Consider the following 121,896-nt stretch of genomic DNA (forward strand, 5'->3'; position numbering starts at 1 on the left):
CTTTCCAGCCTTTAGCAAGAAGGCATTGTCAGTGACTGCAGCTGGCGTGTTTGTGTGAGCACTCACACAAGCGTGCTTTGCTGCCCTGGTGCATACCAGACAGAAATCCAGCCAAAGCCCACACTTCACACACAAACCACTGCCTTCTACTCCTCTAGAGGAGCACAGGACACATGGGACCCTGTGGGGGCTTTGATGCTGGAGTGATGACAATACAGGCCTAGTGCAAGCCATGTCCAGAGCATCAGCCACTCCAAGAGAAGGCTTTGTCTGCCTTCTAAAGAGCTCTTCTCTCTCCTTGTGCTGGAGAGAAAGCAAGCATAAAAGACATTTTGCCGTCTTCCCCAGGGACTGACAGAGCTCAGGGCTACTGTCAGACGTCTCCAAAACTCCCAGAAAAGTCTGAATTGTGGCGGTCCATTTGAGCACTTGGGATTATTGATGTAATAAAACATCATGGAGGTCAGCAATGGATGTAAAGCTGTAAAAGTGTCTGTGCAATGCAGTGCAAAGCATCCTGAGAACGGGAAAGAACCTTCTGCTTAACTCTGTACACTTTATACTCACCTCACACCAGGGTGTCCCTATGAGCAATAAAAGCCAAACATTGTGCAGGCCAGAGACAGATACCTATGACTTTGGTAAGTAACTTTTGTTTAAACAAAGCATTCTCTATCAAATTATCTTTCCTTTTTTTCCTGAAAAGCGATCTCAGCATAGCATTGAGCCTACAGTTCCATCTTCCGTAGCAAAGCATACGAGCGTCCTCCTAACTGTGTTGCTAATGTCTTTCTGTTAAGACTTGTACAGCATTTACGGTGTAATTCAAATGAAAATGTTCTGTGATTAATGAGTGACACTGTTAGTTTAACGGCATTTTTATTGCTGCACTTTTAGTGTTTCTGCAGAAAGATCAACCAAGGAAAAAGAAAGAAGCCTGTTTTGAAAATATCAATAGTACAAAAAAGTCTGATTCCCCTTCCCTAGAGGGACTGCTGTAGTTCTGTTAGAGCTGGTGATGATTTCCTAGAACATCTTTCTCCCCTACACTGTGAGCTCACAGCCCATGGCAGTTCCACAAGGTCTAACGAGTGGTTATAATTCCAAGGACTGCATCCAGTGTTGATGCTGTAGTTATGCAAGGCTGTAGTTTCAAAAATGGCTTTAAACTGATCTGTAGATGAGTTACTGCCAAAGGAGGCAATCCCATCCTTCTCCCATCCGTGCCCTTACCACACAACTGAACACCTCCTCTCATGCCTGCAGTAACTCTTGACAAGCACACTGAGCTTGTCAGGGAGCAAATCTGATTCAAAAAAGGACCTTTTGTTTGTTTGCCTTCCAGTTAATTTGAGCTGGATCAGCTGATCAGTTCCTGATCCTGTTCACCACAGTGTCACAAAGGAAGTGGTGAAAACATGCAACAATGTCAAAAGGGAAAAAAGGGTAGCTCACACTTCAGTTAAGTTCAACAATAAAAACACAGTCCAAGCTACACCAATGACTAAATGTTTCCAGGTTACATGAATTCAGCCTTATAGATACAAAATGTGTCCACTACAATAACCATGGAGAGAGTTTTATACTGGATACAAGATGCACAGGGAGCCTATAAATGGCAAAATTATGTATGATGACCAAGCTCTCTGTTTTGTGCTGTTGTGATATGAAACTGGCTCCACCCATCCTTAGCAAAGATCTTTAGTTCATCAAATGCAGACGTCCATCACTCTTAGTATTTAGTGGAGAAGAATTCACATATCATCTCAGAAATGCATGTGAGTTTACTCACATACTCCAGTATTTAAAAAACCTGACCAAAATTGCAGGTGCAGACAGTAAATCCCAGACACCTCTGCACACTGCATTTGGAACACCAAGTGTCAAAGATGCAGGAGATGCAGCAGCACGTTCTGTGATGTTTGCTCCTCTTCCTCACGCAGCACACGGAGTGGGCCCCAGCCCAGTCAGTCCCTCAGGCATGGTCTGATCTTAAGCTGAGAACAATTCACCAATACCCCTTCAGCTGGCAACAGGATGCCGAGCCAGTGCCAATCCCTTGCTCCAAAATCATGCTCTATACCGTCAACACCACTGAGGTGCATCAGGCAAAGCAAAGACTAGAACTGGAGAAGAGTGGATAGATGCCATGTATTCCAGGTCTATATATGTGCCATAAAACATTTTCCTATGATCTTCAGCTTTCTGTTCCATGCAGAAGATTCTTTCCAGCTTTAGTTGTGAAAACACCACGAGTTTTGAACTGGCCACAGAATTCCAGCCTCCACCTCCTCATTACAATTTCTATACCTCGGTTGTGCTGACACAGAGGTAGGTGGCTTTTCCTGTTCAATGCACTGGCAGAGGAAATAATGCAAATGCAGTCAGGAAGAAGCAATTTATAACAAAAACAAAAACAAGCACTGTTGTTCATGTTATTTTTACTTCATGTACTTACAGAGAACAAAATACAGAGAGTGAACCTTTGCTTGATTGTATCAACGCAGGGCAAATACTTATTTGCATACAATCTGCAAATCTTCCAGCAGCCTTTTTTAGTACTCTCCCAAAAGAAAAAAAATTGTAAGAATTTGTTAATTTGTTAGAAAAAAGTGAAAGAAGTTGCAAACTTGTAAATGGTCTCATATGGGGAAAAATCACTTGGAACAACCCTAGTTTAATTGACTATTTAATAAAAATCTGACAAACTTCCATTTTACAATAGAAAAAAAAAGAATTTGAAAAATTTTTAAAAATCATCCTATGTCAAGCATATTGAAGTTTGATATATCTTCTTTTCTTTAGATAAATATACCTGAGCCCGTTGTCAAGGCTGTGCTTCTCCATTGTTGGCTTTAGAGGGTAAAGATCAGATCATATAGCATTATGTCAGGAGTAATAGAAACACTTTCTGCACCTGACTTAAAAACAAAACTACTTAAAGCTACTCTGAATTGAGAAGGACCATTTGATTAATTAAACCAAAAATCTTCTCTCAGTTCAAGAGCTCAGTGAGAACCCTTAATTACATAATCAAAAATTATGTCAGGAAAGAACATAATGAAAACCTAATTATGCACTTTTTAGTATGTGATTAGTTTTAAGTAGGTGGGTATGATTGAGGAAGAGCAAAAGAGAAGAAATATGATTAAAGAAGTGAATCAGACAGTGGAAAGAAAAGAAGTATCAGAGGAGTGAGTAATAGCAAATACAGCCTTCACCCAGAGTGTCTTCCAAAATTGAATGTTTTGACTTGCATACAGAATGTATGAAATAACACACTCTTCTTCTCCAATTATATGTGTTTAGGATTTGACACAAATCTGAAACCTATGAAAAGGAAATAAGCTGAATTTCCAATTAATTAGTGAGTTCAGTACCAGGAATATTTTCAAAAAGTTTTGTCCATCTCCCTGGAGCTCATGGGAAGGCTGCAACTCTCCCTTCTCATGGTGTTGTCCCTCTGCCAAGTGAGACGCTGATGTAATATTTTACAAAAGCTTGTGTGCAGGTGCCATGATACAGTTTATAGTATCTCCCTCTTCTCAAATCCAGAATCCTTTATGGCATGAAGTGGTGTTAACCTTCAGTTTTCTCTAGGATATTAGGGTTATCAAGTAAGTGGGGACACCAAGGAGAAGCACAACCTCAGTCACTGCTGTCTCATCCCGCTCACAGGTGGCCTAACAACCCCACAGGTAAAATCTGAGTCTGCCTGAAAACTCGTGTGACATTGTGGGGGCCCCTTCCAGTGGGCTCTGTTTTGCACATGCCCACAGTACTCTTGGGCAGCCACTTCAGGCCATGCATCTCAGTTTCCCTGTTTTCAAATGGACGTTATGCTTATGTCCTTCTACCACACACTATATGTCTAATTAAGTGCTTTCAGAGTTTAACTGAATGTGTGTATTATATTTTCTTCTAATCACAGAGAATTCCATCCACCCTTCCTAGCAATTCTTTTTCTTTGTTCATCATGTTCCCTCTAAGCCTCTATTTGTTCCAAGTCACTCTGCTGTCAAGTTACCTGAGCATCTTTATCTTAAACCTATTTTTAGGCTGATGTTAAAAAGAGAAATGCAAATGCTCCACTGGCAGTCTAGGTTCCTGAAGAATCGGAAGCTAAGAAATTATTTTTGCAAAGCTCACTGCAAACTACCTCCATATATCTTGCTTGAAGATTAATAATTTGTAGAAATCAAAGGGATTAGTTCTTCGCTAGAATAAATCAGCAGTGGCTTTAGCAAAATCAGTTATCTGCAATGAATTATATAGGTACAAGTGAAAGTTGGTTAATGTCTGCTGCACACAGGCCAGAACCTGATTTTAACCAGACACATGGAAATCTCTATTAACTACATTATTTTGACTGAAGTTTCTAGAATTACTCTGTATATTTACAGATGCAAAGTTGGAATTTAAATTAGCTGCTGACATTCAATAAAAAGGAGTTGGGGTTTATTCTCTGTTCAGCAGCAGCATTTCCATGCAAACACCTTGTGTGTCAAAGGAGGATTCAATAGGAAATGTGCTCATTTAATATGCTAATTACATATTCTCTGTCTTTAAAATAAAAGTCTGCATTAGCAACTAATAGAATCTTCATTCAAAAGTAAGGATTACGTGCATGTCTGCAATAATTTGGACTTTGCCAAAATGAATTTTCCTACAGCCAAAAGAAAGCACTTTATAAAAAAGAGTGAAAAATCTTCCTTTAATTTTAATTTCCAGTCACAAGTAACATCCTTGTTAAAATCCTTATGCAGTAATGCTTTCAATACTGCCACTAAAGCTAGAGGAGTGTTTTGAAGCAATGTAGCTTGTACACCATGGTGACAAAAAGGCAATTGTCCTCCAGCGGTGGAGGCATCGCATCGGTAAACATTCTACTTAGGCTGTGATAGGCTCCTGTCTCAGCACTTGCTATGGAAATGAAATTCTTATTGGATTTTTGAGGAAAACGCTGGAGACAGAGATAGCAAATTAACAGCTTTAAAACTAACAACTTTCTCACTCAGCCACAGGGTGGGGGCGTAGCTTTGGTGATGGTGTTTTTCCTAACAGGGTGTATTGTTATTTAATTAGGATATTTTTAAAGAAAGTCTTGCCACCTGCCTCTTGCCCCAAACAGAAAAAAACCCAAAACCATTCGATGATTTTAAACAAGGGACAAACTGGATACAAAATAAGTAAATAAATGGAAGTGACTTTCAGAAGAAAATGAAAGGTTAAATGTAAAGAACTTGAAAGAAACCCAGTGAATTTAGAGTCTAATCTGACCTTCTAGAGATTCTGGTTCGCTGTCCATGTCCCAGACGCGCTCTGCAGGGCTCTCCGCAGCCCAGGGCGCTCCTCGGCGCAGCTGAGACCCGCACAGAGCCCAGAGTCACCCCGGCCGCTCCGTCCCCTCGGTGCTTTTCCCTGGGACCCGACACCCAGGCCGACAAGGCCGTTCTCACATCTTCTTTCCCCTTTTGAACCATGGTGTTTCAGCCTGACTCGGAGTGAGGGGAACGCTTGTCGCTGATGAGGATGCAGAAAGTGCTACCGCAGGGCATCACGAGAGCCATGGTAACCGCACACCTTGACCCAAGACTACCTCATTAGGAGACATGGGGAAATAAAATATTGACATTTAATAAAGACAATTTCCACACCTAGGGCTGAAAGCATTTGAGATATTTTCTTTACACTGCAGACCTGCAGCCTGCTGTAACTGTGTCTTGACCCAAGAGCTGTTTTTTCATTCCATATAATGTGATATCCGTGAAGCCTTGAGATGGTAATTGGGCGTGTTAGACTTATTTCTGAATAGAAACTTAAAAACCAGAAAAAATGATCAGTGAGAAAATAAAAAAGCCCATGTTGAGATAAAAAAAGTTCAAGATATATTTTGGTTTAGCCGGGGGAAGATTACAATTATTACATTTGTTACATTTTGTTTTCCTAAGTTTACTTTTTAAGGTAGTATATCCAATAAGTGTCTCTATTATTATGCCTCTTAGGAGTTCACACAATTAACATTTTTAAATCTTCCTCTTGAAACCATTTTCCCTAATTAAAAAAAAAAAAAAAGAAAAAGAAAAGAAAAGAAAAAAAAGTATTTGTAGTCTGCCAAAAGCCTGGCAGTGTACTTCATTCCAGTGATGGAATGAAGATATTAGGGAGAATCTCCACCATTATGAACCTAGCCTTCTGGGAATGGGAGGAGTAGTGCTGAATTGCAGCCCTCAGCCTGGTTTTGTGTGCAGTTTACCCTGTTCATCTCTGCCCTTATGCTGGACACTCACTTTGCACAAGCAGTTGTAAATAACTTAAAACCTCTGCATTTTGGATTTACAGCGATGAAACTTGCTTTTGTATTTATTCTTTGTTGGCATGGAAGTCTGTGATTCCTTATTTCTGCCCGGTTGTGTCCATTGTGCTGTGTGCGTTCCTGTGTGACAACGTCGGTGTCTGTGTGACCCCAGCTTAGCGGCGGGCCGGGTCGGGCCTGTAGGGCTGGGGGCAAGCCCCTGCTCGTGCGGGAAGCTGCGGTGTGTTCACCGCGCTGTGCTGTGTTCGTGTGCCGTGGGGTGAGCCCCGTGTCCGGCCGCGCGGTGTGACCGCACTGTGAGGGCTGTGTGACCGCGCTGTGTGACCGCACTGTGAGGGCTGTGTGACCGCGCTGTGCGGGCTGTGCAGCAAGTCCACACACTGTGAAATGCGGGGGAGCAGAGGGCGAGGTGTGCGGGGTCTGCAGCGCACGGGGGTGAGGGAGTGCGTGTGGGAGGAGATGGGGGAGTGCGGATGAGAGGCGATGCGTGAGAGGGGCTGCGTGCGAGGAGGACACGCGGCTGTGCGTATGCTGGACGTGAAGCCGAGGACAGGCGACTACGAGGGTGAGCGGGACGAGGAGATGACAAAGCCGTATTGCCCTCGCTCTCGCCCCGCCCCGCTGCTCTCCGCCGGCCCCCGGGGCCGGGCTCCGCCGCCTGCGCCCGCCCCGTCCCTCCTTCCCCCCCCCGCCACCGGGACTTCCCTTCGCGCTCTATTCAGCGGTGTCGCGCCGCTAGCCCGGCATGTCCCGCAGCCGGGCTTCGCCCAGCGCCCGGCTCCTGTAACGCCTCGGCCCGCGGGCGAGGCAGGGCCGAGGGGGCCATGGGGGGCTCCTGAGGGAGCGGGGAGCGGAGCGCCCGGCCCGCGCCGCCACCATGGAGCCACCGCCGCCCCCGCCCGGCGCCCCCAGCGCCGCCGAGCCCGCCGGCTGCCCCAAGGACACCGACCGCCAGCTGCGCCTCCGCCTCTGCGTCCTCAACGAGATCCTCAGCACCGAGCGCGACTACGTGGGGACCCTCCGCTTCCTGCAGTCGGTGAGTGGCACCGCGGGGCTGGGGAGCGCCCTCGGGGGCACGGCGGGGCCGGGCGGGCGGCCGGAGCGGCTCCTCCCGGCGGCTCCTCCCTGCGAGGGGGCTTCGAGGGCGGCGGGGCGCAGGTTGTGGAAGTGCCCGCGGCCGGGTCCGCTCCGCCGAGAGGGAGTGTGTGCGGAGAGGCCCGGGGCCGGGCCGGGGCCGGCAGAGCCGCGGTTCTCTCGCCCCCGGCGCGGAGCGCGGGCAGCGCCGGCCCCTCAGCGCTCCCGGCCCCGCGGGGCGGCAGGAACCGATCCAGGAGTGGCTCTGCTCTCAGAATGCCTCGTCCCTTTGCTTGTTGTTGCTGTTCAGAAGTTGCTTTTACACTCACCTGGAAAATCTACTCTTACTGTCAGTTGTTTATAAATAAATATTGTACATGTATCTTTGTTAAATGGTAAACATAAATTTGTGATTGTGCCGGGTGTGTCTGTGCATGTGGAAGCAATTATACCTGCCTCTGAAATTATTCACGGGCTAGTTCAGAAGAAAAAAATCCATCTGGATATTTCCATTTTCTTATGTAGGTTCTAAATGTGGAATTCATCTGTGTACCACCACACTCCTGCAAATAACTAGAAAAGCATGTAGTAAAAGTTACTAGATAACAGATAGATATAGATATAAAAGAAAAACTAGTGATCACACAGTGATCAAGAATCAAAGCAAAGGAAGTCTCTGCAGAGATTTCTAAAAGATTGTTTCTTAAAGGGCAGACATTATTTCTGGTGTTTTTCTAGATAAAGACTAAACTCTGGTTTCATCTAAAAGCACTTAGACCCTGGTCCCCTTTTGACCTGTCCTTCTGGCAAGATTTTTGTTTGTTTGTTTTTTAAAATTAGTTTGTCTTCAGTGTTTTTCAGATTCACCAAAGTGGAAAACTGTCTAACATAAAAGATAAATTACAAGGATGTGGTTGCTTTATGAACTAGTCTCTACTTGAACCCTCCTCTTCTCTCTCCAGTAATTGAACTCCGAGCCTTTAATTTGAGTTTTCCAACTGAAGTGCCAGTAGGCTTCATTTAGAACTGTGGTTCTGTCTCAGTGTAAGGAGGTTTTCTTCTAGGATGTAGAAGAGCCTCACCCTACAGACGAAACAAAACAAAACCAAAATCCCTCAGAAAACTCCTCTGTCCTAAGTACTGAATTTGAGATTTTGTTAGCTGCAGGCTAGAATGTAGATTCAAGCTACATATATTTTTAATTCCAGTTCTTACAGCTAAATGTATTCATAGTGTTAGCTAAATGGGTTTTTCATGTATTAAAAAAACAAAGCAGGTCTTTTATTTATTTGTATTTGTTAACTTGGCAGTTTTCATTAGAGCAGTAGTGAGTAATACGCCCTAGGTAATGGCAGGAGAAGATCCTGATGGAGCGCACTCGCTGGCTCTTGGCTGGCGCTGCTGGCAGTTAGAGCCCTTCTGAGGCACTTTGCCACCAGGTGTAGAGTGGCTATAGTATTATCTTGTGTTGCTTCTGGAAGTGCAGCTTTACCCCCCTACGGAATTTGTGTTTCAGTAATTATGTTTGAATAAAGCTCCAAGGGTTAGGATCTTCTTCATCTCTGGGCCTTAGTTTAGAGCAGCATTCATACACAGGCTTAACTTCATGCACATGTCAAATATTCATGTGCTGTCCTAAATAATGTCAGTTTCCTCAGTCATTGACCTACATCTTATGGACTGAATCTCTGTACAACTGCTTTCTTATAGCTGAATGTTGTTAGCCCCAAGGAAAGGAGAATGAGGATCTACTGCAGCATGTGAGGGTAAAAGGAGCAGTAGCGGGATGAAATTTTTAAAAATAAAATTTGGAGTGTGAAATATTTTCTGCATAAATTTTGTGGATGGCCATAACTTAATCCTTCTAACAAGACAGCCCACAAGAAAGAATTCTTCCCCACCTCCCACATTGGACAGCCAACACAACGTGCAAGGATAACATCATCTATATAATCACTGGGATTAGATGCAAAAGTTTTGCTTTAGGATACTGATGAAAGTACTCCTGTAGCCCTGGGACTGTATTCTCAGCTGTGCTTGGCCTCACAAGAGGCCACCCAGCTCGTGTTTGTTGGCTCTCCTGAGTGTGCTGGCACTCCTGCTCAGAAGCCACCCCTCCTGCCCCTGGATCGCTGTTTCCCCAGCTCGTGTTCTGTGGGCAGCACCTACCCAGTGCAAAATAAACGTACACTCTTATCCTGCCTGGGGTGATGTACCAGGTTAACACTCCAGTGTCACTGGCAAGGTCAGTTGTTTTGTCCTTAGTGTGAATTGTGCTGAAATGGTTTGTACTCCATATGATCCAAGTGTAATTTTGGCTGCCCTGAAAGACTGCTGTTTTGTGCAGAACTGCAGTACCCTAATCTTCTGGAAACTTGTTCCTGTCAAAAAGGAGATGAGACAGATGTGGGGTATGGGTTCCTTTGCCTAAGAAACGTCAATAGCTTGGGTTAAATAAAGGAAGGCTGAAGCTCATATCTTTTATTATCATAATGAATTTCCCCAAGTAGGCTGGGACAGCTGTGCTTGTATGAGGGAATCTGTGCTCTTGGTTAAATATTTGCTATTGAAGCCCTAGTCCTCATTAAGTGTTCTCAATAAACAATGTTTTAAAAAGCAAATAGCTAAATTCTATGGGTTTATTCACAGCACTGAAGATGCTTGCTAGCAGCAGCTTCCTGTGTTCCCTGGTAATGTACAAGAATCTCTTAAGTATTTAGAATCTTGTAAGTATTTAATGCTATGGGTTTGCAAATGAATCAAAATAACCTCAGTTCACTTATAGTATTTTAATCTGTTTTAGGAGATGAATATATGATCATGTTTAAGGAAAGATTTCCTTTTTCTTTTCTTTTTCTATGTTCAGAAATGTTTTCCCACTAAGGTGCAGGGGAAAATAGGTTCATTATTAACATAAGGACTCAACCCTTATTTGCTTTACCTAAAAGATTGTGGTCCATATTTTGCTTTCATAAATTAATAAAGTGAGTATGTAAAATTTAATATAAAGCATAATTAAAGTTATAATTAAATAATTAGAGTGATAGAACATGGACTTCTAACTCTCTTCTACCAGCTCAGAGCTGATGACCTGAAGTTACTGATTTAGTTACGAATATACGCACACGATATGGTGTCCTGTTTTATTTGCCAATTTGTTAAGCAGGGATGGTATTATTGCTAATTATGGAATTATTCTTGAAGAAGTGCTGTGTAACTCAGGAGTACTAATAGACAATACTGCAGTTATGCAGCTGTGTTACTGGCTGTACTAGTACATTACACAGACAAACTTTTTAAGCAGCAGGGAGAACTGCATGGCGCAGATGGAAATATATTGCTGCTAACATCATTAAAGAACTACTGATACTCCACAGAAGAAGCAAAGTGGAAAATTGTTAGAACCTAATGGAACTTCAGTAAAAGTTTAAGGAGTAAGATAAACTTCAAAGGCATAAAGACAGATAATTCTGTTCTAAGTCTCTGGTGTGATCATAAACCATAAGGATTTTCAGTCTCCAAGCTTTAAGATTCAATTAATCCTTTGGCCTCTTTTAACTCTGTAACATCTACAGAAAGTTTATCTTGTCCTATGTAATTTTGTAAATACCTTTTTTTTTTTTTGAATGGCAGCAGGTGATAATTTAGTTTGAGTGACCTGCTGGATAAATGCCAGCATCTGTCTGGTGGCATGCAGTCTTGTGCAGGAATGTGGGGCTGCCAGCGCACTGCTGGAGGTGCAGTGTCTGCAGGCTGCAGCCCTCAGGCTTTGCCAGGCTCTAGGTGCCTGTTCCTGGAGTGTCACTTGGTACAGAGAAGTCATGCACAGTTTGTTGGGGAAAGAAAGGTTGTGGTGTGTTTGACTGTTGCATGGTCATTCCACAGAAACCCAGTCAAATCTGACACTAATATTTCAGTAATTAAAGACCAGCTCTCAAGTAAGGAGACACAGGAGCCTGAGCGATTTCAGACATACTTGTCAACCATCATTCTAAAAACAGATGAAATGGTGAATACACAGCAGTTGGTGGTCAGGTTTTTAAAAGGTTTTTTTTACCATTTTGTAGATATAATAATGAATTACATGTGGAAGTGTTGGAGCAGTAGTTATCCAGTACGCTGGGTTGCAGTGGTAGGTATTTTGTTGCATCACTTTTTTCCCTCACATTCATTTATCTCATCGAACATTCAGCTCAAACCTGCACATGCAGCTCCCACAGCTTAGCTAATTGCAAATATATGAAGTCAAATTGTTCTCTACATTGTATATATATGTCTCTTTCACCTTTCCAGAGACAAACCACCAACTTGCTAATTTTAATGTCAGAATGACAGGATGTACTTTTAGCTTGAGCAATTGCTGCTTGTTCTGTGCAGGCATGAAAACAGTAGGAAAGGTGAATTGTTACCAGATAGGTATCAAATTGGATAAGTAATTGTACCAATACTATTTTTAGATTTTAGTGTCATGCATTCCTTTATTTTTGTATGAAAACTAGAGGTCCTCTTCAATCCTTTTAATTCCGTAAATGTTACATTAGGACATGTGCCATCAGATAAATTAGCCCACATCCTACAGACTCAAAATATTTGTGTTTTGCTCCTCTTTCTTGCTTGCCTTGTAGGTGTAATTGATCTGTCTCTGGGTTTTGCACTCCACCCATCTTGAAACACGATAAGCATCACAGGCTTTGTTTGGTCTTCCCCCCCCCCCCCCCCTTTCTATTTCACAATCTTGTTTGCATCCAAGATAAGGCTCTGGTGCTCTAATAGAGTACCAAACAGACCATTTGTCTCAGCTGTGAGCTGTGGTTTCCTGTCCTACCCTGTTCTCTGCCTGTTCACCCTCGGTAGATAGAGATAAACACTGATTCTGGAAGGCGAACCATATGGTTTGGGTAATGGTGCTTCTTTATTAGGAGACAGCTAAAAGAGCATTCTTGGGAGAGGAAGGAGATGGGAAAGGAAATTGCTTGGAAGTGATCTAAATTACCTTTGCTGATCTGTTATTTTGGGTCAGTTGGTCACCTACAGCCAATTGTTAGAACTGCAAAAGATGTTCTGTTTAGTTTGAAAGTTACCAAGCTTTTTTTTTTTTTTTTTTTTTTTTTAAGTCTGGTTCCTGATGTATGCAAATTGAGGAAGATCACGGACGGATTTAATTTTAAATGACATATTTGTAGTCCTTCTGGTTGTAAAGCACGAATTGAAGATAAAACATTAGCAAAACAAAAATGCTTCTGAGTGTTTGGGGGCTTTTGTTTTGACACTTGAATTTGAGGCTGGCAATTCTGCTAGTAGAGTTCTCTATTTAGACCAAGTGTAGTGCAAAATCAGCAGCTAAAGGCTGAAATGCAAATAGATTAAAAGGTTCTTTTGCTCCAGATACAAAGAAAGAAAGTGAAGAAAACAATCTGGATGTAGAAAGATGGAGCAAAAGTGAGACACTGAAAAGCAAAACTAAGCAAAGAGAGAGCTCTGAAAATATTTATTCATCTGAGCTTGTGGTGTAGAGAGCCGTTTACAGCCATGGGTCTAAGATCAGGGCTGGAGGATCCAGAATACCCAGGTTCTCTCCTGCTCTGAGCTGTATGAGCTTAGTGTGTTGCTTTGAATGTAGTGTGCTGAGCCCATGCCTTTTGCAGTGAGGCTTTACAAATCAGTTACATAGAAGTTCAGCAGGTTTTTATGTGAAAGAAGGTGTTTATTCTTTTTGCACTCTCACAGAATTTCCATGGTGAGAAAATTTCAATAAATCCCCTGTGTAGTTTTACCAGTTTTCTGCCATACAGGTGAGAAACTAATTTCTGTCTGCTTCCCTTAACTCATTCCAGCTTGGTGTGCATCTGACCCTTTTTACCCTTTATCTCAGAATTACTTCGGTCTTGTTACATCCTTTGGAATGAGGTGTCTGACCTCTTTCTGGCTCTGCATGTCTCCCTCCTCTTGGTTGCTGTGCTGTGATCAATCAGCCTTTTTGCAGTTTGTCCCTCCCTCTCATTTCAGGCATGCCAGTTGCTGTTTGAACATGTGCCATGATCTCTGAAGGAGGAGGGAGTGCTTGGCTGCCCTGGGCTTTCCCAGAGCCACGCTGGTGCCTCTGCAGCAAACCTCTCCTGCCATAGCACTGTGGGAGCTGAGGGAAGGGAGGGACAAAGGCTCTGGGCTCTGGTAGAAAGGGCATGGAGGTCAAAAAGTGAGCCAAGCATCGCAGAGAGCAGAGTATTGCAGTTCCTCCATGCATAGCTGGATGCATGTTTGATTTTACAGCATTTTCAGCTGCTATTTGCAGGAAGCGGACTGATACCCATTATGGGAAACTTGTTTGTCCCTAAATATAGGAAGCAAAAAAGTTTAAAAGCTTTGATAATTTTCTACTCCCTAGGTCACACAGTATTTCTGCCATAGGCAGAAGTACTGGTTTGCAAGGAGGAGAAATGTAATTCTTCAATTTTACATTGTTATCATGGAATTATGAAAAGTAGCCTTGGAGAGAATCTACACAAACCATCCCATCATGTTCTGATATGGAAAGATATTAATTTCTGATGGTTTATCCTGGTGTTTAGATGTTGTTAGTATTAAAGATGTTTTCTTAATCACTAACATAATGTCTAATCTTTTTAGTGCTCTTTTTTTTTTTGTGTCAATCCCTTAAATATTTCAAGAATGTTTTCACATTTTGCTTCAGATTATGGTAAATTGTCAAATTGTTTCATTTTCTTTCTCAAAAACTATTTAATTTTACTTCTGATAATTCCTGTGCTGTTATCTGGATTCTCTGATCTGTTTGTGTCCTGAACTCTAGTGCCCAAAACACCAGGTGCAAGGCACTCCCAAGGCTTTAGCAGTACCAAGTGAGGCAGTGGATTACTTACAGGTTTTTTACAATATACAGAGTATTATTGTCACAGGAGAGAAAGGTTTGCCTGAGTTTGTACCTGCATTTGGGAACAACTCATTGCTCATACCAATTACTGGGTGTCAGCATAAAGCATTTATGGGAGCAGTCAGGTATTCAGACTCCTGGGGGGTGCCCTGGAAGTGCAACGCTGAACCCTCCCAAGCGGTAGAGGGTGATGTGTTTGCAGGCTCCCTTTCCCCCTTTCCACATCCTGGCACTTGCAGAGGCACCCGACACAGAGCGTTTCTGAGGCTTGAAGAAGCAGGATCTCCCAAGTGCATTGTCTGCCTTTGGGCACCCAGATGAGTCTGGGACAGATTAAGCTTTCAAGAAATTACTTATTTCTGTTGTCTGCTTATTGTTTGCTTCAGGCTCTTACAAGAAAATATAAAGGGACTGTATGAATTTCTGTCTTCTTTCCAGCTGTAGAATCCTTTTCTAATTTTGTTTCCCCAATGGATTTCCAGCCTGCAATGGTAAAGGCCTTGCACATTTGTAGTGTGGTTTAGAATGTAAATTATGGTGTATCTTTTGGTTTTGATGATGCTTGAAATTCCTGTGCAAATGGCAGCCTGTGCTGGTTACAAAGACTTCTTGTGGAGCAATGCAATTCTTGCAAAGCCATCTCATCTAGACTGAACACTACCTTTGACTGCTTTTCCCTTCTGTGCCACAAATTGACTCTTGGACTGAGGATTGCACCAACAACATGCCTGAGATCTCACCAAAGTGTTGGATTTTAAACATTGCTGCAGATGAAGAGTCCTTTTTAATTACCCAGTCAGGCATGATTAAAGCTTTCACACTACCTCTGCAGGTGTGATTGAGTCAAGCTGTAGCAGACGTAGAGAACTGCAGTGGATCTGTGCTGGGACAGAACCTCAGGGTGGCTGTCTGGTTAGAACACCTGACTTCTGCATATCACCTTCACCCTTCTGTAGATGCCATTCATGTGAAGAGACATTGGCTCCCTTTGAGCTGCAGCTTTCAAGAGCAGAATAAGAGAAAACAGCTCTGTGAGGAGAAAACCTTCACCCTTCCTACTGAGTCTTCCTCCTTGCTTACACAGCTGAATGCCATATGTCAGGCCAAGAGACACTGAGTGCCCAACTGAATGTTGCTCTGATAGGCCACTTCAAGCCTAGGGACAGAAAGACAGAATTTACTGTTCTGGCACTGTGGGGCTCTTCTTAGGCCTGTCTGCCCTTTCAGTGCTATCAGCACAAGAGCTTGTTACAAACCAGCTGGCAATGACACTTCCTACAGTTCAGGAAACAGTGACAATTTTATGTTGTGTATCTTTGAGTTGCAGAGGGGGCCACAGATTTCTGAATCCTGATTATTTAAAAGTTGGTATGACATGATGGGACTGTGGAACTGAGTTACAGGAACGTTTAGGTTCACGTGAGGATACTGGGTCATTATCAGGATTCTCACCTATTCCCATTGCTGAAATTATTTTATGGAAGCATATCAGCCATACAAATAGTAACTTGTTGCAGTTAATCTGATGTCTCATGACTCATGGAGTAGATTTTGTGACCATTCTTAACCTTTCATTTTGTACTTCTGGTTTTGCTGTGGTCATTTCTTGTGCCAACAGGTTAATTTGTTGGTTCCCAAACCACTTTGCTTATCTAAAATAAGGACACCTTTTTTTTTAACAAGTGCAGTTGTTCAGTCCTTAAAAAAATCTTTGTAGACTAGTCTTAATTTATTTAGCTCAGTTATACACTTTCAATTAAAAGAAAAGAAGGAGCAAACAATCTGATAGGCAGAGTGCTGTTTATATATTCCCTGTGGATTTGTCAGTTGTTAAGGTACCACTAGCTAAGGGATAGGACCAACATTTCCAGGGCTCCTGCCTCAAGCATGTGTTAGGAACTGTTTCACTGTATGTTTCGGGTGTGGAGCTTGATGTGATCAGGCCAGAAGCCTGGCTTGCACTTATCAGGCTGCTGGTTTAGTTGTGAACCAGAGCCTGCTGCCAGTGAGACCAAACCCACATCCTTTCTGCTGACATGTCTTGGCCCAGGGTGTCAGAATGAGCAAACGCTGACGCCTGAGAGGCACACTGTTTGCCCCCTCCCTAAGAACACCTCTTCCGCAGAGAGGTTGCTCCAGTCCTTTGCACCAGTGTCCCTGACTGCTGAGCTTGCCACCAAGGAGTGATGCTTATCTTTGGGATCTGAGCCATTTACCAAGAAACAGCTTTTAACCCATGACTCTCAATTTACCGAATGTCTTCCAGATGTTTACTACCTTTGTACATGACAAAACGGGCTTAGATTAAAAAAAAAAAAAAGCCTAACAACATCATCCATACCCTCTTACACTTTCTTTTATCTACAGTAAATCACATTAGTGATAACACTTCTGTCTTGAAAGTTTTGCTTGCTCATGCTTCTGGCATCCTAGCATGGTTTGCCATGAGATACATAAGGGAAACACTTGTCAGGAAAGAGGGGAAGACATAAAAGGTAGCATTCAGGGATTATTTTGGATGCTGAGGAAGCTGACAATGAGAGGAGTTCCCTGATATTCAAAGTGTGTGTGTCACTGGTGGAGGGCATTGCTTAGGTGGCAGACTCTTGATAAGAACTCACTAAAATGCAAATTCTTATCTCAGGTAGGTAGATGGGTTTCAGCTACATAGCAAGGTCTCTGATCCCATGGGACTTTCTGTTTTATCTGGCAACTGTTTTGAGTGTCACCTCACAGGGAGCCTTGCCTGTTAACCTCATCACTAGGTGGCTACTGCCCTTCCCATTTTGTATGAAGGGGCAATAACAGAAGGCTGTGAAAGTTTTTGGGACTCTCAAACCTGATTCTTAAATAGCATCCATGTTGTTGTGGGAAAATTGGACAAGCTTAATGTAGGTATAGATGAGTAGGCTGTGTGCTATTTAATATGTAGGTGACAGAGGAGAAGGCATGGACACAAAAGTTTATCTGTGTTGTTAGACCTGGTCAGTGGTTAATGCCCTGTATTGTTCAGCTAGAGGCTTAGGCTTCAAGCGTAGTAAACAAAACAGTGCCAGGCTTTACTCTTTGGCCCTGTGGCCAACTGGCATGGTCTGGTCCTGCCTTGTAGTGCTGAACTCCAGTCTCCAAGCAGGATGGCTGCATTTGGACTCCCTCCTGGGAATGGTGCTTGGGCTGCCCAAACTGGCACCCATGCCTGACAGTTGTTTGGGAGAATGCTGGTAGCCCAGGCCAGAGAATGCCAGAAACATTCTGCCAGTTTTCTCCCAGAACTGCACGGCTCAGGTGCATGTCCTGGCCCTGTGGGCTCGCCACTGGAGGCATGGCCTAGGGCCCACCCCAGGCTCTGGCACTTAGTGCTAAAGCAGGATTCTGGTAGATTGGAGCTCACACCCAGACGCTGTGCTAGCTTTTCCTTGAGGGTGCTGATGTGGATGGTGTTACTTCTGATGCTTTGTTATTATGTGAAAGTTCTAGGTGCCAGATCAGAAATGCTTTGAAATAGAAATATGTTTTATCAGCCTTCCTTACTCTCTTGCCATCATTACTTGGGATCTTTTATTTTGTTTAATCTGTGGAGGAGGAGACAGAAAGGAAATACAGTTTGAATGGCTGTCAACTACTTCAGGACAGTGTGAAAAGGAACTGGATGTTAATTACCTAATTCAGTGTCAACGTTGACAGTTGTCAGCTGAGATACTTGTTGACTGAAGGTACTTTGGTCCTTCATATGAAGGATGCTTGATCATTTCTCTTTTATTTACTTCCTTTTTTATTGAAGAAAATGCAAGACTTCAAATGATAATCACTGGACACTTGCATATAATTTTTTTACCTCATACCCCTCTGGGTGCTGGAGGTTCTGTTTGTTGTATTACTGAAACTGTGCTCAGAAATCAGTTCCGATGAGAAGCAGCTGTTTGTGAGGAGAGGGTGTTGACAAGACAATAAGGGCAGAACAGTGGGGGAAGCTTTCCAAAGAAGTGCATTTGCTTTGAGCACTGGTTTGTCAGAGGCATGATCTCTCAACAGGAAAATGAGAGATGCATATTGGGGAGGAGACACTTTTCACAGAGTTTGTCTCCTTTGTTGGCTTTTTAAAATATATATGGGAAACTACCACTGTTACAAATGCATCCTCTGTGCTGGCACCAAATCGTCTGTTCACACAAGGAGAATGTGTTCTGAAAACTTGTCACTAAAAAAGTAATGGTTTTTAGGCTATATGGACCAAAGACAGTGGTTTTGGGAGGTATAGTTGAAAAGTGAGATTTAGCAATTAAGTTATTAATAGCAGAGAAAAGTACCATGGGAGTTTTTAATCTAGTCATTAAATGGTAGAGAGGATATGAAATACAGTGCATTGAGTGTTGCAGTACCTGTTTTGCTGGGCTTTTTACTGAGTAGGCCTTCAACTTTGCCAGCACTGAACTCACAGGGTTGTACTGTATTCAGTCCTCTGGCTGTGACATTATCTCCATGTTCTTGCTTGCTACTGCTTTCCTTTCCAATGATTGCAAAGCCCTTGTGCCAGGACAGAGAATCTTACCGGTAGATGGCTTTTTTCACTTCTGTGCATTCATCCTTCAACATTTGCCAGAAGAAGAAGCATTTGCCAGAATAACTGCACTTAGAAGTTAGGAAACAAGAGCAAAAAGCATTTAGAACAAAACTGGACCACTGAATTGAAAGTATAGTCCTGGCTTTTGAACTGAACACATTTAGAAAGAGTATTGGTTTTAGATAAATGGAAGGAGTCAAAAAGAAGCACAGATCAATACTTCTGCATTGAAGTACATACTTTTGTGGTTAGAACGGGTCACTAAGACATATGACATCCTTACATAATCTTTCACTATTCATAGCTATGGTGGTTCTCTGACAAAATCAGCTGCGGACAGTTCCTGTTGTTATACATTAACACTTATGCACAGTTTTTATTACTTTGCTTTGATTTTTGTTGTTGGTTTGGGTTGGGTTTTTTGTATGTTTGCCAAATGTGGCAATTACTCAGTGAGCAAAACAGTCCCTGAAGAAATGTGTGTTTTCCTCTTTTTGACTGTTCAGCAGGCCTTTCTTTCTCTAAGTGTGCTTGGCTTCATCTTGATTTTGGCATGGTGGACAGATCAAGCTGATGAAACTTGCTAACTTGCTTTGTGGAGTGACCTGTTGGTGAAGGGTGCTGGAATTTTTCTGCAGTTATACCAAGCAGCAGAGGAAAATCAAAAAAGGAGGAATATGTGGGGTGATACTCTGTTTTGCGTGATGTCTGGCAGAGTGCCTTTTGGGGATCCTGCTACCTCTGCAGACTTCATCTTGAGGGGTGCAGGAGCCAGGAGGGGCTGGGAAAGCTCAGCCTGTTCTAGCAGGTGCCTGTCACTTTGCAGTATCAGCACCTTCTGCTTGTAGAATTTGAACCATGAACAGCAAGGTACATCTAGTATTTCCACTGTGACCTCTGTTGAAAAACAGCTAATATGCATCTTGACATGAAATAATGCTAGAAAGAACAGCCAGGCTCTTAAGGGGCTTTGACTGTTATACTGTGCATGCACTGTGTCATAAGAGATCCTTTTGCACAATACAGGCCTTTCTGAAGCAGTTGCACAAGAAAAGCCACGATATTTGGAAAGCAAAGTATGAATCAAAATTTTTACAGCACACAGCCAGAGGAACTGAAATTTGCAAACAGCAAGCAAGAATTAAATTGCAGTGGCAGCAGTTACCATGTCCAGGTGGTGTGTGGAGGCAAGGCTGCATGACATCAGTTCTCTTTTAATGTGGCTCTGGGTGAGCTGCTGGGGCAGCATGGTGTCAAAAACCAGCTCAATCCGGTGGAAAGAAACTTTTCAGACTATTTCACTTAGAGAAGAAGAAAATTTTGTTGTGAAGTGCATTAAGAATAAAGATACTGGTTCATGCAGCACTTTTTTTGGCTGGATCTTCTCAAAATAGAGCACAGGTATTTAGTAGATGGAGAAACTGAGGTGCAGAAAGGCAAAATGAGTTGTACAAAAGGCGCTGATGAAGTAAGTAACAGAGCCTTGTCTCCATTTCTTACCTCCTTTAGGAGAAAAAGCTGAGCAAAAGATGTCGCATAAACGATGTGAATTTTTTTTGTGAAATAGTGCAACAAGAATGTTAATTCTTCAGTCTTCTGACATCCAGCTGACACATCCTTGGCAGTTAGCACTCGATGAATTGGTGGTCTTAGCTCAATCCAGGACTGTTAGGCATAACCAGAGGCAGTCTTTGTGCACAAACAAAGAATCCATGGGGATGGGAGGCACTAACAATTTTCCCTTCTGGGAGAACCTCTGCTGGATGTAGGAGATTGTGCTGGGAGGGTCTTCCTGCCAAAGCGTTCCTGTGTGAACATAAGGTGTAGAATGTAAGTCTTGATCCTTCAGGAACTGCCAGTCAGTGCTTTCCCAGTACTCTCAGAGAGTAGTAAAAATGTAAACAGAGAAGCTATGTTAGGTCTCAGAATTACTCAGTGGCAGTTGTCTGAACAGTTGTGCTCATGCTAAAATCTCAGCAAGTCCAAGTGCAAACACTTGGACATCTGGTTTCATGCTTGCCTAGTCTGTTTCTGTGGTAGCTGCTGAAACAAACCGTTCTCAACATTATGCAGAAGTACTTTTTAAAGCAGTTAAGTGCAAGCCTTAGTTCTGCAATCACGCACACATTGAGCAAAAAGGCTTTAAAAGAGAGAAATGAAGTGAAAATGTCTGTGGTTTTAATGTATGGCTGTACAGGGATTTGAATGTCCCAGCATTCACTAGAAGAAAACAGTTTGGTCAAGCAAGGTAAAACTGTCTAATGCCAAGCTGAATCCAAGGTGAAATTTTGAAAAAGTTGTTACAAAAGTCAGTATCTAGAACATTTCACTTATGTGCCTTCTCTGCACTTCTTTTTCTTGGTGAGGAGCTGGAACTTCTGAGATGCCACAGAAAGGAAGTTTCTTCCTCTGTAATTTTCTGTCTCCAAGGTTCAGACTTGAAGTTTGAAGGTGAATTAAAGAAGTATTTTAATCCTGAAATTCACCATAGAAACTTGTCCTCTGGGACAAGAGCATTTATTTTTGGTAGATTTCATACCCCTCTGCACAATTCCGATCTTCTAAGGCTTCACCTCCTTCCTTTTTGTTCATTTTAAAGATACCTCTTCAGTCCATACTTGTTGGGTGTTGTCCTTAAAAATTCTCCTTATTTTCATATAAAAAGATTTTTGTTCACCAGCTCTGACTTTGAGAGGCCATGACTACTTTAATCAAAGTAACCAGTACCAGAATAAAAAAGTAGCCTGACACATCTCTGCAAATCATGAGACTGTTGAACCATTTGTGTAAGAGATTGGTGAGATTTTGAGTGAGGGTGATGCATGGAGAGGTGGAGTAATGCCTTCATATGAGCACTTCTTGCCTTTTCTCATATGCCAGCCGATGTGACCTGTCTAGAAAACCAAGACCTGCTGAGACACCTGCTCTGGTGGGTACTGTAGCACGAGGTGGGCTTGGACTGGTTTCCTCAGTTCTGCATCTCTGCACCACTACAGCATCCTGTTGCGTCTTGTGTCCTGCATCACAAACTCTCCACTGTCCCCACAGTCTATTTCTGTTCTGCTTCACTCCAGCAGTTCATGAGGTGAGGTGCAAGTACCTTTGTACAAGGGCAAAGAAAAAAGAGAACGTAGTGTTTTCATCTTCCTGCTGGAGCAGGGCACTGCCACTGCTGCATGGCTCAAAGGAGATGGACAGGTGAAGGTCCTCCAGGACTGGTTGATGTAGAACATAATACAACATTGATATTGTGCATGATTTGAGATCATAATTTCAGTATTGGCCATTGTAAGCAATTGGAAATACTGGTGTATGTGATATACCATTATCCTGCAATCCGTATTTCATTTAGTTATCTTAGAGTGCAGTAGATCAAACCTGAAGATATTCTCACCAATTTCACTCTTACTCACTGCTTAGAGCTTTGATTTATGTTTGCAAGCATGTTAAAGTGAGATGACAGTGCCAGTTATTGCATGTCTGCTTGCCTGGCCCCAGTGCTTAGAGGTGAAGTCCCACAGTGTCAATGGGTGTCTCGGTTTGTCTCCTCAGCTGCTGCAGCTTTCTGTATAAATGCAGCTTAAATGCTACAGTAGTTTGTTTAAATACTTAAATGTTGAGTTGTAGAGGGCAGTGTTTAAGCAACAGATGCAGTCATGTCAGAAACAGAGGTCTAACCTTAAGGAGAGGAAGGAACAGAACAGAGGACAAAAATTGCTTCAGTCTTTTTAAAATCAGTTTGCAAATGAGTCACAGTCCTTAGCGCAAATGCACATTTATTAACAGTTTGTAGTTGACTCAGAGATGGCAGCTGGAGTGGCAGAGGATTAGGCACTTACCTTGATTTTTAGAAACACGAAATGTTAAATACAGATGATATTTGAGTGGCAGTTTCAAAGGAGGAAGAGAAACGTGCTGTCTTAGTCTGCTTCTGTTTTCTAGGCTTATGCTATTTTGTTGTATTTACTGTGTAAGCAAGTTTCAGTTGAGCTGGTGGAATTGGTCAGAAGGGTTGAGACTTTGGAATGAAGTGAAAGCAAATTTCATATGCATTTGGGTTTTTTTTTTTTGTTTGTTTTTGGAGTCCGTTTTTTTGGGTGTTTTTTTTGGGGGGGGGGTGGGTGTATGGGGAGTAGTTTGGGCTTGAGTGTCCTTTTTTTTTAATGATACCCCAGCTGTGGCACCAATGACAGAAATCTCACAATTTTTTCATTGCAAAACTTCTCATTTAGAGGTATATGACCTGTCCACTGTCATGTGGATTTAAGTGGAATTTGTCTAAGTTAATAACTTCTGTCTTCACTCATCATTATACAGATCTTTTCTTAAAGAGAAAGTCTCACTTTCCCAGCAGTCTAAACATCAGGTAGTTGACAAGAGCTAGATAGAAATCTCCCTCTCTGTTGTGTCTCTAGATACTATGATATTCAGTTGTCAAACTTGTCTGTTTTTCTGGGGCAACTCTCCTGTCTTTATAAGCTTTTGGGTAGGACACACAATCCCAGACACTCAGCATAATATCCTGCACATACTTCATGTGAGGCTCTGTGATGCTGTCAGAATTCTGGGATGCCTCTCCAAAAGGGTGATCTGCTTTGGAGTACCTGGAAGAAAGAAGTTTGGCGCTTCACTATGTGTACATCTCCTTAGGAGCGCTTCTGAAAAGGGCACTCGGTTCTTGGTGAGGCAATTCTTCTATCACACCTTGTCCTTGTTGGTGCAGTTACTATGTTTGCAGAAGTGAGGGAGAAGGAAGAGAAAAGATGTATATCAATTTCAGATTGGTTTCAAGTGTGAAGTTCAGACATGGTGAAATGCTGTCGGAAGTTCTCTCCACATCTTTCTTTAAATGATCGTTGAGATGTGTGTGAGGTGTGCATGTTGCACATATTAATATTTCATACCCATTGAAGAAGTCCTTGTTATCAGAAAAAACACATTTCAGGAGAGAGATGGAAAGGAACCATGAAATTCCATTTCTCCGCACTCTCTCTCTTCTTGAAGAGGATATGGGTAAGGGCAGAGGAATGTTACTGTGAGAAAAAAGATACTAATGTTTCTGCTGTAAAATCAACTGGGAAAGTTTCCAAGGGTCCAGAACTTGACAAAAGTAATTGTACAATGGTCTCCTAATTAAGAATTAAGGCAGAAAGCGGAAAAGTTGTTAATTTAATCTTCAGGTCTATGCAGTGAGTTTTTTTGTTATTTTTTGTATTATTTGCCCAAAACTGCTTTTTTGAGGATTCATCTGCCCTTACTCTTCATTTGCCAGGTTTAATTGGAGCTGCTTTTATAGAAATTTTAGTATAAAAGAACTGTTTCCAAGGGGAGTCTAGTACTTATTTTGACTTTCAATGTGATAAACAGAAGATTATGAATTGCTGAGAAATAAAGTATGTTTTCCCTTCATGTAAAGTTGATCAGTCATTTGGTTTATGACAGAATTATATACCCAAAGACATAAAGAAGATGGCAAGAGAACAGATTAGAAAAATAATGTCTTAGGTATTTCAGATATAGTTGATTTTATTGCCTGTGTGTATATGTAAAAACTTAACTTTGCAGGCATTATTACAAATACAGAAGTGCTAATGCTTCTACAACATCTCTGAATTTTGATTTCTGTGCATTAATGGAGGAATACGCAATAGCAGAGGACCAAAATTCTGTTGGGTTTGTACCTGTGCAACAAGAGGAGTTGTGTGCAAGTCCCCACCTGCACAGGGGGCTGCATGCTCTGGGGAGGAGGGTCTGCACTCTGCTTACGCCCAAGGAAGAGAAGCAGTGAGGCCTGGCTAGGATACTTGCACAGTCCTACCTAAAAATCTTGTTTGGCAATAAATTACTGCTAGTTTGGAGCAGGTTCCTGCTTCCTATGTGTTTCAGTTTTTAGTTTCTAAAACTTATGCCAGAATAGTACCTCCCAAATCACACACACATACACACACACACACACAGTCTGTATATATGTACATGTATATATACTTTGCCTGTTTATTAATGGTAGGTGCCTTCTAAGCTATAGCAGAATGACAGGGTTCTTGACTTTTTTTTGTAGTGAATTTTTGTCTATTACCGATTTGAGTAGAGTCTCAATGAGTTTACATAGCAGTGATGACTCCAAACCATAAGCTATTGATGTGTGGTACAACTACTAAAGCATGGATGAGCTGGAAATCTTGACAGAATCTGAAGTGTTATGTAGGGTATTCTTGCATAAAGAGTGTGATACTAAATGTTAGATGAAGCTGCTCCTCCTTAGCAGCCCGTATCTGCTTTCCAGGTTTCAAATTCTGCAGTTGCAGTGGCTGTTTCTTCAGCTAAACATCAAAATCAACCAAGAAAAACCTGCATTTTTTTCGTACTGTGCAAATTTTTTATTAAATAAAATGCCAGGGAGGTATAGATTTACTTCAGTGGTGGGAGCACAGGTCTACTATTCCCTTCAAAAGCAACTGAAACACCGTTTGTCTGACATGCTACTTCAAATCCTGTCCTGCTTGTACGCTGAGTGTTTGTATCCAAAAGCAAGGAGCCAGTCCATATTTCCCAGTCTGGATTTGCCACCAAGGATGTCCTGCGTGGACGCTGGGCCAGCGTAGCTGTGTGCTGCTGTGTGCTATGGCAGCCAGCACAGGCAGCCCTGCCTGTGCTCCTGCAGAAATGCGCGTGCGGATCGCAGTGTACTGAAAGCTTTTGGGCAGCTTCCCTGACTGATTATTTCCTGTTACCTGCTTTTATGTATTCATAACCCTTATCCTTTTGGTCTCGCTGAAATTTGTGAGGGCTCTTTAATATATCTGAGTGAAAAGTTAGGAAGTTTAGCTTGAGGTGTTCCTTTGGTACCTTGAACTGAGCAGGCTGACATGATGAGGCTGTGGCAGAGGAATAGCTCACATACACTGGCTGAGAGCAGGGACAGCAGCTTCCAGCAGCAGAGGGATAACCAAGAAAAGAGGTGTTTAAGTCCTAAATCATTCCACTTCTTAGCAAAGTAAATGTGACTTTTGTAAGTCAATCCAAACAATTTACCCTGACGTCTCCAAAAACCAAGCATATTTAAAAACAGAACAAATCCCTAAAGACATAGAAAAAGTGTGGACTTTTTTTTTTTTTTTTTTAAGAAAGTGAAACAAAAGTAATCTTGGGACTATGCATTTCACTGAACTAAAAATATGAAATCCAGTGTCATGAGGCTGTTACCACTGGTAGGAAAGATACCATGGGGGACATCCTGTGGTACTGGGGAATGTTTCACATTTGGATGAGGTTAATAATGTAAAATTACTGCCTAAGTCATCCTTTTTTTTTTACCAGGTAATTTTTTTTTTTTATTTCTGGCTCCAAATATGTCTTAAAAATATGGTGACTTGAAGATTCTGTGGCAATCCAGAAAATGACAATATAAATTTCTGATGTGACTGTGAGAATACTGATATCCTCTGTCATTTGAAGCAAAATGACCTAACTTGTTTAAGAATTTTCTCCTTCTAATTGGGACAGCATGTAATTCCCCCACATTTCTGGCTAGTCACTTAGGTCAAAAGAATAAGTGTGCTTTGTCTGGCTGGATTCTCAAAGATATAAATCACTGGACCGTTTTCAGTTGTACATTAAAATTCTCTTTCTGAGTTCTCCTGGGGAAAGCAGACACTGTCAGCTTTCCCTCCATGCGTAGCTCTGCTGTCCCTGTACACAGGAGCACCATAGTAGAAAGGAGGTTTGCTGTGCACTCAAATGAATTTTACTCTTGTTCATAAGTTACAATTAGCTCCACAACCTTGCTGGCTTCACCTTTTTCTAAATTCTTGGCATTTGGCTGCCTCATTTCCACTCTTCTTTGTCCTGAATAGTTTTCTTTTGCTAAGAAGTGGCTTCCTCACTCCACTTCCGTAGTAGTTCAACTATATCTTTCACTCCTGTAGACAGAATTTCCCCCTAGCACTCTTGCCTCACAGCCTGGTATTCCCACACTTTATAAATATGCTTGCAGTGGTGCCACAAGCTGTCCCTTCTAATTTATGGATAGAATTGCAAATTTGATCCAGATGGTGCTGTTTTTAAAGTCTACTTCTGAAATCTGTTTGCAAGATATGATCTGCCTGAGCATATGTCTGATCATCTGTTTTTGGGAGATCTTCTTTCAGGATTCCTGGGTTATTTTTGCTGTATCAAAGTTGTGCTTCATTAAATGCCATGAGTCAGTGGAACGGGATGCTTTTGTTTGCCACAGCAGCACAAGTAGTATCTAAAATCTGCTTAAGACTTACGTGCTATTTTGTTAGAATTGTTTCTGAAAGACTTAGTGTTCTTTGAGCTTAATGAGAAAAAAAAATACTGTTTTATGATCTGTAGTTAATGATCCGAATAGTAGTAATTACTAGCTTTATATCAAGAGACATTTGACAGTAGTTCTAGCTATACTAGGAGTTTGGGTTTCTCAGTGTCAGTGCATTTGATGGTGCTTGTGCTGCCTGGCTGGGTCCAAGCTACCCGCCTGCAGCTTGAACCCAGTCCTTCTTGGTTTCTCTTGGGGACTTAGTCTCATGCAATTTGTATTGCCTCTTTTTCTTTTCTCTCATTCTGTTTTCTCCTACATTCCTTTGTTCTTAAAACTGACAAACAAAAATTCTTTGGCATTTAGGGTGCCTTATCATTTTTCCTAAGCATGTAAATTGTCACTAAATGCCATAAGAAAGGCTCTGACAGCTTCAGTTTTATGAAATTGTATCTCTGAATAACAAGCTCCACAGTTGTACAGCAGAGGGGTGTGATGGAGTATGGTGAAGTCTGAGCTTCAGTCAAATTGAGACCAGCTTATGGAATCAGTGTATGAGCAGTGAAACTCTCAGAATTCAAAAGCCAAAGAATTGAAATACCTCTGTCCCCACCCCCACTCCCACAGACACCCTTCTGATTTTAAAGGCAGCTAAACTCTCATGGTTGATCGGCCTCTACTCAGTATCCTTTGCCATGCAGTTTGTTGGTCCATAATCAACAATTTTAATGCACTCAGCTTTTTATTCTTCTAGGTAGAAATCATGCTGGCAGATTAGCAAGGAGGAGCATGGGTGGCATTGTCATCTTCTAGGGAGTGTGGAAAGAGACAAGAATGAAGAAAGGGGTGAAATTTTGCATATCGTACGGCCCAATTAAATAATTAACTCTTTGGTTTGTGTCTCAGATTTCACAGGACAATGGTGGTCTTACTATGGCTCTCAGTTTTAGCAACGGATTTCCCCCTTTTTGCATGGTAATTGTCAAAAAACTGGCCAGCATGGACTGTAGGTCCTTTCAAGATGACACCTGTTGCCATCTTTATTTCCTTTCTTTTTTTTTTTTCTTTTTTGCCCACTACAGTGTTAATAAACTACTTTTGCCCAGTGAATGAGAGCAGGTGACATCAGTACAGTCAGAATCCATGTTGTAACAGGGAACTTAAGTGCATTGTTTATCTGTGTTGCTGCTTCCTCCCAGTTAACTGATGCAGAAGTTACAGGTTCAGTGTACAGATTTCCCCTTGAAACTTGCTGTACAAGACAGAGGAACTGCTACCTTTGCAGAGGTTTTGTTGTTATCAGAGAGCTGTGTTATCACACGAGCTGTCCGCCCTGCGTTCAGCACGGGGGGCAGCGGGGGCTGTTCTGTTCTGCAGACTAGGAATGGCTACAGGAGCCTGGGAGCTGTTGTAGGGACAGGTACCAGTGTTTGAGAACTTTGCCTTCCCTTCCCTGGGCACACCAACGTCACTTAGAAGTATCAGTTTGATTTAGAGGGAGACATAGAAAAAAATATGGGATGGGAAAGGGAACAGGAAAGAGAAAAACTGCCGGGTTGGAGGGGGAAGGGGAGAAGTGGCCAAGGAAAGGGAAATGAAGACAGACAGAAAGACAGAGAATGAACTGTTTCCCCATTTATGAGGAAAGGGAGCCTTCAAATCAGGATGACTGAATTCAGCTGTTCAGGCCACTTTATACCCATGAACTTGCAATTAAATGCGGAAATGGTGAACAAAAGACGAGCTAAAAGAAGATATTGTTGAATAGTCGGCATTGGAGGATGTAGAGGGAAACTCAGAAAATGGACAGAGCCCAAGTCATGAATAAGCACTCAGTTTCCTGGGATTCTGCTGTGGGTGGGAGGAGTGCTGGAGGTGCTGGAGGCCTCTGTCATTCAGACACACTGCTGTGGCAGAGACCCTTTGTGCTTCTCCCCTGGTTGCTGCCACAAAGAGAGGTTTTATTCAATTTCATGGCGCTGAGTCGACAGGCCTCCTTCTACTAAGCAAGGGGTTTATTCCCCAGGCCAAGCTCTCAGAGAGGCTCTGTGAACCTTGATTGTTGTTTGGCTTGGAAGTATATTGTCTGCTGCTTGGATTTTTTTGATCTTTTGCCTAGATAACCTCAACTGGTTCCTGTTTTGCTTTGGAAAATTACACATGCCTGAATAGTTTTTCCTGGATTATTTCATAGTATGGAGACATCCAGAAGAAGTTGGGACTGTTACCTCATGGGCTGGCCAGATGATTCTGAAGTCTTTTTGTGGGTTTTTTTTTTTTTTTGTGGGAGGGGGATGTATGACAGAGTAAAAGATTGCCTACTCTCCTAATGGCAGTTCACACACATTTCTGTGTGGTGAGAGGTAATCCCCACTTATTCCTGTGAGTCCACGTGCTTCTTCTTTCTGGTCAGAAGGTAAACTAGTATAATTGAAACATTATCTAGAGCTTTGAAAGCATTTTGGGATTCTTTGGTCTGGAAGATGGTGGATGGGGGTCTGAGGTTTTTGGGAACCAGTAGCCAACAGTGATTTGACACTTTAGGATAAAGCTGTCACATTTATTCCCTTGCCATAAATCTTTTGAGTAATGGAGTGGAAATAGATTTTCTTAATGTTTATGAAGACCTTAGTGGAACACAAAGGATGCTATATTGAATTTAATAATACCAGATCTACAAAAATTAATACCTTTGAGAACTGAATGGCTGTTCCTGTGTCATAATCTGCCAAACTCACTAGAGGAGATTTAACTTGAATAAGGAGTCAACAGAAAAGGAGCACATTCTTTAGGATCAAGCCTCATCTCATGAGTCTGTGGCAAGCGTCTGAAATGCTCATGTATTAAAGATGGTTCTGTAAACTAGTTTTTTTGGGGTTTTATTACTCTGAGGACTGAAGTGATGTTCAGATTGTAGCACATGATTTAAACTGAAGCATGTGTATTATTAGTAGGGACTACAGTGTGTCTTAGTCCATAGAGAGTGAAAGTAGGTCATTCTGAGTCCTTTGTAGCATTTCAATACCAGTTTGCCTCAGCATATGAAATCAGGCTGGTGGAAGCCCTTGAATGGAGTGGTTATTTTGATAGCCTCTTTGACAGATACTGTCATAACATTCTGCTAGTTCCTTTTTTCTTCTTTGCAAGGTTGCATCTTTTTTGATGGTTTTGAAGGTTATTTTATTTCTTTCACATGTACACGATTGGATTTGAGATGCTGACCCATGTTGGTGCTGCTGTGGAAGGGACAACAAGCAGATTTTTCTGCTAGCATTTGGCAGAACAGAGGTACAGAACGCTGAGGCAAAGCCTGTAGTTCCTTTTGTTGCCACAGTGCTGTGTGGATTAGGCATTGTTGTAAAGGAGACATTTGGCTGCCTCATGCCAGTTGTCTGCAAATTGTCTCTACAATGCAAATGTAGTTGTTGCATTATGACTTCTTACAGTCAAGTATGCTGGCACCAGATACCGTGCGGCACTACCCACTGTCGGACAGATTTGTACAGGCGTATGGTGGGACCAGCTTTGGGTGGATTTGGGGTTCTGTGCCTAACACACCTTGCTATCCACGTAATGCACTCCTTCACACTGCAAGGTATGGCCTGACATGACTGGGAAACCCACTGAAAATGTCACCCTTTGCTGATATCAATATAAGCAACTGCTTTGATCACAAACTATGACATGATTGGCAGTCTGGGAGTGACATGCAGCCTTAAGTATGTTACCACATTTTCGTGGATTAGAGGAACTCCCTAAACGTTTTTGGAACTTTCCAAGTTTGCAGAAGAACTGGATTAGCAATCACGGAACGGGATCTGTCTTAAATACATGCTATCAATACATGCCTGCTGCTTGTAATCAACATTGTCACGCTTGGATGGAGTGTGTAGTAAAGCATCTCCCCAAACTGAGATTGCTTATGTCTCCCAAAGTCTTGTTTGTGGTTAGGAAAGGCTTTGCTGTGAGTTTTACTTGCAGTAGTTCATCTCTCCCATCATTTCCAGTTTTCAGTACTTCTGGCTAATTTGGTAATTTGACCTTTGTGCAAAGACTCCTATCTAAGGGAAGCAGTGCCTGTTTATAATTTTTATATATCTACACCTGACCAGCCTCACTGATGTGAGGTGGTGGGGTGTGGGAGTAAACTATTCAAATTGAAACACCTTAAACTGGAAGGAGACTCCCTTCAGTGATTTCTCTGACTAGCAGTTCTTTCAATATGGGTACAAGTTCAGGCTATTGGGAGATAGATACATACACCTTTCCCTCTGCCTGAAGAATGCGGGGCTGCTGTGGGTTGACTGGGCAGTCTTGACAGGTCAAGTGTAAATGTAGTGAATCTTATGTTCCCCTTTCGATGGATTTAATTTTCTGAAGTGTAAATACCTCTTTTCTATTAACACTTGAATCCTATTAAAAAAAAAAAAAGGCAAATATTTCATCAAGTTTGTCACCAGAGTTTTCTCTCAGGATGAAGTAACCAAGGGTAGTAAAGTGGGTTAAAAAAGTCAGGAAAAACTATTTATTTACTTTGTAATGTCTGGTATAGGTTTTGGGGTTGCGTGGGTTTTAGTTGGGAAACCTGTGAGCAGAAGGTGGTTTGGGAATTTTGTTTCAGTCCTAAGTGAACTGTCAGGTATTCTTTGTTCTTGTGGCACATGCATTTTTTAACAGTCTGAATCTTTCCTGACTGAGTGTGTGTTCTGATTCCCTCAGAATGCTTGTGGAAGCTGGGGCACAGCAATGGGCTCACTGAGCTGCCATTGGCTGGAGCTCCCTTGGCAATCACTGTTCTCATCTGTTGTTGTACATTATTCAGAAGCAGTCGAGTGGAGACAATTTTATAGAAATTCACAGGAAGAAAACGAGGGCAGCTCTCCAGGAGATGGTTCTGCCCGGTAGTGCATTCTCCCTGATGAGAGCACTGCAGAGCAGCGCTACGCAGAGATTGCGCTCCCTTCTCACGAGTTACTTGTTGTGAACACCAATCAAAGAGAGCTCAGGAATAATGCAGAGGTGTTTTTAAATCCTCCCAGATTCCTTGCATCTTAAAGACCTTTTGTAGTTGTTCAGTGCAGCATTTACAAGGTTTAAACCTCTGTCTGCAAAGATAATGACAAATAATAAAAATACTTAGCAAGACCCCAGAGTTTGGAAGTGAAACACTGCTGCTCACAGGATTTATCTATCTAAAGTCTAAAGTAGTAGCCATGATTACAGCCTGCGATCACCAGGATGTTTTGGCACTGATTGTCAGGGCAGCTGTAGGCAATCTGAAGGTGGATATGTACGCTATATCCTTGTCTTAAGACATCCCAGATGGGTTGTGTCTCTTTATGTGGTTTTATTTCAGTATTTTTTAATGTATTGTCTTTACTAATATGTATGTAATACATGAAGTACCACAGTCTCGACAGCAACTGTTTTAGGGGGGAAAAACGATCATTTTGTCTTAGTAGCCTTCCTGAAGAAACTTTGTCAGCTATTGAATGAAATATTATTTCATCCTTAGTTCTTTCTGTAAATGGAATATGGCATCTGAATTCAGTCAGGGATTGAAAGTTCTTATCTAACAGCCATGAATTACTGAGAGGACTGTTTTGTTAAATAGACTGGCTCTGACCTTTCACTGACATTCCAGGTGTGCTGCTTTCTCTTGTAGTCACTTGGGCTTCCTATCCACAGCCGCCTTCTGCATGCAGTGTGGCTGCTAAATATTTACTGTAGTGAAAACACTGGCCTGTGCAAATAGACCTAACCTGGACCATTGTCATTTTATTACATATCCCCTATATTTTAAAGTTTTACTGTTTGCAGTTGAATTAATTCCACTGAATGTTATTTCACTGGGTCTAATGAAGTCTAACAAACTGGAGGCTGCCCACACTAATTCTGGAGCTTTCTTACACCTCCCTTATTCCTTTTTCATGTGTTCATGTATCTTATTCTAATAATTTCTGCGCCAGTTGTGTTTCTGGGGGTGAATCAGAAAAGGTGTTTCGAATTCTAAATCATGTTGTGGCCCACAGGCTGCTTTTGTGGATAGCTTTGATTTCCTGGGTGTTGCTGTTCAGCACTTGTTTTGATTGCTGTATGTTGTTGTTAGAGATTACTAAAACATGTTCTTTGCAGCCTGGTAGCCAGAAGAGGGGCAGACAAAGGCAGGCCCTTCTCATCTGTGATCTTTAGCAGAGGGCTGTGAGTTACTGGAAAAGGGATCTGGTCTTGTGGTTACTGCAACAAAAGAAGAGCCTGGACTTGATGTGTTCTGCAGTTCCTGAAGAGAATTGCTCTGTAGTGTGGATCGCTTTTCTGTGCAGAAAAAATATTTTTTCACCTATTGGGGCTTCATCAATTCTGGATAAAAGTTAATTTTTGTGCTGTTTTTCTGTACTCCTTTAATTGGATCAGATGGGGTTCCCCAGAAGACTGCAAATAACTCCTTTAGAAGGAGCTAGATGTGGCAGTTTTGAGGCAAAATTTGGCCCGATGTGTGTAACCAAATGGGCTGTGTTACACCCTGTGCAGAGTAGATGCGTGCTTGGCAATGGCTGGAACAGTGAAACTGCCCTGACGTATTAGGAGAAGCAGCAATAGGGAAGGTGAACCACTAAGGATTGGGTTGGTAACACACTTGCTTTTTCATACACAGTATTAGGAATAGTGGAAGTGACAGAAAAGAAATAGGCCGAAGGAGATACACACAGAGCTGTAGCTTTTGCTCATGGCCTACTTTTTTTTGCCTTTTTTTCTGAACTAGCCTTTCTTAGTGTGCAAGCCAAGAAATGTGGCCATCCAGAAACACCAGGCTTTTGGTTCTCATGCAGTGTATCCAGTATTTCCTAGGAAGTGATGCATTCTTGCATGCTACTCCTTGGCTTTGGAAAGGAAATCCTATGCTTCCAGGCACAGAAAAAAAGACATATTCAACCTGAGGGATAAATAAGCTATCTAACTTAGAGCATCAAAAAGCTTTTGCAGGCAATGCCCTCAGGTGCTGCCCCAGCTACTGGCCAGCTGGTAGCTTTGTTATTGCTACAACAGATTTGGAATTGTTTTCTTTGCCCTCCTGGTTTGTGACTAATTACTGCAGTAAATCTCAGTCCTCTCATCCTAAGTAGTTCTCGAGAACTACTTTCTGTCTCTCTGGTTGGATGAGTCTGTCTTTGTGATTTCCTAGAGTAGTACCTCAATTCAAATGAAAAACAGACCTGAAATCCAGGGCCCCACACCTATCAGGTACGTGTTATGATCCCCCACAGAGCTCTGTGTTTGAAATTATTCAGAGATTAGGCAAACTCTGCATGCAGGGAAGCAGCTGTCTCTGAATTAGTGTCTAGCAGTCCAGATCTCTGTGTCACCTCAGCTGATAGATCCGAATGTCCTTGTAGATACTCATCACTTCTTGCAGATTGGCAGTGCAGATTTCCTGCTGAGCTTCTCCATCACTTCACAGGAGGTGGAGTAGGTGGTGCTGTGCTGGAGGCAGTGCTGCCCGTGGGAGCTCCCAGCCTGGCCTCCTTTGGGGCTGCCCCACAGATGTCAGGGTGTGCTGGCTCTGCTGGCATATCTTTCATGCCACACCATAGGCTGGTACAAATGAGAGAGCTGTGATGCTGGAGTATCCTGAGAAGCTAACCCTAAATTAGAGCTGTGGTTCTGAAGCTGTTCTCATGGGTGGGCAGAAGAGGGGAAGCAGTGATTTCAGTGCCACGCACTCCCCTGCTCAACCATCACAGCGCTGGGTAATTGTTGCACTGGAGGACGTGGAGGGCAGAGTAAAGTAGCGGCAGTTTGAGGGGGCAAGAAGAGAGGAAGATTGAGATGACATTGATCAGTGGGCTGTAGGTCACAGCCTATAATCTTCTTCTGTCAGAATGAAAGGAAGAGCATAGTGCTGACTTCTGGGACCTGTAACTGCTTGTCTGGCTGAGACATCTGTGCAAGGAGTCAGACTCAAGCAGGTCTGTATCCTTTTGCAAAAGAGTCTGAACTTTATAGAGCCTAGATCAGTTCCTCCAATGTGCTGTTCTATTACATATTTTGGCAAAAGAGAAGCTGACATCGTGGCTATTTGCTTTTGTCTGTAGGTGCTGTAGTAGATGCACACACAGTTGCACAGTAGGCTGTACTTTTTTCCTGTGATTCCTGAAGATCCCATGGGCAGAATGGAATGACATACAGAAGACCAAGTCTAGTGATTTTCTGCATATTGTGTGAAAATTGTAATACTCCCTGCCTTGTTTGATTCAGAGGAATGATTGTGGCTGCAGTAAAAAACGTTGGGGTGTCTTGCACTAAGTGCATGGATGTTACTCATTTTTGGAGGCCTTGAGGCTCACTGTTCACTGCTAATGCATTTAGGATTGTGATGCGTTACAGGCTGAACATCTGGCTTGGTTTTTACAGGCATCACTACAGTGTCATCTTCTCCTGAAGTGTTAAATTTCATAGAATACTGTCATTCTATTAAAGCCCAGAAGTTAACCTCTATGGCATCATGAAATTTCCAATGACTGCTTTCTTAACACTGGAAAGCAAACATTAATTGTGATACTATTAGGAATTGTACAGGACATAATAGGTACATAGTAATTCTCCCTCACTGCCTTCCATAGTAATGTTTTATATGTATCTTGAAATATGTTCCTTATCAGACATTGTTGGTATCTCACTTGTTTCACTTCCATGCAGTCTTGGTGAGGCTGATGACACTTTCTGAGACTGAGGCTTTGTGTTGCAGCAGAGAACTCTTTAATGTTTAATGGACTATACTAACTTGTGTTTACAAGGAAAGTTACCTTTCTCTCCTCTTAAGACCACCACTGAATGTTTTCTATTTTGGAAACTGCTGGCATAAACCCTTTTTCCTCTGTTAATATTTGTTTTTCTATTAGTACAATTTTGAGTATTAAAGAATAACATTTACAGGTCATCATTAAAACTGACTTTCAGTATTTTTGTTATCATGGAAACAAGGTTTACATCTTGAAAATAGTCTTCATTTCTGAAGTGCATAGTGAATACTTACATATATTGAGCAATCTTATTGTCAAGTAAGGCAAAGAAGGCCCTTTCAGAGTAAAAAACTGTAATGGAAAAGTTTGTACTAGTTTCACATTTATTAAAAATGTATCATCTTGTGAAACATGTGGCCTGAAAATGTTTTAAATTATGAAAGCATTCTATAGCATTTACTGAGAGATGAGACTATATGTGCTTTCATGCAGATCCTCTACAAAACATTGTGTCCTCCTCTCCTTGTTAACTTCATTATGCAGTCCTCATCTCCTCCCCAGAGACTTCTCCATTGTCAAGGGCAGCTGCATTTGCTTATTACAAGAACCTTGGTCATTAGTCACATCAAAACAAAGCAAAACCCCTAATCCCATATTATAACTATAAATCAATCCAAATTTCTTTTTAAGTGCAGTTACAATATATAGCTTTGGATGCATTTACCCTAAGGGCTGCTGTGTATATATATATTTTTAATTGGTTTTCCCCCAAAATTGTCTTCTCTATTAGGCAGAAGAATAAGTAGAATTTTGTGCCTAAGTCAGATCTTATTTATTTTCAAGATGAATGGATAAAACTGAGAATTCTACATCCGTGGAAATCGGTTTCTCTCTGAGCTGCTCTTAGAACTATTCCAGTGCATTGCTGAGAGGCTGAGTATCTTGCATGCTGGTTGAAATTCAGATCGATCCTCTTATATGATAACTTCAGATATTTCAGAAAATCCTCTCATCCCAAATCAGGGCTAATTGTGTAGCTCCATTTATGAGAGGAGTGGATTCTAACATGAAGGGTTAACCAGCATTCCTTTTGCCCATTGTGGAAATGGATTATGGGTCAAGGCTGTCCAGGAATTACAGCTCTTAAGGCTTTTGCTATGTGATTCAGTATTTGTTCAGTCCATAATGTTTTTTAAAAATCATAGTATTTATATTTTGCAGAGTCAGTTACTGCTACAGATAACTGATGCACAGAACTAATGTGCTGTGTAGTAACTAGGGCAGAAGAGTGTGGGAAGCAAGCCCTGGGCAGGGTCCAGGACAGTGCCCTGCTGTGCTGAGGGGAAAGCTTGAAGCCTCTCACTGCTGCACAGTCCCTCTGGGTCGAAGGGGCTTTGCTTCTTGGCCATTGGAAGGAAGGAGCTGGCAATGTCACCCGTCCTCCCTTGTTGGTACAATATCCTGACAGTGCAATGAAATTTTTTGTGTACAGGAAAATCTAAAATCTTCAGGGAAGAACACCCCTCTCATCAAAACTGGATTCAACTTTTCAGGCTTGTTTCCAAGATTCAATTGCTGAGTGCTTTGGGAAGGCCTTGGAGCTGACATTTTTCTGGGAGATATTAATGGAAAGGAGGGAGTGAGAGGTAGAAGGTTTCCTTAGGAACACAAAAACCTTAATCGTTCCTGTTCTGCATTCTTGTATTGTTTGCCTGTGACATTTTATCTTGATTTCAATATTCTTTTGCATTCATTGTGCTGCAATAAGTAAGAGATTTGTGAGCATTTGACTAATGCTCTGTCATCTGACCTGTGTTACCATTAAAAATCCCTGGACAGTTTTGCATGTCTTGATTTGATTATCAGAATGGTTCTTAACACTTGATTTTTTTCTAGAGACGGTTATGCTGATCAGTTGCTCACCTTATTTATAACAAAATTTAAATATCATGCACACTTCTTCTTTCAAGTGCTCCAGCACTAGTAATTTTGCTTGCATTTGATAGTCAGATTTCCTGGCTTCTTTTTGTGGGTACTGAAGTTATAAGAGTGTTTTTGTTGGTAAGACTTCAGAATTAGAGTGAAATGCAAGCAGTCAAGGAAGGTCTGCTGTGTGCAGAAATACAGCTAGGAATATTGTTTGTGATGGGAGACTTAGCCTCAGTGACTGCTCCATTGTACTTAGTGCAATGTAAAATTGATGCTTCTGGGTCAGTGACAGCTTATATTGCCGTGTGACGTTTTGGTAACTGAGCCTGTTTCTCTTTATGAGGGAGGCTTTCAGCTTCTCATATTTCATCTTAGTGGGTGATACTGAAGAGAGCATCTTTAGTTAATAGGACAACTTGGGAGGCTCTTGAGTATCCTGGAGTTACCCTGATCATGCCATCGTTGCTCTAGCTTGCAGAAAGGAGGGTCGCTGAACTGTCAGGCACACTGATGAGACCTTGCCTTTGGTACATTCTGGTTCTAGATAAATGTCCAGAGCTGATCAGGCATGTCTGAAATGTTAGTTTTGTTTTGTTAGCTAAATGCCCCAAGTCCTGAGAATGCTGGAGATTCAGGAATGAAATTTTAATGAACTTCATGAATCCTCAGACTTTAGAAATGGAACATCCTTTTTTCACCATCTGAGTATGTGATCCTTAATGAATAACAGAAAAGCCTTGGAGAGTCAGTTGTAAGGGTTGCTGCCCGAGAGCAAGGGCTGGAATCTGTGTGTTGCTCTATAACATCATTGTCACACTTGATACCTGAGCAGTAAAATCACATATCGTATTGAAAATGGCCTTCCAGATTTCAGCCCACAAATACAACTCTAGTGGGGCCTTTTAGAATTGGAGCTTCTACACAGCCAGCATCATTGCAATCAGCATAGGCAAATAGCCATGAAACTGGACCTTGAGCAGAAGTTTGGCTCAAAGAACTTTTGGCAATGTTCTGCAAATGTCAGCCTGACAAAGCCTTATAGTTCTTCTGTTCTCATTGTGACTTGAAGCAGATATTGAAAAGATGGATAGAGCTGGGCTATGACTTCTTTTATTATTGTTGTATCAGCCTGCATGAAAAGGTACTAGTTTCTTCCTTGAATTAGAACTAGTTTCCTCCCGACCTAAGGGAAGGAATTTTAAACCAAAGGGCTACTCATGTGCAAACCTTTTAGCAGTGGTTGTTTGCAGTTCAGCTTAGATCTATGGGGAGTTTCAAACGAACCTGATCTAAGATACTTCCATAGAAATCAGTGTCTGCATTGAGGTTTGTACCTGCTTAATTAAATCCTTTTAAATTAACAAGATCAAAATACTCTCTTTTGCCCACATCTCTTCATTCCACCTCTTCATTCTCATGTAAAGTCTTGATACAAGTGGTCAGCTTGGAGGAGTCCCAGACCCTGGAGGTAGGAGTGGAAGGCGCGAGAAGGGAAGGCTTAACCTTGGTTATAGACGGTTGTGTTAGATCTCAGCCAGGCAGACTAAATGCCCGTAAATCCATGAGCCCCGATGGGATGCACCCGTGGGTGCTGAGGGAGCTGGCAGATATTGCTAAGCTGCTCTCCCACCATCATCTCTGAAAAATAATGGAGAGTGGGAGAGGTGCCTGATGACTGGAGGAAAAGTCAATGTTAGTCCCATTTTCTAGAAGTGCAGTACAAAGGACCTGGGAAACTCCTGGCCAGTCAGCCTCACCTCCATCGCCGGAGTGGTGACAGAACAGATCATTCTAGAGATTATTGTCAGCACCAGAATATGGTTTTAGCAACTAGCATCTTAATAATCAAGATCACGTAGAAGAACCCAGGGATATTGTATAATTAGTGATTCTTTTAAGAGCACCTGCTGTATACAAAGCTGTAAATCTCTGCAAGAGGCTTGTCCTTTCTGGTGTATGTTGTATGAAGGGTCTGGGTGTTTTGCAAAAAAAATACCACTTCTCTGCTCATGCAGCTGGTTTGGATGCAATCTGTCAGTCATCAAAATGTTTTACAAAAGCCAATTCTAAGAGTATGTCCTCCAAAAGCTATCAAAACTGCAATATGATGGAATACAGGGTGTAGAAACAATAGCTTGTGAGATATTCAACCAGTGCAGAATTGTCTCTGGAACATGCTTCAGTAGGGCAAGATGTTTTTACAGTGATTGAAGTTTTATCTGGTGAGTTTGAGCATTTGAAACATCCTTGCATGGTTCACTGGTCTTACCTGGAATAAATCTTCCCATAGTTAATGGTCACCATAATGAGCCTTTGGAAAACAGAGCATGTCTTTCAAACATTTGTTCTGTGTTTGCTTGACATGTTAGAGACTAGTTTATGCTAGTGTATGTGAACAAATCTTTTAAAATCTGGTAACATGAAAGTTTGTTTGAAGAAAAACAGTTGGAAAGTGTTGTTCCTCTATAACTGTTTTTTTCCTAAATTTGAAGGGTATCAGTGGCTGCTGTGATGACTCAAAAGGAGGAAGGACATAAGAGAGGCTTTTAAAAATAAATAGTGCTCTTAGTTCCTGATTGACAGGTGAGAGCCAGCAAAGAAGTTGCCCTCTCAGGTGAAAGTAGTAATTCCCTGGACATTTTAGGCAGAGAGCTTCTATTACCTTGCAGTTCAGCTCTATCAGTTTCTATCTCTATGTAGTTCAGTCATATCATTTTTATCTCTAGAAGCTTTGCTTTCCAGTCGGAGGATATTGCAATGGAAAAACAATTATGCAACTCAGACTTAATTGCTCTTGGTGAGTGGAGTGGTGAAGAGAAAGGATTAATATTTGCCAGTGTCTTTAGATGTTTCTGTGGTATATGTCTCAGTGATATAAGGTAAATGCTGATTAACTTAAGTCTTTGCTGAATAGTTTTGAAGAGCTCAACTTCCACATTGGGCTCGAGAAGCTTTCTGGTACCTGCTTTCTTAAGGAATGCTTAAGCTGCTCCATGCAAAACTGGTGGTGGCTGTCATGAGTAGAAGGTGCCTGTGTGCAAGAGCGCCCCATTAGCAGGAGACATACCTTGTTGAGTCCATTTAGGAAGGTGAGAGTAGCTCTGTGTTGTTTTTCATTTGGTTCCATTAGGTTACCCTGGAAACATTTGTTAACACCCTTAACTAAAACCTGGTGTTTTATCTATGGCTAGGATGTGAGTTTTCTATTCTGCTCTCCGAGACCCCATCTAGAGTACTTTCTCCAACTCTGGGGCCCCCGGCATAGGAAAGAGGTGGACCTGGTGCTGTCTTTGTTTTTAAGAACTATGCCTTAAAAGTCTTAAGTCTTAAGAGATAGGATAGATAGGCTTTGTCTAAATCTGTACATTAGTTTATGTTGTCATGTCAAAGATGTAGATAAATGATGCTGTTTATGTTTTGCAAATGAAGAAATGCCAATGGAGAATCCAAAGAGATTTACTGTAGGCTGTAGGTGGATTACTTTAGGTTATAAGTGGCACCATTTTATTGGTGGGATTTTAATTCAGGAATTGCTCATTTGCCATTCTGTGTTTAAACTTTACAATAGGATAGATTAAGACTATAGAACACTAAAAAATAACCCCAACAGTGAAAGACAATCACTTTTCATCAATATAAAAATATTATTTGCTAAATAATCCCATGTATTCTCTTAGGGGATTAAGTAATTCCCTTCTCTTGGGCTGGTCATGTTGATTTAAGAAAGCTGAAGTCTCTAGAAACATTACTCAAGAAACACAAAGAATAAGACTAAGCTGGACTCTCATGAGAGAAGCAAATTAAAAAAATGTTTCTTTATACATCCTGTGAAATTCTTAGTCCAAACAAGTCTTGTGTTGGGAGGAAAGGGTTAAAAGCAGAAGATTTGGCAAGGAGAAAATTGTTTTGCTCGAAGTGACCTTACAGCTGAGAATGCTGAGTATCAGTGTGGGGAAACTCCATTTATTGTGCCTAGCTTGTTGATTATCTGCCTGCTTTGTGAAGAGAATTCCTGTGTAGAGATAACACACTCTCAGGGACATGCTTGAGCCTCCTGCTGGGAGAGAGAGACAGATCATAAAAACACAGCCTTGTGATAGCATGTGTGAAGTCCTTTATACTGGGGCAGGCAGGGCCTCCCTCCCCCTGCCACTGTGCGCTGGGATGAGCTGAGCAGAGTGGAGTCTGTGTCTCCTTGTGCCTCTGCCCCAGGGTGAGCTGAGCCTGACAGCATTGTTGGCAATGTAATGAGATAAATCTACTCCTTTTATTTTGGGTGTGATTTGCTGGTCACCTTGGTTACCTGTATGTACTTTCTTGGACACTTGGGAGAGGGAAAGTGTAGTGTGGGCTAGAGGAGCTGAAGATGTATACACATTTGTGTACTTTTTAATATGGAAAATTAAGCCTTGGTAAAAGCCACAGATCATTTCTATAAAATCAAAATCCTTTTTAACTAGCTGTAAGTTGCATTGGGGGTCTGACATGCAAGTTGTGTCCCACGGGGTGTTACTGACAGGGACTTCCCATATTAAATGTCTTTCTAAGAAAGAGGTAGGTGGTGAGTGCTTAGCATGAAATTTGGAGATCTTAATGCAAAGGCACCAAGACTAAGAGGAACAGATCCTTCCAGATCCGAATCAGTCAAGCACATCTGCTGTCTTTAGAGAGACCTCCATGAGCTGTCACCATGGAGCCATGATGGGTTGTGTTCCCTGTCCTTGTGAGTCCTGGGAAAAAACTGTCTCATTAGGAGAAAAAACACTTTTTGATATACAAGCATTTACTTTCCTTTTGCTACTAAACTAGAACAAAGCATCCTATAACACATTACAGACCTAAAAGTAAGGATCTTATAACTGGCTTTATCAAAGAGTGAAAAAAGAAGCAACGGAGTGCAGAAATCTTGGCAAGGTGTGCCAATATGTTCCTGGGCAGTGCTTATATTGTTACTGTCACTTATTTAGTCAGAGACAGTATTTAATTCTGTGTTAGGTCAAAATTAATCAGTTATTTCAGAGACAGAATTTAGGTTTATTCTAAATTTTAAGCAAGGAACCTCTGCAGTCACTCCCCCAAGGTGCAGGCTCATTAGCACTCTAGTGCTATCTTATGCCAGGGCACCATGTGAAAACTTGTAAGGAAAATTTTGCCTTTTGTTCACACACCTTACTTCTTCACAGGTCTGCCTGTCTCCTTCCCCCATATTCTCTATTGTTCCTTCTGCTGTTTCTGGAAAAAGCTAAAGGAAAGAAGTTTGAATTCTGGGAAGGAAGTTGTCACTCGTGCTGTACCTCCTTTTACCCGACCCTTTTGGATAATTGTAAAATGTGTATATAGGTATCGTGAAGCTATTCGAATGAGAACAGTGGGCTTCAGTTCTTCATCTTTGTTCATGACCAGCTGAACTAGCATTTCTTTTTACTTTATTTCCCAATTTCTGATGAAAGTTTCTTTCATAATTACCTGAAAAGACTTAGTTTTGCCTATATTAATATGACCAATGTTCTATTTGTTTTACAGAGGTGTTTGAAATATTCTAGTGTTTTGCAGAGTTTGCTTGAACCATACCATCTCTCCCTTAAAAATTAGTAGTGATTTATTAAGCTTTTGTAGGAAAGATAACAAATCCAAGGAGCACTCAAAGCAGATTTTCCTGAAATAACCCTGTGGTTATTTTGTCGATTCAGCATTCACACATGAAAAACTAAATACTTTGAAAATAAAAAATGTCAACATCATCTATGATGGAAGAAAGGCATTTCCTAGAAATTACTCTAAGGCCTAATATTATTTGTTATAGTAGTAATGTTATATTTAATTTAAAACAGTGGATTTTGAAGGGGATGCTAGGATAATGGGATGGTTTTGTAAGCAATAATCACCATAATTAATCATCTAGATTCTGAACAATCATTGCTATTAGCTTCCTGCCTCCTGTATGAAGTGCCAGCAGCACTGTAATGCACAGGAGTACTGTGGATCCAGGGGCCATGGGTTACATCTCAGAAGATTTCTGGCATCACTTTATGTGTGGTTCACTCTTGTAAGAGTGCTGCCCCAAAGATGGAGTTTGGTTTGTGACAGTTCTGTAATTAGAAGCATTGCTGGCAGCCACAGGGCAAGGGGTAAGGTAAAGGTGAGGTACCAGCCTGCCTTTCCAATCAGTAATTGACAAGACATTGGGAGTGATAGGATAAAATCCATGTAAATTAGCAGTATGATAACGAGCCAGAAATCCCATCAGTAGCAAGGGACCTGTCACTTTTAAGGCTGAGGTTAGAACTTCCTAATTCTGTAGAATTATGCCCATGCAATCAGCATGTGCATTTGAAACAGGTGCTTTGTTGTATGATGCCAGTGATAGAAGAGCAACCAGCCGAGAGTCAATACAGTGAGCAGGGAGTAATTTATGTGCTCTGTTTCAAACCAAATGGCCATGCATAGCTTTACTGTGGTATTCAAAAAATAAAGAGGTTCAGCACAGGTTCTGTATTTAGCAAATAGTAATCAAACGCTTTGCTTTTACTGTTTTCTACTCCCATTTGCCAGAAATAATAAAACAAGGAGTAGCATACGGACTTGTGGGTAATTGCATCTTGCTTTATGTTGCTTTTTAGAACAGTAAGTGAAGCCAACAAATGTTTGGATTGCTACCTGGAGAGCGCCAGGAGTTGCTGAAAAGGGCTTTGCGCAGACAGCAGCCCTTTACCATCGAGGGATCTTGCAGTGCCTCGAAGACTGTTTATTAGGGGAGCAATAAAAGTCAAAACAAAACCTCCAGCCACCTTGCCAGAATATATATAAAGGGATTGTAATGCTTATAGGTTCCCTTCAAATCTGGAGGCACTAATAGCATGACAAACTACATTTTCCATTGAAAAGATAGTAAGCATCAGAATCAAATAATGCACAGCCACCTAGCCATAGCGATGATGTGCTCCCAGCTGTGAGGTGCTTTCAGTAGAGCACTGCCCTGAAGAAGAGTTTAGGTTTTTTGGAGGTGCATTAAAGAATAAGTAAAATAAATATAAATACTTCTTGTGACATCCTGTGCTTATTGCTTCCTGCTGTGGTTTCTTGATGTTTCTTGTGGGTGTTTTGTATTATGTGCTTTCAGTCCCAAGTGGCTGACAGCAAGAGCAAGGTCCTGTGCTTTGGCATGGCTGCTTTTGTGTTGTCAGGGATGTTGGTGTCAGAGCTTTGTGTTGGTTTTTCAAAGTTCAGTTAAGTGTCCCAGAGATTTTTTTTTTGTCATTTCTTGTTTAGCTTCTCTTCTGCTTCCTGCTCTAAGACTAGCAGAGCTAGTCTAAGCTTTCCTCCCCAGAAAACCACAGGACAGCTTTCAAGGCCAGTAGATTGAAAAAAGGAAGGTGGGGTCTTCCCAGTTCGGAGAAGGGATTCCCAGAGTACAGAGAGCAAGATGCTGCTTAGGCTGTTAGCAAAGAAGGAAGGATTGCAGTTCCAGTTTTCCTCCTGTTTTTGCTTTGTCCACCATCTGTAGTGTGTTTAAACGCAGTTCCTTAATTTGGTACATGGCTTAAATAAAAAGCGGTTTGATAAAGGATCCTGTATTGATGTGGAAGTTGATGGAGCATCCAGAATTTCCTGGTACCTTTACTGTGCAAAGACTGAAACAGTCACTAGAACAGATGTTGCCTCTATAAGCTTCTAAACACTTATTCTTAAAAAGCTTTTAGATCTATTGCATTTTCTATGGGAATGACCAACAGGTATTTACAATATCTGATGTCTAAATTCAACTTTTTGTGTGTGTTTTGTCTTTTAAGTTGGCTAATGCAGTTGTGCTTAGGTATGCAAATTAAATGTGATTTTTTCTCTGAACAGTCAGCTATTTAGGCAGAGTAGCTGTGAAAAGAGATCCACAAGTGGAGCCTATTTATAATCCATGACTTCACACTTTATTTTGTAGAAGTAAAATTGGTTACTGTTTTAATACAAAACTGAGTTCAAACAGACATTTATTTAATTATCGGAACTTTAAATTCCAGCTTTATGTAGGGAATTCCAAGCATCTGCATAGATGCACCACAAGGCACTGGCAGTCTGCGAGTGTTTCTTTTATTAAATTCTGTGGTGTTTTTCCACTCTAAATATTTTATTACAAATAAAAGCCCTGCTCTGTGTGAGCACTCAGTAACTGGCAGTCAGCTGAGTTCACAGATGCAATTGGTACTCTTGCAAAGGCTACATTCAATCCAGTGTGTAAATGTGGTAGATGAGGTTTAAAACAGCTATTTGCTTTGGCCCAGCATGCACCTGAACTTGGCAGCATATTTTGAGGTTTGTTCTTTGGACTGATAGAGATGGATCCTTGGGGAAGTAGGGCCAGCAGTGTCAGAGGCGACTGGCAATGGACTTGGATTGGGAGCTGCTGCACTGGAAGATAGGATGAATGGCAGGACAGCTGGCTCTAAAGGGAACTCCGTGTGTGAATTTCTTTGCTGGATTGTAGGTGCTACTAGTCAGTCTCTAATGAAAAGGCAGCTGAAGGGAAAGTATTGCAGAAGAGAAGACGGCAGCATGAATGAATGGTTTTCTAAACTCACCAGCCAGTGCACTGGCATGTAGGTAGCATGCTGATGCCCTTTCTTCAGCAGGAACAATTCCTGCATGGGGTGGAGTGGTGAACAAAGTTATATGTAATCCTAACGGCAGCTCTGCAGATGAGATACCTACATTGAAAATAGTTCAGTTTCCAGAGGACTGTCCTGGTGATAGGTCCCCAAGCTGCTTTAATAATTGTTTTTGTAAGGCAGGGGAGAAAGGTGTGGCAGAACTGAGAAAAGGGCAGGTTGCAGAAACAGATTGAGAATTGGAGAGATGTTTCCTAGCAATGTAATTTAGTTGGCTTCAGATGAAGGAAGGTCAAATTTTATCTGGTTTTCATTTAAAAACGTCATGATGCTTCAAACTCATGTTTTGATCACAAAGTTCCTTCTAAAATAAAATTTTAGTAATTCCTTTTAAGGTTTTCTATCTATTTGCACTGCTGTAAAGAAAGAGCAAGTGTATATACCAAAGGTACGTTTTTAGCTTTGCTCTAGACTATGCATAGATTACAAACAGCTGCCAACAGTGCCCTCCTGCCACAAGCCAGGACACCAGACCTGGCACCAGCAACAGCAGCCCGGCCTCGCAGAGCCTCCAGGCCGGTCCGAGGCCATGGGAAGGCTGGGGAGGGCAGTCTGCCTGCTGGAACCCTTCAGTTCAGGGGCTGCAGCAAGCTTCACTAGCTCAACTTCCCCTTTATGTCTAAAATATAATGGTCTCATTCTTCACTCTGTTTCACAGGAAGCTGGAGTTTAGGACTGTGTGTGATATGATTGTGTTCTGCAAGAACGTGTGTGCAGAGAAGGAATGCCGCCATGAGAGAGAGGTTTTCTTCAGTCTGTCACAAGAAAATGAATGTATTTGAAAGGGAACTATGAAACCCAGCTCTGGTTATCTTGAGGCAGTGGGATAGGCAGTGGTTTTAGACTCATCTAGCTCTTAGACCTGACAAAATGGCCATATTTTCATATTTTCCATTTGTCTGAGAGGAAATGTGACTGCTAACCATTGAGTATTGGGTGCAGTGAAGAGTTTAGGTCTGTCTGGGCACCCCAAACAGGTGTGGTTTTGAGTAGCCTAAATGTTCTAGATATGTAAAGCTGGGCAGGAACCCTGACCCAGTAAGTTGAGTAAGCTTTCTGAGGATGTTTCTGAGGTGCCCTGTGGTCAGAGGTTGGCTCTAGACCACTCTATAGTGGCCTTTAGGTCTGTAATGCTGTTTCTGAAAGAGAAGAAAAAAAAAAAGGGGTCATGAATGACATTGCTTTTAGAGAGATTTCTGATTTTGTTAAGATGTTGGGATTTTATTTCATAATTAATTAAGGATTTTCTCCTGCCTGTTTTTTCGCAAACAGTTTGCTTTCCGCTGTGTTGCAGAATACGCAGTACTGGTGGGAAAACTCTGAGCCATTCCCGTGAACACCCAGGTGGTGCCCAGTACAAAATGGTGCAGATTGGTTAGGAAAACCGGCTCAGATCTGCTGCTGGACCTTCAGCCAAACCGTCTGTTCCTGCTCTGGGTAGTAATGAAAGTGTACTTGTGAGGTTCATTTGTCTAATTCTTTTTTAAACCAACATGTGAAAGCTGCTTTTCGGTTTTTTTCCCCTCTCTTTTTTTGTGTGTAAATAATTGCAAATACATCAAGGCATATTTTGCATGTGCAGCTGTGCGTGCAACCCGTCTGTGTGTGCAAGGGCAGCCACCGAGTGAGGGCGAAGCACATGCTAAGAAACTGGCAACTCAAAAGCTGAGTTCCTTTCTTTCCTGTGGTAGGAAGTGTAAATGCACTGTGTTGCAGGTTAGGATTGCTCCTTTTGTTTTCTTTCTCTCAGGGAATTTTCTCCCATCTGTTGCTGAGAGGCAATAACCACCGGTACTTAAGACAGACAGGAGCAGTGGCCGAGGTTCAGGGCAGGGGTGGGACTGGCTGCTCTCCTAGCTGAGGGGTTTCTCCTGGTGGGAGAGGTTGGGGCAGCTCTGGCTCTCCGCCCCCGGCACGGAGAGGAGGCCGGGGCCGCTGAGGCCGGGGCCGCTGAGGCCGGGGCCGCTGAGGCCGGGGCCGCTGAGGCCGGGGCCGCTGAGGCCGGGGCCGCTGAGGCCGGGGCCGCTGAGGCCGGGGCCGCTGAGGCCGGGGCCGCTGAGGCCGGGGCCGCTGAGGCCGGGGCCGCTGAGGCCGGGGCCGCTGAGGCCGGGGCCGCTGAGGCCGGGGCCGCTGAGCAGGCAGGCCTCATTGCGAGGACCTCGCCACCGCTGCGGGGCTCCGGCCCCTGCTGCCTGCTCCCACCGTGAGCGATGCTCTGCTCTTACGGGCGCCTGTTTTACCGGGACCTTATCGATACCTGCCTCACCGAACAGGGGACCGTTCGCCAGCTGCTCGGGGCTTCGGTGAAAACCCGGGACCCCTCTCTCGGCCATGTTCGGGAGCTGGGCTGCTGCTGCCCAGCTCCACCAGACAGACCTGCCCTGCAGAGGAAACCTCTGGAAGCAATCTCAATATTTAGATCCAAAGTCTGATGCTGAGATGGCTTATGAGAGACAATCTTAAGTATGTATCGTCAGGGCATATATAGTGTTCCTACGAAATGAGATCCTGGGACTTTGTTACATGTTTGCAATGTAGATGAAGTTTGTGGGGCACCCGAGATAATGCTATGTGGGCTTTAGATTCACAGGTAATTTAGGGCAAATGTCAGTGAACTGATGGCAGTCGGCTGAACTGGTCTCCTTCAGTTAGGTGAGGTCCTAGGCTGTGTTGCAACTAAAGAAGAGTATTCCATGGGCTTCAGGAAACTAGATTTAATTTTAAAGTTTTCCTCTGTGTTGTCTGTTTAATGTTTAATGTATTAAGTGTATTTCCGTCACTGGAAAGAGAGTAGAAGAGGAAGAGAATCGTCTTTCTGACAGCAAAGTTCTTCAGCTTAGATTGTTATCTTGAAATATTATTTGAAGAAATTCTAATTTTTGCTGCAGTTTCATTCGTCGTTTTGATTTTACTTTTTTTGGATACCACTTGTTGTTTCTAGTCTCTCTGATGCTTTTACCTCCCTCCTCAAAAAAGAGTAGCTGTATAGAGCCTGAAACCTGATTAAACATCCCCTGGTGCTGATAGGATCTTAGTAGTTGGAATCTCTAAGGTAGAACAGGTTGCAATCTGCAGGCATCTCTTCACTATGAACACAGTGAATGTAAGTAATACGAGTTGAATCCTGAAAAATGCATGTGTTGTTTACTGGGCCTTTACTTCTGAAACAACTTTTGTTAAAGTACCATAAAGACTGAGTAGACACAGACTTGTCCGAATTTATTTCTCTACATAAAAGTGGAATGAAGCAAACCATAGTGTTGAACCAAACTTTGTCCTGAAAGCATTTTGAAGAGTGCCATGGTACAGTAAAATTATTAAAATAATCTCATGATTGTAGAACAGGGAAAATGACTTGAAGAGGCCAGTAAAAGGGAGAATATTACAAAGGATTGAGAGAATTATGCATGTAGCTTTCTTAAGTTTCTTTTGAAAATCCGAACAAATACATTTTCTGTTGATATTTGAATGGGCTAGAATCTTCCAGGGATAGATATTCACAAAAGGGCATGCTTAAGTAAAGAGGAGAGGGTTTTTAAAGTCTACAATAATGAGATTATTCAAAGTGTTATAGAGATAACGATGCACAGGAGGGAGAGCATGAAGAGGTGTCAAGAGAAGTCAGGGTACAGGAGATACGCAGAAATTAATAGCGATGAGTCCTGAAGGATTTCAGCAGTGAGAAATACAGCTTTTGGGGCCCTGAAGTGAATTGGGATCTTCTGACCTGTCTGAGAATGCAAATATTAGCGACTGGGGGAGGAGGGACTAGCAGAGGTCAGGGCAATTATAGAGAAGAGACAATAGCCCTTCTGCAGCACCAGCCTGTCTTTCACTTCACAAAAGGCTTTTGTAATTTAAATTAAAACTGCTCCTCCTTAAGAAAGGGATCTCTCTTTGGAGTGAGAAACACTGCAACCTATTTCTCTAAGACTTCCCTTCAGTTCCACCTCCCTCCATCAGTCAAAGCATGAATTTGGTTTGACTGGCTTTTTTTGTTGCAGAATTCCAGGGTAAACAGCAGTATGCTGGAAGGGAAGATAATGGTCCGGGATCTTTTTAGAGCGTTCTTTGTATAAGACTTTTTCTGGGAAGTGCTGCTAGATCAGCTCACTTGTGATTAGTCGCAGAAAATCACCGTGCTGAGAATGTCCGTGCATGTGAATTTTGCATGTGTCAGCTTGCAGTGCCCCCATGTCCCTAAGTGTCCATGAGTGGCTGAGACAGTCCTGGTTCACTTCTAGAGACGACTCAGTAACCCTCACTGCCCTGGAATTTGTATTTGCCGATGCAGTGAGAGGGGTACAGCAGAGGACTGTGGTCTGAGCTAAATTTGTCACCCAGAAAGAGAAAGCCTTTGTAGATGGTAATTCGGCCTCTCTTCTTAAGCATCCTCCTACAGCTGTGACTCATCCTCTAAGTTGCCTGCCCATTGCTCTGTTGTAGTGGGAACCTGGATCACTAACTCAGGGAAGGCTTCAGCTTTCAGGGGGTGTGAGTAGATGAGGTGAATCCTCGCTTAAGCCCCAGAGATTTGTTGACAGAAGCCATTTTGTGCTGGACCTCTGTCAAGAAATTCAAAGTGAGGAGAAAGCAGTTGGAATGTCTAAGTCCTTAAAGCACAGCTGAAAGTCCCAGCGCTGTGCAGTGCCAGTATTTTGTGATTGATTTGATGTTATAGGCAGTGTAACAACGACAGGATAGATGTAAGATAAATCAGCCAAGTGTGGTCATAACTGCAGGAATCTTAAAATTCAGGATTGGCTCAGGACAAATCAGTTTTGGAATTATCTCAGGCATGTACTTCATATTAGCAGTAGCTGTTTCTCTTATCTAGTATTTAAAGAAATAATCAAGTTTATTTATTCAAACATTTTATTCATACATGCACTTATTAATTAATTTTAAATAGCAGAATTTCTGACTGCTCCTTTATATTTCATGTAGTATTTATCAGCATTCACCATATGTCAGACTAAGAAGTGGGGAAGAAGTTTCAAGTTGCCATGATCAAGGCTTAGTTAATATTTATTGAATTGCCAGCATGAGTGGTGGTTTTGTAATATGGGTACATGTATTTATACAATTACAAAAAATACCCATCAAAAGTATGCTTCAGGTCAAAGGATCTTACCCTTGTGACATATCTGAATTTTGCAACTGAAGCTGCGTTTCTTTTCTGAGGGTCTTTCCAGTTTCACCTGAAATGGAATCTGCTTATTTTGCAGATGTTCATGCAGTCTGCTGTGGGAAGAGATGGTGCCTCCTGTAACTCCTGTGCTTTTGTGTGTGTGAAATGGTTGTGTGGCTTCTACACCTCAGATTGCCTGAGCTGTTTGCAGAGAGTATTTGATACTCCATGTTGTGTGTGACTTTTTATTTCTTTTTATTACTCACCTTGGTTAGCTAATAATTTAGTTCCTCTTCAGGGGATAGAGAAAAAAAAAGTACCAATAAGCTTTGAGGCTTTAAAGCCAGTTTGATACACAGGAAGCCTGAAATTGGGGCAATAAAAGATATTTCTGGTGCTATTTCCTCTTACTAAACACCTCTGTCTGTCAAGCAAGTCCCTGTTCAGGTGTTTGCTGATGAATTAATTTGCCTGTAGAGCGCAGCTACAGGTACAGTGTTTTTGCAGTTGCTCTCTTTCACAGCTGTGGCTCTATTGTTTAGGAGAATTTTAGTATAATGAACTCATCTAATGCTTAAGTTCTTCCTTCTTCTCCAGACACTAATAATTTAAAATGTGCTTTTATAGAAATATTAATATAGCAGCCAGTAATTGAGCAGTGAGGGAATACTGGGTTTCCAGTAAGAGGTAGAGTAATAGGCTCTTTAAAAGTAGTGCTGTTGCTTCAGTGTTGCTCCATTTTACATATGTAATGCTAGTAATGTCAAAGGAGTTGCTTCTGATTTCCAATACTCTAACTTAATTTCATAACTGAAAAACCTGACTCAGGCCCAGTATTCTGCATTGTGTACTGGTGTTTGCCCAGGACAGCAAGAGATGATGGAAAACCACTCATCTGTATTTGCTCAAGAATTACTTCATCTGTCTGTCCAGCAGACTCTAGGATGGACAGCAGTAGACGTTGGTCAACCTGCACAGCACTGCAGGCCATGGCAGGAGCAGCAGAACTGAAGCAGGTTCAGCCCAGCTGAGGTGTCTGGATTCCAAGCTGGGTGGTGACCCAAGGCTGTGAGCCCAGCAACACCCTTGAAGGGAAATGCTGAAAGATTTGAATAGCCCTGTGCAGTCATTGTTATGTTACTTTGAGATTATTTATTGCATTGTCTTTCAGACCTCAGGTGAGAACTGGATTTAACGTGTGGGACCAGGATGCAGGATTTTTGTTTCCTGTCATTTGTGTAGAGCTTTAGCTTATGAACTGCTTATCTGATAGAAAGCAAAAGAACATGATCAAAATGACAAGGTTCAAAGCTAACAATTGAGTAATATGAACAAGGATGCATTTGCTCTTAAAACTTGAACTTCAGCAAACACTCAATTTGTCAGACTATTTCAGTAAAGCTGAAAGGTTCCCACAGGACCTTTGAGCTGCTATGCTAAAGAAATAGGGTTTTTTGGTACGGAGGCAAAGACTTCTAACAGCCAAATTTAGTGGTAACACTAATTCAAGTGATCAAAAAAAAGAGAAATTAAAATTATGCTTGCAAGTTCTTGTTCATATATGTGACCCCTGTGCTGTAGTTGCAAGGTAAAGATGCTAGTGATGGTCAAATGTTGGAATTTATTGTTCACGTCACCTCTTACTTTGTCACTGTGAACACATTTTCTTGGAAACAAGATATCTGCACTTGCAAGAAGCTTTAAACAATTGATGGCACAAGTGTAAAGCAATTATTAATATTAACTCTGAAAATTCTAGGCTCATTTAGATCCCTGGACCCTTGTTCTGAATCAGTCCTGATCACTAATGAGTTTAATGAAATTGTCTCACTTTTCTCTTAAATGCAATGTGACATTCCAGTCAGCTGTTCAGGAAACAGGTTTTACAGGATTGTGCTTGAAGTTGTTCTTCTCCAGCAACATGGGGACCAGTTGCCTCACCGCTGTCTGTTTCTGTTCTCCTTTTCATTTCCCTCAGGGGCAGGCACACTTGGCCTCCCTTGCTGTTTAGTAAGAAGTCTCTTGCTATTTCTGAATGTTGGAGGAAGTGTCTGCCTTAAACAATGAATTATGAGAAGGGGCATGAGCAAACTGTCACTGCCTCATCCCAAGTGTTTTGCTTGTGTTACTTCTGCTACATAGAAGATGGAAAATACTAGTTTTCCCTGGTTAAGGCTATATATAAGCTGAGTTCAGCAAGGCTCATATGAAAAGCGTTTAAGAGTTATCCCAGTTGCTTCGTGTGTTTCATGTGTGCAACTGTTTCATGTGACAACAACTAACAATCACCTGATTGTTTCCTTAAAATATATTCTGTGCTTTTGTGGTTTAGAGGTGCTGCAAAGACACTCAAAACAATGAGATTTCATTGAAACAGTAGATTATGAGGACTGTGAATAGAAAAACAAAACACTTTCTTACAAAAGGGGCCATTAAAAAGTAGTTATTTAATGAAATGAACTTTTATATTTAAATTTCATTCTAGATTTATAGTATGTTTCTGTTAGTCTGTATTGGAAGGAATTTGTCCAGCATGATGTGAAGCAGAAAGGAAACATTTCACTGCTCATTCTAATTTGTCATAGATTTGCTTGAATCCTGCAAGACTTTGTACTGTAAGACAAACTATAAATTGTGCTTATGCATGACATGAGAAGCATTAGCTGTGGCCTGCTGAGTTTGGGAATAGCAGACCTCTGGGACAACAGCTTACAGTGCACAAATAAACATTATGTTACCACTGAATTTTAAACCAAAACAAGTTTTCTCCGGACTGTTTTCCTAATACTGAGCACATAAATATGGAAGATGGGGCCTTTACAATCTTTGTCAGCAGTATGAAAATTGATCAGCCTGGTTTCCCATTTTTTCCCTGCCTTGTGCCATGACCTGTTCTTGTTTTGGATCCATAGGCTCTTCCAGTGCTTCTGTCTTCCTCTGCTGCCCAAACAAACAGCTTGGGTTGCTCAGACCTGGCCCAGTGTGAGCACAGTGAAGCACTCGGAGTGGCAGGGGAGCAATGCAGTGTGGGGGGATAAGGAGGAAAGATGTCAGCCATCTTCTTATCTCTGCTCTTTGTGAAATTGTTACCCTTGTAAGTCCTGACCAGGGTACAACAAGAAGACAGAAGGAAGCAGAGCCTACTTTTGTTGTCTGTTCATCAGTTTCAGCTCTTCAACAGTCTCAGTGATCTGCAGTTGGTTGTTGTTTCAGTTATACCTGATAGTTTCAGAGAAGAGGAAACCAACAGCATATGCCACAGTAGAGATTTCTGCTCTTGGTTGCAATGGAGAGGTGATTGTGATCATCTTGCAGTGTCCTAGGAATGATTTCAGAGTCCGTAGGTCATACTTCCAAGGTCTCCTAAGAAAGCTGACCCCCATGCTTCCACATCTCCTTGGAGGCTAGTTGCTGCACAGATTGAAGGTGTTGCGGATGGAAAGGGTTATACTGTGGAGTCCCTGAAAGCTCGTTGTGAAAAGTGCCAAGGAACAGACCCCTTGAATTTATATATGACTTGTGTAGAGTGTGAAGAGGTTGGAGTAGCCAGAGAGAATGTCTCACTAACTTTAGTGACCAGACAAGCTTTCACCTTTTCAACTAATTCCTCTTCTATAACAAAATATTTTGGAATGTAAATAAGATATAGGCATGAGTTCACAGGATGAATTTTTTAAAATATTCATCTACCACCACCATCTCTCTTTTGGCATCACTTTTGTGATGTTCTGGTCCAAATAAGAATCTGATTTTCCAGCTAAATCAATAGGTCTCATGAAATATCATAGCACTCCCTTCCCCCAAAAGAGTTGCACACTACTTGTGTAATAGTTCTTGGAGTCTGTGTCACCAGGTGACTAGAGGGCTAGTGCTGGTACAGATGAGCTTAGACCCTAATAAAACAAGCAGCGCAGAAAAATCACTGGGGAAATTTGGGAAATGCTGATCTGAATGTCAGAATAACATCTCTGGGAAAAGGGTTGCTTTTTCCAAGCAGGAAGTGGTTTGGAAGAAAGTGGTGTTGCCATGTGAACGGGACATGCAGCATTATCTCCGTGAGCTGCTGTTTAATAGCTTGTGGTTTTCACACTTTTTATTTGAATGACTGTGTTGCAAAAGATTCTTCTTGCACCTCTGTAGGTATTGAAAAATGGGGAACAAACTTGTTCCGCATCCACTAAGTTTTGTTAATTTGAGGGGAATTGCATTTCAGAATGTAGACTATTAAATTTGTAAGGCCAAAATATTTTGTAACTGTCTTGTTTTATTATTACTGGATAGACTGCTATCCATGCGCATGAAGGCAAATCAGAAGCTGTAGGAGATTTGAAAGACTATCTACAAAGTTGATTGTTTCCCTTCAAGGTCTTTCATCCTTCTTCCTCTCTCTGCTTCTATGCCTTTTTTATTTTTCATTTGTTTTTCCTATCTTCTTTTCTCCCTTTCTTGTGCTCACATCATGTGGTCTTTTCAGACAAGCATCATAGAAAAGCTGTTTTTTAGATTAACAGTCTCCACTTTTTTATTGAGTGGCCTGTAACAGCTAATGTGATTTGCACTTCCTGTATACAGCTTTCTATTATTAGACCCTTCATACTGGGACTGACGTGCAGGTAATTATTAGTCACTAGTGGAGCTGCTAATTATGTAGATTAATTGATCATTTCAGTTGGGTTTGTTGTCTCCAAACATGTTTGTGATTAAAGCAAGGAAAATCACTGCCTGACTTACTGTTAGCGAATGAGTGTCTCTAGAATGATGTGCCACCTTGTATGACTCAGGTGCCTGGTTACTAATGCTGAGCTCTCACACCCAGAGCTGAGGTGGGAGTGCAGCAGCTGTTCCTCCTGTCATCAGGAATCATGCTGAACACTTCATCTCAGGCAGTTCCTTGACTGCTGCTGAGTGCTACAGTTCCTGGCCAGATTATTGTCAGGATGAACTGGCTAGTCCTTACAAAATAACCCTTCTGTCACTAGCACGTGTCCTGTTCCTTTGATGCAGGAATCTATTCTTCAAACTTCTTAGTCCCCACAAACTCCTTTGAGTTCTCCGTATCTAGCTGGAATCTAGCCAAGATCTTTCTGTTTAGCAGTACTAGAGGAGCAATGTGGTTATGGTCCCTGAAATTTGTTCAAAAGCGGGTTGAAAATCCAGGGCTAAAAACAAATGTAGGGTCTCTATGCTTCATTAATTAATGTGTTTTACTGGTACCTGCCCTGTAAAGTGTGAATGGCTGATGAATGACAGAGAGCAATGCCTTAGCTGGAACAGAGACGTGCCCCTTTTAGAGCTGAAAGCCAGAGGAACATGTTCACTGTGTGCCAAACAAAACACCAGAGATGAAGGCATTCCATAAGCTGTAAGTTTGGTTCAGTGGCATTGCTTCTTAACAGGTTGTAAGCTGCTGCTGATCCCAGCAGGCAAAAGGGAAAAAGCAAAAGTGGAGCGTGCACCAGTTGACATGGACCTTGCTCAGGAATAGTTCAGCTTTTAAAGGCTTTTTGTTATCAAGCTGTAAGAAAGCTGCTTTGTGCCCTAAATAAAGATATGACCAACTTCCCCTCACTCTCTCAGGTGGGTAAGAGAAGTTCTTTCATCCTTGTTCACTGCATTCCCCAGGGCTCACTCCTTTGTATGGGAGGCAAGTTAGAAATCACTGACAGGACTAGAGAATAAAGCTCTCTTCCCTTCTTTGCAGACGTTATGTAGTTTATTGCAGCAGATTCTGTCCTCAGTGGTTGCCTTTCAGTCTCTCCTGCAGGTATTTCCATCTCTGCTGATGCCTGTGGATAGGAAAATCCCCTGCTCTCAGTTCAGGAGTGCCTTTTAACCAGTAGTTGCTAAACCAGTGGAGTCTTGAGATGGAAATCCCATGAAGTATTCTTTTCTAAACTCTTTCTACTGAATCAAATAGGTTTGTGGGTGTGTTCAGTGCAAATGCAAGTAGGTCCTCCCAACTTCCAGTAGCCAGAGTTATGCTTTTCAGGCTGATATTCAGATCACTCTCCATTTGTATCTGGCAGATTTTTATTGATTTGACTGTTAAAGCCAGAGTTGTGCAGAGCTGAGAGAAGGGGAAACCCAACCTAAGTGAAAAGTTCTAGCATTGCTTTGGCTTTTTTTAACCCACTGAAATAAAGTGAGCAGGACAGTGTATCACAGACACTGTCTGGTGATTTCCATTCCCCTTCCCCGCATACTGAGACTGTTGAACTTGTCCCTAGCCCCAGCTCATGGCTCTGATGTGTCTCAGCTCTAGCAGTGTGACTGTCCCTTCCCTGTTACTGCAGTCCCTTGCTGACACACACCTCTGTGGGCCAAGCACGCTGCCCCAGGGACGGAACAGCTGCATCCTGTAGACAGGGGAAACCTTCAGAGGAGCCAGTGGACCCTGCTGTTGTCTACTGCAAGTAACAGATAATTAAAGCTAAAGGCTTCCACAAAGAGAAGACGTTTATTGTCAAGCAAAGCCCAACAGCTTGTGGGAAATGTCTTTGGTAGTGCCTGTGTGCAGCCTGGGGTATCTGTGGTGGGAAGTTCCTAAATGTTTACATTCTTTCAGTCTTAAAGGTTACCAGCCAAATTGTGTGGATGGGAACCTAGAGGAAACAAAAGAGTGAAATCAAACTATTATCAAACAACTGGAACATAAATCTTCTTTTATCTCTGCAGGCATTTCTTCACCGGATCCGACAGAATGCAGTGGACAAAGCTGAGAAGTACATAACAGAGGAGAATGTTAAGGTATTTCTTCTGTCTTCCTTGTTTTCTTGGTAGGTGAAGTGATTTGCAATGAAAGGCTAGATTCAGGGATATGAATACCAGATATCCTCTTGTCATATTGATGCTTATTATTAAGCTGATTCCCTAAGGAAAGGAGCTCATGTTGATAGTTTATCTGTCAATCTGTTTGCCCTTTCTTATAGCTGTCATCTTCCAGTAATTTTTCATATCACCAGCTAGTTTTAGTGAAATTTGACAACAGTGTAGTGTTCTCAGAAATAGTAACTTTTGGCAAGATTTGTGAAATGCTGAGTAGAGTACTGAGGGGCCATTTCAATGTTTTTGAGAGGAATGGCAAGGAATCCACGCCCTTGTCTGTTTGGCTTGACAGTATTCAGTTAGCCAATTTGCATCTGCTGTTTTCTACTAATAGAAATTTGATAGGGCTTATGAGAAGGAGGCAAGAATTTTCCTTTGTGTTTTTGTGGAAAGGAATTGGGTTTTTGTGGGAGATCTACATATTGTGAGACCCTTGCATGAGGAGGTTCCTGAATGAATTTTGCCCTGGCAATAGTTAAGGGACATAGAGAACTGTGAGGTACAGGCTTCTCTAGTGCCTGTGGTCACAGGGGGTGCATGTTGTTCATTAATGTCATAAATACACAAAACACTTTCCTGTAGTTATTTGGCAAAAAATCTCACCTGTGATAGAATACACATATGCACATGTGTATTCTAGTCACAGGGATCATTTAACTGTCACTATTACCTTGTAATACAAGGTTGAACAAGGGGCCTCTTCCCCTCTACAAGTGCCTTTTGGTGTCACTGAGGTCAGTGAAAGGGAACTCTAAATGCTGCTCTTGAGATTTGTGAGAAATGTATGCTATTCTGTACTCTGAGCAGTGTAAAGCTGGATCCATACAGCAGATTTTGTCTCCTATTTACAGGTATAACCTTGTGTGTGATACCTTCAAGTCCCTTTCTTCCAGAAAGGGATTTCTAATGCATGGGAGGGAAAGGCAAACTACTTCCTGCTTCTGTCTCCTGCAAAATTAATTTGGCCTTGTGGTTCCATTTACCTGGATGTTCTCATAGGAAATATTCTCAAGACTTAAAAGAGATTGTTGGCATTTATCATGCTCAGGAGTCTGCAAAGATAGCCTTAATTTACAGCAGGTATTTCAGTCGATGTAAAGATTTTTATAGGGGGCTAGGAAAGGGGCAAATACAGTGTAATTCATTCTTTACAAGTCCCTGTCTGAGCTCTGGATCCTCTCATGGTAAGTTTAGAGCTCCACAGTATTTTGGCATTAGTATGTAGCAAAAACCACTGACATGTATTAAAACCGAGCAATGTTTTTCTCCTTATGTTTCAGATCTTATTTTCTAACATTGAAGACATTCTTGGTGTTCACAAGGAGTTCCTGGCTGCTCTGGAATTTTGTTTGCAACCAGAACCCCAGTCTCAGCATGAACTGGGAAATGTTTTCTTAAAATTTGTAAGTACAATGACTTAATGCTATCTGAAAATACAGTTTCCTGTCATAAGCTCTCCAGCCCCTTAGCAAGCCCTAATCTCTAAGGCTTGTAGCAATGCTATGACAATGTGTGTCTTGTATGGAAGTTGTAGGTAGGGTGGGAAAAAACTTGTGAATGAGGCTAGAACAATGGACACCACATCAAACTGAGCTAAACAACGATGTATTTTTAGAAACTCTTCCCTTTCCTGTTGAATTTTTAAATTTTTTTCTCACCCATTTGATCGCATTTTATTGCTGAGAATTTGTCTGCTTTTGTTTTAAAAGTTTCAAAAATGCAGTACAATTTCAAGTGCCTCAGAATCAGTATTCCTGCAGGTGCTTGCCTGGTATTGCAGGCAGGGGTGTGTGATGTTCATGCTCCCTGCCCAAACAGCCCTTGCAGCAGCCTGGGTGTCCGTGCAGCCCTTGCAGCAGCCTGGGGTCGTGGGTTGCAGCAGCCGCTCGCTGCCAGTGCTGCGTGTCCCGGCGGGGCTCAGGAGCTTTCCTCACAGCACATGCTCTCACTGTTTCACCCAGGGAGACCATGGGGAACATTTCTTTGGTCTTTTGTTGGGCAGTGTTCTGTTGTTGCAATATGCTCAGAAGTAGTGCTGGAACTTTCTCAGTGCTGCTTTTTCATTATCATCAGATCACAGTGAGTCCTGTGGGGAGCTTGCAGTGAGGAAGTGACAAAAGGCCCCTGAATCTTGAATGTATTGGTGTATCCACTGTTGTGATCACCTAGCAAGGTCATTCCTCGTCCTGATTACGAGTCCAGTACTTGTCAGCAGCCAGATGTTAGCAGAGCTGCTTTTCTTTAGAAACTTGGTGTTAAAAATACTTAAAAATTTGGTGAATAGCTTGAGAATTCTGGAAGCACTGTTTTATCCAGACACTGTATTTTTCTAGTGGACCATGTTTTCTCTAAGTTTGTGTATTGTATATTCTTGTAGCAATCCCCAGATTCACCATGTGGAGTTCCATCAGGCTGCAGTGCTTGGGTCCTCTTCATGAGATTTGTGTATCCTTAATGTCCTCTAGAGTCTACATAGGCCTGACTTTTCCTGGTCTGTCTTGGCCTAGAAGAACCTTACTTGGCAACGATCCACCAGCCTTCAGAAACAGAACACTGCTTTTATAGAATCATGGAATTGTTAAGGTTGGAAAAGACCTGTAGGACCATCAAGTCCCAGCACCACCACCATGTTTGCCATTAAACCATGTGCTCAAGTGCCAGCCACACTGACACCTTTTTTGAATACATCAAGAGATGGTAGTTGTTCTGGGCCCAGTATTGTCCCAAGGACCTTTAGTTCAGAAGGATTCAAGTCTTGAGTAGCACCTAAAGCAAGCGAGCAGATTTTGCAAGAATTCCAAAAAAGAAATTATTGCATACTGTCTTTTTGAAGTATTATAAGACATGATGAAATGTGCTTGCTCTGATACTCAGGTGTGAAAAATTGTTTTCCGTCGGAAGACAGACATTGTCTGCCCTACTGTACTCCATTTGGTTGGGTGATCAGAAATTCATTGTCTGATGGTAGGTGCTAGAGTTTATTCTGGAGCTGCAGTGCAGTGTGGCTGCAACAGGTGGTGTAGAACATCCTTGAATACTCATTCCAAATCCAGTGTACAGCCTTAAACAAAAAGAGCATGTGAGACATGTCTCAGAAGAGGGCACATGGGCTGGCAGTGGAGTGACCACACCTTGTGAGCACAAGCTTGCTTTTGCAGGGCAGGAAAGGGTGTGACTGTGTGTGACTGAGCATAAGGGCAGAGAATTGTCTGATCCTTTATTTCTGATATTGCCATATTGCTAGAGGTTTGGGAATGTAATAGCTAGAATCTTGTTCTAGGGAAATGTGTGTTATGATCATTTTTTGGAGCAATGTTGCATGAGTGATCAGTTTTACTGATCTAAAGTAAGTCTGTGTCATCGGGGATATTGTTACATTGAGAGTTATGTCTTCTGTTCAGGTTTTTGATGTTGACAAGGTTGGTTTCAGCCTGCTTTGAAACAAGAAAATGCCATGCCTTGTTAAAAATATGTTCAAATAAAATGTTGCAGTTTTCTAAATGTCTTATTTGCTTTTTCTGGTCAAAATGGTTTTCAAATTTGCATTAATTTGTAGGCAGTACTAATGAATCTAAAATAATATGTTTGGAGAATAAACTAACCAAACTGAGAACAGTACAGTCTTACTTCTGTCACTAAAACAGAAGGTCTAGCTGTGTATCCAGCAGATTTGCTGAGTAAGAAAGTGCCATTTTTATCTGGTCACATCTCTGACCATAATTGCACTTTAACCTAGAGCAGCCACAGGTTCAGAATTCCTGGGCTAACGTCTGTAATTATGTAACTGATAATTTCCTCACCAGGCTATGGGAGAACCTAGGACTGAGTATCACCCACAGAGGAAATGAAACACTTCAGACATGGAGCAATTTTAAACATAGTTCTCATATTTGTGGGTCAATGGCATGGGGTACAGCTGGGAAAGACTTGAGGAAAGCACTCTGGTGTGTGTATAATTATTGTACTGTCTTGAGCTTTAGCAAAAGGATTTTTTTCATCACATAAATATAGCCTCCCAAACTCCGGGCACTCAAAGCTGCAGTCAGAAACCTGAGCAGTGACATTTTGTGTGCATTGATGTAACAGATGATTCTGTGTTAATGACTGCTGGTTTTAGCGTCAAGCATGGTACTTGTGTGCATCCAGGGAGTTGAGAAGTGAGTGGAGATGTGGGAAAAACTTCTATGTCTGTTTTACTCTGTAACTCTCCTGTTTTTGTGGTTGACAACAGTCCTGTTGCCTTTTTTCTATTGTGCTGTGGACCCAGGCCTGCCTTTTCCTGCATCTGGTGGTCAGAAACTTTTGTTTCCTTGCAGCTTCCTAGTATTGCACCCCAATAGCAACATGAATGGCTGCTGATGAAGGATAAAAGTCCTGAACATCTGCATTCCATCTCTTTGCACCATACCCTTTGTGGCTGTTGTTTTATTTGCTCTGTACCATTGTTCTTGTGTTTGGACATACATCTATTTATTCTCAGTTCTTTCTTTTGAAGTACAAGGAAAGCAAAAATTAATTAAACCAAACCCAAAAGCATTTTACAGATTCTGAACATGTATAGCTACCATTGAACATCTGACCAGAATGTCAAATTCTCCTAAACTAATATAAATGCAATTTCTTTCCGTTATGACAATAGCAAAGGGAATACCCAGTGACTGCAGCTGCAGTCCCATGTTTTCCCAAACTCCTTCAGCTGGCAGTAGTTCTTTGCTTGGATCACTGTGAGTGGTCTTAAAAGTACCTAGATGCTGAAAGTACCTTCAGCTGACACAGGAAGAGTGCTAGGACTCCAATCAAAACTCAAAAAAATTAACTTCCAAATTTTGGGGAGATTAAAAGGTTCAGATAGAATGTTTTCAGACCAGAATCCTGCTGTGAATGCAGCAGCAAACTCTGGAAGGCATTGGCTACATGACTTGGTGCTCTGAGAAAGCCTCACATATTACCCTGCAGAGTGCCACACTAATGCTTTGAAATTATTTTTGATATGCAAATTAGCTTGTCTGGGTACCTCCACATGGTGCTGCATTATGGCATAGAAGCTAACCTGAACCAGGAAATAAAGTGCTATCCTGAGAAGCACTCAAAACCGATGTTTTTTGGCTTCTGAATCATTCATTTTGCCTAAAGCCTAATACAATCTCATGACCCTCCTTTTATTCTGGTGAATGCAATAGTGGAAGCTCTGAATATAGTTGCTGAAAGTTCAGCCCTTCCTCCCAGCTTTGAGAGGATCAACTTGGCTCTTGCTGTATCTGCTCAGCATGGAAATAGTTGTTCCTGCTTCTTTTGTGAATCACTCCAGTGTTTCCAGATATCTAGTGTTTGCAATGGGTTCAGCATCTCTGATCATTTTAGACCGAAGGAGTTGCAGTGTGTTTGAATCTGAAAATCAGTAGAACAGAACTTGCTGACCCTGACCTACCAGCTGACCTTCATTTCTTAACAGGGGATTTCATTCCAGCATGTGTTGGTGGGTGTGACATGTCCCAGTGTTAGTAGCTCAATCTAATTGTGAAGCTACCCTTCCCTTCCTTTATTATCTGTAATACATTGGGTATTTGGTGTGTATTTGGTGAAATTCTTCCAGTTACAGAAACTATTATATATATATCTGTTAAGTTTTGTCTGCTGCTTGTTTCAGAACACAGTAAACCAGCCAACCTACTGAGGCCTGGCTTCTCACTGTTGAAAGGCAGGGGATTTCCAGCTGACTGCTTTGTGTTATAGTTCCCCTCCAGATCTCAGAGCTTTTTTCAGGCCTTGGCTCTTCCACTTGGCTTTCTTCCTCCTGCAGGAGTGGTGAGCCCCCTTGCTCCTGGCTTTGTTTTGCTTCTGGCTACTTCCATCCCAAGATAGCAAAATTCCTCCTTTCAGGAAAGAATACCAATGATCTCAGTGAAGCATTAAGAGGAAAAGTGCTGAAAGTCTCAGTGCTCAGAAAAGTCTCTGTTAACTTACAACAGTAAGTCAGGAATTAGTGAGAACCTATATACAGTACTCACATTAAGAGTGTCACCCACTTCCTGAAAACTCCAATGCTAATGCCACTTGGAGTCTGTTTATAAATAATTTGGTAGCAGACTGCGGCAGAATAATCTCTCCAATGGTGTCTGAGTCAATAAGTCACTTTGTTTTTCCTTGCAGAAAGACAAATTCTTTGTGTATGAGGAGTACTGTAGCAACCATGAGAAGGCACTCAGACTGCTGATGGAATTGAACAAGATCCCCACAGTGAGAACATTCCTTCTGGTAAGCACCTTCTCTAGCACTCTTGACTCAATGATCTGACTTTGCCCTGTGCTCATAATAACTCTTTGCTATCCCAGGAATGCTGGGCATTTTGCAGGTATTACCCACTGCCAGGTATGGAGCACTCGGGGTGGAGGGGTACTGAAATCACTGATGACTTGAGGCACAGAACTGAGCAGTACCAGCAGGAGTGATAGCAGTGGAAACAAGGAAGATTTTCTTTTTAAAAAATAACAGAAAAAACAAGCACAGATGAAAGGAATAATGCAGTAAGTCAGCAGCAAGACTGAGGCTAGTTCCCATTGGATTTGATCCCCTGCTCAGTTCTCTGACCAATTCACCATTTGCAGGCTAATGAAAAAAATGTGACCTGCTTCTGGCACCCTTTTCTCCATGAATCCAGTTGTGGACATGAAATGTAGTCCGGATGAATTGTTTTGAGTGCATCATTGCTGCTCAAATCAAAAGTAACCTAACTCCCATCCAAGGAGGGACTGTGGCCATATAGCCTTCAAACACGCCTTAGAGGCTGGACTGGGAGGAGAAGCAGTCAGTGGGCACTGCCTTCTACTGCTGCATTCCTTACTTTCCTTTCTTGGTTGTTTCTCTTCTTTACTTTCACCCGAATTCTGCTTGATTTTTGAATGTCTTGTTTTCTTGACCATGGATGAGTGGCATTTGTAACGGGGGTGGCACATAGGTGAGGGAATAATTTGTCGCATCAGCTTTTTTCCTAGTAAATTCTGTGAAGTGAAATAAAGACTGTTTTTCTTGCAAAGGACCTGCTTTTCTTTCTGCTCTTTTTTTTTTTTGCTTCCTGTGAAAGTTCTGTTCTTTCCCAGTGTAGTACAGCGACATATAAACATCAGTCACAAGCAGGGCCAGAGCATTCCTTTAGCCACAAGATACGGGCCGCAGAGGGAGCCTACCCTCGTGCTGTAGCGTAGGCAGAGTCACTTTGTCATGTCTGAGTTTTAATGAACCTTATTAAACCATTATTTTAAATTACTAAATGACCCTTACCTTGTTCATGAGGTTTTTTTTGAGTGCTTCTGCTGAGGGAAACCAATGAGAAAGGTGAGGGAAGGTGCATGTAAACCATGTCCTTCCCAACCTTCAGAATGTTCTCCACTTCCACTGAATTGACAAAGTTTTCTGTTCGTGTTAGAGACAGCAGCTGGCAAACTGATTACGAGGTACAACAAAGATGTCACACTGTCTACTGTGGCTTACTGCAGCACCTGAATCCAGGAGACTTAAAATTGCAGTAAATATGGGAAGAAGGGCTGCACTGATGTGTCTGCTTAGCTGTGGTAGTTTCTTCCAGGCCTCCCAAACCAGTGCTACAATGCTGCTATGCAGAGAAGGCAGCACTAAAGTACAAAGCTTTACTTGTGAAGATAGATTTGGCCCAATTGCCCCCTCACAGCTGCTGAAACACAGAATGTGAGAATGTGTCTGAAAAGTCAGTAAGTGTTAAAGGGCAGTTTTGAGCCCAGAGCTAGAGAGAGGGCTGTAAAAAGAGATGGCAAGAATTAAATCACTTGGGACTTGGAAATTGGACAGGGAGCATTGTGAGCTGGGTAGCCAATGCCACAGATCTAGAATAGCCTGGGGACAGGTTATTTTACAGACAATTGTCTCTTAAAAACACCAGTTGGGACTTAGGAGATTTAATGTATGATGCCTGTGGACATTCCTTGAAGAGAAGAATTGAAGAGCTACAGCCAGAAAGCTCACTAAATTTCCGAGTGTGTCTGAGCCACAGCACGCATTTCACAGGGGACAACACTACTGGTGATGCCTCAAAGCAGGCACTTCTTGGCTGAACTGCATTTAAAGTTCACCTTCTGTGTTGACAGGACAGGTTTGCAACTGGAGTGACTTTTGGAGCAAAGTCCATATTCATGGTTGAGCATAGGAATGTGGACATAGTTCATCTGAAATAGACTTGAAGGCCACCTGAAGTTCTTACCTGTCTCTGGCAGCAACCAGTAGTAGAATCATCAGGGAATGCGTAAAAAGCTTACAGTAGGGCAGTGTTGATTTGTCACAAAGATTACAGATTATTGTTACAAATTAAGGACAGTTCAAGGACTATAAGAGTTGTTTTTTTCCCACTGTCATCCCCTGTTCTTAAACTCCCCTTCTATATCAATCCTGAGAAATGAATTTCCATAAACTCTGGAGAAGTTCCATGTGTGCTGGTTAGCCAGCCAGTGTGCCCAGGCTGTTTGTCCAGCTGTGCTCAGGCATAATGTTTTGCCAGAGAAGTGGTGGATGTTATGCAGATGACTAATTTGTTTCAATTCCAGTTCAGTTCAAACACAACAATTGGACTAAAGTTAATTACATGATTACTAGTTAGTAGGCTTTATTTTAGCCTTCAAGAGTTTTCTGGACTGACTGTATACAACTTTACATAGTGAACAAAGACAACAGGTCGTATCCATTGTGGAGGTAAATTGGATTATTTTAAGTAATGGTCCATCTAGGTTTGCTGTTTGCTATCATATCATTAGAATAGTTTTTGAGTCACCAGCTGTATAGTATTTCTCTGAGAAGATACTATTCTGCGCAGCCATTGTTATCCACTGCAAAGTTTCTTTTGCTGATGCCTGCAGAACTTTGCAGACTTGATGGCTGTATGTCAGACTTGATGACTGTATGGTGAATGAAATGCCATTTCCTGTACCTTAGGTATGGTAAAGTGCTTTCTCACCATAAGGCATGTTTTAGAAATGCAAAATTGTGTCAAAAATCATCTGAAAGCTTTGTGTCTGAGGTAACATTTGTTTCTTTTTTTGATTATAGAGTTGCATGCTCTTGGGAGGCAGAAAGACAACAGACATTCCACTAGAGGGTTATCTGCTGACTCCAATTCAGAGAATTTGCAAATATCCTCTTCTGCTCAAGGTAAACCAGAGAAAGTATTTCTTGAGATGATTGTTTTATTCTTGGAGTGATTCTGCTTTTTTTTTTTAGCCCTGACTTTTGTTGCCACTATTGCTTTCCTGATTTACACTTCTGAAAGTTGGATTTTCTCTGAAGAAAATTGCTTTTTACGGGTACGGGCAAAAATCTCCCTGATGATGGCAGGCTGCTAAATCCTGTTATGGTCTGGGTAGAGCAGACAGGGTGACTTACTGACTAACCAAAGCCTTTTGACTTCAGTGCTCTTTAGATGTTTATTGAGGCTTGTGCAGGCTGTTTGAGCCACTTCCTGTAAAGCTGAGTTCAGCTAGAATTGTGCCTGTGTTCTGAGGGACTGGATGGCTCTGGGGACTCATGATGGGTTATATTTCTTCTGACAAGGTCTCTAGTTTGATGGTGAGCAGGTCAGTAATGATCAAAATCCTTTATCTTCGGACAGCTGTTTGGCAGCTTGTTTGAAAACTCTTTGGTTGTCTCAGACGAGTTCTCAATGCGGAGGTGTCAATCCAGAAATGACTATGGTATGTGGCACTAATTGGCCCCCTTGCTAATATTCTTGCCTGAGAAGATAAAGGACCTGAAAAGGGCTAACTTGCCTCTTATCCTTCCTGGTCAGGGCTGGGTCACCTGCCTGATGGGGACAAGAAGAGGGAAAAGGAGAAAGCAGTTTCTGGGAGAGCTTGCATCCCAGTGGCCTGGTAGATACTCTGTGGCTAACAGTCATCAATCTTCCATGATGTCAGTCTCTTCCTCAGCTAGAGCCACACTGTGTTTACTAAAAGAAAAGTAATTAAAAAAAAAATAGAAATACTTTCCCTCACATTTTGAAAGAAAAGTCCCTTTATGAGTTCTGTAAGAAAGTAAGAACTCTGTGATGAATGTATGTCAAAACTCCTGGGGACCAAACATCCTTTCTTTGAAAGCCAAAGCCAATACCACCAAGATGAAGACTGAAACAGAGTTTCTTGCTTTCTAGCCACAGTGGGTTAAATATGAATTTGCCCTACCTGTGCCTACACTTGGTCCTGACCCAGACCCATGTGTACCTGTTGAAGAAACAGCTTTGCAGGGAGGGGCTGTGATGGGGCATCTTGTGGGGATGCATTCTATTTTGCTATGGATTTCTTCTTGTATATAGGCTGATAAAGATCACACACTAGTTGAAACTTCCTGGATAGGAAATAAAAGTTTTAAGAAAAAGCAAAGAGGAATTAAGTTTTTAATCTGCCTCAGTCAGTGAAATAATAGCATAACACTAGGAGTTGTTCAGCTCAGAAAATATCAGTGACTGTTATAAAGTGTAATTGATTCTGATTGTCAAAGGTAGTGAATTCATAGCAAATAAGTTGTGTCCCATTCAAGACTTATTTGATAGTTGCTAGCATTAAATTACCAGAGCAGACACAAATGTCTCAGACATGAGAACACTTAAGGGAAAACACAGCCAGATTTTATTTATGCTGACCAGGAAAATGCAGCTCTCCAAGCAAGGGAAAAAAGAGATAGATTTAAAAATAGCGTAACCTTCAAATTAAGTGTTTGCTCTCCCTTTGCTCCTGAACTTCAGTTATGGCTCCTGAAATAGCTCTTTTGTATTCATGGGGATTGGATCTTGCTTGATCTAATTCCCAGGGCAAACAGATACTATTGTATTCTAGTTGATGAGAAGAGTCTTAGACCAAAGCTAGCCTACTTTCCTCTTTTACGTTGTTTTTGGCAAGAGTTTATAAACATCTAGATTATCTGGTAACTTTGATATGACCATGTCTAGTGTAAGTATTTAATGTAGCTAAGTGGTGGGTTTGATAAAGCTAGTATGCACAAGGTAATTCAGACTCGATTGTGTTTGAAAGTAAACTGAAGTAGTAAGGTAAGGCACATATTTTAAATACTGTAACAACTTAATAACATATATGTGTGTTCTTCTTCAGAGCAATAAAATCTGGCATGGAGTTGATTTGAGTTACTTAATTTGGAATAATACACTAGAATATCTCCAACTACTGATCCACTATAAGCTTTGCAGTAATTTCCAATGAAATATATCATCCTGCAACACGTGACCTTATGTTTTCTCATGCTCTGATGAAGCTGTTTGGGTTTTTTAAACTAACATATGATGGAGACATAACAATGATCCAGATGATGGTGGCCAATACGTTTCAATTTTATTTGTAGTTTCCCATTTTTTGTGACACAAACATTGCAGCTTTGAAGTGCCTGACTGTAAACAGGTTTTTGGATGGGTTTTTCAGTTTGGGGATTTTTTCTGGGGAGAAGGGGGAGAGGGTGGGATCTTTTTTTGTGGGTGGGCTTTGTTGGGGTTTTTTTGATTGGGGTTGGGGGCTTGAGTTTTACAATTTTTGTTGCTTTTTCTCTGTCTAGTTTGCAAGCCTTTTGTGTGGTTTGAAGGATGCGACTCAAACTTAGCTATGGCACTTCATAATCTCTGCACAAATAGAGAAATAGCAATATTAGTATTTGTGCCCCAGTGCAGTTCTTGTCTGCTTCAGACAACATACAAGAAAATTAGTGTAGAATTTGTCAGTCAGTAAATTAGTTCCTATAACTGAGAAAGGGGCTTGAACTAGACTGGAGCAAAATAAAACTGTTGGCTGTGATGGGCATTGTTTTTTGGGAATAAGGAAGGTAGCAGAGATGAAGGACACACAGCACGAGTGGGTGGCTGGAGAACTCTCGGGCTGTCTGTCTCTGCCCTGAGATGTGTGGGATGGTTCTGAGGCAGCCCGCGCTTTTGAAGAATGAGTCTGGACTGTTCGCTTTTTTGGTCTTCAGGTTGTTTATTATTTCCTATCTACAAAATTTTCTTTTTGCCCAGCTGAGATCTGCTCAGCAAGGCAGCCACAGGCACTCTGACCGCCCCTGAGGCAGTGTCATCTTTTTATACTACAAACTACGTATAACATATTTACTTTTAATTCCCAATACCTATCACCTATGTTAGACAGTGCGCTTCTATTCTAAACCAATCCCCAAGTGCTAACATCACAGCAGAAAATGGAGAACAGGAGGAAGAAGAAGGACTAGACATGCCCTGATTCCTCCATCTTGTCCCCATAACCCCCATTCCAAAAGATCCTAAAACCTACATTTTCACCCTGTGAACACCTTGTTTTTATACCATTCAAACCTGTGTGGCTTTCACATCCCCATGCCAAGCTGGCAATTCGTTGGAAGGATCAAAATCAAGCCACCAGGTGTTCCGGGCAGAATGCCAGGGTCTCCGAGTCCCCCGACGGGAACATCGGCAACTCTGGACATCCGGAGGGATGTGCTGATTTCCCACAGAGAACTTGCCGAGCAGATCTTCTAGCATGGGGTTTGGGTGAAGGCAGCTCTGTCTCGCTTGTTCTAATTGTGGGACTCTATTAACTAATCTCAACTCTACTGCTTAAGAGTAGAAGCAGCTGTTGTGTAAACCAGTCTCTGAACAAAAATAGTCTTTTCCCCTTAATAAAGAGCATTTCTGTCAGCAAGAAGCAAACCCTGGGGCAGTGGTAATCATGAGTTAATCACACCATCGTGTGGGGATTAGGCACAGTCACTTCTGTCTCCCTCTGGCACAGGAGGAATGCACAGCACATGACAGCCGCACCCTGCTGCTCTTGGGAGCCCAGAGCCCACAGGGCTTGGACCTTGCCTGAGGTCTGGTCTGTTGAAGATTTGCTCAAACTCCAGCCAGAAATGCACATTCCACCCTAATCCTTTAAAAATATCTGAGGGCATACAACTCCATGGGCAATTAGGACAGTAATTATGTATTGCTTCATGTGGAGAAGAGTTTTTCTGGCCCTGGGAGGGGCAGAAAAACCTGTATGCAGAGAGGAGTCACCAGAGTCAGAATCCCCTGGAAAGGAGAGCCCAGCAGTGAGGCATACACAGGCCTTCATGAATCACTGCCTGCACTTGGAAAAGGAAAGATGGGAAGCCACTGGTGGGAATACAGAACAGGATGAAGGAAGCTTACCTTATTGCTTCCCTCACCTCTCCATTCCTCTTGTAGCTGTTCCAGAAACAGAATCTTCTATTTGGCCGTAATTGAATATAATTGTCTTTGGAGGATTGGCTTTTTCTCCCCCCCTTCCCTCCTCCAAGAAAAGTTGTGTTGCTCTTAGGTTCATGACATTGTGTGGTTGAAATCCAATTCTATGTAGCATAATATTAAAAATTGTCTATTCCCTAAAGAGCTCTAAGGAGCACTGTCAATTTATAAATCATGCTTTTGTCTTCCACACATATATAAAATCACAAATAAGTGCTGATATTTATAAAACCAGAAACATTTTTATTGCATTTTAAGTTAGCATATGTTGTAGGTTTAGTGGCATGTTGAAGCTAATCTATTTTATCTGATCCACCATTGCTTGTCAAGTGTTTACCCTGCAGAGACATTGACATAAAGTAAAAGTTTTAACAGAACACAGAATAAAAAACAATATTGTGATTTGCAGGCACACAGAGGAAGTCTGATGTATCATTTATTTTATGCTTAGTAAAGGCAGATGTTACGAGCTGTAAAATACAAGTATAAAACTGCCAGGAACATATATGTTTACAGAAAGGTGGTTTGGGTTTTTGTTGCCTTTTTTTTTTCTTTTTTTAGCACATTTGGAGCTGAACTGTTGATTAACTTAACTTTTTGAACTGATAAAGGAGTGTGTTGTCTCTTGTTATCTCTGTGAAGCTCTGTTGCTCAGCAGGCCAGCGAGGGTCGCAGCTCTGAGCTCTGAGGCCATGGTCGGTGTGTGCCAGAGCAGGCCAGCCTGGCAGCAGGGATCTGCACCAGCCAGTGCACAGTGTCAGCAGCCCATGGACAAAGTCCATGTTAGGCCATGCCCGAGTGTCCTCAGGGGAGTAAAGGTAGGAGGAAGGAATTTCTCAAATAAAGGAATGTGTAACTTTCAGCTGTGAAGTGTATTTGCTGTCAGTTTGAAGTACACAGTCAATATTGTGCAATGAGGGAGGACATGGGGAAGGATGTCAGAGACTTCTTAAAAAAAAAGAAAAAAAGAAAAGTGTCTTTTATTAATTATTTTAAGAAACTCCTGACAAGAAGTAGTTCTCTCTAACTGGCAGCAGCCTTATTTCCTGACCCTATTAGCACACAAGTTGCAGTACAGGAGATAGCAATTCCAGACAACGATGTCTGTGGGCTTTGTGGAGGATAAGGGTTACCCAGGTATTGCCATACTGGGCTGTCTTTCAGCTGTCTTTGAAAATGTTGTCAAATGCTCTTAGAGTTTACACATCATAAATGTGTCACTAAAAGAAATAAGTACCCAGAGCTCTCTCCCTGTGTTTCAGAAGTGCTGAGCTCTGCTCTTTTGGGAAAAAGGGCAGTGTCAGGATAGCACGGCTTTGCCTTGGACAGCTTCAGACAGGGCTGTGGAGGGGCAGTGCCAGTCCCAGCCAGCACCCTCCCTGCTGGTCCCAGCCTTCTCTCCTGCTCCCAGGGTGTGACTGGAATGGGGAAGATGCTGTTTGTTGCAGCAGGGCGTGCTGTGAATGAAGCGGTCTTTCTCTGTGTTTTGGGGATATTTCTGAATGGGATGTTTAGACAGTGCTAGTGTGTACATACCTGTTCCCAGTGCAGTATGGGTGACACTGCAGCTGCAGAACTTCACTGATTTTTAGTGAGAGTAATCTGTTTTGCAATCACAGAGGCTAGGGTCACCAAAGTGTAACACCTGTCTCCTGCCTTTGCTTTTTGCACATTTACTTTTCTTGCCTCACTTTCAGCAAAAGTAAAGACTTCCACAGGGAATTTCATTTTGATATCAACTGACATTTGTAGCAGTAAGCCTCCTTTTCCTGTGCATCTTTTACTCTGTAAATCACAGATGGGTGGAAGCAGTCTAGCTCCAGATCACAGTACTGGGCAGGCTCTCTGGCTGTATTCAAATTCATTCTTGTGTCTCGTGCAGAATGATGCAATTCAGCAGCACAGGACTTTTAAACAACCAAATAATACATTGGGGCAAAAGATAGTGAGGAAGTTAAGTATTTCAGTCTTAAACACCATATTATGTATGAAGGTTAAATTACCAGCCATATTTTAGATTTCTTTAATGTATTCTTATTCAAATGTGGCTGACTATGAAATACTATTGGTCTAAAAAAAATGATTAATTGTGAGTTGACAGTGGTTGCCCCTTTTGCCAAATACTGTCAGGTTCTGAGTTTTGCCTCTGCTGTTTTTCAGTGGACAGGGCTTAACTGGGCTGTTATGCTTTGACACAAGTGAAGCAGAGACTCTTATGGACTACTTCAGAGCCCAGGTGTTGTTTGTCTTGACCTCAGGACACATGCCCCAGCCTTCTAAACATACAAAGTAAACATATCTGACACAGCAAAACATACTTGAGCTCTGTTAATGTAGCTCTCTTAATATTTAACATGAGCAATTGCCTCATTTATTTAACAGCATTCATATTAACCCTGTACACATGAAGAATAGAGAACAGCATCTGCAGTAAAATGCCTCCAAATTCTCTTTAGTTTTGCAATGGTTCTGGCATTTTCTTGTAGGATTGCTTGCTAATGCTCAGACCTTTCCATGAACCACTTCTCAGTTTCCATGTTTTCTCTTTTTTTTTTTTTAATAAGGAATTAGCTAAGAGGACTCCCTCCAAGCATCCTGATCACCCAGCTGTCCAGAATGCATTGCAGGCAATGAAGACAGTCTGTACAAATATCAACGAGACCAAGAGACAGATGGAGAAACTGGAAGCTCTTGAACAGTTGCAGTCCCACATCGAAGGATGGGAGGTAGGATGCAGGACCAGCAAGCTCCCTGGAGGCTGTTCACTGCGTGGTTTAATGACTCATGTTGCGCACAGGGATTTCTGTTTCTTTTGTGATGTGTAAACACTCTTGAAGGTGTGGGCAGCATCACACAGAGGAATTTGGAATTTAAAGTGTATTTGTGTGTGCAGGCTGGTGCTAAATTGTAGCAGAACAAGAAGATTATGAAAGAAAGGAAGGTGTTAGAGCTAGATTGGAGCTGACATTTCTGATGGGTAGATCTCACTTGAAAGGCAAATAGATCTGGGTGAAATCCTTATGAGTGCATCAGTTATTTCAGTTTAATGGCAGATAAAATAAGGGCGTGTTAGTAAAAGATGTACATTGTGCACTCATAAAGGAAAGTTAATTTCTTTTTTATGTTTCAGGGGTCAAATCTGACAGATATTTGCACACAGCTCTTGCTGCAAGGGACTTTGTTAAAAATATCAGCAGGAAACATCCAGGAGAGAATGTTCTTTCTATTTGATAATCTCCTGGTCTATTGCAAGAGGAAATCAAGGTGAGTCTCTCTGTATACCCTTCGGAAGACTTGTAGGTGGAAGCTGTGATCATTTACTGATCATTCACTGTATTCTCTGTTGCTTCTGTGGGACTGTCACAGGTGGAAATTTCCTCTGTTCATGGCTAGTTCTATCATTTAGGCAATAGGAGAGAGAAATCACTATGTGGTAGGATAAATATCCCAGGCAGTATCAGAGCGCCCCTTTGAGAAGTGTACAGACCAAAGAGGAATTAAAACAGTGCAGCTAAAGCTCAGGGTGAGTTCTTACAGACAGAAAGCTTCCGAGGGCAGCTGCATCTCCAGGAATAATGTGAAGGTGCCAGCTTATATTGTGAAGTTATGCTAAGCATAAGAGGGTGATGTGGAAAATGCTAAAAAGCCAAGATAGGGGAAAGTGGAAGACTAAGCAAACATAAAATAGGTGCAGGGCCCAGGGGAGTGGGAAAGAGATAAAGATTTGGCTGTTGCTGTCAGTATTTACAGCCCATGTGCTCTGTTTGTTGTCCTTCTTTCCTATCCTGGTAATTTTTTTTTGCATCATCCCATCTGATAAACCTTAAGTATTGTTCAAACCTGCTGCTTGTAATTAAAATAGCATTGGCAGAGTAGAAGGCAACTTGCTTCAGCAGCAATTATATGGTATTTCTGTTCCTGAGCTTTTCACCTTCACAGCCCCAGTCTCATTCTCATGTCTTGGTCTGTTCTGAATTTACAGTGCATTTTCTGCACTCCCTTCTTTTCTACCTCCCTTTCCTGTAATACAATCCTCCTGCTTCAAGTTATACTTTCTTACTGGTGATGGCCAAATAGAACAGCCAACCCAATCAGATATTTTGTAAAACCAGTATTCTCTCCAAAGAAAATTCTAATTTCTCAAAATTTGTGTCTTTTTATCTTTTTTTTTTCTTCTTCTTTCTTGCTTCCCGCCCCCCCCCCCCCCCCCCCCGGGAAATTTTGAAACCATTAAGCTGTGAAAGCTAATTTCAGTAATGTTCAGATTTTTTTGTGTTTTTATAATTTATAATACTGAATTTATACAACCTAAATACAAATTATTAGGTGATGCCTACATTCAAAATTAGATGAGATATAGATGTTTAAACTTTAAAAAATTGCACCATTAAATCTAAAAGACTTAAAATACTTAAAATGTTATCTACCTGAAGCATTCTGACTCTGAAATGATGCATAGGAGAGGAAACACTTCACTTGGACCCTTTACCAGGTTTACCAGAGTCCAAAATTCTGTATGAAACAGAGTTCAGAAATGTATGTGTTTTTTAACAGAAACCATTCATTTAAAAAGCCCAGTTAATTTGATACTAATCTTCTACTACTTCAGAGCTCTTAGAAGCTGTTTTTCTAGCCAGTTTGTAGTTGAGGTTAGCCTAACTCCAGCACTGTCCAGACAGTTTTCCTGAAACACTAAGATTTTGAAAACAAAATGTTTCTAGTGCCCTTTAAGCAGAAGTTTCTTTTTATACAGGAGACATTACCAAGCTCCTCTGTAGTTTGGCTTAATTTTGGAGGAACCTGCTATAACATTTGGATTTCTCGAGGGGTTGGTATTGTTTACCTTTGTCTGACAATGTAACTCAAACTGATGGGATGTTGAGAATCCGATTTCCACTAAAAAGCATAATATTTCATTAAGTCTGCTGGAAGTTGCCTAATGTACAAGATATATTTTGATCACTGAGCTGCCTTAATTTTGGATATTTCTGCTGTCTTGCTGCAATTTATAATTAGTCTACAATGGAAATGAGTGTCTTTTCCTTTGTGTTGGTGTGTCCATTTGGCCAGCTGCTCTCAAATAACTAACATGTTGGTGGGACACACCTTAAAAAATACTGAAACCCCATTAAGAAACTGTCTCTGTCTTCCTAATTTGAGATTAAGCGACTTAGTTTTCATCTCATTGTGTTGTGCTAACTTGTAGAAAGCAGTGGAGTATTTCTTGATTTAAGAATGCAGTCAGAATTCAGGGCTTAGTCTTTGATAAGTAGTCAATAATGCAGCATGCCAATCTGGACATCATATTTTTTCACAATAACATAAATTAGGAGTAGGATTGTCAAACCCAGTGTAAGATGTGTTTAGAATCAGAACTAGATCTGTGATTTTAGTTCTGCAATAGCTCCTTTTGCAGAAATGTAGGGAAGTCTGTCAAACTGATGACATAGATTTTCAGAGCTGAGTATTGTTTTTTAGTTTTAGCAGGATTGTAGACTGCTGTATAAATTGAATCCTGATGTCAGGAACAGTGTGTTTCATGTAGGGAAATAGGCTGAACAGTTGAAGCCCTTTCCCTAGGGCTTCCAGGACAGGTTTTCTTTTGACTTGAGGAGTCGTCTTTAGGAAAGGATCCAAGAGCTTCAAGATCACAGTCCCTGTCAGTCTGATTGGATGTAAATACGTAGTCATCACCAAATGTCTGTTTCTAAAGGTAGTTGTAAAAGAAAAAAATGTTCTGAAAAAATGGGTGATTCTAATCTCACCTCAATTTTACCATAGAAATACCATAGGTATTTCCCTCTAACAAGAAATTTTTTCCTCAGCTGATTTTTACTGCAATACTTTTTGAATCCTACGAAGTACTGGCAAATTGCCGCAGCAGAGCCTTCACTGACTGGAATTTGGACATCTGCCATCTCTTAACGACCATTTATTACCAGTTGTGTTTTGGCTTGCGTAGCAGGGTTATTCTTGGATAGTAAAACACAACAGGTGTTACTTGGATAGTTTTAAACCCATTTTAGCCATAAAAAAGAGAACATAACTTGTCGCAGACATCTTTTTGTGAAAATCCTTTCTTAAGATTTTTCCTGCTGAAGCTGAGAAGTTTCAGCAACAAAATGTAAACAATGATTATCTGCTGCTGTGGAATGCAACAGGTCCATCTGTGATTGGCCCATTTTGAATGTTTATAATTAATGACCAGTCAAGAACCGAGCTATCTCAAACAGAGTCCGAGAGAACTGCCTTTTGTTATCATTTTTTTCTATTCTATTCTTAGCTAGCTTCTGAGAGGAAACCTTTGCTTCTATTCTTTTTAGTATTGTAGTAATGTAATATATATATATATATAATAAAATAATAAATCAAGCCTTCTGAACATAGAGTCAACATTCTTATCTCTTGCCTCATCCAAGAACCCCTGTGAACACTGTCACAATGACTGGTAGTGAAAAGTGCTTTCCTGAATTCAACAGAGACACTATAAAGCTTATGGATGATGTAAATTTGGGTGCAAAATTGCCCCAGCAGAATTTTCCCTACAAAAGCATGTAACACGCGTGCCAGTGGCCTCTTTACATTGTTTGTTTCATATTTGAAGTTTGGTGCATTCCACAAAATGATCACAGCTTTAGGCAAACAGAGGAGTCAAATGTAATGTAGTCAGTGATGCTGCAGTTGTCATCCCAAGGCCATGTGCTGTTCATGGACATGTATTTCAGTCAGTCATCAAGAAGGTACATCTTGAAGCTACCCCCATCTTCACATAATCTGGAAAAACAAGCTTGTTATTGCTATACTAACACTGGTACACACCTATTTTGGAAATCTGAATGAGTATTCCAATTATTTAACATCAGAGGTATGGTCAGATACCACCAGTCACTATATTGAAATCCTGCTGTAATAGTCATATCTCAGATTGATTTATTCATATATATGTTAGACCATTTGCTTATGTGTTATAACAGTTTTCATCCTAATTGCAGAGTTACTGGGAAAAAAGCATCTAAAAGGACAAAGTCAATCAACGGGTCCCTTTATATCTTCAGGGGCCGAATAAATACAGAAGTCATGGAAGTAGAGAATGTGGAAGATGGAACAGGTAAGTTACTAAATATTGTCTTTTAAGAACACAGGAAGTTCAGCTCTTGTGTTGGAAGGTAGTGCAAAAGTACTTGTCTACCTCTTTTAGCAAAATCTGAATTTATGGAACTTGTAGCACCGTCGTTATCGGACCAACTTATGTGTTTGAAAGACTGGAAATGCTTTCAGGCACTAGTCCTTCCTTCTGAAATGACCTTATTAAGAGTATGTTTTCCCAAAGTTTATCTATTTTTGGTCCCAATCCAAGTTAATTTAATAAAAGTTACTTCTGTCTTCTTTTCGTCCTTTTTTTTTTTTTACAATGTAAGCCATTACAGCTAAAATAACATAATTTATGGCTCTTCTTCTCATTTGGAATGCTACTAAATATTAGTGTTAGTATTCAAATTAGTAGCATGGAATGTGACCATGAGCAAAATACGGGAATGACAGTTCTGTTAGGATTCTTGTATCCTGACACAGCCAGGAAGACCGGGTGGGATTCTGATTCCATCCATAAAGGCCACACCACCACTGCCCCTATTGTAATAAGCCAGGAATTAGTGTTATGTCCTTTAAACAGTTGATACATAAAGAGTTTCCATGTTGTGGGACAGAAATCCTTACAGAGCAGGAAGATAGTGTATCCCCAGAAAATTCAGAACAAATACCATGAACAAACATCATAGACTCTTCCACTGATGGCCTTGTATTTAAAAGACTTTAGTTCTTCTGAGGTGAAATCAGCAAGTGTCACACTTGGGACTGAAGCATTCAGTCAGTTTGAACAGCCTGTTGATACTTGTACTTCCAGAGTGGTAAGTACAGCTGATTCCATGGGCAGTCAGTAAGGAACACCTCAGGAATCAAGGTCATCAAAGAAGATTATTTTACTGAAGGTGTCCCACACTGGTTTGGTTTAAGGAGCAGGCTTCCTGCTCACTGTGTGCTTTGTGCTTGGACTTTTTGCAGCAGATTACCACAGCAATGGCTACACGGTGACAAATGGCTGGAAGATTCACAACACAGCCAAAAACAAGTGGTTTGTCTGTATGGCCAAGACTGCCGAGGATAAACAGAAGTGGCTGGATGCTATAATCAAGGAAAGGGAGCAGAGGGAGAGTAAGTGGATGATGTATTTTGTACTGCACTGAATGATCTTGTAGGACAAATGTATATGCACATAAATGTATTTGAAAGAAAGAAAAAAGGATACACATTTTCTTCCACGGAGAAAATGAAAATCTGTCCTTAATGTTTTCCAAAAGCTAGGAAACAGCTCTGAGGTCACAGAAGGTTCTTGATTCATTGCAGTATCTTACCATAAAGCAGTTAGGATAAACTTCTCTTCCTAAAAAATGTACAGCTCTCCTTTTCTCTAGCTTTACAGTGATCACTTAAATTCTGCCTAATGTCGATCTCCACTAAAATTAGGCATGGCCACTTCAGGCTGCCTGTTCTCAAGCTAGTCTTGGAGGTGTCTAAAATCTGTGTCTCTTTTGGACTCCAGAGTTGCCCAGATTTGCAAGTTCTAGAGTAACATATCCAGAAAATGACATGTTCAGGCTAGAACACATAAAGCATCTACAGCACCAAAACAGTTTTTGCGAATGCTGTCCTCCTAAAGCGATTTGCAAATCTAAAGAGAACCCCCCTCCCCTGCTGCTCACACTGGTGAATCAGCCAGCCCACGGGGGGGATTTCTGTGTGGCAGTGCATGTGGCTGGGTCATGTCCAGCTTTTCATCCACCTGCACCTATAAGTGTTTCTCTCCAGGGCTGCTTTCAATTCATTCTCCCAGCCTGTATTTGTGCTTGGGATTGCCCTGACCCATGCTCATCTTGCTTTGGACTTTCTTCATGTTCTGTAAACCATTCTGTTTTGTGTGGTATGATATAACCATAAGTTTAAAGCTGCTTTTTAAAATGTGGAAGAAAAGCTGCATCTTAGTGGTACTAAACTTAACAATGACTGTTTTGTACACAGATAAAAAAAATATGTAATTTCCCCTTTAAATGGAAAATAAGTCAATAAAATTTTTGTGTTTCTGCAATTTTTTGCTGTTTGGCCTCAGCTTTTGACTTCAAGGAAACATTTTGTTTGATCTTAAAGATCTGAAGGAGTTTCTGCTTTCTATTCCAGGTTTGAAACTGGGAATGGAGAGGGATGCATATGTCATGATTGCAGAGAAAGGAGAGAAGCTGTACCAAATGATGATGAGCAAGAAAGTGAACCTTATCAAAGATAGGAGAAGAAAATTAAGTACTGTTCCCAAGTGCTTTCTTGGCAAGTAAGTGGTATTTGAATTGAAAAGGTCTTTCACATCAGTTAATGGACTCTAGAATTTCTGGGAATGTCATTGTGACACAGATCAGATGTGCTTTGATGCAGCTTAATTACAAGGACCATAAGCCCCATTACAGTCATGATTTATTAAAAAATAATAATTGATTTTTATTTCACACCATACCCAGGCTGAATAGTGTGGCAGCTCACTCTGTTTTACAGTAAGTCATAATAGCTACTTCAGATCATCAGAAGGAGTAAGAAAACTACCTTAAACTCCCACAAGCTCCAGGCTGTGGGTGGCCTAACCTGGACTCTCTTTGGTATACAAGCAAATGCTTTCCAGGTGATACTTAAATCCAGTGAACTGTCCAAGCCTCAGGATTGTATATAGAAGTTTCTTGTTTGTCAGTGTAGCAGGCATCAATGAAATTTTGTGCATCATATGACCTGATATGTTTGTTAGAAGCGTAGGGCTTCATTGGCTGGAAAAAACCTCTTTGATTCAGCTAGATATTACAAAATAATGACAAACTAATTCTGAAGGATGACATGTGAGGAAGCAGAAGAGACTCTGTGGACATCTTGGGTCCATAAGATGAGGATTTGCATTATCCTTATAGATACAGCTGTGTCATCTTTCCTTTTGTGTGCACACTGTCAGTGAGCTTAGGGCAATGATGGGAAGAGGCTAAATCTTCTACAGAGCATTTCCTCCAGGAATGTAGGAAATGAAGCCACTGGGTAGAGGTACCATTCCTTACAACAGTTTTCACACTTGCTCCAAGGAAAGTCTCCTGTGATTGGCTGATGACTCACAGAGGCAAGTGCCTGCTGCCACTTGGAACTAAGTTTGTGTGTTCTGCTCCCCTTTGCAGCGAGTTTGTATCCTGGCTCACTGAAATTGGAGAGATAAGCAAACCAGAGGAAGGGGTCAACCTGGGACAGGCACTCTTGGAAAATGGAATCATTCATCATGGTGAGTGTGCCATATCATAAAAAGAAACCAGATTTCCAGATTTCAGTAATGCCCTGGAAATAAGGGTAGAAAACTTAGTGAAACTGTTCACATGATGTTGAAATGCTTTTTGCTGCCATACCCATCACATCCTCAAAATGTTTAGGGCTTTTTGGGATTAATTTCCTGCCACCAGCATGCTTCTGCTTTTGGAGTCGCAGGGTTTTGTGCAACTGGAAAAATGGCTGTAAGTGCTGTGAATGCTATTGTGGGAATTTGCAACATCTTGTTCAAAACTCATTGAGAAAGGTCAGATGTTCCCAGTTCCCTTCACTAGGACTGTTTCCAAAGACTTACGTAAACTGAATCTGATGTAAAATTTTAAAAATCCAGTTTTTACCAACTGGCCTATAAAGAACATGGCGGGGACAAAAGACAATTTAAATTGTCATGCTGATATTTTAGTTTCAGATAAGCACCAGTTTAAGAATGAACAGGTGATGTACAGATTTCGCTATGACGATGGAACATACAAGCCAAGAAGTGAATTGGAAGACATCGTGTCCAAGGTTTGCTTTGTCATTCTTAGTTGGATCCTTGTGATTTGCTCTCCCTCTGAATGTCATTGACCTGCTGTGTGGGAGATTGCCGTTGCTGTTGATCTGTGTTGTTTTGAGCTGTCCATCCTAATGCCAGAGGAGACATTCACATTAGGGAGAGGAAGCAGAGTTTAGCAATGAACACCAATACAATTGTGACTGCACCCAAGACTGCTGATTGCAATTCCAGTTGAGTAACAAAATGTTTTAAAACACTAGGTGGTAACACATCTGCTGCAGATCTGGGCATTATGGTTCAGGGGGATAGAAAAGATCAATATTTAACTGTTCTTAATAACTGTTTGTCAAATGAGTTCTGTTGATGCCATATTTGTCCGCATGCCTTTTAATAAATTTGTTTTTTTTCTTATGGACATTGGTTAATGGGTTAATTATGAGGAAGGATTAATGGAGAAAATGTTGGAATGGAGGTGATTAGAGGTAAAAACAGATTTCTTGCTGTTGAAAGCCAGGAAGGAAGGAAGGATGTTTGACAGAGAGACTAAAGGAGCTGTTTTGAATATCAATACTAATAAATAAAAAATTCCAGCTGAGTAGAGACATCAGTGTCCAGGTTTTGTTAGCATTAGCTAGTCAGTGTTTCTTTGAAAAGGAAAAAGCTGCTAACACTCTGCGTCTTCCATTCTTCAGGGAGTGAGGCTGTACTGCCGACTGCACTGCCTGTATACTCCAGTGGTCAAGTAAGCTCCCCTTTGTGATCCCTTTGTATTTATTATCTGGCTTTGTTAAAAATATGACCTTACTATTGAAATCTTTATTGTTTCTTACTATAAGCAATAATTTTCTGAATTTTCTTGGCTCTTTTACTGCCCTTGCATCTCCACAGCTTATAGTTGCAGTGCTCCACAGCTATAGTTGCAGTGCTGCTGCTAGAGGATGTTGGAACTGGGGATTCAGGGAGAGTGAGCAGCTGGGTATGGTTACAGTGGCTCTGATTCATGGCAGATGTGGTGCCCCATGTGGTGGGGATTGTAGTTACTGTATTATTTGGGTTATAGAAAATGCCAACAGATGCTGAAGTGATGTAAACAGATTCCAGTATGCTGCTAGGATTCTGTCATTCAGAGCACCCTAAACAAGCAAAAGCCAGTCTGAAGCAGAATAAAAGCTGAAGCTGTAATTTGAAAGAAACCCTGAAAGTTTTGTGTGGAATCTTAAGAACTTGGCTCTGTATAAATAACTGCTGAATAATTGAGGTAGTCTGCAAATGCTAGGTAACTTCTCAGAGCCCAGGAGATGATTTTCAGATGTTGTTCACCTTACTGTGACATCAGATGAACATTTCTGGCCTATACTGGAAACCACCCTGAACTCTGTAGTTGTTCTACAACTGCATGGAAGATTAGGCATTTTCACTTAGAAGAACTTAATTTTTTACAAATAAAAAACTGATGAGAAAGAAAATATGTCTAGTGGAGATGGCTGGATTCCCAAATTCAGCAAAACTGACCTCTTGTCTACGAGTTGTACAACTGAATTTTCACTGAGAGAGGCCACTGTCATGCTAAAAGGAGCTGCAATGATAGTTACAGTTTATAAGTAATAAATTTGCATCATTAGAACTCTGGATTTTTTCCCAGAATAACTGTTCTACAATGGCACAGATTTCACTTAGCCCAAAAGGTGTGGAGAGAGCAGGAAAGCATGATGCTGCCAGTAACAGACAAAATGATTCTATAGATGCACATGTGTATTTGCAAGTGAACATTTCACCCTGAAGATGGCAATTCATATGCAGAGTAGAAATGATGGGATGTGAAGTTCAAAAAATGCCCCTGAACTCAGGGTACCCACAAACTGAAGTGGACCTACTCTAATGCTTTAGGGAATCAATAGCGACAAAATAACTCCCCTAGGCCCATCTTGTGGTGTTTTATCGATGTGCTATTTTTGTAATAGCTTTCCAGCTGGAGAAGCTATTAGGATAGCTTCTCATATCAGGATTGATCTGTGCTAGTGACATTGTGAACACAAACTGTGTATAATCAACGAAAGGTACCAGACTCTCTGAAGATTTAGGATCCTTCTGAATGGACTTGATTCTCAGTATGTTCAGGCTCTTCTTCCTGCCTTTTCTCTTTCTTATTCCTTCTTCCTTTTATAGCTGTGTTAGAAAACCTAATCTCTCAGGCTGTCCTTGTTTTGTCTTCTTATCATGACTTCTTTCCTCTGACAAGCCTCACCTTAGCCTAAGGAAGATAGCTTTTGCCGAGTTCGTTGCCATTGCTTTGTGCTGTGCCTTTGGATCACTGCTTTATCTAGCATCTTAGGACTGCTGATCCCTTCACTCATGCTGCCTTTTCTGGTGCAACCTTCCTTCTAGAAAATTGGCAAAGCAGCTTGGAGTAGCAGGTACATGTGCCACAGGGATCTGAAGGAATCACGGATTCAAAACTGTTTTATTGACAACCTTGAGATACAATTCTATTTAGTTTTATTCCCTGGAAGCCTTGGAGTTTCTAGTAATCTTTGCCTTTATGTTTTTCCTCAAGTTAAATCTTGACACCCTGTCACTATGACATGATGTACACCACTGGAAATAAATCATGCTACTTTGGGGATTGAAGTATAAGAAGTAAAACATTTTGAAAATTCTGAATGTATCTCTGATGCACTTCTGGGAAGTTGTGAGGTGAAAGAACTTATTCCCACTTATGTATGTGATGGACAATATGTCAGTGCATTGCTGGCTAGACCCTGTGAAGAATATTCTATTCCTCTAGTTTCTGTAAGGCAGCAAGGTTCTGCCAGAATTTCAGTGGCTCCCACCTCTATATTTGGCTATTCACCTGAAGTTCATGGTTCTGGATAATGATCTGTCTTTCATGTTCTGCTCCTGTTCAGGGTAGATTGAAATGGTGAGAAAAGAGAGTGAATTAAAGTTGATTTTGACCAACATGACCTGCAAGCAAGGAAAGACTGGGTCTTGGACCAAGATTGATGGCAACTTATCAAAACTGTCAGCATCACTAGGAAAGTTTTGAGAGTTACTTCTCATCTGGAACCCCCTACTCATTAGTGCTCAATATTTTAATGTTGTCCTTTATTGTGGTGACATTTCAAAAGTACACTTTCTCAAGATGAGAGTGTGAGAGGGGAAATCTGCCCAGAAAACTCCTACAGATTTGTGCTGTGTTTAGCGCATTACTGGGAGACAAGTTGAAAACTGTGTGTAAGCACTATGAGGAGAGCTTTTTTTTCTGAGGACACATTACTGGAAATGCTGTCATGTTTTGTTGGTTTTTTCCCAAGTTCTTGAAGTCCCACTTTTCTTTCTAATTTCTCACACCCTGCATTCTGCATTTCTGCTGCATTTATTTACAAAAGCCAGTCACAACATACTTGTATCTCTAGATAATTAGTAAAAGGAACAGGTTTGGGTAGGACAGGTTTTAGATGGTGTTTGGATATTCTATTTTTAGGGAAAAGGCAGATTCAGATAGTGTGGTGGTAATGTAAGAGGCTGATTTGACAGAACTGAAGAATAAAGTCTTGTCTTGGCCTGCCTCATAGATCCATCCAGACTGTAACACAGCCTCAGTGGCTGTGCTTCCTTCTACAGTCATGCCAGTTGAGCTCAAGCTTCAAATACAAGGACCACCCCAAGGGTGAGAGAGGAATTAATTCTTCATACCCGTTCAGCATTTGGCCTCTCTACTGAGACTCTCAATGAGAGGGAGCCAATTAATGCAAATTAATTGTGGTAATGGCTTTTGTGATGTGGAACTAGGAACTGTATCAAGACCATGAAACTTAGTTCACATGGGCCAGTAAACAGCCTTGAAATTGCTTTTATGATTTTCCAAACTGGATTAAATCCAGTGACCTTGGAGGTGAAAGGTGTTAGAGCCCAATGTCGTGAGCCACTTCTGCCTCTTGTATTTGTATCAAAATTCTTTAGAAATACTTCACAAAAGGGAAAAACCATCAATGATCTCCATGTCTTTGAGAAGAGAAATGGAAGGAAAATGCAAAAAGCATCAAGTTACAATAGGGTTCCTTTTTCTTCTTGAAGGAACAGTGCTGCTCTCTGCAAGGGCCGGGTGTGAGCTGGTGCCAGTTGTGTTACAAGAACTAAACACAACCCTTCTTATTTACATGACTGAAATGATCTAATTCCATTAAAGGATACTGCATATTATATTTATGTCTGGCGATTACGTGTTATTTTACTAAAGGAAGTGAAATCTGAACAAGTGTGTAAAATCTCTCTTGGCAGAATAGACTAAAAGCTGCCTAATTCCAGGAGCCTCACAGAAAGGAGGCACAGAGGGAATGTGTAGAGTCCCTGTCTATGAATATATTAATAGGTAAATGTTAGAAAAGTATTATTGAAGCTTATAGATGGGACTGGTACTGAGCCAAAAGATATAAGCTGGACATCAATGGATTTTGGATGATTTCCAGCCAGAAAAGTGTGATTTTTAGTGGGACTGCTGGTGGCAGTATTCTAACCTGAGTTACAGCAGCAGCTTAGGACATCTGTGAAAAGAATCTTCTGGTTGCCTCTGGTGGAAATGTGAGCTCCCTGAAGATGGCTTGAAACAACATCTAGAGAAATTTTAAGTAACACTGCTTTGTGTTGATCTGAAGTATCTTCCTAATTCAAGCTGCTAGAGAAGTTTAAAACTTTCTACAGAGAAAATATGGCTAATTAGTAGTAGGTCAAAATAGTATATATAGGTTTAGAGTGTAAAAGAAATGTATATCTTTTTGTCCTGATTTTCCCTGAATTCTTTTTTCTTAATTAGAGACCGTGACTACCACCTAAAGACATACAAATCAGTAATCCCTGCAAGTAAACTAGTGGACTGGCTTATTGCACAGGTAAGAAAAGTTTTAAGATACTCTCTGCTAAGAAATACTTCATAATCCTAAAACTTTCCTTTTTCAATTTATCAGTGGAAAATTTAAAAGTGGTTTGGTAGCTGCTTTTATCTGTGTGCATCTGCTTTCTTTCCTCCTCTCAGGGAGCTATCAACAGTCTTGGTCTGAGACAATCTTAATTGCTGGGTTTACACATCGCAAAGCAACCAGCCACCATGATTAGGGCTTTAGACATCACATCATTACCAAAACTAGACAGCAGTAATAATAATTTAATGGTGGCAATAGTAATAAGAGTAATAGTAATGCGCTCTGGACATGCTTCTTCACTGTGGTACTGACTGTAAACTGTTTCTGTAATTCTGATGACTCAAATGGAGAGACTGTATGGAATAAACCTAAGTTAGCACGTCAAAACTAGTGTATCAAGTTTCACATCTAGTTTCTGTATGAAAAGGTCCAGACACATTTTGTCAAGACTGATCATTGTAAATGGCTCTATTTTCTGAAGATTTTCGTTACTGCCTTTATTGTATTTGGACAAATACCTACATAACATTTAGAAGTACTTAGCGAGCTGAATAAACTAAAGCTGTATTTTCTAATTAGAGAATGCTGTTTTGCTAGGGGAATGTTCTGAGGCCAAGTTAACTTCATAGGAGTAGCCAAGTCTAGTTTAGACCCTCCTATGCAAAGCTTTTGTTGCCTAGAACAAACATAGACTGCTAAAGGATTAAGATGGTAATATTAGAAGGCATTTCTTCTCCAGTTTATTTACAGTTGAAATAGTAAATTGGGATTTTTAAATCCCAGTCTCTGTAAAATAAACTATCCATTTATCCCATAAAATAACACAATGGGAGTGTTAAGCGTTGTCTCATGACAGGATGTTGAAAATGAGAGAAGACTTGTGAAGACTTGAAATTAGTTCATAATAAAAGTTAAACTTTTGGTTTCTTAAAGCTATTTTCTTGTGTGATTACATGGTCATGCAGTTCTTTCAGAACTGCCTTGATGCCTTTTCTACCAAGACAACAGTATTTAGTTCTTAATTTGTGAATATTGTATCTTTTTTGCTATCAGCCTCTTTAACAAAAGCTAGTGGTGCTGTGGATTGGCCAGAGCTGATCCTGTTCTGTCCTGTCTTTAAATAATGCTGATACACCATAGTGATGGTGTTTGCCAGCATTTGCTTGACAAATAACTACTGCTGTCCTTAGTGGCTTTTGAAGTTGGACTGATGTGCTGCTAGCAAGATCAGAGTGTGCTTGAAACACTTTGTTTTTGCTAAAAAACAAAGTCAGTACACTAGCCTGCAGCTGCTGTGAAAGGTTTCGGGTATCTAGTTCTTCAGATAGAGGGGACAAAAGGTGTAATACTGGTGTAGGATACAGCTTCTTGTTTAATAGGACTGAAAGTAATACACTGAAATTGCTCCTGTTGCCAAAGCAGCAGGTGCCCTCCCTGATGGAATGAGCTGAGCAGCTGCTCTCACTGAGATAGCAGACACCAGATTCCCCATGTCCCTTTGCTCATCTCGCATCAAGGGACCAGTGTTAACAATCTTTGTAAGACCACTGGGGCCTTCTGATTTTTAGCAGCACTATTTGAAACTTACTTGTCTGCCTAAAAAGTACAACCATGTTTGTCAAGTCTTCACTTGTGGCTGCAAATTAGCAGATATATTGAGAAAACTAGGCATTTCTTTTATTTAACTGACTTGTAGATATAAAGCTTAAGGCTGCTCTTTCAGGGAAGTCTGTAAAGTTGCAAGTCACCCTTGGTACCTGTTTTGAATGACTATGCTCAAGGCTTCAGGTAGTGAGAAACAGAAGCCTTTGTAATCTGCTATATATGCAAACTGCCACTGTAGTTTTAACCTGTCTGACCTTTGGAGTTCACATACTTAGCCTTTTCTCCCTTGAGCTGAATATGGACAGGATTTCTCAGCTTCAAAGGAGGAGTTTTATTGTCTGTGACGAATGGGTCCTGAAGTCAAACATTCTGATTTCAAATAAAATGTCTTTACATTGAGGTAATATGGTATTTTTCCCCAGTGCTGGTCCTTGATCCCCTGGCTGCTGTAGGAGGGAGAGATGCTGTCTGGAGGAATGAAAATGTTTGGGCAATGGGATACCTGTTTTAATGGCTTGCTGTTGTACCCTACACGGATCATCCTGCTAATTTCAGAGCTGCAAGCTATGCGCTGGGGAAGGGGGAACAATTTGTCTTAGAAAATGGTCTGAGGTGTAACATTATTCTCCTGTTTCTAGGGAGACTGTCAGACTCGGGAGGAAGCTGTCGCACTGGGTGTGGGACTGTGCAATAACGGCTTCATGCATCATGGTAATGAATCAATTTTGCTTTCCCCAGCAAATGAAATGAGCTCTTACTTCGGTCAGATTAGCTATTTTGGGCTGTGTCATACATGCTGTATACACAATTTGCAGGCATTACTGCAAGTCCTTCTAGAACACAGTCCTCAAGCTAATACATGGCTAAGCCTGGTGCCTTCCCAAGGGAAGCCGCTTGCTGATAGTTACGGGAAGCACTGAAGGGATTAGACAAGCTAGAAGGAGCATGTTTTTTCACTGCATCTCTTCCAGAGCCATGTGAGCAATGCACAAGCCAAATGCTGTCCTGAAATATCACCAAAAAATATCAGCTGTTAAGTAAAATTGGCTAGTTCTTGCCTCTTGGATAACAAACACAGTCCTCAGTGCTGAGGCATCCAAATCTGAAGTGCCAAATTGCCAAGTTAGACATCTCCATCCTCAAAGAGGGGAAGTAAACAAATCACATCTGTATCAGTATGAAATAAAACATACAAGCCCTAAGAGTAAACAGAGTTTGTCAAATGAAACATTCAGTTTGAGTCATAGATAACATTTGCTCACTGTATTTTGAATAGTGTTTCTGAGAGCAGATTATTGTAAATAATTAAGAGACCTTCCATAGTAGTTAATAACAGTGTAAGAATAGTTGGGGCCTTTTTTAAAGAATTTGGTCTGTTCTGAGCCCGTGCAAACTTATGGCATTTATTGCATTCTTTGTCAAGGAAGACCTTTGCATAAGTACATGTTGAATGTAGGAGTTGCTCATCACTTGCTGCTTTTATTTGAAGGCCCCAGGTCTCGTATTTGAAAAACTGGTAAAGAACATTTTCATGCCTTCTAGAATTTTGTAGATCTCATTTCTCTCTCAATTATTTTTTTAAAGTTGAGCCTTAGTCTATGTGAACACTTTACATTTTAAACTGCCCCTTTACCCATCCTTGCTCCTTTTATAGTTTTTTAATATTCATTTGGATGTGGGAAAGGAGCATGAGGCTTGAGTAGCATCTTCCTTCCAAGAGGTTCTTTAGCATTTTATGTAAGTTCTGCATGCCAGGGAGATCGCATCATGTTATGAGCTACTATGCACTGTCAGGAAAATTCTTGTCCTAAAACACAGAATTAGCTTAAAAATACAGAGCTGAGGAACTGGCTGATAGAGATGCATCAAGGTCTGTGTTTTGTAAAGATGGGGGAAATATTTAGAATTTCCTTTAACTTTCTCATCTGTTTCTCTCTTTTTTTCTCCATGTAAATGCATATATATTTCATATATCTAATTTTCAGTCCTGGAGAAAAGTGAATTTAAGGATGAATCCTTGTATTTCCGCTTTTATGCTGATGAGGAGATGGAGGGCACCAGTTCCAAGAGCAAACAATTGCGTAATGACTTCAAGCTTGTGGAAAACATCCTGGGAAAGAATCTTCTGGTAAGAAATATGGCAGCTGAAATTAGGCATATCAAAGCCTCCAGGTTTTTAAATGTCTATTTCACAAATGCTTTTAAAATTCAGCAGAAGAATCTGAATACTCCCTTCAAATGTAAAGTGCAAATTGGAGAGGAGAGGTAGTCCAGAAATTTTCCATTTAATCTCAAATATGAATTGATAAATTGCATGTTGTGTTGGGCTGAAACTCATTCCACTTGCAACATTAAAAAATCTAACCAGCAATTTAGCTGATTTTCCAAAGTCCTTTGTTGAACAAGCACTACTAGCATTGTTTCTGAAAATACTTAAAAATAGCCAAAATTGGCAAACTTAACTTCTAGTCCTTTTGCTTTCTTGTGCATCCTCTAATGTGAACATCACCTGATAAGGATTTTTCCCCAGAAATTTTGCTATACACTATTTTAACTTGACTGTGTGGGTCCTGCAGGACAGAACTATTCTGGTTCTTGGATTTTTTTTTTCTAGGTGATTTCCCATTAAAAGACCTTTATAATCTGATGTAATTGACTTTAAAGGAAAAACGACAGTATTTATAATAGTGCAAAAATCATCAGAAGCAAGGAAACAATTCTGAGTAATTTGTTTTCCTCCATGCTAGATTGAGTAGCTTTATTTTTCCTCTTAAATCAGTTCTGTTTTATCAGATGATTCTTAAATACATAATGTTTACTCAAATGCAAGATACTTATCAGTTAGATTTTCCACTTGTGCATTTGCCAGTAACTAGGCTTTGTTTATTTTTCAGTAATGGGAAGTGAGTTAGTAAGCTTTTTACTGTTGTTAATAAACTACTAGAAAAGGATGAATGAAATGTATATTTGTCACGATTGATATGATTTTAAAGAATATGTATAAGGTGAGTCTGTGTGACCTCAGTGCAAACAAGAGGAAGCAGAAATTCAGGAGCAAGAATTAGGAAGACTTCTGTCTACCATGTAAGGTGCAAACTGAGCACAAGGTATGGAGTTGGTGTTTTTTCCCTTACACAAAGCCTATGTGCCTGTTTTATGGATGTCAGCAATTGTCCTATCATTAGATAGAATTTTAGCCATCAGACTGCCATTATGCTCTAGAACTGTGTAGTGTGTAATTAGATCTATAAAAGGTGGGCCTGAGATCTGCATTTTGCGTGAAACTGATAGCTGAGAAGCACTCAGATCATTCATTATCAGGTAGATGGGATGTATTCTGAAAAATAAACAAATAACTGCACTCAATCTGTAGTACATTCACCAATGGAAAATACTGAATAATGATGAATTCCGTAATCCAGAAGTGAAAGATCTGTTGAAGGACGAAGGACTAGGAGTTAAAATCAAATGCAGTTTCTAAAAGAAGAGTTGATTAACCATTGGAAAAAGCTCTCAAGGGTGGGAATAGATTTTTCAATTCTTAAAGACTGCAGATCATACCTGAGTAACTCTGGAAAATCTACTTTAATATACATTAAGTGATCTATGCAGAAATGACTAAGATTAAATTTTATGGATCATGTTTTGTAGGCAATCAGACCAAATGATCTGGTAGTCACTTTGCATCTTAAAACAGAAGTCCAGATCAGTTGTGGCTTGCAGTGAAAAGTCTAATTTCTCATCTCCAGTCTTCACCTTTTCTGTGAACTCCATATTTATGAGGCATAAATTTGTGTAAATATTGTGCTCTGTTTAAGATTTTACCAGAAGAAGATGACTATGGATTTGACATAGAAGAAAAGAATAAAGCAATTGTGGTGAAGTCAGTTCGACGAGAGTCTTCTGCTGAGGTAGGACCTCACATTCTTATTTTGGTATCTAAGAATGTTTCAATACTTAGAAAAGTTACAAACCATCCTTTTAAAATCTGTTTCCTTTAAAGGCAGCTAATAGAAGAGGGCTGTCTTCTACAATTCGTGGTAATAAGCTGTTTCTGTAAATTGATAAGTGTTTTGGCATTACTGGGGGACTTGAATTATTGGTAAGTGGTAGGATGAGAGCAGTATCTGTGTGATGACAGCTTACCTCAGGTTCCTTAGCAACTTTCATTTAAGGAGGGAAGGAAAGTAACATTCTTTTGGGATAGCAAAGATGTTTAATGGGGAAACAGGTTTATTTCAATGGAAGCTGTATTTTTAGATATGTGTTTTCCCTTAAAAAGCATGCAGTCATTTCTCTCTATGGTATTTTTTAGAAGTTCTACAGAATATATTTGCTTTGTTTCTTTGAAGCACAAAGATGGCCCAAATGTCCTAGGATCTGAGTATTTCTTAATCACCCATTTAGCCCTGCAGAATTCTTATGTGAAGGACAGAGTGTCATCTTCCGTTTACCAAAATAAGGCACAGCTACATTGCTGAAGATAAGAGAGGACTAAATTACTTGTCAAGGGTTTCACATTTGCACACAAGACAGAGCTTCTAACTAAAAGTCCTGGACTTTTAATTAACTATTAATTAACTTTTAATTAACTATTACAGAATTTTTGAATGTCAGCATTAAAATTTTTTGGTTACTCCTTGGACTACAAATAACTCCTGGATTACTTGCTTAATGGAAATAGCTGAAGTGGATGGATTGGTTTTAGCAAGTTGAAAATGTCACATGGGAAGGAATTCTGAACTGAAGTTGGGTGTTAGAATGAAATTATTTCAGTATTCCTGATTCTCGTTTCATTTTTGGTCACCAAAGAAACCAAACTTGTGCTTTATCTAGTGCTCAAAATCAACACAGGTTGACCAAAAATGTTATTAATCTAAACCTGTGCTTTGAACCATTGCCTGCCAGGTAATCCTCTGCCCTTTTTTTGGCTGGAAGCTTGGGGAATAGCCTACAGATCTATTGTGTTTGAGGAAAATGGCAGCACACCATTTTCTAAGGAATCTTTTTCTTGATCTTTCAAGATAGTCTTTGACCATGAGCCCGTCTTTTGAATTTGATCTAATAATACTGGTCCATCAAAGAACTAAATCTGCATCTTCCTGAGCCAGAGTCTCTGTGAGACTAGTACTGTGTGGACCTCCTTTTTCAAGTCAAGAAACTTGTCAGTGGATTCCAGGCAGAATAGAAAAGGGTTTGCCACATTTATGAGGAACCTCAACTGCTGAACCTTGAAATTATATAAAGCAGTTATAATCTGGAAGGTTTAATAATATTTTTACTGTTTCCTTGATACCTAACACCTAGTCCAAATGTTGCTATGTTACATTTTAACTGGTAGAGATCGTCAAGGGGTATGTTTGAGGCTATTGTCCAGTGGGCACAGTAGGGGATCTCACTCTTGTCATTGCAACTGTGACCATTGCCAAATAACTAAAGTTAGGTGCAAAACGTAGGGATTGAAGTCAAAATCTAATGGCTTTTTAAGCTAATGAAGAGCTAGTACTTCACTTAAAGCAGAGACTGTTCTTATCACCACTTCAAACCAGGTTACATTTGCTGACTGGCTATAGGTCGGTTTTGCAAGGCTGATGGCTGAAAACTGCCCACAGCTCCTGTGCCCGGGGTTTGGGAAGTCAAACTTCTGTGTCTCACTGGGTATCACAGCAACTCTATCATGGGACCCTAGCTTTCAATTGTGTCCCCCCACCCCTTGTTTTTTTATAGTCTCCTATTTTAATAGTCCGTTTAAAATTTGTAGCAGAAAACTAGTAAGATATATCCATTGCAAACTAAGGTACATCTGTAGAGTGGCATATTTCTAAAGATACTGGCGAAATACCTTTTTCTTCTGTAAGTGCAGAAAACTTTAAGGGGGAGTGACAAGTGACTTGATGAACCAACACTACTTATAGGGTATTCCATGTGAAAGTAATACAAGAAATGTCCATAAGTAGGGAACAGTTGAACATTAGCGCCTGAGCTTTCAGTGTTGCTGCCAGTGATCCAAAGTGCTCTGTGGTGTTTGTTCCCTTTGCAGATGGCTGGCCTGCAAGCAGGAAGAAAGATATATTCCATCAATGAGGATTTAGTATTCCTACGCCCATTTGCTGAAGTGGAAACAATCCTATCCCAGTCCTTCTGCTCACGAAGGCCACTTAGGCTTCTGGTAGCCACCAAAGCAAAGGAGTAAGTGCCAAAATGGCCAGAGAGAAAAGATTATTGAGAAATGTCAGTTACTAAGTAGTACTTCTAGAGTTGTAGTGAAACCTGTGTAAACACTTCGCTGTGCAGAAGCCACTCAATAGGAAAGCATGAAAGAAATGAGAGGTACAAGTGTCACGGCTTGTTTTTAGTGATGACTCTTGGGCTGCTAGGAGAGGTAGGTATGTGTTCTCTTTATACTACAGATGACTTTTGGTTTCCTTGTCTGCAAACAAAATTGAATTGCAAGGATTGACTTTCTTTCTCAGGTGTGAAGCTTCTCATACTCTATTATGTGCATGGGAAAACAATTTCCACTCATTGAAGCTTGGCTTATTTTTTGATGAGACTACTAATATCAGCCCTTACAGTTTTTCAGTCTATTATTGTTTCTTATAATGAGAGTTGGCTCTGTTAGTGTCTTGTGTATTGTAAGCGTCTGTAATCCATAGAACTGAAAATCTCAGTGAACATTTGTTGCTGAATTCTAGTCCAGAATGTCTTGTCCAGTCTGTTTTGTTTTTTTAAATTTTTTTAGTGGGAAAAAATCCTCTGCTGGTATAGGTCAGCACAGCTGCACTGAAGTTTGCACAGAAATGGAAGTGAATATAAATGCCTTAGAAAGTCTCTGTCAAATGTTTATTCACTTAAAGATGTAATAAATTAAGAAGTGACAAATTTTAATTAACAAATAGAATCTCATATCCGCCTTGGAGATTGAAGATGGAGTATATTTCTTCAGGTCTGTTTATTTGTTATTTATTTGTAAACGCTGTGGATGCTTGCTTTCATCCAAACCCACTTGTGAATGCTAAGGAAAGATGCTGTTAAGAACTGCCCAGAGCTCTGGCAGCCTAAATGAAAACCATGCTTTCTCTTCTCCATTATTTATCTTCAGGATTATTAAAATCCCAGATTGTCCTGGAGCGCTTTGCTTTCAGATCCGGGGAGCAGCACCACCATACGTTCACGCAGTAGGGAGAGGTAAGTAGAAACCCTGTGATACAGTTAAGCTGGGAGTACAGCTGAATAGATAGACGTGTGTATATAAAGTGTGGGTATTTGTGTGTGTATATATATATATATTTCAACAAAGATACATCCAGGTTTCATTGTCTAGCTTGTTCTGTACAAATCCTGATACATTTAGTGACCATAAGTGACAAGAACCTGTAACAGACAAGAATCACATTCACATAACCATAGAACAGATATCCTGCCTCAAAAGAGATTTTCTGCCTCAAACTGCTTATCACCTAAATAGATTCTAAGACAAATGGTATCATTCTTTTGAACTGAATGTTGGGTCTCTAATCCCATCAACACAATACAAGGAATAGTTTAATTCCACAGTGGAAGAAACTTGAATGCTGCAATGCACAGTACCATGGACTCTTTAGAAGGCACTTTCACTTTAGCTCTTGCAAGCTAGAAGTGGACTTGCTTAGTGACCCTTCCCTTGTTTCTTCTGAAGCTACTAAGGTAAAGCTTAACAGCCACAGGGGAGAAAAAGCCTGTAAAACTGAGATGGTTGAGAAAAAGTTGAAGGGTCATGCTGTCTGTGGCTTCCTCAATGTTTTTACCTGTAGTCATCCACAATTTGGGTCTGGGTTCTGAAGGTGCTGTAGGATCAGCAGGTTGGTAGACAAGCTGTAACACAATCTAGACATCACAAAGTATGACATAATACTTGGAGACTACTTCTCCCTTACACAGGATATATTGCTACAAATTGCCAGTATAAGAGGCAAAAGGCTCACCTTGATCTTTTTAAAAGGAGAAAATGCAATTCGACAGAGATATTTTCTACTTCTGTGCCTGACATATTTACCTTTAGCTACAAGCAAAGCACAGCTTTAATCTTCATGTTACGCAGATGCAGAAAATACAAGGTTTTAGACATACACCAGTTCCTTCCTTCAGAACAAATGAGTATCTCCAGCTGAGTGCAGTTAAGTTTGGCAGCACCCACAGATGGTGTTTCCAGGGACACACATTTATTACACCATTTTATAGCAGCACCTGCAACCACTTTTTCACTGTTTGGAGTGCAAGCTGCAAGTTGCAGCTAGGAACATTGTTCTTTTTCCGGATTTTGCCTGGAAAAGAATAGTTACATTTGACATCATAGTCTTTTTGTGTAGCAAATTGTGTAGCATGCAAGTGTTCTGTCTTCCAGGTGCAAGAGGCTGGAAAAAATACAACAGTTTGTACTTGAGCAAGACCGTAGCTAATGTAACCATAAGGCTAAAAGAGACCCATATAAGAATCCCAAACAATTTCCCACAGAAATGTAAATTTCTAGCATGAATACATTTAGACCTAGGAGATGGCTGTTTTTGCCAGCACTGCTGAAAACATGAAGGATAGACACATGATGTTATCCTTACACAACAAAGCTCTCTGAATAGTAGCAAAGGCATGACAGGACTGACCCAGCTCTTCTTACTTTTTCTAACTGGAAAGCTTTTGCAAACTTTCCAGTGTTCTCATCCATAGGCAGATGGCATTTCTGTTTAACTTCTCTCCTGTTAATTTTCAGGTTCTGAGGCTGCAGCCGTAGGCCTTCATCCAGGGCAGTGTATTTTGAAAGTTAATGGGAATAATGCAACACATGGAAATTACAAGGAAGTTCTGGAGCACTTCACAGCCTATAGGATCAGGCAGCAGGAAGCACTGGTATGAACACAGCCTCAAAGGAAGTACATTAATTCCCACCTTTCTTCTGCCCTCCTCTGTTCCTGTGTTTTTATGCTCACTAAATAGTCAGAAAAAGAATGTCTACATGTTTGTTTTGACTGATTTGCTGTTATGCCAGGGTCCTGCTATCACTGAGGGGGGCTGATTCCATCTTCCCATAGTTGCAAAACACCTACAAATAATATGAAAGCCATTTCATGCATACAGTACTGAAAATTATTAACTGTTACTAACCATGGAAATTTACCCAGCTATTGATCTAAATTTTATGTTCTCTGAAGTTCAGAGAAAACCTGGGGTAATGTTGGTATTTCAGCCTACTTAGAAGACACAGAATTGATGGCTAGATTCACCTCTGTAGTCCAGATATTTGGAGATTGGGCATTTTGAGGTCCTAGCTGAAGCCTATATCTCTTGAAAGGGGTTGTACCAGTGGGTGTACAGAACACATGAAGATGCTGAAGAGGACAGAGTTCAGCAAGCAGCATCCCCTGCATGTTTGAATGGCAGTCGCCTGGGCTCCAGCAGAGACAACTCTGCACTAGAAGGACATGCAGAACTGGAACCCCTTCAAAGCAGCCAACAGGAATCAGGTAAAAGTTCTCATGGGGGAAGAAAACCTAGGGACAATTCAGGGGCTTTCAGAAGGAAAACCACAGTAGAAATGTAAGGTATAATTATTATTGTAGAATATCTCTTGTCTTAGCAAAGCTTTGTAATTGAATGAGGTCTGCCAGAGGACATATTTCTTTGCTGCGGTTTATTCAGGGGAAGAAAAAATTGAGATGCACATAGAAATCATGCACCTTTGACTCTCTGTTCTCTACAAGACAGCCAGTTATGGGAATGAAGATAGTCAGCATTTTTAGAATCTTTTTGGTAGCCCCTGCAAACCATGCATTTATGAGCAGTAGCTGGTGGAGAGGGAACATCTGCAAGTAGCTCCACCTAAAATAATCCACATTTTCTGTTATTTTTGATGAAAAATTAGGATGTTAAATTACTTTGATCTGGAGTAAGTCTTCAAGGCATGTTACCACTGTTTCAGGAAAAGGTATGGGTGAATTTCCTCCAACTTTTGAAAGCATAGCTCAAAAAACAGGTCTACTTTCATGTTGAGGGCTTATTCAGAAAAGTAGATGTTAATAGAGACTACTAAAGCAAAATTTAATCCAAAGGACTGAGACAGGACTCTCTGAATGCCATTGGCAACTTCTCTGGGAACAGATGCACGTGTGTGTGGATCCCGTGTAAGGTCTGGTGATACTGGTAATTTCACTGTCACAGAGTGTTCCAGCAGTGGAACAGCTGGAGCAGTGCCGTGGTAGAAGTGTGTGAGCAACTCCCTGGCAAATCTCAATTTGACTGGAACTTGAATCTGGTCTCTAGTGACAATAGAACTGCTTTGTCTAAAAAATGTTTTCTCCTCACCACGTCCCTGCCTCACATGTCAGTCTTCCAGAGAGTTGCTGCAGACAACAGGACTCAGAGATTACATGCTTCCCTTCCCTTATAAGCTTCTGCTAGGATCCGTGAACAGAACTAGAAGTAGTGTCCTGAGCGTGGATATGTGCACGCATACATGGAAGAACATCAGAATGGGGATTGGAGTATGTGTATTATCTAAAATTTTGTCACTGTCTCCATTAATGGCCAACAGCGAGTGTCTTCCTAAGAATATTCTCTCAGTCTCCAGCAGCACTTAGCTCAAGACATTCTTTGAGCCAATGTGTCTCTGCATTCAATATTCTTCTCAGCAGGTTTCTCTTGCCTGGGCAGGCCTCTGTTCACATGTGCTGCCAGACGTGTCTAATGACTTACTTTGGTTCCAGCCCAGACACCACAGACTGTAATTTCTCCGCTGGTCATTGGTGAAGAAACCCCGGTCATCAGCCTCACTGTGGATAACACCCACCTGGAGCACGGGGTGGTATATGAATATGTTAGCAGTGCAGGGATCAAATCCTTTGTCCTGGAGAAAATTGTGGAACCAAAAGGTTGCTTCATTCTCACTGCGAAGGTACGGAAAACTACACATGGTCAGCTTTTGCCTAAACAGAATGGGAAACCAATAATATAGCTTATTATAGGCCTCTGTGGGCTTGGCACTTCAGTTGAGGTTCACATTGGTCTTCTCAGCCCTGCTTAGAGTTTTATTCATTAGAATGAGTTACAATAGCTTGTTTGGTATGAGTAATCAGCAAGTACTTCCAGGACTTCAGCTGTTGAGGAGATGGAGGGGAGCCCTCAGCTATAGAATTCTTGCTTTTATCTACCTGGCAGCATACACTCAGCTGATATTTAAGATCAATCTTTTCAGGCAGGAATTTGCTTTACCTTGCAAGAAAATCAAGCAACTTTTTCCCACCTGAGAAACTGGATGGGTTGCTACAGGAATTGGGTAGAACTGCTGCTACTGGAAAGCAGCAGAGACTGCTGAGTGGCTTGGTCATCTCTGACAAAAATGAGCTAATAGTGACTGTTTGTCACATCCCAGTAATGTTGTTGTTATGTCCCATGGAAGCATGGTAGAGCAGGTAACTTGGGCAGTGGATATTTGGATCCACTTCCCTGATTCTAAACATTTTTAAGGAATGGTAGATGACTCTGACTATTAGACACATTAGTGGTTCTCAAGCAGTAATAAAGGCAGCTTGTTCTGGAGGCAGCTTTATTCAACCATGGGACTTCACCTCTCACCGAGTGGAAGAGAACTGTATTTTCCCTCCCTGCCAGGACTCATACCATTGACATCCTGTCTTTTTGTTTAGATTTTAGAGGCCTTTGCCGCAGAGGACAGTCATTTCGTAAGGAACTGCGAAAGGCTCATATCCCTAAGCAGTGCTGTGGCCACCATGCCCCAGTATGAATTCCGGCAAATCTGTGACACTAAGCTGGAAAGCATTAGCAGGAGGCTCACAAGCTACCAAGAGGTACAACAGTACTAGTTATTGGTGAAGTCTTGAAACAATACTTCATTGTGTTAAGTGGGTCTTAGTATTCTTTATTAATGAATCCAAATTGTTTCTGAGGTGGGTATCCTGGAGGCTTGAGAACAGTTCTGCAAGTTACTTAAATTGCAAGTTTTGAGTGAAAATACCTTGTCTGTAAATCACTCCTTTCTGCTTGTCAGAGCTGTGAGTTAAGACATATTATTGCAGGTTAATTTCCACTGTATTAATGAATAAATATCAGAACGGATTGGTGAATGTCTTATTTAACATGAATGTAACTACATTGTATCATGATGTAAACAAACAAAGAGTATGTGCTTTTTTTGTGCAGTTACCTGAGCTGCTTGAAAAGAGAGTGCTAGGAGGTATAGCTAACTGCTTTCCTTTGTTGTTTTATGAGCTTTTTTAAAATGTGTTATTCCAGCTGCAGCAGAAATCTGAATTCCTGGATTTCTGGGAAGAGAAAAGAATTGTCTGTATTACTTCAAATTTTTTTGAAAGTGCAGTAGCACACACCTACTTTATTTCTCCCAGTTTGCAGATGAATTGAAAACAAAGGTGAGCCCAGCCTTCAAACAAGCTGTTATGGAACCTCATTCCCTCAACAGCCTGGATTTCTGCCCCACCAACTGCCATATTAACCTCATGGAGGTGTCATACCCCAAAAGCACTACCTCAGCAGGGAGATCGTTCAGTATTCGCATTGGACGGAAACCTTCTATTATTGGTCTTGATCCAGAGCAAGGTGATAATTAACTTCCAAGTCATACTGATTTCATCTGTTTAAAAGGCTAGTTGTTTCCACTGCTCAGCAAGGTCAAATACAAGTTCCAAGGAAACATAGTCTTGCCAGTACCCTTTCTTCTTAAAATTTTATAGTTAAATGACAACCTTCTTGTGTTGTTAAGAAGTAATGGCTTCAAGCATAGAGGAGCTTCAGGTGCCATTTTTTTGCTAGATCAACTTTTTGGGCATGATCTCATGGTAGTTACATGGCCAGGGTGCTGTTGCCCTTAGTAGAGGTGACTTGCTGACCAAAAGTGACCAGGGGCTGATGGCAGTGCTAGTGCTTCATTCAGGGGGAAAACTGAAGTCAATCACATTGTAGTGCTGCTTTCTACTCTCATTACTAAGTAAATTCCATGCAGTGGAGTTGAAAGTCTCTACTGTGTCAGGGGATCTTGTTATCTGATAAATTGCTGCTATGCAGCATTTCTCCTACAGTCTGGTTATTTATATCCAGCATTTTTTTTAATCATGATCTGACTTAATATGCTTCTGATTCATTGCTTTGTGACGGTCAGAGTGCAGGAATGTTTGGAAGAGGGAACTATAGACTAACCAACTTTCTGAGCAATGGCATTGACTATTCAAATTGAGGTTTGTAACGGACCCCTGCTTGCTTGGGCAGTAGGATTTTTAATATGAGCTAAGGTAGGTAGCAAAGTACTGCACCAAAACTGTCAGCAATTCTAAATGAAAAATACTTAATTTATCTTCTGTAAGGACAGAATCCTACTCCTTTATATGTATGTGTGTGTGTAAGTGTAAATGTCTGTAGAGCTTGAATAATAGCATAGACTGATTCCTGAGAAACCAAATTCATTAACTTCTCAACAAATGCTTTTAGAGAGCTTCTAAGTTTTCTGTATGAGTATACATGTGAACATAGATCTTTACTTCCATAATCTAGCCAGTTTCTGAATTGCAGTAAATTCAAAATATCTAGTTAGCATGACAGAAAAAAAAGCCCAACTTCTCTGGGTATTTTTCCAGAATGATTTTGTCATATAATGTCATTATATAAAACAGTTCAGTGAAATTTTAGTTTTTCCTGTCAGAACTCCACTTATCCTAAATGATCATCACTAGGATGGAGTGGAGAAAGTTGTGAGAGCCATACTAACTAGATCCTTTAATGTTTAGTAGGTACCTTAAATCCAGTCTCATATACTCAACATTGCATCACCACTATGGCTGCACCATCTTGGAGATGTCCAGCCACAGAAGATGGAGATCTTGATGGTAGCTTTGGCCAGCAGAATGGAGGAACAATTTGGGAAGAAAGGGGACTCAGTTTTCTGCTGAAACAGGAAGATTGGGAGATGCAGGACTCCTACTTGCATCTTTTTAACAAACTAGACATTGCGGTGAAGGAAATGAAGCAGTATGTCATTCAGATAAATAAGTGAGTACAAAATCCTATATGCACTGGGGAAAGAAATCCTTATAATATTGAGGCAGTAATCTCCAAAAGCACATTGTGTTGTCAGCCCCAGCTGTCTGCCTCTTCAGACCTGCCCTTGTATGACAAGTCCTTGCTGTTTGTTTCTACTCCTGGGCAGATCCACTAGTGTTTGTATTACTGTCTTTTGCTTCTAAAAGTCTATCTGAATTTGACGCCACTGTTTTGCTTACTGTATATTCCAAAATAAGAATCTATGTGTTGTCAAGAACCTTTGAGATTTTGTCTGTCTTAAGGCAGAAATAAGGGTTGAAATGAAGACAGTTCAACAGCTGAAGCAAAAGGTGCATGCAAACAAAGCAAAACCAGAGATTCATTCACTGCTTCCCGTGGGCAGGCAGGTGTTCAGCCACCTTCAGGAGAGTAGGGTCCCATGCTGTGCAGTGGTGACTTGGAAAGACAAACACCATCACTCCAAATAGCCCTTCTTTCCTTCTTTTCCACCCACTTTATATGCTGAGCATGGTGTCACACAATCTGGAATACCCCTTGGGTCAGCTGGGATCACCTGTCCTGGCTGTGTCTCTTCCCAGTCTTCCCACACACCCCAGTCCCCTCCCCAGTGTGGCTCTACGAGGGGCAGAAAAGGCCTTGGTTTTGTGTTAGCTCAGCAGTTACAAGACCATCTCTGTATTATCAGCTTTGTGCTCAGCACAAATCCACAACAGTCCCATACAGCCAATGGAAAAAAAATTAACTGTATCCCTGCCAAAAATAGCACATGACCAAAACTTCACCTAAGTGGAAAGCACATGGACCCTTGGTTTCAACATGTATACAGAAGGGTGGTGGCTGCTGGATAGAGCCAGTGAGCTGAGGAGGAGAAATCCAGTGCCTTGGAGGAAGAAAGTGAGGACTGTCAGGCCACCATGGTTACAGTGATTATGTTTCACCTTATAGAAGTAGAGTACCTTTGGAAACAGGACCTTCTGGTAACTGGGATTCATGGGAATCTCCTGAGGTTTAACAAGACCAAGTGCAAGGTGCTGCACCAAGTCGGGACAGGCTGGAGAATAAAGGGACTGAAAGCAGATGTGCCAAGAAGGACTTGGGAGTGCTGGTGGCTGAGAGGCTGGACATAAGCCATCAGTGTGCACCGACAGCATCATTCAGTCCTGGGCCATCTGTGTCCTGGGCTCAGCCCCACAGTGTGGGCAGCGGGTGAAGCTGAGGGGAATCTGCCCCTTTGCCCTGCTCAGGTGAGACCCTACCTGCAGAGCTACTTCCAGCTCTGGGGTGCCCAGCTCAGGAAGGATGTGGGAGATAATCCAGAGGAGGCCATGGAGATGATCAGAGGGTCAGAGTAGCTCTGCTATGGGAAAAGGCTGAGAGAATTGGGATTCTTAGGCTGGAGAAGAGACTTTGGGGTGACGTAATTGCAGTCTTCCGATACCTAATGGGAGCCTGGAAGAAAGATGAAGAGAGACTCTTTAGAAGGGCCTGGAGTGACAGAACAAGGGAGAATGGCCTCAAAGTGAGAGCATGTTCAGATCAGATGTTGAGTAGTAATCTATGTAAAGTGCTTACAAAGGTAGCTCTGATTTCGCATAGCTGCATTTAGCCTTAGTTGTGACAATTCATTTGTGGGACTGAGAGCTCTGTGTTGTGCTTCTGCAGACTTTTGTCCACCATAACAGAACCTACAGAAGGTGGTGCCTGTGAGCCACCATCTACTGAGGACACATCCTCACCTTCCCTGGGAACAGAAGAAAGTGATCCTGACAAAGCTGAGCATGGTGGAATCAAGAAGGTCTGTTTCAAAGTTTCTGAGGAGGACCAGGAAGACTCTGGACATGACACAATGAGTTTCAGAGACTCCTACAGGTCAGTCTGAAGATTGTGCCACTTGTACCTTACTAGTACTGTGTTTCAAAGTTCTCATTACAGTATGGATTCAACAAACAGGTTGTTTTCCAGTCAGTCGGTTATGTAGTATTCACTTAGTAGAGTATTCACTTCACTGATGTATTCATTATATTTATTGCCCTGGAGACATACACAGCAAAAATAGTTCCCCCAAAATAATGCCATAATACTAAGGCATCTAGAAAAGTGAAAAAAATTAAATAATTAGGTCTAGTGTCACTTTCTGTGTCCTGTAGCCAGAAACTACAGAAGTCCAGTGGAATTCTCAGACTGCTTGGTCTTATAATAGCTGGTATTAACACTTGGTTCTGCAGCCAATTTTCCTGGAAGTCTAAGACATGGAGAAACAGAAATGGACATTGAGTTTTTATTTTAATGGCCCTTTGAAACCACAAACAGGAATGTTTATTCAGATGCCTCAAAATCTTTTTGGGACATGATTGACTTCTAGTTCTCCAGGAATATTTGCTACCAAAGGAAATCTCATTCCCAATTCTCTCTATTTTAGGGGGAAACATTTGGAGACTCAGCTTCAGAATAGGTGGGGTAACAAATTGTGGCCATGTCTGATCGCTGCAATTTAACGTCCTTAATAGGCCATTTTTACATTTCTAGTAAGACCATAGAGCTGGGAGGATTCCAGCTCTGAATGAATGACCTGTCTCTGGAATGTTCTCATGAATGAATGACCTGTCTCTGGAATGTTCCTGCTGCAGTCCTGATGCTTCACTTGCTGTTGTTGGGCACTTGTCCCAGTAGCAATAGGTGCCACTGATGCAGGACTCCAGAAGGGGAACAATTTGTGTTGGAAGGGGTCTCTGGATTTTGCACAGTCCAGTCCCTTGCTCAGGACAGGGCCAGTAAGATTGGTTGCTTGGGGTCTTGTCTGGTTGAATATTGATCGCCTCAGAGGACAGCAAATATGAAGTCAATAAAGAAATAGAATGAGTACTTGCAGTGCTGAGATCTGGGGCATCTCTGTTGTGTGAGATTTCAATCAGCACATGTGCTTTGGAGCTTTCTGAGTGAAATGTGCTTTATTTCTTTCCCTGTTAATAGGGTTTCCCGGTAGTTTAAACTTCTGTAATTGAGGCTAATTTATTCTGGGTAGCAAAGGGTCAGCACAAACAGTCTCTCTGGGCTTGTCACTTGTTCCAGAATTCTAAACATTTGTTCGAGAAATGTTTGAGAAACATTATTCTGTCTTATCCATATTACACAGAGGCAGACAATTAAGCATATATTACAGATAGCAGTTACTTGAGGGGGAATGTGTTTTTATGGGTTTTGATTTAAAAGAACATTGATTAGCTACAAACTCAAGCAAATTGTAGATAAGAAAGTATCTTGTTTGCAATAGCCAACAAGGCTTTTTTCTGTGATCATTTTGGAGGTGTAATTCATAAGGATTTGTATTGCAGAGTAGTTGCCATAAGTATTAATATTCCTGTGTGAATCTCTGCCACTCAGCACAGCCAGAGCTGTTGTACCTCTTACCTGCATTCCAGCAGCATATTCAGACTCTCACTACTGCAAACTCTGGGGATTTCCACAGCTGACAGCCAAGTGCCTTAGTCCTTATCTAGGTATACTCATCTCTGCACAAATGCTGGACCCATTGTCACACTAGAACACTATAGAATTGGTAGCAAACGCTTAGTGGAGATGTCTGTTTTCATTATTTACAGAAGCAGGATGATGTATTAAGCATTCAGTGTTAACTGCAAATAGAAGAAGGCATCCTTGGGCAGCCCAGCTCCAGTCCTTGTTTAATGTCTGTTGTACATGTCATTAATTTCAGTCATTTCAGTTTCACAGAGCTAGGTTTGGGGAGACAGTGCTAATAAAGCCGAACAGCAGTGTGGGTGCCTGGGTGTGGGGACAGCCTTTGTTCAGTGCCCTCTGTGCTCTCCTTTGCAGTGAGTGTAACAGTAACCGGGACTCTGTGTTGTCCTACACCAGCGTGCGGAGCAACAGCTCTTACCTGGGCAGTGATGAGATGGGATCAGGTGAGTGTGTGCACAGGTCACAGGCATCCTTCTTGTGCCCGGCCGTTCAGCAGTGCTGAGAAGTCTTTGCTGGTTATAAGCACTTGTATATTTAATTTGCACTGGTGGTCTCTTCAAAACTAATCACAAGAACATAAAGATACAGATTTGCCTCTTTGTAATAAACCACAGTAAATTTGGAACATGGGAGAGGTATTAGGCAGGGGTAAGTTTCTTTAGTTATTGGACACTTGCATAATATGAAAATAATGAGTATTTTGGCCTAAGAATTGGAGATAAAACAGCAATCATTGTTTACTTCACACCAGTGTGAAGATGTGCCCATGCCTCATCATAGATCATGTTTGTAAGTTCAAAGCTTTTTGTTTCTCCTGTATTAGGAGATGAGCTTCCCAATGATATGAGAATACCTTTAGACAAGCAAGACAAACTTCATGGCTGTCTGGAACACCTTTTTAACCAGGTATGTAAAGCATTACTCTTACACAGAATTGCTTTCTCTTTATCAATGTTAATCAAGAAATTTTAAGTACTAAATTGTGTTATGAAATAATATTTTGAGGAATGCATACTATCGCGATTTTGGGGTATACAGTAAGCGAGTATATTACAGGACAGTTTGATGAATCACATCTGTGTTATCAAAGTTGCCTTGTGATTTATGCAAGGCTGACTTGCCCTACCTAAGGCTTAAGACTAAGGGAAAAAAAGCTCTCATAAAAAAAAGGACAAACTTCAAGTAATTTGATGAAAATTGATCACATTTGCAGATTTCATGAGGTTCTCACAAGTTTAGCGTGCAGATGTGTTTATAATGTGTAACCACAGAGAATTGTTTGCTATTCTCTTACCTCATCAGCACGTAGATCATCATTGTGCAAAATGCTGTTGTTAAATGTTAATATTAAATTAAATGGCTCTTGAGGCCAGTTCATGGCTACAAAGTCTGACTGCTATGTGTCAGTCATTCCAAAGTACAAATAGTGTAAGGGCTGTGGCAGTTTCCAACAGGAGTTCTGTTCAGATTTTCTTCTGCAAGTCTTACTGACACTGATCGATAATGTTCCAATTGTAGGTTGATGCAATCAATGCACTTCTGAAAGGACCAGGAATAAATAAGGCCTTTGAGGAAACCAAGCACTTTCCCATGGACCACAGTTTGCAAGGTAAAGAAATAGATTGACTGTTTAATAATGTGATTTCCAAGACTTAAGAGCTTAACATGAAAGCATATATGCTATGGCCACACAGAGATCCTTAACTCTGCAGTCTACCCAGTCGTGCATTAGGCACATACCATGTCTGACCACTGAAATTATTGAATCTCCAAGAAGTAATTTTTATGGGCAATCCTCCTGAAACACACAGAAGCCTCTTTTGTCACATGCTGCTCAATTCTCGCAGCCCTTTCACAAGTTTCCAAATTCCCGCTTTGCTGTGAACGTATTTGGAAGGGTACAAAAAAGTAAGGATAGTCAGATTCAAGGTGAAGGAGTGCTGTGATAAGCTGATGAGGCATTGACTACTGAACATCCAAGGCACCAAAGGTTCTACCTCAGTTTGCTTAATTATTTACTCTGCTTTTCTTCAGATGGATGATTGCCAGAGTAAATTCATCCTCACATAACACTTATTTTGAAAACTAATTCCCATAGAGAGCAAAAAGATGATACCATATTTTCTTTTTCCTCAGGGAGTGTGATTACTTTGGTCTTGATGGTCTTTTAGGGCTCAGGATGTTTCTTTTCTGCCTGAAATACACAGGATTTTATTTTTGAAATATTTGCTGCATTTCCTTTCCCACTTGAAAGCTGAAATATTCTCTACTACTCCTGCTGTAGTTCAGGTGCTGCAGGAGGTGAGAGCTCCAACCTCTCGCAGGCTCTAGTTTTTAGTTACGGTGGCAAACTCTAGAACTAGAGATATTTTCCTACTTTTTCTTTTTCTTTGACTCCAGAAATAACTCCTGTGAAGTTCTGGTATATGTACTCATCTCTATGAACACGTTCACATTTGTGTAGACTTGAGAAGCATCTGTTAGCCTTTCCATTCACTGTTGGAATGAAGTGAAAAAATAACAGACGTTTCTTTTACTTTGCTTAAACAGAATCTCATTTATTAAAAGTAGATTAATAACTTTGAGAGAGTCTTTTAGTTAACTGATCACACTGAGGAACAGACAAGCCCTGCCTACACTCAGATGGAATCTTGGACCACAGTGTCTATTTAATAGCTACCATAGCCACCTTTTTGTGATGGATGGACCTGGAATGCTCTTCTGGTCCTGTCCAGGATCAGTTATTTGGCATAATTTTTTTTTGTTCTCTGTTTGCTTATGCACTTCATTGCAAAAAATGAGGTGTTTGGCTTAACTATATAGCTAAGTCATGGAGAATAAATTTTCGACCCTGTAATTAATAGTTAGCTTTCATTAGGCAAAAGCATTCTTCTCATTGTACAACGGGATGTGACAGTTGCAGCCAAAAAGTTGATCTTATTCTCTGGACCTACCCAGTACAGCTGCCTGCAGGTCATTAAAGGCAGAGGAAGCAGGGGTTCTTTGTCTAGTGAGTGGGGCAGAGCTCCCTGCACTGTGCGTGTCGGCCGGGCCCACAGTCCTGAAAGCAATGCAGGGAGACTGCTGATAATGGGACCATGGGTTTTGCCCTCTCTATTAGTTCTATTTAAGGATCTTTTGAATTCTCAGTTACTGCCATTGGTACTGCTTATCTGCTTTCATCTGTATTCACATTCTAACTCCTAAGCCATTCTTAGTTATGTGGCATTTCTTAAATGGCTAACACATTCCATGTTTTCTAGAATTTAAACAGAAGGAAGAAACCACAGTTAGGTGCCGGAATAATATTCAAGCCAGCATTCAGGAAGATCCATGGAACCTTCCACTGCGCATCAAGAACCTTGTTGACATCATACAGAAACATGTGGAAGGTCTGTAAATAAGGAAATGTTTGTTACTAGCTTCAGGGAGAAGAGATCTTAATCAAATCTAACAGTTGATTTCATAATTTTAACTTATTTTGTAATAAGGCTGTGCCAGGCTCTAGAGAGGACCAGGTACAGCAGATTATGGTTTGCAGAGTCCTGGTGCTTTATGGTAAAATGGCACCTGTGCAGCAATTCCAGAGAACTTTTCCCCCCTTACTTTATTTCATCAGCCCACTCAGATTGATGTCAGACTGATCTATCTTCCTGTGCTTTTTAAACCCTTGTAGAAATTGAAGAGAGAGATGTTTGGTATATTCCAAACTGTGAAGTGAATGCTAATCAGATATTACAACATCCTAAAGCGCTGCAGTCTGGTTGAACTGAAAAAGGAGATGAAGCTGATGTTTACAGATCAGTGTGAAGCACTGAATAGTAATCACCTCCTTAGGGTTTCATCTGCAAATGCAATTTGTTTCCAGTAATTCATGGTAGTTAACGGATCATGTAGCCAGTAAAATTCTTTGCTACATTTAGTTTTTTTCAGTCATGAACATGTCTGTGCACGGGGCTATCAGAGTAAATAGACGTGGCCATGCAGGTGCCAGGCATTTGGGGGGAATTAGGAAACTGTTGACCAGCTGCAATCACATGTACCATGGTATAATGTTGACTACAGCATTTCTTTTCTTCACTGTTTTAGATGGGAAGAATCAGCTTCTTTTGGCCCTGTTAAAATGCACAGGTAAGGGGTTTTCATTTTTTACAAAACAACTTACCCAAGAAGTCCCTAAGACTGTGTTTTTTAACCAAAAAAAAACCATACCCAAGAATTCCCTAAGACGGGGTTTTTCTGTCTTCGTTTTTTCCTTTGTACAGTCCTCCTTCTCAGATGGAAGAGAACCCTTCTTCCCTTTACTCTTCCTGCTGTGGTGAGAACATGCAGCAAAAATTAGATCTATTGCACAACTTTTTTGAGCCCATGGACTCTGTCATCATTCCAAACTGAGCAGGCATACTGAAATTACAGCCAAGAACAGATGAAAACCTTACATGTGCAAGGAGAACCCAAATACACTGGAGACATCAGGAACCTGTTACCACATGCTAAACGTACTTGCAGAGCAAGGGACAGGTCTTTACAAGGAACCTGGGCACAGTCTTCTTGTAATTGTAGCACTTACTTGGAGTCCTTTTGTTTGAAAATAACATAATATGTAACTGGAAACTGGTGCCACACTTGATTCTCAAATCTTCATAGAACGAAGATCAGAGATTTGTATGTCTCTAACTTATCTCTCAGCCTCTGCCAGGGCTGGTCTGTGAGTCTGTCCGATCCATGCTGTGTGCCAGTCTACTGACCATAAAGGCTGGGTTTTGATAGCAGATAAAATGTCTCCCAAAGTGTCTCTCTATGGATGCCCCATCTCCTGCAGCATTTCCATGAACATCCTCTGGAAAGAAGGGTCATTGCCCTTAAGCTGAGAATATGGCCCAGGGCCTGGAGTGTGTTAGTCAGTCTATTGTGTTCAGTGCTTATAAAAATAATCCAGACCTTCGAAGCCTCTGAGTGATGTCTTCAGCTTCTTTCCCTTGGGAGCAGTGCCTTGCCAATGAGAGGCTGCTGCAGCACTGCAGAACGTGCTGGAAGGGCTGGGGGTGCCTGGGAAGTAACTCGTTACTTATTCATGTGCCTCTCTGGCCTGCAATCCCCTGAAGCATGACAAGATTGATTTGACCAGCATGTGGCTGCCTGGCAGGCACACTGGAAGCAAAATTAACATGGGGGAAATTCTCCCAAGAAACAAACCAATTGGTACCATATGGATGGGCCCAGTTAATGCATTAGGCATATGGGAAGCCCACAAAATACAGATGGATGGGGGAAGATTAATCTCTAATAGCCCAGGAGAGAAGTAATGGTGGGGACCTTCTTTCAATAATTCTCTTGCTCCTGTAAGTGTAAAAAGAAGGGAATCAATCCAGATATGGCTGTAACTAAGGAGTTAGTTACTTTCCAATAGTTAGTTTCTTTCCAGTCAGAAGGAGCATGCAGAGGGAGTAATGAACAGTCAAAATTTCGCAATATGTGCATGTGCCAGCTGTGCTGTCTTTATTTATCCATCCAGGTCACACAGCAAGGAGAGGTTATCTGTGAAGTCATTGCAAAGCTACAGCAGAAGCCAAACATTATGTGCGCGCGCGCGCACACACACACACACATAAACTACTTTGTTGGCAGTGAGAAGGAAGATGTGTGTATTCATGACTTCTTTATGCTTCTCTCCCCTTCTCTGACAGATACTGAGCTACAACTGAGACGTGATTCCATCTTCTCTCAGTCTCTTGTGGCAGCTGTTTGCACCTTTTCGGAGCAGTTACTGGCTGCTCTCAACTATCGTTACAACAACAATGGGGAGTATGAAGAGAGCAGCAGAGATGCTAGCAGAAAATGGCTGGAACAGATAGCAGCCACTGGAGTTTTACTGAACTACCAGTCTCTTCTCTCCCCCACTGTGGTAAGAATAAGAATTGTGGTATCCTTGAGTCTGCTTATGTGTGATTCTCTGCCACTCAGCACAGCCAGAGCTGTTGTACCTCTTACCTGCATTCCAGCAGCATATTCAGACTCTCACTACTGCAAACTCTGGGGATTTCCACAGCTGACAGCCAAGTGCCTTATTCCTTATCTAGGCATATTCATCTCTGCACAAATGCTGGACCCATTGTCACACTAGAACACTATAGAAAACAGTCAGCCTTCATATTTGGAATAATACTACTGCATTTAGAGAGCTTTTAGTGCCCAGCTGTTGATAGCATGAGTGTCCTCTGCCATCCCCTGGTGAGGACATGCATCTCCCAAACGGGTGAAGTAGTTCTGAGTATTGCAGGAGTTCAGCCAAACAGAGTTCAGTCTCTCTCTGTGGTGAGAAGTCTGTGGTGCTGGGGCTTGAGGCACCAGGTCTAAGGAGAGGAGCCGTGCATGCATGGTTAATTTGCACCTAATGAACAGATGAGCCCCAGCTACAGGAGATCAGCTGCTGAAACTCTAAAAATGCTAAGAAAAGAGACGCATAAGACAGACAAGTAGCTCTAATATTATAGAGAAGGGAGGTTTTTTTCCTCTTTGTAGACATTGTAGATTGAGTGTGGAGATTTTTTATAAAATACAGTCCTAACTATCTATGTGTGTAACTGCTATTTGTTTGCATTGCATAGAAGGTATCAGTATTTATTTTGCAGGAACTGATAAGCTGTTCTTTACATTTGTGAAGTTTGGAGAAAGAGATCCTTTCAAACTTACTCTGTTTTTAACCCTCTCGACTCCATGCATCACATCAAATGACGTCTTAGCAAAGGGTGGTTATAGTTGTATCACAGAGTTAAAAAGCTGTTGGTAATTTTCTAGCTGGGATGGAGCTAATGGAAGGCTCTGCACTCTACTTTAAGTGTCCTGAACCAAACCATGCCCCTGACAATAGTACCTTCCTGTCACTCATCTTCTGGCAGATAATAACCTATTTGTGTCTGTTGCCTTGCCCTACAGAAGGAGGAGCGCACCATGCTGGAAGACATCCAGGTTACTCTGGCTGAACTAGACAAAGTTGCCTTTTTTTTCAAGCAGCTGGATGAAAGTCTTGTAGCAAGTGAGTATTCCCTGTTTCTTTGAGGCACCTTTTTTTTTGGTATGTTCTATGGACTAATGTTCTATGATTGTAAATCTAAGAGACCATGTCACACCGGGAGAGCACTGGGCAGCTTCTCTGAAGCACTGCTGTATTCCTTCAGCTTCCCTTGCAAGCACACAGCCCCTAAAGCAGGACTGACACGATGGAATGGTGGTGCATGTTCTGTGCTGTTTAGCTGTGGCCCGTGCCATTGTGCCTCATCTGTGTGATTCTGGGCAGGGGGAGGAGATATGACAGAGAATTAGCACCATGCTCGCTGTGGTGAATTCCCAGCTTTTCAGTGTCCAGTGTCTTACCCTGCCAGATCACTCTCTTCATGTCTACTGGATATGAAATGCCATGAAACAACATGGAATTCTAATTATTAACCATATTTACTGTATTTGGATCAAACATCATACTAGGTCACACTATGATCTTTTAAGTATAAGATTTCAGAGCCTGCATTCTGTCCATAAAAGACTCCACCTTATTCACGTTATGGTGATGTGATATGTCATTAGATAATTTAACAAACTCAAATAGCAATGATTTCACAATTCTTCTGCTGTGGTAAATCAGCAAGTGTTTTATCTTTATTTCTCCAGATAATCATGTCGTCTACCACATCGAAGGAAGTCGTCAGGCCTTGAAGGTTATCTTTTATCTTGACGGCTACTACTTCTCCAAATTGCCTGCTCGGTTTCAGAATGGGGGAACCTTGAAACTGCACACAGTGCTCTTTACAAAAGGTGACTATAAAAAGCTTTCTTGAGAAAAATAAGCTAACTACTGATTTTGAAAGATTAAAAATAAAAAATGACCGTGAAGCTTTTAAAAAAGCAGCTGAGACCTGCAGACTCACTTAGGAACCAGATATTTCTATTTTAGGGCCCTGGGGGAGTGCTGGACTTTAGAATTAGACGCAGTCATGAGAACAAGATGTGCTTGTTTGGGGCTTTTTTATGCCTCACTCATAGAGATATTATACTGGACTACATGGATAGTTTGATCTAGTGTAGGATTAAGAGATGTGCCCAGGCTACAGAGAAGTGTTTTACGAAGCGAACACCGTGACAGAATCATCTGAGCTAGAAATCAACTTGATAAGCAAATATTCACACCAAAATATAACACAGGAAATTTCTTTCAAGGGACCACCAATGGGGAGTAATTGCCGTCAGACAGAACTGCTTTCTGTGAAACTCATCTCTGTGATGCTACCACTGTACTCCCATACTGGGAAAAGCATTAAATTTGTAGACTGACAGAATCAGCCTTGACATGATCCATCAGTCATCTGCTGAGCAGTGAGGCGATACAGAGATAAATAAATGAATTTTAAAAAAACACTAATAACATAGCTTTAGTAAAGTGTTTTCTTCTTCAGCTCTGGAGAGTACAGAGGGGCAATCACAACCAGCTGGTTCATCTCTAGAAGAACTCCCACAGCAAATTAATGGTGTTTCACTCGAAAAAGTGCAGCAATACTACCGTAAACTCAGGTATTTTGTACTTCTGCTTTGCCTTAAAAGACATTGACAATTTCAGAGCACTCCTTATTAAGGGCCTTAAAATTTAATGAAAAAGATGTTCCATTCCGGATGAGGTTTTTGTACAAATAGGATTTTTGGAGATCCTCATTGTGTGGGAAACTTAATAATTTTTCCCAATAGATTAGCCCATTCAGAAGGAATGCAGATTTGACCTCAGAGTCTTGTGCAGAGCTAGAATTATATTGTTCTTATTTGGGGATTTGGAATGTGTTAATGCAGACTCTGTGAAATACTGCAATCTCAATGGTTCAATAAGGAAGCAGATCTTCAAGTGCAAGATTTTTAGCATAGCCTTCTCAGCTGTTTTATACAAGATAGTATACATATATGTGCTTGAAGTGGGACAAACCCAACTAATGTAGTACCTACTGGCCTTTTTGCAGGACATTTTACCTAGAAAGATCCAACTTGCCCACTGATTCCAATACTACTGCAGTGAAGATTGACCAGGTATTGTTTCTGTGCTTATTTCTGCAACAAATTCTCTCATGGAAGTATTATCTCAACTTCTCTAAAATTCCAGTTGTTGGATATCTGTATGGCAGATCTATACAAACACAAACAGCATTTTAAAATATTCCTGACCTTAAAGGGGGGGATCTGAATTTCTCTGAAGCTTGGCTACAGTTCTTTTGTTGAGAAGAAAGTGTTCAGGGTAGACACAAACCCCCTTCACTGCAGCACTAAGGAGACTCTGTGTGGCCCTGCCTGCCCTTGCCAAACATGGTGTCTGATGCCAGACAGAATGGGCTCATTTTTCTCTCCCACAGATGCGTGAAAATGAACAAATGTTCAATTTGCAATTTGTTACACTTTGTTCACTGTGTACACTTTGTTGCAGAGAAATCAAGAAAATAGTGCTGCCCAGCATCTCACATGTAGGCAGTCTGTCTAACGGGGCAGGTGATGTGGATATATGCATGTAAAGCATTAAAATGCTACTGCAGGGAATGTCTTTGCAATTGTAATACACATTGTAAACAATCTGTGTGATTTGTGATAAAAAATTGTCCCAAGTATAAGTAATTTTATTTTGCCACTTCCAAAGTTCATAAATATTGTAAATAGTTGTTACTGTGAGGCAATTACGCTTGACTAGAATATTGTGCTTAGACAATAGTATAAAGACTTGTAAATGTCTTTATAGCTTGGTGTTAATATGCTGTGGATTGTTTTTGTATTGCTTTGTTTAGCTTATTCGCCCTATCAATGCAATGGATGAGCTTTGCAGGCTGCTGAAGTCTTTCATTAGTACAAAGCCAATGCAGTCAGGATGTTCCAGCAATGCCTCATCAGGAGCTGGCCTGCTTCCCATATCCTCTGAGCTCTGCTACCGGCTGGGAGCCTGTCAGATCACCATGTGTGCCACTGGGATGCAGAGGTGAGAGAGGGTTAAATCTGTGTGCTACTTCTGTGATGGCAGCTTCTGTCCTTTCTAGAGATATGATCCTATTCAAAGCAAAATAAGGGAAATTTTAAGAGAATGTAATAAGGGTCTAAATCTGCTGCCATCTTTACTTCAGGATAGGTTGTAACTTTTAATACTTTTGTCAATAAGTAGTATTGACACAAAAAATTTTGTGTTTCAGTGCTTCATCCAATGCAACTAACCAAGTGATCTTGTTGCATAGAAGTTGTAGTCAGCATTGTCTTCAGTTGCACACTGAAAATGTAGGAAGTTGCTCAAAAATAGCTTTAGAATCTTGGTGTATGCATACATTGATTTTGAAACACACCACTATTCTGCCAGTGTCTCAAAAGTAAAGATTAATTTGTGAATCCCTTTAAAATAAATCAATGCAGAAGAGCAGTGACACACAGCCTTGTAGTAATGATGTTGGAGACTCAAATAATTGCCATATCCAGGTGCAGCAAACTGAAGTAATTTAATAGTTTTTAATGTAAAAAAATCTAAAAAAGTAAATAAAAGTAAATAGCTAATGGAAGCAATACTTAACAGGTAAGTGTTCTGCACATTTATACTTTGAAAGCCTCTTTATATTTTCTAAGCTATGATCTGTGATTTCCTAACTCTTGTTCCCTTGTTCAGGAGTACGCTGAGCGTGTCCCTGGAGCAAGCAGCCATACTGGCCCGCAGCCATGGACTCCTGCCCAAGTGTATCATGCAAGCTACAGACATCATGCGAAAGCAGGTGAGCGTTTGCATGTGTCTGCTGCATGCCGCCGTTGTGCAGCGACATCATGGTGCAAACACCAGTTTATTGTGCTGTGGCACGGTACTTTGTGCACTGCAAACCTACAAGTCCCAACTCCTACTAATGGCTGAATAACTACACCTGTGTGTGAGAGAAACAAGTTAACTTTTATATGTACAGCTTCTACAGCAATTCAAACCTATGCCTCAGTGTATACTGTGTGTGCCTTGACAGCTAGAAAAGAGAGAATGTGCAGAATATTTAAGACAATTTCTGTACAGAAAAAAACCAAAGTCTCAATCATAGTGTTAAAATAGCAGAAATTACCTAGTGCTAGACAGCGCTGCTTATAAAGTAGTTTGGGACTGATTTATCTTTTAGGTTAACATAGATGATAATTGTATCCACCCAATGGATTCCAAGTATTTTAGAAGTAGTTAATGGATTCTCAAATAGGAACCACACTCCCATTATAATATATTTTCCTAAGGATCATTTGCTTTATCAATACTGTTGGTACCATAAATTCTCTGTTTCCACAGGGACCAAGGGTTGAAATCTCTGCCAAGAATCTGAAAGTGATGGACCAAATGCCACAGCATGCACCTCGGTAGGTTATTATGTATTATACATTTTCTCTGAGTGCTAATTTTGTTTCTGTAAAAATTGTGGAGTTCCTGCTGTAACCAAAGATGATCTTAGTAGCAATACTGGAAAAAAAGAAAAAAAAATCATTCTTTTTTCTCCCTGTACTAAACTAAGTACACACTATAGATTAATCACGTTTCATGCTTACAATTTACAGATCATCAGATTCAAGGATTTCTGCATTTTCTGAATCAAACATAGCTGATCTTTTTTGGACTGTTTCTAGGAGTTGGCAAAGCTAGTGATGGTCAGTTGTCTCTGGAATGTTTAGAAAGAAAAATTCCTGAACAGCAAATTTGACTGCAGATATGCAAAGACAATACAGTAGTGTACTTACAAGAATCTGATGGTTAGTTCTGGAAGAGCAGGTTTAAGAGCAAGCACTTCCAGTCAGAGTAACCACACAGTAATGCAACCCTAAGGAACCTCAGTTTTCCAGGGTTATATATGGGTTTGTCTAGAAGGCAGCTTTGAAAAGTACTGTGCATTTGTGAATCCCACTGCATCTAATGGGAGATAGAGATGTTTATATCTCTCTACAAGAGAATAATACATTTACTTTTAAGTAAAGTATATTTGGTCAGTTTCTTCCAATTTCACCTCTCAGAGAGAAAAGAATGTTCTTCAATAAACTGTAAGACAGCATTTTCCCACAAAGGCAGTAGCAATTTGTCGTGGTTTAGATGATGATATATACGGAATCTGTCTGTACAAATACCAGAGAAACTTCTGTTTCTGCTGTTATTAACGGCAATTTTTACATTAAGGCAAAACAATTCTGGCACCAAAAAAGGTCCAGCATCTGACATCAGCAAAGGTCTAGCAAAGTGTGTGTCATATCTTCAGACAGAATAAATGTGTTTACTAGTGCCTGAGTCCTCCAAAGAGCACATTGGTTCAGTGTTAAGAAAACATCCTTAAACACTGATATCTTATTTGCCCATTTAGACTTCTGAGTTAGTCTATATTAGCCCTTCTTTTAATTTTTCTTTTTTTTTTTCTCTCCTGTCCACTCCTCAAAATGTTTATAGAAAATGATTTTAAACTTTAGAGACACTGGTGATGCTCCCTCTAACAGTCTTGGTTCATTAACTCAGAGATATTAAAAAGAGTAGAATTTTGCATTTAGAACCTTATCCTTCTGTTAAATTTTAATTGCTATTTCAAAAACAAATAAAACAATGGTGTTGGCTCCTGTACCATGGCCGGGGTGCCATCCATCAGTGTTTTGGCAGTGTAGGTATTTTGCCATGTTAATGGCCACACATTACTTTGGCTCCATTGATATGGCCATAAACATGTTGCTTTCAAAAAGAAGCAGTTTTAAAAACAAATCACAAGATCAGGCTTTTTTTTTTTTCTTTTGAGTACACTCTAAATCACAGTGAAAAATTCCAGAACTATTTACTTGGATTATTTCAGGACAATAAAGCTCAGATATGTGTGTTCCTACTGGGTTCCATCATAATGCTAAAACAAAGCTGAGCAAAGTTAAAAGGACATCTGGTGAATTAACTCCCAGGATTATATTTCTTAATACAAATCTGTAATAGCTGTCTTGAAAGAGAAGTTATAAAAGACTTGAGTTTATTCTGATGTAAAGAAGAAAAAAGCCAAGTAAAAGCTCACCAAAACATACATGAATGACAAGTCAACATGTGTTTAGTGCTCAACATGTGTTTAACCACTATCCTCAATTTGTTAATCTTGTGAGTCAAAAATTTCTCTGAGAAGATGATTATTAATTTTAAGATTTGTTCAAGCATGTCAACAAGCAGATATGTTCTTTTATGTTTTTGGTATCCCAGCCTGTATGACAGGAAGAACTTTTTTGTTCAGGAAAAGTGCTGAACTGGGTTTAAAATCAAAAGAAATAGAAAAAGAGAGAAGGGACTGTTGAAAAACCAAATTGAACCAAGGTTAAGAGTAAGTGATGGAGAGTCTCAAATAATATTGTAAACAATGATTGTAAATGCTTTAGTTAACAAATGGTTAGTGGCACTTCTAAACTTGCAATTACTAAGATTAACAGTAGGAGTATGCTTGATACATCATTACCACTAAAGTTTGCAGAGTAACAACGAAGCTGCTGACCCTTGTATGTGAATCCAGTAACTTTGTCATTATCGCCGTGATCTTTAATTCCCCACTCTTCCTCTGCACTAAAGACTCTATAGGTTGTGCCAGCCACCTACAGAAGGGGATTTGTAGGAGTAAGAGGCACCTCCTGGCAGCCCGAGAGCGCTGGGCTCTGAGGAGCCCTGACCGAAGACCCTGCAGACTGACCCCGATGGTGCTGCTGTGCTCTGGAGGAGAGGGACCTGCTGGCCCAGGCATCAGGAATCTGCCTCTGAACTCCTGGAGCCATGCAGGATCCATGCATTTCTTTGACTTCAAATTCTTGAAACAAACACGCCAGACAAGAATGGATGCTGCTGCCATTCAGATGCCTGGAAAATGACCATTATGCTTCAAGAAAGCACAGTTCTCTTGGTGACTTGTTTGTGCAACCACCAGAAAGTTATGGACTTCAAGATACGGCTTGGTTCAGAAAATCCTGCTGGACACTCCTCTCTCTCCCTGTACTGCCCCTGGCACCCCTTTAACTGCCAGCAGGTTTTGGTCAACACACTTTAGGTGGTAGTTTCATAAACCCCACTTTTTCATCATCTGACCTGCACTTGAGCAAAGAATAGTACAGTCTATGGTTTATTCAAATAGGAACATAAAGAATTTCTTCTGGAGTAATTTTCCACTTCAGCCCACTGAGATAATCTCTCTATGCTGCAGAGTATACATTCCGTAATACTTCTTATCATTACTTCATTTTACTTACTGTAGCTTTCAGGTTTTTTATTAACACTTTTTACTAATGCCCTGTGATTATATACTCTGGAATCAGTGCTAATGAAGAGGAGTATAGGATTTTTACAAAAACTTTACAAAGAAAAAATACAGTCTGATAATTTGATTATTTCAACAGATGTAGTTTTTAAAACAGGTCAGAAGAACTATACTTATTTATGTGGAGTGGAATAATATGTGTTTTCAATCATGTTATTATATGTACAAGATGAAAATAAAAATTATATTGTTTTAAGTGGGACCAATATAATGGCAGTTACACAGCTACTCCCAGTTTACTGAAAAAAATCTACATTATTTAAAATCTTCAATATTTAAGTAGTCTTTAATACAGTTATTAAGATGTATTAGGGATGCTTTTAAGTTAAAAGAAAAAAGGAATCATGTATATAATGTTCTTTATTTTTACTTGTTTGAAAAATTGTTCTTCATTCTGTCAGTATTACCTTAAGCACTGTAGTTATTTCCAAGTTACTGGCTGAAACTAATCAAAGCATGTCAGCAGTCTCAGGACAGAAATAATGTTCTTTTGGAGTGAGTGCCTTAACATGACCAGCCCTCCCTAACATAGCAGGTGTACAAGAAACTCCCCATTCCTGTTCCTCCACAGCCTCTTTTAAACCAGCTCCCAGTCAAGGAACCCAGGAGCACTTTGCAGTAATGTATATTTTAGAAAATAAAGGTTTGGGGGTTTTATTTGTGTTGTTGTTTGTTTTTTAGTGGACTTAATTTTATTTTGTTAACATCCAGAGCAACTCAAAAACTAATGGATTTTTTTCATTTGGACATGAAGGCCTCTCTAATTTTTCTAATCTTCTCTTGAACACAAAACTGTTTATGGCAAATTAGGAGATGCAGTTTTTTCTGAATTTCATTTCTTAATTTTTTTAATATGTGTTTTCTTCTCTCACAGACTGAAATTATTTTGGGGAAGGAACTTATTTTTTATTCTCTCTTTTTATTTTTTATTTCTCTTTTCTTTATTTCTCTTTTTTTATTTCCTCTGATCTG

At 41.0% G+C, this 121,896-nt stretch overlaps 1 protein-coding gene across 1 annotated transcript; it reads left to right on the plus strand.

Moving 5' to 3' along the window:
• The first annotated feature begins 7,193 nt into the window (after positions 1–7,193).
• Positions 7,194–121,581, plus strand: PREX1 (phosphatidylinositol-3,4,5-trisphosphate dependent Rac exchange factor 1). The gene is made up of 40 exons (XM_063172680.1): positions 7,194–7,352; positions 58,252–58,323; positions 59,682–59,804; positions 64,552–64,656; positions 67,471–67,572; positions 74,218–74,379; positions 74,784–74,917; positions 78,646–78,761; positions 79,715–79,864; positions 80,885–81,032; positions 81,907–82,007; positions 82,452–82,555; positions 83,237–83,286; positions 87,358–87,433; positions 89,707–89,779; positions 91,054–91,196; positions 92,887–92,979; positions 95,109–95,257; positions 96,171–96,256; positions 97,815–97,951; positions 98,394–98,565; positions 99,805–99,992; positions 100,744–100,905; positions 101,461–101,671; positions 102,853–103,114; positions 104,789–104,995; positions 106,958–107,046; positions 107,427–107,509; positions 108,122–108,212; positions 109,867–109,995; positions 110,693–110,734; positions 112,291–112,508; positions 113,540–113,639; positions 114,269–114,412; positions 115,051–115,165; positions 115,600–115,666; positions 116,410–116,597; positions 117,267–117,369; positions 117,915–117,982; positions 120,189–121,581. The coding sequence occupies exons 1-40, from the start codon at positions 7,194–7,196 to the stop codon at positions 120,229–120,231; spliced, it is 4,965 nt and encodes a 1,654-aa protein (XP_063028750.1). The 3' UTR covers positions 120,232–121,581.
• The last annotated feature ends 315 nt before the right edge of the window (positions 121,582–121,896 follow it).

The sequence above is a fragment of the Melospiza melodia genome, chromosome 19 (assembly GCF_035770615.1).
Source record: "Melospiza melodia melodia isolate bMelMel2 chromosome 19, bMelMel2.pri, whole genome shotgun sequence".
NCBI lineage: Eukaryota > Metazoa > Chordata > Aves > Passeriformes > Passerellidae > Melospiza > Melospiza melodia.

What these genes read in the sequence shown, in the direction of transcription:
- PREX1 (XM_063172680.1), top strand. Translation starts at nt 7,194, where the DNA reads ATGGAGCCACCGCCGCCCCCGCCCGGCGCCCCCAGCGCCGCCGAGCCC. An exon ending in AAGCAGCCAACAGGAATCAG is followed by an intron (nt 98,566 to 99,804) that starts GTAAAAGTTCTC and finishes CTTTGGTTCCAG; the next exon opens with CCCAGACACCACAGACTGTA. An exon ending in CAGTGATGAGATGGGATCAG is followed by an intron (nt 107,047 to 107,426) that starts GTGAGTGTGTGC and finishes CTCCTGTATTAG; the next exon opens with GAGATGAGCTTCCCAATGAT.